This window comes from Pseudorca crassidens, chromosome 15 (genome assembly GCF_039906515.1).
Source record: "Pseudorca crassidens isolate mPseCra1 chromosome 15, mPseCra1.hap1, whole genome shotgun sequence".
Taxonomy (NCBI): Eukaryota; Metazoa; Chordata; class Mammalia; order Artiodactyla; family Delphinidae; genus Pseudorca; species Pseudorca crassidens.
In genome coordinates, this window is record NC_090310.1 from 19,407,883 (window position 1) to 19,521,752 (window position 113,870).

The 113,870-nt window shown below is 40.0% G+C and overlaps 1 long non-coding RNA gene and 1 pseudogene across 2 annotated transcripts; one reads left to right on the forward strand and one right to left on the reverse strand.

The window, feature by feature from the left end:
- Positions 1 to 369: 369 nt before the first annotated feature.
- Positions 370 to 88,797, reverse strand: LOC137207026 (uncharacterized). Of its 2 annotated transcripts, none has more exons than XR_010934916.1 (4): positions 88,467 to 88,797; positions 54,148 to 54,273; positions 831 to 945; positions 370 to 461 (listed from the first exon to the last, which is right to left on the reverse strand). It is a non-coding gene; the product is annotated as an uncharacterized lncRNA (long non-coding RNA). The 2 variants fall into 2 exon arrangements; XR_010934915.1 differs by lacking the exon at positions 54,148 to 54,273 and adding an exon at positions 79,242 to 79,338.
- On the forward strand, positions 76,163 to 77,141 carry LOC137206350 (5'-AMP-activated protein kinase subunit gamma-1 pseudogene; annotated as a pseudogene).
- Positions 88,798 to 113,870: the final 25,073 nt, after the last annotated feature.

A 113,870-nucleotide genomic window follows, 5' to 3' on the forward strand; every position in this document is an offset into this window, starting at 1 on the left:
TATATAAATGAATAAAGCGCACTGCAAATGGTACCTACATAGGTAAATCATAGATAACTATGAAAAATATTTTTCTTATTATTTAAATATCATTAAAAGATAATTGTTTAAAACAAAAATGAGAAAAACATATTGTGGGGTTGACAACATATGCTGAAATAAAATGTAAGACAAAGTAACACAAAATCTGGGAGGGGAGAAATGGATGTATTGTTGTAATGTCTGTTTACTAAGGTGTATACTATTGCTTAAAGGTAGACTGTGATAAGTTAAGACTGTAAATGTAAACCCTGCAGCAACTGCTACAATAATACAATAAATAGTTATGGCTAATAAGCCAACAGAGGAGTAAAAAGGTGTAAAGTAAGGGTTCCACTTTATTCTTTTGCAGGTGGATATCCAGTTTTCCCATCGCCATTTGTTAAAAGACTGTCCTCCAACCATTAAAAGTTCTTGGCATCCTACAAAGTAGTAAAATGAAGTCATAAAAATTACAGAACTAAAAGTATACAGGAAAAAAAAAAAGGAAAATGGAAAGAAAGAACAAACAGGACAAACAGAAAACAAATAGCCAAAATCTAAAATTTCAATCTACCAGGTCACATCAGATATAAGTTGTCTAAGCATCTCAATTAAAGGCAGAAATAGAATGGATAAAAATGAAGGATCCAACTGTATGCTGCATACAAGAAACCCCTTTAAATACTAAGACACAAACAAGTTAAATGCAAAAGGATGGAAAAAATAAACTAGGCTAACACCAATCCAAAGAAAGCTGAAGTGGTTATATTAATACCAGACAAAGTAGATTTTAAAGCAATGACTATTACCAGGGAAAAAGATGATTCTTTTGTAATGATAATGGGTCACTTCATCAGGAGGGCACGACAATCCTAAGTTTATGCAGCTGCTAGGAGGGCTTCAAAACAGCAAAAATTGACATAACTGAAAGGAGAAAAAGACAAATCCACAATTGTAGCCAAAGATTTCAACACCTCTCGCTCAATAATTGATAGAACAAGTAGACAGAAAATCAGTAAGAACATAGACCACGTGAATAATATTATCAACCACTTGACTTAATTCACATATACAGATTACTCCACACAATAACAGCAGAATACACATCCTTTTCAACTGCATGCAGAATGCTTATGAAGATAAACAATATCCTTAGCCATAAAAAGTCTCAATAAATTAAAGAGAATTCCAATCATACACGGCATATTATCATACTCAACAGAATAAAATTAGAAATTGATAACAGAAAAAGATCTGAGAAATCCCCAAATATTTTGAAACAAAATAACACACTTCTTTTTTTGTTTGTTTGTTTGTTTGTTTGTTTTTTGCGGTACGCGGGCCTCTCACTGCTGTGGCCTCTCCCGCTGTGGAGCACAGGCTCCGGACGCGCAGGCTCAGCGGCCATGGCTCACGGGCCCAGCCGCTCCGCGGCATGTGGGATCTTCCCAGACCGGGGCACGAACCCGTGTCCCCTGCATCGGCAGGCGGACTCTCAACCACTGCGCCACCAGGGAAGCCCAAAATAACACACTTCTAAATAACCCAAGGGTCAAAGGAGAGATCAAAAAGGAAGTTATAAAGTATGAAAAATGAAAATATACCAAAATTTGTAGAATGTACCTAATGCAGTACTTAGAGGGACATTTATAGCACACTAAATATCTATATTAGAAAATAAGGTCTCAAATCAATGACCTCAGTTTCTACCTTAAGACATTAGAAAAAGAAAAGCAAATGAAACCCAAAATAATAAGAAAGGAAATAATAAAGATCAGGATGGTAATAAGTGAAAGAGAAAAAAAGAGAGAGAGAGAGGGAGAGAGAGAGAGAGAGAAATATCAATGAAGCAAAAAACTAGTTCTTTGATAAACTAGTTTTATCAATAAAATTCATAAATGTTTAGCCATGAAAAAAGAAAACACAAAGCAGTAATACCAGAAATGAGTGAGGCGGTAACACTACAAATTCAATAGACATTAAAATGATAATAAGGGAATATTGTGAACCAGCTTATGCCAAAAATTCAGCAACTTACGTAAAATGGTCAAATTCCTTGAAAGACAAACTAAAAAACTCACTCAAGAAGAAAGAAATGACCTGCATGGTCCTTTATCTATTTAAAACTTTAACTTTATATTTAAAAACTGTCCCATGAAGAAAACTCCAGGTTAAGGTTTCTTCATTTATTCTAGCAAATATTTAAGAAATAAATAATGTAAAAATCTACCAAACTCTTCCATAAAATCAAAGAGGAGGAACTATTTCCCAATTCCTTCTAGGAAGTCAAAATTACTCCAGTAACAAAGGCTAAGATATTACAAGAAAAGAAAACTACAGACCAACATCTCTAATGAACACAAATGCATGAATTTAAAATTTTTTTTGCAAAACAAACCCAACCATATATAAAAAGACATATAAATATTCCACAACCAAGTGGTGTTTATCCCAGAAATGAAATCAATGTAATTCATCATATTATAAAACTATGAAAGAAAAACCACATAGTCATCTCAATAGATGCAGAGAAAGCTTTGGACAAAATACAATATTTATTCCTTATTTAAACAAAAAAAACCTCATAGCAAACTAGGAATAGAAGGGAATTCCCTCAACATGATAAAGGGTATCTATAAAAATTCTACAACTAACATTGTACTTAATGATGGAATACTGAATATTTTTCCTCTAATATCAGGAATAAGACAAAGATGCCTGCTCGAACGTCTTGTATTCAACATTGTTCTGGAAGTTCCAGTCAATGGAAAAAAGTGGAAATGAAGAAGTACAACTGTCTTTATTCACTTTCTATGCAGAGTGTTCAATGGAATCTACAAAAATGCTACTAGAATTAATAAGTAGGTTCAGTAAGGCTGTAGGATACAAAAGCAACATACAAAAATCACTTATATTTCTATACAATAGCAATGATCAATAGGAATTTGGAATTAAAGATCACAACCATTTTCAATGGCATCAAAAATATGAAATGCTTAGGGATAAATCTGACAGAACATGTGCAAAACCTATACCCTGATAACTACAAAATATCACTGAGAGAAATTAAAGTGTACCTAAATAAACAGAGATATATGGTGTTTATGAATCGGAAGACTCAGTATTATTAGGATGTCAGTTCTTCCAATTTGATGTATAGATTTAATGTAATGATAATCAAAATCCCATCAGGTTTTTGGGGGGGGCAGTTTGGTAAAAATTGACAAGTTGATTCTAAATCTCATCTAGAACTATAGAGGACATATAATAGCAAAAATAACCTTGAAAAAGACCAAACAACTGGTGGATGTAGACAACCCAGCTTCAATACTTACTAGAAAGCAGCAGTTATCAAGATAGACAAATGGATCAATGTAACAGAACAGAGAGTCCAGAAATAAACCTATACACATATGGTCAATCTATTTTCAGCAAAGCGTGCAAAGACAATTCAGTGGAGTGAAGATAATCTTTTCAATAAATTTTGCTGGATATTTATATGCAAAAAATAGTACCTCAACCCTTACCTCATATCATATACAAAAATTAACTCAAAATAGATAATATACCTAAACATGAAAACAAAAACTAAAAAACTTTGAAAAAAAAACTCAACTACTTTTGGAAGTAAATATAGGAGAAATCTTTGTGATCTTGGGTTAGGCAATGATTTCATAGTCACCAAAAACACAGTCCATAAGGTATCAGAATTAAACATTTCCACTCTTTAAAAGATGCTGTTCAGAGAATGAAAAGCCACAGACTGGGAGAAAATATTTGCAAATCACATAAAGAATTTAGATCCAGAATACAAAAAGGCGTCACAAAACTCAATAATAAGAAAGCAACCTATTTTTTTTAAATGGGCCAAAGATTTGAACAGACCTTCAGTAAATAAGATATATACATGCTCGAAAGCTTTAGTAATTAGAGAAATGCAAATTAAAACCACAATAAGATACCACTACTCACCTATAAAAAATGTCCAAAATTAAAAAGACTCATTATACTATTGTTGGTAAGGATGTGAAGCAACTGTAGTTCTCATACACTGCTGGTGGGAATGTAAAATTACTCGATTATTTTGGAAAACCATTTTGATAGTTTTTTTGAAAAAGATAAGCACACACCTACCTTTTAACCTTGTGATTACATTCCCAGATTCTTACCCAAGTGATATGAGTGCATTTGTCCATACAAAGACTTGTGCATGAATGTTCATAGAAGCTTCATTTGTAACACTTCAAAACTAGAAACAACCCAATTGTCCATCAACAGAAGAATGGATAAACAAACTGGTATAAATCTATATGGTGGAATATTCTTCCGCACTTACAAGGAATGAGCTATTGATATATACAACATGGATGAACTCAGACCAAAATTAGTACAAATTGTATGGTTCAGTTTATATAAAATTCTAGAAAGTGCAACTTATTTTATAGTAATAGAAAGTAGATCAGTGCTTGCCAGGGGATGGGGAAGATTCAGGGCAAGACGAGAGGGAAAGATTACAAAAAGGCAAGAGAAAACTTTTGGGGGTGATGGATATGTTTACTATTTTGATTGTGGTGATGGTTTCACAGCTGTATACATAATGTCAAAACTTATCAAATTATACACTTTAAATATGTGAGTCAATAAAGCTGTCCCCCCCCAAAAAAAAAAGTTTGGCAAAAGGAACAGGATATTTACATAATTTCAAAACACCTCCCACAAAATACTCAAAAATGTAAAAGGAAAACGAGTAACTTTACATTGGAGAAGCCTGACAGACACCCGCTTAGTTGAATGATCAAAGTGAACATCATCAAGAGATGGATACTTCTAAATCTAGCACCACCTGGAAGGATGCAATGAGAAGAACACAGCATCATTTTGTGCCGTTCCTGTCAAAGATGCATTACTCGAACCTGATCATGAGGAAACCTCAGACCAACTAAATTGTGGGGCATTCTTCAAAATAACTGACTTGTCATTTTTTTAAGTGTTAAGGTTATGAAAATCAGGGAAAGACTGGCTGAAGGAGTTTAAAGAGATACGGCAAACAAAAATAATGCTTGATTCTGAACTGGATCCTTTCCCTACAAAGACATCATTCAGATAATTATGGACCTGAAAAGCGTTTGAGGATTAGATGATATTAATGTTAATCTCTGGATTTCAATCATTGTATTAAGGTTATGCAAGAGAGTTTCTTAGCTCGTAGGAAATATACACTAATTTATTCCAGGGTGATGTGGCATGGATTTGGGTCTATTTTCAGGTTGTGTCAGCAATTTACTCTCAAATGGTTCAGGGAGAAAAAAGTTCTTTTTCTGTACTTCCAACTTTTCTGTTAATTTGTGATTGTTAAAAAAAAATTCTTCTATTTACAACTTTGTTAATGTGCTTGAGATATCTGTGGAACAGATTCATAAAAGTGGACTAACTGGGTCAAAGTTTATGAACATCTTTAAATGTGATAAGTATCACCAAATTGCCTTTCAAAGAGATTGTGCCAATTTATAACCTGGCCAACAGTTTATGAAAGCATTTATTTCCTCTCACTCCTTTTGGACACTATTAAACACTTTTATCTTTGCCAATCTGTTATCTCATTTTAATTTATATTTCTTTAGTCACTAGCAAGGTTGAGAAATTTTTATGTGTTTAAAAGCAATTTGGACTTCTTTTTTGTGAACTACATCTTCATATCCTTTGTCCAATTTTAAAGCTATTCATATTTTCCTTTTTATTTATGAGCTCTTTGTATATTAAAGAAATTATTTTTTTGTAGTCTGAATTGTAAACACTTTTTTTCTAGCATGTTATTTATCTTTTAACTTAGTCTATGCTGTTTTTATACTATGCAGCTATTTTAATTTTTATGTTGCCATTTATTCCTGTTCAGCTTCTGAGTTTTGTGGCTTGCTTAGAAAGATTTTCTTCGGTTCAAAATTATATGTGTGTGTACACATGTTCATGTTTTCTTATTTTTTGTGTCACTTATTTACATTTAAATTGTTTATTCGTCTGGAATTTATTTGGTGTAAGAAATCAGATAAGCACCCAGTTTTAAGTTATATTTTCTCAAATGGCTAGCCAATTACCCCAGTACTGATTACTCCATCGTATGATTTTATTTCTTTTCTCCCTGATTTGAAATACAGCTTTACCGTATACTAGCTTCTCAAACGTACTTAGGTCTATTTCTGAATTCTAACCTGTTTCGTTAATCTGCCTTTCTTTTCATGTACCAGTACCAAACTTTTTTCATAAAAGCAGCTTTATAATATGCTTCAATGCATACTAGGGTTAATCCTTCTTTATTAGTTTTCTTCTTCAGAATTTTCCTGGCTAGCCTCACTTGTTTATTTTTCCATTTGAACTTTAGACTCAGTGAGTCTACTTCCAAAAAAAACCTCATAATGTATTTTTATTGATATAAAGTTAAAAACAAAGGTTAATTTAGGGAGAATATGCATCTTTACACCATTAAATCTTCTTATAGATGAACAGGGTATGTATTTTCATTTGCTTCTTCTTTCATTTTCCTTCATTTTTGTTTTGCCAACATTGTAAAAGTGGGTGTTGGTGCTCTTTTAAGTACAATATTTTTCTTCCTTTTTTTTAATAGCTTTTTTTCTGAAACATAAGAATGCTGTTGATTTTGGATATTTGTTTCGTAACCAACTACTTTTCAGAATTAATTCATTGTGTATAAGAGATTGTCTTAACTTTTTTAAAGAGATTTTTCAATAGTACTCTTGGATTATCTAGATATGTAATTATATTAGCTGCGAATAATCATTATATTGTCTCCACTTCGGAATTCTTAAACTTCTTACCTTTAAATCTTGGTACATCTAGAACAATGTTTAAAAATAGCTGTTTAAAAAAAAAAGCTGAATGATACTCAATACTCTGTAATGACCTATATGGGAAAAGAATCTAAAAAAGAGTGGATATATGTATATGTATAACTGATTCACTTTACTGTATGCCGGAAACTAACACAACAACGTAAATCAACTATACTCCAGTAAAAAATTTATTAAAAAGTTTACTGAGATGCTTTTATGATTGATAAAACAAAAATTTCAATTAGTGAAAAAAAAAAAGCTGAATGAACTACAAAAGTGAACACACACATGTAACTCCACACATCCCCCTCCCAGTTTCCACCCCAACACCCCTCCCTCCAGGAAACCACCACCCTTGTTACAGCAAACAGGTTGTGGTGCATTATGGTTTTGAGATGCTACTGGATTCTGGTTTGCTTATCAACAATATGCTGGCTTTGTGGAAAAAGTTGACTTTCTTTATATAGTAGGTTGAAAATTACTAAATTGCCAATATTCAACTGTTTTGGAACTACAGAAACAACAACTGCATTGGAGAAGATTTAAACAAATTAAAGGACATCCAGAATGCTTAATATTGTTAAGATGGCAGCACTCCTCAAATTGATTGAGAGATTTAACACAATCTGCATTGGAATACTAGCTGGATTCTTTATAGAAATTGCCAAGCCAGTCCTAAAATTTATATGGAAGTATAAGGGACCCAGAATAGCCAGAGCCATCTAAAAAAAAGAACAAATTTGGAGGACTCATATTTCTTCTTCTTTTTTTTTTTTTCCGATATGCGGGCCTCTCACTGTTGTGGCCTCTCCCGTTGCGGAGCACAGGCTCTGGACACGCAGGCTCAGCAGCCATGGCTCACTGGCCCAGCCGCTCCGCGGCATGTGGGATCTTCCTGGACCGGGGCACAGAACCTGTGTCCCCTGCATTGGCAGGCGGACTGTCAACCACTGCGCCACCAGGGAAGCCCGAGGACTCATATTTCTTGATTTCAATATTTACTACAAAACATAGTAAATAAACAGTTTGATACTGACATAAAGATAGACATATAGATAAATGGAATAGAATTGAGAATCTGGAAATAAACCCTCACGTTTATGATCAATTGATTTTCAACAAGGCTATTAAAACAATTCAATGAGAGAAAGAGTCGTTTTTCAACAAATGGTGCTGGGACAACAGGATAGTCAAATGCAAAAGAAAGAAGTTTGACCCCTAACTTATGCACATAAAAACATTAACTCAGGATGGATCAAAGGCCTAAATGTAAGAACTAAAACTGTAAAACTCTTAGAAGGGGCTTCCCTGGTGGCACAGTGGTTGAGAGTCTGCCTGCCGATGCCGGGGACACAGGTTCGTGTCCCGGTCCAGGAAGATCCCACATGCCGTAGAGCGGCTGGGCCCGTGAGCTATGGCCGCTGGGCCTGCGCGTCCGGAGCCTGTGCTCCGCAATGGGAGAGGCCACAACAGTGAGAGGCCCACGTACCGCAAAAAAAAAACAAAACAAAACAAAACAAAAAAAACAACCCAGTCAAAAAATGGGCAGAAGACCTAAATAGACATTTCTCCAAGGATGACCAACAGTTAAATGAAAAGATGCTCAACATCGCTAATTACTAGAGAAATGCAAATCAAAACTACCATGAGGTATCACCTCATACCAGAATGGCCATAAACAAAAAGTCTACAAATAATAAATGCTGGAGAGGGTGTGGAGAAAAGGGAACCCTCCTACACTGTTGGTGGGAATGTAAATTGGTGCAGCTGCTATGGAGAACAGTGTGGAGGTTCCCTGAAAAACTAAAAATAGAATTACCAGATGATCCAGCAATCCCACTTCTGGGCATATAGCTGGAAAAGACAGAAACTCTAATTAGAGCAGATACATGCACCCCAATGCTCATAGCAGCCCTATTTACAATAGCCAAGACATGAAAGTAACCTAAGTATCCATTGACAGATGAATGGATAAAGAAGATGTTTCATATATATATATGAATATATATATATGTATATATATAAAAACATACACAATGGAATATTAGCCTAAAAAAGAATGAAATAACGCCATTTGTAGCAGAGGGATGGACCTAGAGATTATCATACTAAGCGAAGTAAGTCAGAGAAAGACAAATATCATATGATACCACTTATATGTGGAATCTAAAAATAATGATACAATGAAGTCATTTACAAAACAGAAACAGAGTCACAGACATAGAAAACAATCTAATGGTTACCAAAGGGGAAGGGAAGGAGGGATAAATCAGAAGTATGGGATTAACAGATACAAACTACTATATATAAAATAGAGAAACAACAAGGACCTACTGTATAGCACAGGGAATTATATTTAATATCTTGTAATAACCGATAATGGAAAAGGATCTGAAAAAGAATATATAAGTACGTGTGTGTGTGTATATGTATATATAGTTTTATATATATATAACTGATTCACTTTGCTGTACACCTTTAACACATTGTAAATCATCTATACTTCAATTTTTTAAAAAGGCACATAACACAAATAAGAAATGTGCAAAGGATCTATATGACATTTCTCCAAGACAAATGGCCAATAAGCACATGAAAATATGCTCAACATCATTAGTTATGTTGGAAATGCAAAAAAACCAAAACCAAAAAATCCTCAGTGAGATATCACTTCACACGCACTAGGATGGCTATAATCAAAAAGACAATAAAAAGGGTTGGCAAGGATGTGGAGAAACTGGCACCCTCATACACTGCTGGTGAGAAGGTACAATGGTGCAGCCACTTTGGAAAGCAGTCTATCAGTTCCTCAAAAAATTAAACATATAGTTACCATATATATTGACCCATCAACTCCACTTCTAAGTATACACCTAAGAGAAATAAAAACACGTGTCCGCCCAAAAACTTGCACACAGAAGTTTTTAACAGTTCTATTCATAATAGTGAAAACGTAGAAATAAATGTCTATCGACTGATGAATGCATAAAGAAATGTCGTATATCCATTCAATGGAATATGATTTGGCCATAGAAAGGAATGAAGTACTGATACCAGCTATGACAGGAATGAATCCTGAACACATTACCCTAAGTGAAAGAAGTCATTTGGGAAAGATCACATATTATATGATTCCATTTACATGAAATGTCCAAAAGAGGCAAATACACAGAGTCACAAAGTAGATTAGTGGTTGCCTAGGGCTGGGGTGGAGAGTTGGGGGAATGGGGTGGGAGATAAAGGGTATTGAGGTTTCTTCTTGGGATGATTGAAATGTTCTAAAATTGGTCATGGCGATGGTTGCACAACTCTGTGAATATACGAAAACCCATTGAATTGTACACTTTAAATGTGTGAATGTAGAGTATGTGAATTATATCTCAAGAGAGCTGTTGCCAGAAACATGTCAATTTCATACGGTTCAACCCAATTGTCCAGTATCTTAAATAGCACTGGCTTATATGGTATGGCTTGAAGATGTGATAGAGTTTATGTGTGAATCTGGGAAGAGAAGAGGGAGTAAAAAGACTACCTGCATGAGAAGATAGGAAAGGAGGCAACCAGTGGGGGCAGGGGGAGGTTTGTTTGCTTGTTGAGGATGGGAGAGACTTAGACTTCCCACATAGGAGGAGGAGAAAGAACCAGCAGAGTGGGAGATGTTGAAGAAATAGGAACAAGGGTAATGGATGACCTCCAGAGTCGGGGCGGAAGCAATCACCTGGGAAGGAGTCCAGTCTCTCTCCCATAAGACCAGAAGGAAGGGGGAGAGGATGAGTTCGGATACTAATTAGTTGATGGTGCAGAGAATTTTTTTTCTTACTGGCCTCAATTTCTCTGGAAAGAAGGCAAAATCATTTGTAAAAATAAGAGAAGAGAGATCAAGGTCGTGGGTTTGAGGAGAGGGGAAAGTTAGAACTTAGTAAGGGGAGTGAGCGAGGAACCCAGGGGGGCTTGGGAGCCTGAAGACCCGGCTGCCAGCAGAGGAATAGATTCTGAAGTGATGCTGAGACTAGACCCCTGCAGTTCTTTCCTGCAGCCTCGTTCAGGAGCCATCGCCTCCTGAGTCATTCCTGTTTCGGGCCAGACAACCCCAATTCTTTCAATATTACTCATACATTTTGGCTTTGAGCCTCTTACTCTCTGGATAGTCTCCTCTGAACTGGCTGCCTTTGGCAACCTTCCTCCCAGAACTGAGTGTTCTTTGCTGGTGAGCGCTGATCCAAGTCGACCTCCCTGGTTCTGAGCCCTATGCTTTCATTAATTCAACCTAAGATGACTAGATTCCCCTTGGCAGCCTCATGACATCGGGTTAGTGACAAACAAATCCAAAGAGCAGACGGAAATCTGTCTGATACATCAGCCCCCCTTGTGAGGCACGGGAAAATGTGGGGTGGAAGGAGACCAGCGGTTTGTCAAAGAAGCTAGAAAGATATTTAACATGTTGGCGAATGTCTAAATGTGTGGGATCGGGGAACAGGGTGGAGACACGTAGGTGGGACGTTCCCCAGGGGTGGGTAAGGCCAGCCAGACTGGCACGTCACCCATCACCTTGAACCTAATTACTGAGCATAGCCAATCAAGCACCTTTACCCTGGAGATCCTCAGCCCATTAGGGTTCAGGAGTATCACAAGAGAAAGGGGAGGGTGCCAGGGAACCCTAAGAAATATCTTTTGACCCCAGCTATTGGAGTTATACTGGAGTTACTGCTGGTCTAAGTCTCTGGGCAAAGAAGATGTGGCAGGTATATACAATGGAATATTACTCAGCCATAAAAAGAAACGAAATTGAGCTATTTGTAATGAGGTGGATAGACCTAGAGTCTGTCATACAGAGTGAAGTAAGTCAGAAAGAGAAAGACAAATACCATATGCTAACACATATATATGGAATTTAAGGAAAAAATGTCATGAAGAACCTAGGGGTAAGGCAGGAATAAAGATGCAGACCTACTAGAGAATGGACTTGAGGATATGGGGAGGGGGAAGGGTAAGATGTGACAAAGCGAGAGAGAGGCATGGACATATATACACTACCAAACGTAAGGTAGATAGCTAGTGGGAAGCAGCCGCGTAGCACAGGGAGATCAGCTCGGTGCTTTGTGACCGCCTGGAGGGGTGGGATAGGGAGGGTGGGAGGAGGGAGACGCAAGAGGGAAGAGATATGGGGACATATGTATATGTATAACTGATTCACTTTGTTATAAAGCAGAAACTAACACACCGTTGTAAAGCAATTATACTCTAATAAAGATGTAAAAAAAAAGTCTCTGGGCACCAGGAGGCATAGGTTCCTGATTCTAGAAGGGACAGTATAAAGTGTGGTTGAAGGAACGTAGCCTTTGGTGTCAGATGTAGACTTCAAGCCTGTCTCTGCTACTTATTTGCCGTGTAACACTGGAATTTGACACACTGCTTAGCCTCTTGTAGCCTAAGCTTCCACATCTGTAAAATGGAAATTAATTAACATCTCTTCTCTTCAGGGCTGGCGGTTGAGGAGATGATGTCAGTGGCCGTCCAGTGCTACTTTCCTGTTCATTTCTGGGCCTTCTGGGTTTTGGTTGTTCCCTCAGAAGCACATTTTACACAAGCCAGATTTGCCTGAATATCTCCTGGTCATCCTTTGCATCTCATCTGGCTCTCTTCTGTCTCCTGCAAGCCCTTCTTGATTAGGTGTCCCTCTCCTGCCCGCTTCGCTTACCCCCTTCCCAGGACTAACTGCACCACATCAGAACTCTTTACCTGTCCATCTCCCTGCCGGGTCTGTGGAGGCAGGAGCAGGATCTTGCCACCATCATACCCCCAGTTCAAGGCACACACTGGGCACTCAACAGATAAATGTTGATGAAATGAAGTTTTGAAGATGAAGTGAGATCATACAGGTTTAGCCCACGCCTCCCAAAACACACTAGGAACACGAAAGAATACTTACCCACTTTGTACCCTCTCTGTAGGTGCTTTGGCTCCCTTAAAATTCTCCCCAAATCCTGTGGGGAGACTCCAGGGAAGAAAGCACAGACTCTGGAAACAGAATGCATGGGTTCCTATCCTGCCTCTGCCACTCACCACCTCTATGATTGACCCTATCTGTGCCTCAGCTTCCTCACCCATGAAATGAGTCATAAGGTTGCCATGGAGATTAAATAAGCTACTATTGGCATAACGCTTGTAACAGTGCCTGGAATGTAGTAAATACCATGAAAGCATTTAATAAACATCTGGAAAATGCCCCACACCAGTCCCCCTGGCTGTCCCTCCATGCTCCTTCTCTCCCACTTCAGCTGCCTGTGATGATCTCCCACTGTTGTTGCTAACAAAGATGGCGGGACATCTAATCCAATCTTGTGGAGTCTGGGCAACCTCTGTCTCGGTTAGGTTGCAATCAGCCACACTCCTGTGATTACTGAAACCGTGGCTTCTCTCACTTTAATGTGCCTCTGAATCAACGGAGGATCTTGTAGATTCTGATTTGGAAGCTGGGGCAGGCCTAAGATGATGCATTTCTAACAAGCTCCCAGCTGATGCTGATGTTGTAGGTCCACAGACCACATTCGACTTAACAAGGACCTAAACAATAAGGATTGGTTTTTCTCACAAATAAGTGAGAAACAGGCCTATAAGTTAATATTAGAAAGAGGATTAGAAAGAAAGAAATCAAAAGGTACCCCGACATAGGTAATTGCTACCATTGTTTTAGCATTTTAATGTTGTCAGGGTCTGTGATTCTCTTGGCCACAAAATGGCTGCTTCAGCTCCAGCCATCAAATCCAAGACCCAGGCAGAAAGAAGGGGGATGGGTCAACAGGAAGGCCAGTTCTGAGCATGCCTTTTTAATACAAAAGCAAAAGCTATCCCCCACACCTCTAACAAAGCTCTGCTTACATCTCATTGGCAAGAATGCTTTCCCACGGCTACCACTAGCTTCAAGGAAGGATGGGAAGGTGTTTGGGCACAGTCCTGCCTAAAACAAAATGGGAAAGAATGAGAGGAATGGATAAGAGATAAGCAACTGGCAATACCAGCCAGTCTGTGCATATGCCCAGATTCATGTACACACCACTTCTTGTCACTCTCAGAAAATTATGGGATTAGTAAAATAATTTTTCTCTGCCTCTGTGGTTCAGGGATGGTGCATAGTCTCAGAGCTGAACAAGCCTTTCAACTTTTAGCACGAAGTCTTTCCCAGGAAGCTTCTCAAACTATCATACACATAAGGAGGGCAGTGAAATATTGAAATTCTGCCCACTCCTGCTATCAATTGTTTCCCTTCTTCTATTATTTTTATTTTTTAAATAACAACTTTATTGAGATATAATTCACATACTATAAAGTTCATCCTTTTAAAGTGTATAATTCGATGGTTTTCAGTATAGTGACAGACTTGTACAACCATCACCACTATCAACTTTAGAACATTTTCATCACCCGCAAAAGAAACTTCATATCCGCTAGCAGTCCCTCCTCACTTCCCCCCCCCAGCCTCTGGCAACCACTAAACTATTTTTTGTTTCTATAGATTTGCCTATTGTGGATATTTCACACAAATGGGATTATACAATATGTGATATTTCACTTAGCATAATACTCTCTGTATTCATCCATGTTGTCACAAATGGCAAGAGTTTATTCATTTTTATGGCTGAGTAATATTCCATTATATATATTTATGTATATATATATATGTATGTATGTGTATATATATATATATATATATATACACATATATATAATATCACAGCTTCTTTATCCATTCATCTGTTGCTGGACACTTAGGTTGCTTCCATATCTTGTCTATAGTAAATAGCGCTGCTACGAACATTGAGGTGCATATATCTTTTCAAATTAGTGTTTTCATTCCTTCCTTCAATTAAGCTAGTTTGCACTGGCCTTCGGTCACTGGCAGCTAAAAGCATGTGGTTAATACCGTCAGGCATTGTAACTTAGGATGGTTATAGGCATGGGCTCCAGCAGCAGACAAACTCGAGTTGAATTCCCCTCCTGTCACTTGCTAACTTCTTGACCTCACTTCCAAAAGCTTCAGTTTCTTCAGCTTCAAGAGTGGAAAAAAGAAACACCCTCACGGTGGGATTCATTGAGAGGGCCCAGCACACAAGTGCAAGGAATATCACAGTGCTTCACGGCTTTTATCTAAACCACAGGGAATGCTGCTCAATATTCTGTAATAACCTAAATGGGAAAAGAATTTGAAAAAGAATAGATACATGTGTATGTATAACTGAATCACTTTGCTGTACACCTGACACTAACACAACATTGTTAATCAACTATGCTCCAATATAAAATAAAAATTTTAAATGAATGAATAAATAAACAAACAAATAAGCCAAATTAAAACCCTGGGAGCTTCATCAGCTCACTGGACCTGCTCAGCTGCCCGTGCTGGTGGGTGATGGTTGTGGGAGAGCTCTCGGGCCTTGCTCTTGGATCAGTGCATTTAGCCCATTGTCTGAGTCCATGTGTTGGGCTTTTAAAGATAAGTGTCTTGGCTTCTGTTGTGTGGAGCTTGGACAGAGGGTCCTTGGCTAAGATGGGAGCCCCAGGCCACAGTCCAAATGGCCACATGAAATCATTTCCCTCCGAGGTACTTACAACACCTCCCAGGGTGTTGTAAGAGGTAGGACATGGGTGGGGACATGCCAGTCTCTGTCCCCATGTCTAGTCCCGGGGACAGTTCTGCTCCACTTGGTGTTCATTGCTCTGTCTCCCCTCCATCTAAGATACTTGCCTTTTCCCCTCATCCTCAGCGATGACCCAACATAAGTCCTGCAACAAATAATATTTCAAAGAACAAAGCCAGAGATGGGGGCTGTCTTGAGGTTCCTTCTGCTTTCCTCCGTATCAACCAATCCCTTTCAGGTGAGAGAACACAAATTCTGGTTTCCTTCTTGGAGCAAGGGAGGGAAAAATCCACTGGGACCACACTATGAATTAATAGCTGGCTAAATTATCTTGCCATAGGATGAGTATGTGTATATCATTATTTTTCATAATACTACTATTATTATTTTAAATATACTTCAGTTGGGAATATATTTGCCAGTTCACCCTAGAATAAATACAGCTTTGGCTCAAATCTGAGACCTCAAGGATTTGTCATAAATCGTTTAGTGCAGTGCCTGGCAGCTACTGGAACCATGATAAATATTAGTTTTCCTCCCAGAAGGTTCACTAAGAACAGTTCTGGGTGAGGTGTTAGATATTAAGGGTTGACTATCTTTTTTTCTTTTTTTTTTTTTAAGGTGCTGGCTGGCAATATATTATTTCTTTTTTTTTACTGGAAGTGTAGTTCATTTACAATGTTGTGTTAGTTTCTGGTATACAGCAAAGTGATTCTATATATATCTATTCTTTTTCAGATTCTTTTCCATTATAGGTTATTACAAGATACTGAGTATAGGTTCCTGTGCTATACAGTAGGTCCTTGTTGATTATCCATTTTATATATGGTGGTATGTATATGTTAATCCCAAACTCCTAATTTATCCCTCTCCCCCTCCTCTTTGGTAACCATAACATTGTTTTTTTTATTTTTAAAGTTTATTTTATTTATTTTTTAATTAAAAATAGTTTTTATTGGTGTATAATTGCTTTACAATGTTGTGTTAGTTTCTGCTGTACAATGAAGTGAGTCAGCTATACATAACATTGTTTTCTATGTCTGTGAGTCTATTTCTGTTTTGTAAATAAGTTCATTTGTATCATTTCTTTAGATTCCACATATAAGTGATATTACACGGTGTTTGTCTTTCTCTTTCTGACTTACTTCCCTTAATATGATAATCTCTAGGTCCATCCATGTTGCTTCAAATGGCATTATTTCATTCTTTTATATGGCTGAGTAATACTCCATTGTATATATGTACCACATCTTCTTTATCCATTCATCTGTCAATGGACACTTAGATTGTTTCCATGTCTTGGCTATTGTAAACAGTGCTGCTATGAACATTGGGGTCCACATATCTTTAGGGCTGACTATCTTTTAAATAAAGAGTGAAAATTACAGAATTACATGTACAGTATGACACTTTAGTTTTTTAAAAAAGCGCATAGACGGCAACAGTATGTGGATTCTATAGAAAAAAAGAAACGTTTAGAAAAACGTCCAGAGGGATAGACTCCAAGCACACTGAACCGAGGCAGGGGAGGGGAGCCCAGGATTGGCAATGGCAACTGGAGAGGACTTATCCTTACCTGTTACATTTTAATTGTTTTAAGAAGATATTCACATATTTTGTGTACAATTAAAATCATTTTCTAACAAGTTAACTTATGATTGAAAAACACGTGGGCCGGAGGGGAGCCAAGCAGCCCCGAGGAAGGGTAGGCACAGAGCACCCTTGGCTTTGCTTTTTGGCCCTTGGGTCTCTAACATGGGGTCTCCATAACTACATGGAGTTTTATTTGTTTGTTTGAGAAAGGGACAAGGAACCCATTATCTGAAATCTGGTTGACTCATTGCCCCAAATATCAAACATCTTCACCTTTCTGGGTCTGTTCCAGACCTCCAAAAACCCCAGGCAGCCCCTGGAGATTATAAATTTGGAAGCAAAAAGGAGGAGATATGTAGGCAGTGGAGCAAGCGGGAATCAGAATATTGGTGAAAAGACTAGCCAGGTCTGGAGGTCAGGCTGACCTATCTTTACTCTCCAGAGACTTTTATATTTCCTCTCACGGAACACATTTGAAAGACCGCATTTATCTAATCAAACATAGCTTTCATAACAAATTTATTTTCTCTTTGGTTGTCTTATCTAATACTACTAATTGTAGCTGCTGAGAAACATGAATTTGGGATTAAGCGGAGTTACTCCCTAAGTTACCACCATGCAGTCAAAAAGCAAAACAAGGGACTCAGTGTTGAACGAACCCAGGTTCAGAGCTCTTGCCACCGTGCCATCTTGGGTGGCATACTTTACATCACTCACTTTTTGTTCCCTTATCTATAAAATGGAGCTTAAGTAAAGTAGTATTTGTGAACCGATTGGAACAAAGCTTTTGGTTGTCATATAGTAGGCACCCAATCAACGTTAGGGTTACTTTATCTAGGAAAGATGTTTCTGTACCTTATCAGCCACAAAATAATACAGAAAGTTACCATTCCTTGAGGGTTTTTGTTGAGAAAAACCTCACTTTTGAAGACCATGGAATGAGAACTTCTGGCTGAATGATTTCCCTTTCTGACAGTCCCTATTTCTCTTCCCTTAAAAATTATTTTTCTTCATAGCACGTATCACCACCTAACCAACTTTATCCGTGTATTTATTCTTTTTGTTTATTGCCTGTCCCTCCACTGAGATGTCAGCTCTATAGGGGCAATGATTTATGTCCGTCTTGTTCTCTGCTGAGTCTCTGGCAGCTAGCCTAGTGCTGGCACATAAGAGCTCCAAAAATTGCGTTGGATGCATGAATGAATATTCCTAAATTTTCTCCAGGTCTGCATACAGTGCCACCATCTCAGAACGTTTGGAGTCTGAGGAAGGATTCTTGTCAAGGTGTATATTTTAGCCTCCAGTCTTAGGAGTCTCCTTCAGTTTGTCCTTGACCCATGTCCACACCAGGCATCTAACAACATGGTCCTGCTTCAGTCTCAAATCCAGCTCACTTTCCTCACTGCCACCAGAGGGCTCTTTTTAAAGCACTGGATCTGGTCATGTAGCTCTTCTCTGGAAGAATCTATGTTGCCTCTTGATGGCTAGATCCCCATGTTACATGTTTATACCAGTTAGGAAGCTCTTGGATTTTTTTTTAAACCAGAAGACATACCTTCAACTGAAACAATGTGGACATGAATTGAATCCAATAAAGAGTCTGATTTGACCCCATGGGTCCTGCTCCATTGGCCTTGGTTCAGTCCTACGGAGGTTTCATTCATGGGCTCGTAGAGAGAAAACAGCTTCAGTGCTTGGCCTTGCTTCCTAACTCAGCAACGTCCAGAAGAGGAGAGATCAATATACCTTTCTAAAACATTTTTATTGAAGTATAGTCAATTTACAATGTTGTGTTAATTTCTGCTATACAGCAAAGTGATTCAGTTATACATATTCTTTTCCATTATGGTTTATCGCAGGATATTGAATATATTTCCTGGGCTGTACAGTAGGAACTTGTCCATCCATTCTATGTATAACACTTTGCATCTGCTAATCCCAAACTCCCAATCCTTCCCTCCCCTACTCTTTCTCCCCTTTGGCAATCACAAGTTTGTTCTCTATATGTGTGAGTCTGTTTCTGTTTTGTAGGTATGTTCACTTGTGTTGTATTTTGGATTCCACATATAAGTGACAGCACATGGTATTTGTTTGTCTCTGTCTGACTTACTTCGCTTAGTATGATAATCTCTAGGTCCATCCATATTGCTACAAATGGTGTTATTTCATTCTTTTATATGGCTGAGTAATGTTTCATTGTGTGTGTGTGTATATATATATATATATATATATATATATATATATATATATATGCCACAACTTCTTTATCCATTCATCTGTTGATAGACATTTAGGTTGTTTCCATGGAGAGACCAATGCATCTTAAGGCTCTCTCTCAAATGTCATGAGCCCTTGCCTCACTTCCCTCTGGACTAGGTTGGGTCATTTCCCCTTCTTAAATCAGGCCCTGCTTCTAGGAGAAAGCCATGATCTGGTTGACCTAGGTCTGGATTTCTGAATCAATCACTGACTTGGAGGATGTAATATCATAATTGGTTTTTATCAATCAGGCTCCTCCCTTTTCCTGCTTCCATGGTGCTGAGGGTCAATACCTCTAGTGGCTTCTGAATGGTGGAGAGGAGATGGGAAGGGTGTTGAAGGAATAACACAATTTGCTTCACAATATATCTCACAGCACCCCGTATACTATTCCTTCAATTATCACAATTATTATTTTGAATAAATGCGAGTAAATGAATAAATGAATGAGTAGGGTTTCATCTGCTAGAGATGAAAGATGTTCAAGAAAGTTGGAACAGCGCATAAAGCCAAGACTTCTTAAGGTTTGTTACAACTAGAGCCTAGGATGATAGGGCTGGGGAGAATTTCCAGGAATTAGATCAAGTGAGTGTTTCAGAGTTCTCCAGAAAAACAGAACTAATAGGTTGTATACAGAAAGAGATTTATTGTAAGGAATTGGTTCACAGGATTATGGAGACTGAGAAGTCCAGACTTAGGAGACCCAATGGTATTGTTTCAGTCTGAGTCCAAAGCCTGAAAACCAGGACAGCTGATGGTGTAAGTTCTGACCTAAGTCTGAGTCTGAAGGCAGAAGACTGATGTCCCAGCTCAAAAACAGTCAGAGAGAAAGAATTCTTTCTTACTCAGCCTTTTATTCCAGTCAGGCCTTCAACAGATTAGATGAGGCCCACCCACACTGGCGAGGGCTGTGCTTTACTCAATCTACTGATTCAAATGTGAATCTTTACATCCAGGAACACCCTCACTACACACCTCACCCATAAATATGTTTAATCAAATATCTGGGCACCCTTTGGCCCAGTCATGTTGACACATAAAATTAACCATCACAGTGAGTCTTAGTCAAATTGTAGAAGGTCTTGAATGCCATGATAAACAGGTTGGATTTACTCTTTAGTCATTCGACCATTCACACATTTTTTTTTTTTTTTTGCGGTACGCGGGCCTCTCACTGTCGCGGCCTCTCCCGTTGCGGAGCACAGGCTCTGGACGCGCAGGCTCAGCGACCATGGCTCACGGGCCCAGCCGCTTCGCGGCATGTGGGATCTTCCCAGACCGGGGCACGAATCCGTGTCCCCTGCATCGGCAGGCGGACTCTCAAACACTGTGCCACCAGGGAAGCCCCCCATACATTCTTTGATTCCCTACTCCATGAACTGTGCAAGGAGGTAGGGATAAGATGATGAAATAATGCAGATATACTCCCTGACCTCAAGGAAGTATTGGGAGATACATTCGATCCCCAGGTATCTGCAGAGGTTTGGTTCCAGGACCCCCCGCAGATACCAAAACTCATGGATGCTCAAGTCCCTTATATAAAATGCCATTGTATTTGCATATAGCCTATGCACATCCTCCTGTATACTTTAAATCATCTCTAGATGCTTGGCGCGCTTATGCATGTCGGTACCATTGGGCATCTTCTTCCAGAGCAAGTAGAAAACTTGCTCTGGAAGACAGCCTTTCTCATCTATGAGTTTCTTGAACTCTCCTGGGAACACTGATGCTGCCTCAGCATCGGCCAATTGCTGATTCCCCCCTGATGTTTAAGTTCTTGAGGCTGCCGCTTTACAAAGCCAGCCAGCCAACCCCTACCAGCCTGCATCTCCTTCCTCTCTCAAGCCCCTCACGGTAGCGCTCACAGAGACTGGGTGCTTCTTCACACATAATTTTGCCACCATCAGGGACATCCTTCTGTGACATGTCTTCTGGCCACGCACTTAATGCTTTCTCAGGCTTTGCAGGTACTCTATCGTGAACCAGAGAGACCATTTTTGCTATTGGAGGGCCAGCACTGACCCTTCCACGAATTTCAGCTTCTTTCTGCTTCCCTGTGCAAATGCTTGATTCGTCCTTAGCGACCTTATTCCCACTTCCGCAAGCCACGTGCTGCTTTTCAAAAGATTAAGATTTTTGTTTTCTTGTTGAGGTGGCACTTCAGGCTCCCTCTTAGCATTTGATGGATCGCTTTGACCACCTAATTGCTCTTTAGAAGCTATTTTTTTTTCCCACAGAAACAAAGGGTGCACACAACACGAGGAGCAGGGGAACGAGAGGGGAGGCAAACGATGCTCAAGTGAGGAGCGCTGGAGAGACACCGAGGACCTGTGCGGGCCCGAGGCCACAGAAGGGCGTGATACCGAGGACCTGTGCGGGCCCGAGGCCACAGAAGGGCGTGATACCGAGGACCTGTGCGGGCCCGAGGCCACAGCAGGGCGTGATACCGAGGACCTGTGCGGGCCCGAGGCCACAGAAGGGCGCGCCTGCACGTCACCGCGTTCATGTGGATTCAGTACAGTGCTCAGCAGGTGGCAAATTCAAGTGTTGCTTTCTGGAAGTTTCTGGATTTTTTTTTTTTTCAAATACTTCCGATCTGAAGTTGGTTGAATCCACATACGTGCCACCCAGATATGGAGGGCCAACTGTATAGCTATTGGGTAGCTAATTATCTACCTGCTACCTCCTCTGGGAAGGTCCCTCTCACTGCTCAGCACCCAGTTCTCCAGGGGGACCCGTCTCTCCCTCCTCTGGGCTCCCAGGGTCCCCTGAGGTAGTGGTAGTAACACAACAGGTCTAAGAGCCCTGTCCTATGTACATGCACTCACTTACATAGACCTCACACAGCTCTATGTGATGGGCACCGGGACCGTCCCCATTTAACAGTGAGTGTAAGTAACTTGCCCCGAGACACAGAGCTAGTAAGTGGTAGAGCTGAGACCTGAACCCGCCCGCCAGTCCCACTCCAGGAGGCAGACTCCTAAACACCACGCTAAGTAATGCCCTCAAGTGGGTACCAGCATCATCCCCATTTTACAGATGAGAAGACTGAGGTTCAGGCTAGGATTTGCCTAAGGCCATGGAGTTTAGGAGCTGAACCTGAAAGCAGGCAGGTGGCAGAGACTGAGTTTCTTCCCCGTCACAACTCCCCACCACCCCTGAAGAGGGCTTTGTGGAGACACCATACTGTATCTGTTTATTTCCACACCTTTCTCCATTCTCCAGTAGAGTCTCCTCAAGACGGAAGACCTGATCTATTTCCCTGTTTCTTCAGCTCTAGCACAGTTTTGGCATTTGACCCAGTAGGCAAATGTTTGCTGAATGAATGAATGATTGTTAGTGAAGTTCCCATACCCAGGGTATGGCCTGTGATCGAGAGGGTTTTGAAATATTCTCTGCAAACTGGCCTGTTTCCTCGGCCTCAGGAGGAAAAAAAAAACGTTGAAAAGAAAGAAAATGGGGCGTAACAAGGATTCCGGGCTGGATTCCATGACGTCACCCTGAAGTTGGATGTCTGGACTGGTAAACAAAGGCTCTTGTGACAGAGGCCCTGGCTGGCCACTCGGCCGTGTGGGAGAGGCAGGGAAAGCAGCCTGCCTCAGCGCTGGCCTCCACCCCAAGCTTTAGCCCAGGCGCCTCTGCATTCAGCAGGTATCTCATCCAAGGGAAAACCAGGACAGGAAATCACGTTGCCATGGAGACCAGAGAGGCCCTTCCAGACACAGGGGAAAATAAACACATTCTGGTTGGACTTAACCCCCACGAAGCCAGGGTAGCCTCACCTCCTAGTCTAAGAGGTCCTGGTTTTCTTTAGAAATGTCCAGTGGCCTCTCCTCCAAGGGCCCTTAGCACCAAGGGCTGAATGACAACTCCAGCCTGCTCTGGGTCCCCAAGGGCAGTGTCACCCCAGGGCTGAAGGAGGAAGCCATTTTTCTGCCTGGACCTAAGGCCTCAGTCTCCTTCACGGCTGGAGGCTCCCTGCTGACAAGGACTGACATTTATATGGTGCTTGCTGGGCGCCAGGCAAGATCTCCCCCTGTCCTCGCGACAACTCAGTGAGGAAGGCATTGTGTTATTGTCATACCCATTTTACTGACGAGGAAGCTGAAGCACAGAGTCCTTGTGACTCACCCAAGGTCACCAGATTGTTGATGGTGGCATCAGAATTTGAGGTGCTTGGACCCTTCTTGGTCAACAGAGTACAGCACTTAAGACAGGACTTTGAGAATTCCCTGGTGGTCCAGTGGTTAGGACTCCGTTGCTTTCACTGCCAAGGGCCCAGGGTTCAATCCCTGGTCGGGGAACTAAAATCCCACAAGCCTCGCAGCATGGCCAAACAAACAGAGACAGGACTCTGGAGCCTCCAAAACTAGCTGTGTGACCTTGAGCAAGTTAATTAGTGTCTCTGAGCCTCAGTTTCCCCAGTGGTATAGAGCACCTGCCTTGAAGGATTGTTTTAGGGTTAAATGCAATGCACGTTTATTGAGCACTTGCTGCACGCTGGGCACTATGTTGGGCCTTGAAAGTACAGCAGGATGGAAGACAAATGCAGTCCCAAGATCACGCAGCTTGTAGATGGACAGAGGCACATTCAGGACAGAGGGAGGTGCCCCCTGGGAGCCCCGAGGCAGGAAGGAGTTGGCCCCTTGGAAGAACTGGAAGCCAGAGGGGCTGCAGTTCCGAGCAGCACGGAGAGTGCCGGAAGCTGGATCACATAGTACCCACGGTAGATTTCTCTCTAATGGGAAGAGGTGGGGTTCCTTCCCAGTCCTGATGCTGTGAGATTACAGAAGAAAGTCAGGTTTCACGGTCACTGCCAGGGGTCAGTCCTACCTGAAGGGGCCTACACTAGGGGTTCGCTAGCCAATGCCAGACTGAGAGCTAAGTCTGGCCAGCTGCGTGTTTCTGTATGCGCCTGCCAACTAAAAATGGCGTTTATGTTTTTAAGTCATTGAAAAAGAATTTGAAAAAATATTTTGTGACATGTGAAAATTATATGAAATTCAGATTTCCGTGTCCATAAGTAAAGTTTTATTGGAACACAGCCACACCCACGTAGGCCAGTGGGCTCTGGCCGCTTTGGCGCCGTGCCAGCGGGTTGAGTACTTGAGACAGAGATGCACCGCCTACAGAGCCGATAATACTGAATGTTTGACCCCTGATGGAAGGAAGTGGCCAAGCCCTGGACAAGACGCCTCTGGCTTTGCAGAGCAGAGTGTAATTAGGGAGAAATCGTGCATCTGGACCTTTGAAGGGCAGCGATGCCGGGAAGCGGCAGTTCCCTGCGAGTTAGCGGTGACGCGCGTAACAAGGTGCTGGGTACCACGTGTGTTGACTTCTGAGGTCCTCACCACAGTAGGTACAAAGATGATCCTCACTTAACACACGAAGAAACAGGACAAATGTCCTTGGGACCTGCCCAAGGTTACACAGCTGGTGGGTGACAGGCTCAGGATTTGAACGCGGGCAGTTTGCGCCCTGCCACCTCTCCCAGGTGGCGTCAGTGATGAGGCCGGTGTCCCCGGGGACGCCGCGCTGGACGTACAGCTGAGAGCGCGATTCCTCACCGCACCTCACCTGAGCTACCACCTCACCTGTCCCAGAAGCTGCAGGAGAGTCTTTCGAGACCTCCACAACTCCTTGGATCCCGCCCCATGTTGGGGGACTTCATTACTTGACAAAGTGTTTGTGGTGACAACAGCCTACTTGCCCTCAGATCCAAGTTCCACAGCACTTCAGAGCACAGGGCTTGGGAGCCCTCCAAAACTAGCTGTGCAGTCTTGGGCAATTAATTAACCTCTCTGAGCCTCGGTTTTCCCATTGGAATGTAAATGCCTACCTTGAAGGACTGTTGTGAGGGCTGAATTCAGGGACACACTTATTGGGCAATTACTGTATACTGTACGCCCTGTGCCTTTGGGTTGCCAAAAACATGGACGATTCACAGGGCTCCCTTGCCCTGTGGCTTCCCATTGGTTTTGACCAATAGGGAGCTAGAGAAGGTGAGTGGGGGAGGAGAAAGCTGGAAGGATTTAACCTCCAGCTTCCTCCCTGCTGGGTGGGTGTGACCTCCTTAGGGTCACAGCTCCTGCCTGGTGGCCCTTTTCACACGGGCTTCTCAGTCTCCAGGTTACAGTAGTCACTCTTCCCCTTGGCCCCTTCAGGTCTAGGGGTGATAACAGAGCCCAATGTAATTAGTCCCTGGGGATACTTATGGTTTTCTGACACCCTGCCCTCCTTTGGAAAGAGTTTCTTTATTAAACGCCCTTTAAAGTACCTAATCTGAGTGTGCCCTTTCCTGCTGGGACCCCGACTGGCACACTCTTCATTTAAATTAATTTCCCAAGCATGGTAGGCTCAGTATATTCTGCCCGGTCTCACAAAGGATCTGCTCTTCAATTCCCCAACACAATATTTGTAGTTGCAAATCCCATCACAACGTTATGTCAGAGATGAATTATATCCCATACTGGTGAGGGTGTAGGGGCTGTAGGTATTTTTATATACTGATGGGTAGGAATGCAATACAGTGAAGACTAAACACACGGGAATTTGGCAACATGTTTCAAAATGTTAAGAAATCCCTTTGGGGCTTCCCTGGTGGCGCAGTGGTTGGGAGTCCGCCTGCAGATGTGGGGGACACGGGTTCGTGCCCTGGTCCGGGAGGATCCCGCATGCCGCGGAGCAGTGGGGCCCGTAAGCTATAGCCACTGGGCCTGCGCGTCCGGAGCCTGTGCTCCGCAACGGGAGAGGCCACAGCGGTGGGAGGCCCGCGTACCGCAAAAAAAAAAAAAAAGAAATCCCTTTGACCCAGTAATTTCATCCTCAGGAATTTATCTCAAGAAAATAATCGTACAAGTGTGAAAAGATGTTCTATTCTAGTCAAACAAATTGTCTATCAGTAGTTGACTAGATAAATTAATTCACCCAGTGGATTTTTTTGAGTACCTACGGAGCTTCAAGCACTGTTCTAGCCCCTAAGGATCTAGCAGTAAACAAGTTTGATGAAGTCTTATTTTTGTGGAGCTTACATTTTAGCAGTTGAATTAATTACAGCACATGTATATAATGAATGACATGCAAAAAGACAAAAAAAATTAGTAGTTCCAAATGTATGAGAATATAAAGATGTCCGTGATAGATCATTAACAGAAAAAAGATCTGGCTACAGAACAGTAAGTAAAATAGGATTCCATTTTTATTTGTTAGATTTAGAAGAGACTATGGATGAATATAAAACAAACGTAATGATTATTAATTGGGGCAATGAGGTAATTATGGACTTTCATTTTGTATTTTATACAGTCTATATTATTTGAGTTTTATTGGAATAAGCTTTGCCAATTAAAAAAGATATTTTCACTTTGAACAATAAAATCTCTAAGCCTGCGTTTTTCCATTTAAAGTAGTATTTACCTTTTTAATTTTAAAAATTATACATAAATACATTCTTTGTGTTAAAGTTTCAAAAAATATAGACAAAGTTTAAGCTCTTCATGACTACTCCATGGTAACCACGGCTGTGAGTTATGTTTACCTCCAGATTTATTTCCATACATACATTTACTTGTAGCTACAGAAAATATATTGTGTATTGAGTTTTTCTTTTACGTGAATGACATCCTACAATAAGTATTGTTCTTCACCTTGCTTTCTAAAATCCAGTGTTGTAAACGCCCTACATTAGTACCAAAAGATTGGCTTCGTTTCTCTTAACCACTCCATTGTATTCACAGTATGGGTACACCAAGTTAATTTAGGCCCTTAGAAGGTTTAGCGCTTGTAATTTAAAATTAAGCCTTAGGTTATTTTTACACAATAAATTACCCCACAATTTAGCATCTTAAAACAACAAATATTTACTATCTCACAGATTCTGTGAATCAGGGTCTTTCACAAGCCTGCACTCAATGTGTTGACAAGGACTGTGGTCTCATCTGATGGCTCAGGTGAGAGAGAATCCACTTCCAAGCTCACTCACATGGTTGTTGTCAGGCCTCCTTGCTGTCTGTTGGCTAGAAGTTCTTCCTCAGTTCCTTGCCACATGGGTCTTCCCAGAGGCTAGCTCACAACATAGTAGCTGTCTTCCCTCAGAGACAGCAAGAGAAGGCATGAAAAATGAAAGCCAGAGTTTCTTTTTCACTGAACCTTAGAAGTGACGTCCTATCACTTTTGCCACATTCTATTCGTTAGAAATGATTCACTAGGTCCAGCCCACATGCAAGGGTGAGAAGATTATACAAAGGCAGGAATATCAGAAGGCAAGAATCATTGGGGACCATCTTGGCCGTTACCTATCCTGGGAAAGATAAGCAACCACATGAGCGATGGATATGATGAACGATAAGAGAGGAAGCACAGGTAATTCAAGGCAGAAGCTGTGTAAGGAGTTATCCATTCATTCAACAAGTACTGAGCCCAACAATTATGTACTGTGACCAGGCACTAATCTAGGTTCTGAGCAAAAAATGATAAACAAGGCAGACCAAGCTCAGGCTCTCATGGAGTTTACAACATAGCAGAGGCAAGACAAGGCAACCAGAGAGGTAATGAGCCTAAGAAACAAGACAGCGGTCGTGCAATTCATAAGGGATTTAACAGGTAGACTCACCACAGTCTGTTGGTGACAGGATGTGGTGAGTGAGGGGGAGGGAGGAGTTCAAGATGGTTCCCATGTTTCAAGGCTGGGCAACTGGTGGACTCTGGTACCTTGCCCAAGAGGAAGAAAACTGGAGGGGGAATAGACTTAGAGAAGAATAATAAGCTCAGTGTTGGATGTGTTGAGTCTAAAGAATCTCTGGAACAACAAGGTGATACTCAGGAGGCAACGGACACCAGTCTAGGAGCTCAGCAGCGATGCCTGGACTCAAGACAGAAAACAAGACATCAATGGCGTGGTGGTGATATTTAAGCCACACCAGTGAATGGAGAGAGGAAATAAGGCTAGTGGAACCCTGAGGAATTGGAACATCTATGCCGTAGGGAAAAGGAAAGAGGAGGCAAAAGGAGAGAGAAGATAAAGGAGCAATCAGAGAGTGGGGAGGGAGTGTCATGGATTCCGCAGGAGAGAACTGGAAGCAAAAGGAGTGAGCAGCTCTGTCAACCCCAGTTAAGATGTCTCCCTTGGGGCAGAGAAGTCACTGGTGACCATGATGAGAAGAGCTTCAGAAGTGGGGAGTGGGGAAGGGAGAAGGTTGAGGAGTGATTGAGGGGTGAGGAAGTAGAGATAGTGAGAGTAAATCATTCTTGACTTTTCTTAATCCTATTGGCACATATATGAACACTGAGGCATTATCTGAATTAAATGTCCATCCTTGACGTTATTTTAGTGTCTGCGAGGCTGTCAGCTCTTCCTTTCTCATTCAGTCCTAATACTTTGGTTGGGAATGGTTCTATTAGGCAAGAAGGATAGGATTGCTTTTGAAAAGTGGGGAAAGAGTAGGAAGAAAAGCCGGGGTGGGGGGACACAACTTTCTGGACTGTGATTGTGAAGTTGTGTAACCTCCAGTCAACAGAGAAGCAGAGGTCTCCAGGAGTGCAAAGGCTGAGGTGCTGTGAAGTCCTAGATCCCTTATGGGTACTCAATATCTCCTATCTAAACTGAATCCTCTTCCAAAGCTGAAATGTGTCCATATCCTTTATTAGCAAGATGGAATCTTTCTTAGAAAATTCAAGCATTTACTATCTAAGTAGGAAGAATCTCAGCTTTTCTCACGCAAACTATCTTTTTGGACTGCTGCAGTATCAACTTGTTCTTTCTGTCCACCAGAGGCCTTGCTTCTTGAATTTTTTTTCCTCCCCTTGAGATCAGAAAACTGTATGAAATTGGTGGTGTTGATTGGAGAATTTGAGTGGATTGACTGACATGGTTCCTTTGGCAGTCTTTTCATAATCTTTCTTGTGATCCTTTTGAAAAAATTTACTTCACATAATTGTTCAGATGTAGACCGGTCTGTATATGTGTGTGTAGGGTGGGGGGGGGGCGTGTTTTAAGAGAAATAATGCTTTAAAAGTTTCCTTTACAGGTGTCACCTTCTGTCACAATACACTGAACAATTCATCTGCTTTTGTGTGTCACTCTGTTGCAATAGAGAGAAAAGGATGTCCCCACCTCCACCTGAAATCCAGGCTCTATTACTCGCAAAGTCCGTTTCTAACTAGTCCCAAATTATCAATCCCACCCAGGAAAACTGGCGCCTTGCTCTTTGTGGACCCACTGATTCATTTAATACTATTGTACTTTTGAATCACTTACAAGTTGGAAATAAAAAGTAGACCATTTCTAAACATTAGCATTTGACCTGAATCGACCTTCTATTGGGAGGTAGCACTTTAGAAAGAGGTGGCCAGGGCTGGGAAATTCTAGAACTAATTTGCCATTGGCATTTTCTTGTTCACTTGCTTCCCAAATAATCATATCCAAACAGCTGTTTTGTTTTTATTTTGTGCCATCCCCCCAGTTTCATTTTATTAATATATGTTCAGATACTGACTTGCATTTAGGACCTGAAAACAGGTAAGTTTTGCAAAATGCTGTGGACAATAAAAATGATTTGTAATCTGTAGACTTTACTCCTTGGGAGAGACTCATCCAGATGTTCCTCAAACAGACTTTTATCATGTAAAACAGTGCACCATGGAGGAGGATTTATGTAGATCCTTCCATCTTCTCCTCCTTCCCATGATAATGTTTCTGGGGACTGAACCATTGCTGTGTTATACCATTAATTTTAGTGTTAAGTTTCCCAGCCGGTTCTTTCCCACTGCACTGAATTCAGAAGCTCCATGATCACTTTTTTCTGTTATTTTTTTTCACTTCTTGACCTATTTCCTCTGCATTTCACAAGTTCTTTTGTTGCATCGATACAACCTTCTCCTGTATCATTTCTGCTTTTCTTGCTTCCAATAAGATTTTTGTTCAGTTGATGTTCTGTGAAGTTTTCCTTTGTATCTGCTTCTTTTTTTTTTCACTCTTGGCCTATTATCTCACTGAGTGTAGACTGTTTTTCAAACATGCTGCCTTCTTTGCAGTAAATCTTTTATCAGGAGAAACATTTTCTTCTGAGCTCTTTCATCTTTGTAATTCATCTCATGCTATTAAATATTTTCATAAGTTCCAACATTTTATTTTTTATTCACTGATAATCTATTATTAGTTTAATTTGTTGATCTGTATATGTGTCCCTGGAATGCATAAGACTGAGTAGATGCTTCAAGCAACATTTGGAGCAGGAGGGCAGAAGGAGGTCACTAACTCTATCTCTATAGTGTATTTAAGACTAGAACCTACCATACTTTATTCAGAATCCCCAAAGCTTAGTGCTTGGCTATCAGTTGTCAAAACTTGCCAGGTGATTCCATCGTACAACCAGGATGAGAACCACTGCCTACCTCCTGGCTTCTCAGTGGAAGCTAAAAACACCCAGCAAAGCTAGCCCATAGCGCTAAATTTTGAGCTAAGCACAGATAAAACAACAAAGACATTTATTAAGAAGTTCAAGTCTATTATCACTTCATTTTCTTAAATGAGAAAGTGACGAATCTCAGCAGGAGCCTTTAAGGCTTATTGTTAAGGCTAGTGTTGAAAGTAAATTTTGGACATAGTGCTTTTAAGAAACACTCTTGATATTGTTGCTAATGTCGATGTTGTTATTGATATCACAGATATTTTTTAAAAGCTACAAAATTATGGTCTATATTCCTGACTCCCTTTCCGAGGCTGTTTTATGTTTTGATGGTATCTGATGCCAGGCTCTGCTGCTAAGGAGAATGTAGTCTAAAGTGGATGCAGTGTAATTACGACAGACGGAACTTTGGTCCGTTTTCATTCACAGCTGCATTTTGTTAGCTGGTTAAGGTCACATAGTTGTCTCGCAAAAACATTTCTTGAGTGAGTTGCTGGAGGGTTGTTTCACTGCTTGGGCCAGTGCGATTCTCATATGCTGCCACAACCTTCTTCCTTACCTTTGCCTGAGACGTGGCCCTGCAAAGGGAACTCTCTGGCATCCCTAGGTGAGCAAAGCCCTGTCCTCTCTCTCCAGGAAGGCAGCGGAGCCATGCCCCCAGGACATGAACTTTGAAGCCTGGCGGTTTAGATGTGAGTTCACTTCTGACACCTAATAGCGGTGTGACCTTGGGTCTTGTGCAATTTACTTAAGCTTTCTTTTCTACCCTCTCTCCTAATCTTATTATGAAAATTTTCACAGATACAGAAAAGTTGAAAGAATAGTACTATTATGATATATATGATAAATACACAGTAATATATGATGTACTATATTGATAATCCAATGATGAACCACCTAGATTCAACATTTGTTAACATTTTACTATATTTGCTATGTTTGCCATATATGCTTACGTATAAGGGTGATATAATTTAAAAAACAATCTTTGTCCCAGGTTCCTGGCACACAGCCCCTAAAACCCTTAGAACACTGGAGTGATGAGCGTCTTTTGTACGCTAATGAGATGATTGGTGTCTGGGGGCCACTATATACTTTCAGGATGGGGCTGGTCCCCAGAGAGACCAAGGTTTGATGACAGGGTTGGAACGTTCAGTCTCACCCTTCTCCTGGGAAAAGAGAGGTGCTGGAGATATGAGCTAATCATCAATGGCCAATAATCTAATCAATCCTGCCTATGTAATGAAGCTTCCATAGAAACCTCTGAATAACGGTGTCAGAGAGCTTCTGAGTTGGTGAACACGTAGAGATACTGGTACATGTGGAGAGGGCATGGAAACTCGGCACCCCTTCTCCCACACCCTGCCCTACGCACCTCTTCCATTTGGCCATTCCTGAGTTGTATCCTTTATAATGAGCCCCCAAATGTAAGTGCTTTCCTCAGTTCTGTGAGTCATTCTAGCAAATTATTGAACCTGGGGAGGGGGTTGTGGGAATCCCCTGAATTTATAGCCTATCAGTGAGAAGTGCAGGTGACACCTGGGGCTCATGACTGGCATTTGAAGTGGGGCAGTCTAGTGGGACTGAGCCCTTGGATTGTAGGACACCCCACTGGTGTCCAGAGAACCAGAGAATTGGTTGCTGGTGTTGGACAACATCACAGAGTAAGTATATGTACAAGTAAATTACAGGCAACATAACACTTCTCCCCTAAATATTTTGGCCTGTATCACCTAAAAATAAGACCATTCTCCAACATAAGCACCCTACGTAGCGTTTTCACACTTAGCAAAAATTAACAGTGATTTCCTAATGTCATCTAATATACAGTCCATATTCAAATGTCCCTCAAATGTCTTTTTAAAAAAATATTCATTTAGGGCTTCCCTGGTGGCGCAGTGGTTGAGAGTCCGCCTGCCGATGCAGGGGACACGGGTTCGTGCCCCGGTTCGGGAAGATCCCACATGCCGCGGAGCGGCTGGGCCCGTGAGCCATGGCCGCTGAGCCTGCGCGGCCGGAGCCTGTGCTCTGCGATGGGAGAGGCCACAACAGTGAGAGGCCCACGTACAGCAAAAAAAAAAAAAAAATTCATTTAGTTATTTGGGTGCATCGGGTCTTAGTTGTGGCATTCGGGCTCTCTAGTTGGGGTGCGAGGGCTCAGTTGCCCTGTGGCATGTGGGATCTTATTTCTCTGACCAGGGATCAAACCCGCATCCCCTGCATTGGAAGGTAGATTCTTAACCACTGGACCACCAGGGAAGTCCCTCTCAAATATCTTTAATGACTTTTTTATTTTCCATATCAAGTGCAAGTAGGATCACAAATTGCATTTGGTTTTTATGTCTCTTCACTCTCCTTTTTTTTTCTAGAAAATATCCCTACCCTTTTGTTAATGATATTGTGAAGAATCCAGGCCAATTGTCTTGTAGAATGTCCCACATTCTGGATTTCTGTGATTGTTTCCTTAGGCAGGGTGTGATATTTAACTTTTCTAGGCTTATATACCCACGGGTGCAGTAACAGTACCTGCCAGTTCTTACTAAATACTACTGTATAGTCGATGTGAGGATTAAATGCAATAATGCTTGGAAGGTACGGTATCTGGCACACAATAAATGGTACTATTGTCACATCATGATCAGCAGCCTCCCCATCCCCACCGCCATCCTCAGCACTGCAGGCTCCAAGCTGCCGCTGTACACAAACTTTCCTGATTCTTTCCTCACCCTCTGGGATATCTTATGCTCATCTTGCTCTGTTCCTTCTGTCCTGGAGAACTTAACTGACTAGTCCTAAGCCAAGTGACTCTCTTAGCCCCTCCAAGAACCAGTGGTTAGCATTTACCCATCCTCCTAGGGACACCCTCTTTGTTCAGAATCACAGATTTACTACTACAAAATGGCTCAGATGATAGCAAGGCATTAACTGGTGTAACGCCCACCTGGGGAGGAAGTAGGTGCTTTGTCATTGTTGGCTCTGGGGGTGACCTTGGTGCTGAGTTTGTTGGTGCCGCAGCTGCTGCAGTGCTGATGGAGGGATGCTGGAGAAAGGAGATTGGCTGGTGAGGAAGGTGAAGAATGTGCTGCCAAAAGACTGGGCTCAGAGCCAGATGTTAATTACGATGGCCTGGGGGTGCTGGTACCCTCTGTCCACGTCATCTAAGGAAGCAGGGGGGAAGCTGGTGGGAGTTGGGGAGGTGAGAGAAACGGGAAAGGTGAGAGGGACTGACAGGTTGGAGAAATCCACTTGTTCCCCTAGGGTCCACCCTCCCTTCAGACCCAAGCTGTCTGGGAGAAATTGTGGCTGTCACCATAGCAACAGCAGCAGCTGATGCGTGATGCACAGTGTCTTTATTAGAGAACCTCGGTCAAGCTTGTGCCAGTATTTTTCCATCTGAATCTCATTTCTTCAGTAAACGAGAGACCAGAGGCTGGGAATGGCACGGGTGGGGCTGGGGGTGTTTGGAGATGGAAACAGGAGAGTTCTCAGATATTCTACTGAATTTCTGGGAATTGTAGATTGAAGAGAAGCAGATTTTTTACATTACTTTGATAAGACATAATTTAAATATTCAAACTGCTTCAGAATTCCCTTAAATTATACATGAATTGCTGAAGCAGCATTCCCATTGCCTTCGGAAAGGTGCAAAGCATTGCACACTGGAAACCTTAGTGGAAGGAGATGTCTCTGGTCGTGAGCAGGGCCAACCTGGGAATCAGACTGACCTTAGTCTCCCAGCCCTGCTAACTTCCCAGCAGAGTGGCTTTGGGCTAATTACTTTACCTCATTAAGATCAATGTTCTCAGCTGTGAAATGGAGGTAAGAAGAGTAGCTGCCTCACAGGGTTATAATGAGAAATGAGGGAGCAGATGCATACAGAGTTAAGCCCAATTCTTGACCCTCATTAGATGCTCAATAAGTGGTCTCTTCCTACTGTGAATACTTCTATTACTACTACAACAATTTCTATTATTCCACCTATTACTCTTACTACTACGGGTACTATTACTGTTACTATTCTTACTATTACTCTAACAATGACTAATGTTACTCATCTTCTCTTCCTCCTCCTATCACCATGGGGATAACACAAATCAGCTGAGTAAGGATTATGACCCACTGGCAACTGCCTCTTCTCCCTTAAATGGTACCAGTGCCTCTGTGAGGGGCCGGGGTCAGAAACTGGGAAGACCTTGTTGTTGCCCTCACTGGCTGTGAATCTAGGGTCAGACGAAAGCGTGACTCCACAGACAACTAGGGAATCCTGGAACAGCAATAGGATCTTTCTTAGAGATTGTACAGCTGATGTATTTCAGGACTTTTTCCAAACTTGTCACTCAAGTACCCCCTCTCTATTTTTGTCCTGAATACCACCCACGTTGTTCTTTATTTCAGGTTCTTCCCTTGAATTTGACTCCCTTTTTATTGGCCACATAAATGTGGTTTTGAAGGAAATTTTATAGCGCTATGAAAAATGTAAAACTAGTATCACTTGCCATGAAAGGAAGTAACTAAAAATAAAAGTGATGGAAACAATTCAGTGCTGTTGAATTCTAGCTAATACTTTTTTCTTGTTGAAACTTTTGAGACTTGGGCTCACCCTCTCTGTTCACAAAGGAGGTTGGCAAGAGGTTGTTGAAGATACACTAGCACCAAAATGAAACTTTCCTGTGTGAAGTATTGAAAACCACTGGAGGGGAATGAATTTCTCACTATATGATCCAGTGATATCTTATGCTCCATGTGTGTCCCCCTGAAATCACTGCTGACCTTAATTAAAGAACAAATAATTACCTCTTCTTCGAGGGGAAGGGGGTGGGTGAGAGGTAGGCCCTAGAGCAGACTGCATTTCAACTGCTTCTAATTGTTCAGGCCGCCAAGGACACAGGTGGACATCCCAGTGGAAGGAACGACACTGGTGAAACATGGGGGCACACGTCATGACGATGCTCCATCAGGCAGCTTTAAGTAGTTCAGAGTCACTGAAGCAGGGAGGGGCAGGCCGACAAGGTCCAAATCACAAACGCTTTGTTAGTTGCACTAAGGAATTCCAATTTCATTCACTGAGTAAAGTGCAACCGTTGAGATATATTAAAGTGTAGAATAATAAGAGAGTAAAAATAGCTATTGTTTACAAGCACCACTATACACTTGGCATCGAATCTTCACAACAGCTCTGAACGGGGCAATATTATCCCTGTTTTACAGATGAGGAAACTAAGCCTTAATGAGGTTAAGTGGCTGCCCAATGTGGTAGATTGCAAAAATGACCGCAACTCTCCACCCCTCCCCGTGTTTGTCACATTGTAGTCACTTTGCAAAGGGACTCTGCGGTTCCTTCCATCAAGAGTGGAATCTGTTTTCCCACCCACTGGCCTCTGGGGTCAGCATGAACCAGAAAAATGTGGGGAAGGGACAGTGGGCCAGTTCCAAGCGTAGGCCTCAAGAGGCCAGGCATGGCTCTGCTCACTCTTCTGGAACCCTGACATCACCACGTGCACGAGGCCCGGTTGGCCTAATGAAGAATGAGAGGTCGGGTAGGGCAGAGTCCAGCTGCTCCAGCTGCAGCCCAGGCATGTGACAGAACGCAGCCAAGATCAGCAAAGCCACTTCTCCAACCTGCAGCTGACCCCAGACACAAGAGTGAGCCCAGGCGAGACCAGAGCAACCACCAGCTGATCATAGACTCATGAGCAGTAGAGAATAGGGTTGGTTAGTTTTGGAGCCACTTTGGTTAGTAAAAGCTAACTGAGAAACCCGGCTAACCCAGTGTATAAATGTTGGAGTCAGGATTTGGTCCCAGGCTATGCTTTTTTTTCCCTCCAGGCTGTGCTTTTAAACACTATTTCTCAGGAACACTGAGATTTCCCAGTTACATTGGTAGGTATCAGTTTTTCAGCACAGCTCACAACTTTCCACTGAATGTGGACCACAGCTGCCCTGTACACCACCTCAAAAAGATTTGGTCAATAGATAAAGGAGGAGCAGGAAAAGACTTGTGTCCCAAGAACATTTTCTACAAATGGCACCTTCAATAATTCTTTTAAGGCAGTGGGTCTCAACCAGAAGTGATTTTGACCCTCTAGGGGACATCAGTGGTGTCTGGAGACATCTTTTATTGTCACAGCCGGGCAGTGCGGGTGCTCCTGGCATATCGTGGAGAGAGGCTAGGGGTGCTGCTAACGTGCAGCCTAAACGCGTAAGACAACGCCCCCAAACAAAGACTTATCTGGCCCAAAAATGTCAGTCGTGGCGAGGTTGACAGACCCCGTTTTAAGATAACATGTAAACGAGACCATCATTATGACTATGATGCAAACACTTCTGAGCAGTGGATCTCAACCCTGGCTACGCACTAGATTCATCCAGGAAATTTTCTTGAAATACCAACACCCAGCCCCCATGCCCAAAGACTCTGACTCAGTTGGGGTGGGGCCATTTAAACAATTCTTTCCAGGTGATTGTAAAGTACAGCTAGGGCAGAAAACCACTGCTTTAGGAAAAGTAGCGGACAGTGAGTCACACAAATAAGATAGTGAAATGATGTTTTTAAAAATATGTCTGCCCCTTCTCTTTGTCAGAGTAGCCTCTGTACCTGGATTCTTGCTCCCCTGGTGTTAGAATCTGACTGCAGCCCTGTGCATGATTCCTTTGAGTCCTGTGGCTTACTTCCCCTGGCTTCTGTCTGTTTCCACCACACTTGCCCCAAACAAACACTTTTTCTCCGATGCAAGACTCTTCCTGCTCACAGATTTTCCTAAGACCTTCATATACAGGAAGATTTCACGATTTACTATAGGCTTTTCTTGATATTTGGGGATTACTGGCAGGACACTCTTTCCAGGAGAGTCTTCTGATATCTCCCTACGTTTACTCACCCTTCTCTTCTGGGCACTCCGGGGTTAACTCAGCAGGCTTGGGATGGTCAAACCGTGCACATATCAAAGAAAAGGACTGGCCTCTGATCTGCTTCTGGGAGATGACTTCTAAGCCCTTGGAATATCCTGCCTGATAAGAGTGTCTTCGTATACCTGGGATCTTGGGCCATGCCAGATGGTTTATGCTAACGTGGGATTTATGGTGAGGGCTTTGGGCCATGCTGTATTAGCTCTACTTCCAGAGAGGATGGAGACTGAGTAACTAAGGTCAGTGACACACTCACTCTATTGTCTACATGACGGACCCCCAACAAAAACCATGGATATCAAAGCTTAGGTAAGCTTCCTTGGTTGTGTTGGGAGAATTAAGCAGTATCTCTATGATCCCACTGAGAGGGAACAACTGAAACCCAGTGCCTGGACCCTGCCCTGTGTACCTTTCTCCTTTGCTGATTTTAATCTGTATCTTTCACTGTAACACACTTTAACTGTGAACATAACAGCTTTTCTGAGTTCTGTGAGCCCTCCCAGCAAATCTTCAAACCTGAGGGTGGTCTTGGGGACCCCTAACACATCTCCCCACTCCCTATTCTCTCTTTTCACGTCTTCTGGAATAAACTACAGGGTCCTCTATTTTCTCTTGTAAGGCAATTCTGACCATATGCAGATCATTTGGGGTCTCATGTTTTCTTCTAAGTAGTTTATCAATAAATTTCTTTCAAAGAAATTCAGTGTTCTCCATGGAAATGAGGCTGGTAAAAACAATTTTCTCTAGCTTATTACATACTTTTGCAGACATTACTTTGTAAGCATGTGCACACACACACAGAACTGTCCTACCATTACCAGAACCAGGGCTGGGAGTTACTTTTCTGCTAGAATCTAGAAATCATTTCCGCTCACTATAAGGCCAGTGAAAGTAGAATGAGAAACACAATTGGCAGTGTACCTCTCTGCAAATAAGGTGAAGGTCTCTTCATCACTTCCTCCCAAGAGCTAATGACTGTGTAGATTCCACCATATGGATGTACCATGATTTTTTCAACCAGTTCTCTATTGTTAGATACTTGGGTTGTTTCCAACATTTTTGCTCTTCCATATAAGGCACCAATAAAGATTATTCCATAGTAACCATCAGGCTCTTCTATAGTTATTATCTTAAGATAAATTTCTATACATGGTATTTCTGAATTAAAGAGTACAAATGTTTTTAAGATCTTTTTTTTTTTTTTTTTTGTGGTACGTGGGCCTCTCACTGTTGTGGCCTCTCCTGTTGCGGAGCACAGGCTCCGGACGTGCAGGCTCAGTGACCATGGCTCACGGGCCCAGCCGCTCTGCGGCACGTGGGATCCTCCCAGAACGGGGCACGAACCCACGTCCCCTGCAGCAGCAGGCGGATTCTCAACCACTGCGCCACCAGGGAAGCCCTAAGATCTTTGATAGAGTATTTTCTTTGAGGACTATATCAATTAAAAATTCACCAGTTCTATGTAAACATGATTGTTTCCCTGCTTCCTTATCACACTGTGCATTAATTACTTGCTCCATTAATAAACAAATTGCTCTAACAATAAGAGGATAGTTAGCTAAATTATGGGGCACTTATACTACAGAATATTATGCTGCAAAGAATAAGGGAAGCTTCTGGAATATAAAGGTGAAGAGAAGCAAAGAGATAGACTTTTCCTATCCCAACATAATGAAATGGACAAAAATTAACAAAACCTAGATTTAAAAAGCCACCAGGGTCATTTAGAGGAAGAGAGGAAGATGTATGACCTTAGGTTTTGGCTCTAAAATGTCAATGGAAAAAAAATACAGAAGCTTCATGCAATTAACAGGCAGCTTCTACCCTGTACCCCAGGAAGTGTGAAGAGGGGTGAGGAATGGGTAGAAGGTAAAGGTGAAAATCCTGAAAAATCTTAGTAATATCCCCCCATTTGGAGAGAAGACAACTGAGGGGATAAGCCAGCAGCTGGGGGGAATGTCTCCCACACCCACGGGAAGAGAAGCTCCTTGCTTCCATCTCGGTGTCCTTCCAGAGAGCTGAAAAACAGGTAGGGTCTGGCATGGTATATCCCAGGTGGCAGGAAAGCGGGAAAGGAGATATAGACTGGTCTCAACTACCTCGCTCTAACTACTTACTGCCATAAAAGGACTGGATGGAAGAGGAAACAGTAAAGAAAATATCAGTACATCAGATAAGTCTCCTGATGGTTTGTGTGGCAGGTGGAAGTACCTGGTACCTGTCCCCCCTCTCCCCCACCTTCTGGCTCAGAGGGGAGTGGGAGGAACCTCTGGGAAAGTTGGGTGAGGGGATAACGGAGGTGGAGTGAGCCCTGTGATGGGGCATTTAACACAATTGCAGAAAACAGGAACCAGCCTTCAGCAGCCACTATGGCTCACTGGCTCAGCCTAGCTCTGTTTCTCTTTGCTGCCCGCCCCACCCTATCCCAATGCAAAAACTGACAAAACAGAAACCCAGGAATCTCACCCATTTTCCTTTATTTGGGGAACTCAATAGACATTTACTAAAGTTGACAAATCAGGAAATGGAGGTTTAAAATATTACCTAAAAGTATAAAGGCAACCTAAAATTATAAAGCTAAAAGTTACCAGAAACAAAGTAAGGGGAAGCAGAACAAACATAATCCTCATATCAAAATAGTAGAAAACAAAGTAAATATTAAAAACAGAAAAGATGAGAGAATGAAAACAAATCATATCTGTTACTTCCATAAATGTATGTGGAGTTTTAAAAAAGCAATTTAAAGAGAAAGACTTCTTGGATCAAAAAAGCAAAACACAACTTTTGGCTGAAAACAAAAGAATATGTCAAACAAAATATCTCAGGAAGGTTGAAAGGTATGAACAAAGACATACCAGGTGAAGATGACAAAAAGGAAGCTGGGTTCATGATATTAATATCAGACAAAGTTGAATCTAGAATTATACGAGGTAGTTGAGACCAACAGGGGCATTTGATAATGACAAAGGGTGTGTACACACCACAATTAGGCTAAAACTTCAATGATATGAGGACACAATTGAAGACAGTATCAAAATGATCAGAGCATCAACTACAAACAGACACCAAGGACTAAAAAACTTATGTAGCTCACCTCTCCCAGTCCACAATAGAGAAGGAAATTAAAAATGAAGATTTAGAGGACCTCAATGTACATTTAATTAGGTCGACTTTGTAGTTTTGCATCAAATGCTGTACGCTGAAAATAGAGGATACATCTTTTCATAGTCCTGTGGAATTTTTACAGTAATGGACTGCGTATCAAGCCACAAAGAAAATCTTAATAAAATTCAAAAAGTAGAAATATTACAGACCATTTTCAATAACACAAGAAAACTAGAAATTAACCACAAAATTAGGAGGGAAAAAAACCTACCACCCACCTGGGTGGGGGAGAAGTGTGGGAAGAGAGAAAGAGATTAAAGAATATTTTTAAACCAAAATTTCTTAATTTCTCAAATAATGGGGCTTCCCTGGTGGCGCAGTGGTTAAGAATCCACCGGCCATTGCAGGGGACACAGGTTCAAGCCCTGGTCTGGGAAGATCCCCCATGCCCTGGAGCAACTAAGCCTGTGAGCCACAACTACTGAGCCTGTGCTCTAGAGCCTGTGAGCCACAACTACTGAAGCTTGTGTGCCTAGAGCCCGTGCTCCTCAACAAGAGAAACTACCGCAATGAGAAGCCTGTGTACCACAAGGAAGAGTAGCCCCTGCTCACCACAACTAGAGAAAGCCTGCACACAGCAACAAAGACCCAACGCAGCCAAAAATAAATAAATAAATTTATTTTAAAAAATATCTCAAATAATGAAATAAAGTCAATACATATCAAAACCTGTGTCATATGGCAAATATGGGTTAAGAGGAAAATACAGAGCCTTAAACAAATATATTAGTAAAGAAGGCAAAAAAACCAAATGAATTTAGTATTCAAAGAAGAGGAAAAAGAACAACAAACTATTCTAGGAAATTAGAAGAAAGAAAATCATAAAGAAATGAATCAACTAGAAAATGAAACAAATTTAAAAAGTACAGTTGGTTAATCCAAGAACTGACTCTTTGGGATGGAGTGGGTTAAAGTGAAATACATAAACTACAGAGTGAACTAATTAGAAAAAACAAAAACAAAACAGAAAAAGCACTGAAAAGACATTAAAAGTAAGGAGAAGGAAACAACATAATACAGAGGAAATGAAAAGATTTAGTACCTAGCAAAACTTTGTGCAATTACATTTGAAAATCTGAAATAGATGACTTTCCAGGAAAATATAAATAACTGTACCAAAATAAATACAACGCTAGAAATCTTAAAACAGTAAGCAGGAACAAAACTGAGAATGTTATCAACCAGCTCCCTACCAAAAACCCACCAGACTCAGAGAGTTTCTTAGAGGAATTCTTCTAAATAGCCAAGAAATAGACAATTTTGCTTGTATGTAAGTTGTATCAGAGCACACAGAAGTAAAAGACGTTCATATTTTCTGTGAAAGCCACATCAAAACATGAAAATCATGTCACAAAAACCATATACCAAGCTCATTTATAAATATTACATCTTAAATAAGATATTACTAAAGAAAACCTAACATATTTCAGGAATGTAGGTAATGCTAATGCCAAGCTCATTTATAAATATTACATCTTAAATAAGATATTACTAAAGAAAACCTAACATATTTCAGGAATGTAGGTAATGCTAAGTGTTAAGAAATCTTTTTTTTTTTGGCTGCACGGCTTGCGGGATCTCAGTTCCCAGACCAGGGATTGAACCAGGCCATGACAGTGAAAGCCCAGAAATCTAACCACTAGGCAACCAGGGAACTCCCAAAAAAATCTATTAATAATCATTGTTCCCCATACATTTTGTTTTTTAAAAAAATCGCCATAATATAAAAATTTTAATGTTATTAGCATAGATGACAAAATATTCTCTTACGTCTTTCAAAATCTCTACTGTATATCTGGCTAAACCTTTTTTATTTCCAATTTTTGAAATATGCTCTCTATTTTTCTTTGTAAATCTCTCTAGAGTTTTATTTTATTGATCTTATCAAAGATCTGGTATATGGATTTATTTAACATTTGTTTTTCGCTATTGTTTAATATAGTAGTGGCTGACTTTGTCATGACTGATTCTATCTACCTCCTATTTTAGTTCATTTAGTTCTTTCCCATAACATCTTTTTATCAGAAACTTATTTCATTTCTTTTTATGCTTTCTTAATAAAAAGCATTTAAAATTATGATTTTGCCTCTGATTACTGGGTTGCCTCTCTCTCGTAAGTTTTGAAACGTAGTGTTCTTTTTGTGTTATTTTGTACACAAACAGAAACTAAAGTTTTAATTTCCTCTTTTCCCCAAAGTAATTTTTTAGGGGATTTTAAAAAATTCTAAGTATTTTGATTTTTTCAGTAATCTGACATTATTCATTTATAGTTTGTTTTTATCAAATATGTAATTTGACTTGTACAATTTCTGCCTTTGGAATTTACTTACGTTTTCATTTGGCCTAACGTGTTATCATTTTTTACTTAAATCCTGATTTTCTTGTATTTTGTTCTTTCAGAATGAGAAGAGCCTGTTAATCTCTTGCTTAATTTTATTTTGTTAATATTTCTTATAATTCCATAGAAATAATTATTTTTAATCCCCACATTCTTTGCCTCAGCCCTGCTTTAAATTTGAGGTAATAAATTCAAAGGCACTTAACAAAAAGCTCTAAGATAAAAAAACTGTTGGGCTTCCCTGGTGGCACAGTGGTTGAGAGTCCGTCTGCCGATGCAGGGGACACGGGTTCATGCCCCGGTCCAGGAAGATCCCACATGCCGCGGAGCGGCTGGGCCCATGAGCCATGGCCGCTGAGCCTGCGTGTCCGGAGCCTGTGCTCCGCAAAGGGAGAGGCCACAACAGTGAGAGGCCCAAGTACCGCAAAAAAAAAAAAAACAACAAAAAAAACCTGTTGACTCCAGTTCTTTTGAGAATGCAAAACACTGGCTTTTACTTAAATAGATTTTTTAAAAACATGTTAAAAACATATTTACAATCTAGTGATAAAATTAAGTTAAATACGTACTTTTATGAATTTCTGTCATCATAAAATTAAGTTTTTGTCTAAGTCTGATAACTATAAAAGGCAAGGAACTTTCTTAAAGTCAGAAATTATTTTAATGCTCCTAGGACCGTTCATTTAAAATCTTAAAAAATTAAATATTTATACAGGAAATGGCATTTGCTAGAGTGTTTGTTGTAGAGAATTTTGCTTGTTTCCTCAATGTTCTAAGCTACATTTATCACGGGAGGTTAATTTTTCTTACTGATGCAATTATAATGAAGCCAGCCAGCATATAAACTCTGTATATTCTCTTGGAGTTAAGGAAAAGCTCTTGTTAAGACTTTTCTCCTTACCGAAGTCATATTATAGAAATAAATGGCGATTATAGTGGAAACTATTTAAAACCACAAAATAGAATCTCACTTTCTTTGACAGTTCCTATCATTTTTTTTCTGCAGTGCTTTGGTTTTTATCTCATAGATGTTCACAAATATTATTATCCTTTAGGAGGATTGTACCTTCTGCCATAAAATAATACTCTGTCCAAAATGCTTTTTTGTCCTCTTTCCTCTAAAATTAATATTACCGTTCTGTCTCATTTACTTTTATATTTCTGATGTATTTTAGATCACCCTCCTCCTCCTTTTTTTTTGCTTAACACTTTTGATTCACTTTCCATAGGTTTGTCTCTTGGAAACCTGATATAGCTAGATTTTTTTAACAACTTTATTGGAGTATAATTGCTTTACAATGGTATGTTAGTTTCTGCTTTATAACAAAGTGAATCAGTTATACATATACATATGTTCCCATATCTCTTCCCTCTTGCGTCTCCCTCCCTCCCACCCTCCCTATCCCACCCCTCTAGGTGGTCACAAACCACCTAGCTGATCTCCCTGTGCTATGCGGCTGCTTCCCCCTAGCTATCTATTTTACGTTTGGTAGTGTATATATGTCCATGCCACTCTCTCACTTTGTCACAGCTTACCCTTCCCCCTCCCCATATCCAGCAATCTTGAGAACAAAAAATGGAGCTGGAGGAATCAGGCTCCCTGACTTCAGACTATACTACAAAGCTACAGTAATCAAGACAGTATGGTACTGGCACGAAAACAGAAATATAGATCAATGGAACAAGATACAGAGCCCAGAGATAAACCCATGCACATATGGTCACCTTACCTTTGATAAAGGAGGCAAGAATATACAGTGGAGAAAAGACAGCCTCTTCAATAAGTGGTGCTGGGAAAACTGGACGGGTACATGTAAAAGTATGAAATTAGAACACTCCCTAACACCATACACAAAAATAAACTCAAAATGGATTAAAGACCTAAATGTAAGACCAGACACTATCAAACTCTTAGCTAGATATTTAAAATCTCATCTAAAAGGGCTTGGTTTTTTAATGGGATTGGTTAAGTCTTTTCATTACTGTTCTGTTAGGTCTTATCATTGTCATCATACTTTATACTTTCTGAAGTTAATGCTCCCTTGTTTATTTTTTCCTCTTGTCATTTGCAGTATGAATCATTCTGCCTTTGTTGGTGTTATTGTTCTACTTTTTATAGATTTGTTCATTTATTTTATTCCCAGACACACATCCTCTGCTTGGGTAGTTCAGAGTTTCCATAATCCTGTCTTAGTGAAAGGCTGTGATCTTAGGGAAGTGGAATGCAATTTCAATTTAGGAAATGGTTTGAAGCGAATGCTCCCAAGAAGCTCCAATTTCAGGACACTTTTACACAAAGTTCAAGAAGATTCCTGAGCCGCTCTGCTGATTTAATTGTCTTGACTAATCTGTTTACTCAATCAATGTCAGGTAGGCTGAGGGGAATTTGGGATCAGGATGAAATTAATCAATCCATGTCCTGTAGGCCCTGGGGTAAACTCGATCTGTGGGAAGGCAAAAAACTAGCACTGGGGCATTTATTAATTTGAAATTGGGTTTCTCTAGGTACAGAAGGGCAAATTGAGGATCCCAAACACTTAGATATTTTCCCCTCTCTTTCCTGAGAAAGGTTATCTCGTTTGATCTCATCACCACTTGTTTGGATCCTAACTGCCACTGAATCAACATCTATATTTAAGAAACAAATGAAGCAGAAGAAAAAGAACAGTAGATATGAAAGTAGGAACTACAAAAACAATTGATGTGTTGGAAAATGTTGAGGACAGGGGGTTGGATGCCAGTTGGGACCTTAGACTGGAGGCTTTTAATGCAATAGCAGCTGGTGATGGGTAACCTGGATGTTCTCCAAAACGCTGGTAGAGGCGAGCCTCATAAATTAGTTTTGATCACTATTTGGCATTTCCCATTTTCAGTGTACAGAAGGGCCACTATATAATTTGTATATCTTCTTTTTTTTTTATTGGGGTATAGTTGTTTTACAATGTTGTGGTAGTTTCTACTGTACAGCAAAGTGAAGTAGAGTTGCCTGTGCTACATGTATATCTTCTTTTTGAAGAATTACTTTTGACATATTCATTAAATATTATAATCATGTGATTATACTTATTTAGACACCATATAATCTCTATTGTAGTTAATTCTATTTAATTGGTGTCTTTGCTCATCTTTCCACTTCTCTCAAGACTTCCCTTTTCTTAAGATCTTTCTTTCCAAATTAGTTTTAGTCACATGAGTAAGACACGAATGCATTCTTCTTATTAAATCCAAGTTAGTCTAAGTTTCCTCTCTCCCTCCACAGAGGCACAGAAGTAACCACTCCGGTGTGAATCTATTTTTATCTCTCTCTCTCTCTCTCTCTCTCTCTCTCATCTATCCATCTATCTATCTAATTAATTTTAAAATGTGGTATTTTTTTAATGACATCACAGTGTACAGCTTGCTTTTTCTCCTTCCCCACATAGTGATATGTTTTAGAGATCTAACCATAGATCTATTTTAAATTGCTACATAAAATTCCTTACAATGGATACACCACAATTTTTTGGCCATAACCCAATTGATGGATATGAGATTGTTCTGTTTGGGGGCCACTGTAAACAATGTTTACAATGTTGCAAGGAACTTCCTTCTATATGCCTTCCTGTGTCCATATACAGAGCTTTAGGGAAGAAACTAAGCAGTGAAATTGCTCAATTTACTGTTGTCGTTTTGTATTTCTAGAGCTGTGCTATCCGATACAGTAGCCACTCGCCACATATAGCCACTGAGCACTTGAAATAGAACTAAATTTTTAGCTTTACTTAATTTTTAAAATTTTGAAACTGAATCAGAGTAACAGTTTTTTTTTTGTTATATTGAATTTTGGTAGGACAAACAAATAATTGCATTGCATAAAATATTATTGTTATAATGTAGGGCATAGTTATAGGTAGGTCACTTGTGCACGTTCCTAGGATGATATATAAACACATCACCTATTTAATTGGTGTATATGGACTGATTCAGTTTGAATGATTTTTTTCTGTGCACTGATGTAAATCACTGTAATGTGTTTACTGGAATATTTTATGCAGACAGTATGAGTTGCATGATACCTTTTAAATTGCAATTAGTAATTAAATCAAAATATGTATTATTTTAATTATAATTCAATTACTTTTTTACGTAGGAATCAATTTGAAAGGTATAAAATGAAGGTGTACAAATGATGAAGAATCAAATGGAGCTGTAGAAGCTAGTGACCAAAATAGTAAAAAAAAAAAAAAGGGACTGGAAGAAGATAATGCCACAAACTTCACGATGAATGTCAATTGTAATTTGCTGTGGCAGAGCAAAATGAACATGCTGTGTTATTGTGAAACAAACATTTAAAAAAATAATAAACTGGAAAATATTGAGGCATTTCCAGCAAATATACAGTTGAATTTGATAAGAAGTTTTCTCTCTACATTCAAAAAAGAATTGGTGAAGCACATGAAAAAATGCCCAATATCAGTAGTCATTAAGAAAATGCAAATCAAAACCAAAACGAGATCTTTTCACATCTATTAGGATGGCTATTACTGAAAAGACAAACAAACAATCAAAAAAACAAACCCAGAAAATAACAAGCTTTGGTGAGAATGTGGACAAACTGGAACCCTGTGCGTTGCTATGGAAAATGGCATGGTAATTCCTCAAAAAACTAACATAAGAAATACCGTATGATCTAACAATTCCACTTCTTGGTATATATCCAGAAGAAGCAGAAGCAGGGACAGATATTGGTACACTCATGTTCGTAGCAGTATTATTCACAATAGCCAAAAGCTGGAAGTAACTCATTTGTCCGCCAATGGATGAATGGATATACAAAGTGTGGTATGTACTTAAGCGGAATATTATTCAGCCTTAAAAATGAAGGAAATTCTAACACCTGCTACTACATGGATGAACCTTAAAGACATTACATATACTAAGTGAAATAAGTCAGTCACAAAAGGACAAATATTGCATGATTGCCCTTATATGAGATACCTAGAGTAGTCACATTCATAGAGACAGGAAGTAGAATGGCGCTTGCTCAGGGCTGCAGGGAGAGGGAAATGGAGAGTTAGTCTAATGGGTACAGAGTTTCAGTTGTGGAAGGTTTTAAAAGTTCTGGAGATGAATGGTGGTGATGGTTGCTCAATGTGAATGCACTCAGTACCACAGAACTTTACACTTAAAAATGGTAAATTTTATGTTCGGTATGTTTCAACACACACACACACACACACACACACACACACACACACACACACCATTGAAATTAGTTGCCTGAAATCAGAATAAAATGTTGAACAAAAAAATTTTAAATAGGCGTTAACAGAATCAGAGACTGCAAATTTGGCCAGTTATAAAATGATTCTTGCACACACGTGTGCACACACAATTTTCAATGGAAAGATGGTAAAAGAAATTATTTTTTCAGTTATGAAAATTTGGTTAGAAAATTATGAAGAAGAGACTAAAAAGATATTTCATAACAAGTGAACAAGCTTCAACTAAGCCACCAAACAAATGCCCATAGAATAAAAGAATTTATCAAAGACAAATTAATTCAAATTTTGAAAAATAGCAAATTTTAGCTGAATCATGCCATGAGACACTGCCAAATGAATACTTTGGGTATATAAAGGTCTTCCAAATTTATACAGAAACATTGTAAACCCATGGCTCTAAAAAAAACTGTAGATTAGAATTTTTGAATCTTTCACATCTGATAAAGATGAATTTCAGTTAGATATGAAAAAAATAGTTTCTATCATGCCAGATGGTGCTCCAGCTATGTTCAGTCAAAAATGTGGATTTATTGGAATTTCAAAACAAGAGACTGATGTTTCCCTTATTGCTTCATCCCACCGTATGATATATATTGAAAATATTTGTGTTCACTTTCAGAAGTAAACTCTATGGAAAGTGTTATGGATACAGTTGTTAAAATTACTCAGTGTATGCATTCAAATGCTGTGAATCATCACCAGTTTATGGAAAGGAACAGAAAGCAATGAATATGATGATCTTGTTTCTTAATCTATGTTCATGGGTTGAGTCATGGAAGAGTTTTACAAAGATTTACTGTACTGTCAATTCCAATTCAAGATTTACTTGAAAGAGAAGAAATTCTTCCCAAATATTTAACAATCAAAGATTTAAAAAATGGCAGCATGATTTATGTTTTCTTATTGATATCATAGTGTGTATGAATGAGATACATTTGAAGCTCTAAGGAAAGAGAAAAAGCTTACTTGTGACCAAGCTAGAAAAGTACAAGGATTTACACTGAAACTAAAATTTTTTTATAATGCAAATCAATAATTTTTACACATTTTAATATGAATCAATGTACATAATGCTTTAAGTGGTAATAATCAGCATTATGTAAATTATCTGCAAAACCTACCAAAAAACTGGAAGAAATTTGAAGAAAAATTTTTGCGGGTATTGATAAACTTAAAGTTACTTTTCAATTTGTGCAACACTCCTTTACATTCCATGTGAATACATTGAGTTGATGCAAGAAACAATGTATTAACATAACTTGGACAAACATAGCTTTGAAATTGATATGCTTTTGCTTCAAACAATTCTTCTAATAAAGATGAATTTGTTTTGTCAATGTGGAGGTGAATATTAAAGGCAAGTGATTTTTGGTACTTGATTCAGTAGTTGGAAAACTTTTAAGCAGGTCTGGAACAACTTGGGAGTGTGATTCTACTTTTTCAGCTGTAAATATAGACACAGATCAAATATTTCCAATGAAAATGTAGCATCTGGATGAGCTGTGCCATGAGAGTTAAATACACCCTGAATTCCAAAGACTTAAAAGAACAACAAAAAGGAACATATCTGGATAAATAGTAGGATAAAGGTCCTATTGTGTAGCACTGGGAACTATAGTCAATATCCTATAATAAACCATAATGGAAAAGAATATGAAAAAGAATATATATACGTATAACTGAACACTTTGCTGTATACCAGCAAACACTAAATCAACTATACTTCAATAAAATTTTTTAAATGGAACATATCTCACGAATAATTTTTTATATCGATTACATGTTGACACAATAATATTTGGGAAATATTGGTCAAATAAAATATAAAAATTAATTTCACCTGTTTCTGCTTTTTTTTTTTTCTTTTGCGTGGGACTCTCACTATCGTGGCCTCTCTCGTTGCGGCGCCCAGGCTCCGGACGCGCAGGCTCAGCGGCCATGGCTCACGGGCCCAGCCGCTCCGCGGCGTGTGGGATCTTCCCGGACTGGGGCACGAACCCGTGTCCCCTGCACCGGCAGGCGGACTCTCAACCACTGCGCCACGAGGAGAGCCCTCTGCCTTTTTTAATGTAGCACTAGAAGATTTTATGTGGACCTAATTAAACTTAAAAGCTTTTGCACAGCAAAGGAAACCATAAACAAGACAAAAAGACAACGCTCAGAATGGGAGAAAATATTTGCAAACAAAGCAACTGACAAAGGATTAATCTCCAAAATATACAAGCAGCTCATATAGCTCAATATCAAAAAAATAAACAACCCAACCCCAAAATGGGCAGAAGACCTAAATAGACATTTTTCCAAAGAAGACATACAGATGGCCAACAAACACGTGAAAAGATGCTCAACATCGCGAATTATTAGAGAAATGCAAATCAAAACTGCAATGAGGCATGACCTCACACCGGTCAGAATGGTCATTATCAAAAAATCTACAAACAACAAATGCTGGAGGGGGTGTGGAGAAAAGGGGACCCTCTTGCACTGTTGGTGGGAATGTAAACTGATACAGCCACTATGGAGAACAGTATAGAGGTTCCTCAAAAAACTAAAAACAGAACTACCATATGACCCAGCAATCCCACTACTGGGCATATACCCTGAGAAAGCCATAGTTCAAAAAGAGTCATGTACCACAATGTTCATTGCAGCACTATTTACCATAGCCAGGACATGGAAGCAACCTAAATGTCCATCAACAGAGGAATGGATAAAGATGTGGTACACATATACAATGGAATATTACTCAGCCATAAAAAGGAATGAAATTGGGTCATTTGTAGAGACGTGGATGGACTTAGAGAGTGTCATACAGAGTGAAGTAAGTCAGAAAGAGAAAAGCAAATATCGTATACTAACACATATATGTGGAATCTAGAAAAATGGTATAGATGATCTTAGTTGCAAAGCAGAAATAGAGACATAGACATAGAGAACAAATGTATGGATACCAAGGGGGAAAGGGGCGGGGTAGGAGGAATTGGGAGACTGGGATCGACACATATACATTATTGATAACTACATATAAAATAGACAACTGATGGGAACGTGCTGTATAGCACAGGGAACTCTACCTAAGGCACTGTGGTAACCTAAATGGGAGGGAAGTCCAAAAAGGAAGAGATGTCTGTATGTGTAGGGCTGATTCATTTCGTTGTGCAGTGGAGGCTAACACAACAGTGTAAAGCAACCATACTCCAATAAAAATTAATATAAAAAAAAGGCGAAAAAAAAAGTTACATACGTGGCTTGCATTATTATTCTATTGGACAGCACAGATTAGAATCCGTCCCTTCTGATTAGCACCAGATCTCCCTCTGGGAGAATTACCCATTGTGATTAGGTCTGGCAGGAGGGCAGTTTACGGCACCTGCCGCCTCTCTCAGCTCCCACACTGTGGAAGCCCAAGGAGCAGGATCCAGGATCCATGAACTTGGGCAGTCAGATGCTCACTCCCGGGACTTTGATTCTGGGCTAAGTGGTACAGAGACAGAAGGACTGTTTGGAAGTCAACCTTGACGTGGTATTGGTGGTAGTGTGTGGACCAAATTGTATTGCTGTTACTAACGGGGGGTGGGTTGAAGAGTCAAACAGAATGTCTACTACAGAAGTGTAGCCAGAGGAAGATGTCATATCAGGCAAAGTTGGCGTCAAGCCATGTGAAGGTTGAGCTAAGCCTCCAAATAGGGAATAAGTGAGAAATGTGGAAGCCAGGGAGATGGAAACGGGATGGAGTGTGGAGTGCAGCGTGCGCTGAGACTAAGTGGTAGCTGAAAGAACCACATAAAGATTAAGTAAGATGCAGATAAGGACTCCATGCCTGCCCTCATCAGCAGTCCTTCTAAGAAAACCATCCTCTGAGTTTTGGAGTGAAGACCTGGATTAATTCAGGAAAAAGGACCCTCTGGAACCATCCAATGCTATGGCAACCAAGGAAGCAATAGTGGGGATTCCTGCTGACAACAGGAGCCACAGACATGATCTCCTCCCTCCTTCCTTCTTCATGGGGCGGGGGGAGGAGGGAGGTGGTGCCCATTTCCTGTCCCCTCATCCTACTTTCTCTAAAGACCAGGTCCTGTGCTTCCCATCAATGGGAAGGAGTCTTAATCCACAGCGAGATTTAAAGGTTCAGGAGCTCAGTCCCTCTGGCTATCATCTCAGGTTTGATGAAGGGTCCAGCTTATAACTGGGCTCCTGTGAGCAAGTCCCTACCTTATGCTCTGGTTCTGATGGCATCTCCCTTCTTCACTCCTGGGACTGAGTCCCTGTCTCAATGCCTTGCTTGGAATGTGGTTTATTCCTCCCAGAGGCTGGAAATGTTCTTTGAATCTCAGCTCAGTGACCACAGTCCTGCTTTCTGCCCACTGATTGATGCTCACCTACCTGACTTACCTGGATCTCAGGTGCTCCTAGACTTCCCATGGCTTGCTCCCCACACCCCTGTGTTGAAACCACCTGTGACAAAATTGTGTGGTCTCTTAAAGTCCAACTACCCATGTAAACTGACCATTCCTTTGGGCACTCTGTTCTGTCTGCAGATCTGAACCTCCTCACCCGGCCTGGGTTCAGAGTCCTTCCCCAAGTGCCTCCTGTGTTGCAGTTTATCCCTGGGTGTCCAGTCCTGTTCGGAGCCTCAAGATCACAGCCACTAATCTGGGCAGAGCCTTTGGGACGATTCTGCTATCTCAGTTCTCTCTGCCTAGAAAAAAAGCTTTCTCTGAGGAACCCAGTGAAACTCAACCTATTCTTTCTGGCTTTTACTTTGATTAATACCATTTCAATTAGCAATTTCCCTCCTAGCTTTCTTCTCCATTGTTTTTCCCAAGAGACTAGCTTCTTTAGCTACTTTTCCCTGATTGAGCTCCATGAGGGCAAGGGTATTTGTTTGTTTAGCTCACTTGATGTGTTCCAAGTACCCAGAATAGAACCTGGCACATAGTAGGTGCTCAGTAAATAACCATTGAATAAAGGAAAAAGAAACTATGACTCAGACTCCTCAGAGGGATTAATACGCGTTAGCAGTGACCAGTACCCATATTAACATATAACACACAGGATAAATCTTACTTATAGCATTTTAGGTAGTTTTTGTTTTATCAGTACTGGTCTTAAGAACAGTCCTTAATACATGAAAGCAGGAACTCTTTTCCTCCCCATTTTGATGTGGATTTCATTTTTTGTCCACCTTTCCACTATCACTGCAGGCCAGCTTTACCAGCCACTACCCAGGTGATGTCACACTGATCCAGCAAACCCACCAGCCAGACTTTCCTTATTATTTCCCTCCTGGATGTTTACAAAAGCCTCCTAACTGGTCTTCCTGACTCCCTTTTTCCCCAACTCCCCAGTTGTCCTCTTTAAGTGGCCACTGACTTTCCTAACACTGACTGCATTGGAGAGAGCATAGGTGTCAGAATGGCCAGAAGGTGACTCACCACCTTGCTATTTGAAGATGGACATGATACGGCAAGCTAGATCTACCTTGAGAAGATAACCGCTGCCGTGGGAGCATGGTCCATTGGCCTCTGTCTTGGACTCATCAGGGTTATGTTTCAAACCTCCCTTTTTTTTCTCTTACCCAGTTTTGATTTCAGCCCTGAGTCATTCAGTGGTCAGAATTTTGAGCTGACACTTCCTCTGGTTTCCTTAGTTGGAACCCCAGGCAGCTCTGGGCTGAACGGACTGACCCATGGACCCCAGTGTGAGTGATACTACCTGTTCCATTCCTCGGGCAGCGGAATGTCTTGGGAGCCAGGACACCTGGCTTCTAGGCCTGGCTCTGCCACTAGTTGCATGACTTTGGGCAAATCACATCACCTCTCTGGGCCTCAGTGTTCACACCTGAGAAATGAAGGGGTTGCATTATATTAGTGATTCTCTGCTTTTAATTTTTTTCTCCCTCCCGAATATAGCCAGTGATATAGATTTACTTATGAGACACACACACATATGCCACTTTTTGGTGCTAATTACATCCCTTTCTTCCCCACTCAAGAAAGCCTATTAGAATGCAAGGGAATGACAGTGGAAATTTGTTTTTATTAGTATTTTTAAAAAATAAGTAATCTGCAAGCTTGATATTTTGACTGTAATAGAGTTACACTTATTGAGGATTTAATTACCCACTTTCAGAATAAAAAGAGAGAGAGGGAGGGAGAGAGAAAGCATAAGGAAGAAAAACTCATCATCTTAATAGTGAGGAATAGTGTGAGATGGGAAACAGGGACCTGGTGGCTTCTGGGTTGGTCTCGGTCTCTACAAACCTCTCATCCTGTGAGGTTCATTAAGCTGAGAGTTAAACAATCATTTCTTAATACAAAGCCCCCACAGGCAAACCAATGACATCACCTCATGTTCAGCTAAAGAAACAAAAATCTCTACCTATGCTTTTCTGGAAGAAAACTTGCCAAGAAAGTTTCTCATCTCCAGTATGGCTTCTTCCTTCGAGATTTTTCACCGGAAACTTCATGCAGTTTTCACCTTCTCTGCTGGTTTACCGATCCTCACGTCAGATGTGACTCTGCAGAATTTTACGCAGTCTTCACCCTTGACAACTGCTTGACTTATGAACCGAGGTGGGTAGCTGCTGAATTAGGTATCTCTAAGGTCTCATCTAGCATCCAAGTTCTGGGAACAGCTTGGCTTAAGTCTACCATCCCCTACCTGGTTTCACCTGATCTAGTGTACGTTTCCACACTCCTGCCTAAGAGGAGGGCTCCACGCTGCTGTTTTAATAATTTTTCTTAGCAACATTTGTATCCATCCTTCAGTTTTATCCCCTTGTAAGAAAGGGATATCACTGCTGTCTCATTGTAAGAAAAGATCCTTCTTGCCCATGCTAATTCTTTCCCTTGTACTTTGATTCAGTAACCACCCCTGCCCCCGCCCATGCCAGCATCATTCTTTCTGTCACCGACGTCTTCAACGTCTCTTCCCTAATAGAGTGTAAGCTGCAGGAGGGCAGAGGCTGTGTCTAGTTTATTCACTGCTCTTTACCACTATCAAGAACTGATACAACAGGTACTTAGTAAGTAGTTGTGGACCACATGAATGACTGACGGATTGAATGAAGAAGTAGATGAATGAAACTACTCTTGTCTGCTGAATTCCCACTTTAGCATGTAAACATGCTCTAGTTTTTCTCATTTTTCATGATAAACACTCACACAAACACTAAAAAAAAAAAACTATCAACCCCAAATAATTCTCTCCTAACTTTTAGAGTTAAAGGACTTGAAATATGTGTCAGCGTTCACTGTTTCCAGTTCCTCACATCCCATTTCCCCTCAGACCTCTGCAGTCTGGTATCTGTTGCAGCCACACGAGTGAAACTGCTTCCACCAACACCTTCAAGAACCGACATGTTGCCAAATCCAATGGACAAATTTTTGTCCTCATTTTACTTGATCTCCTGACTCTAAATCATGAAAGTGTTTGAATGTCTGCTGAATGAATTTACTATTCTTATATAAGCAGAGGGGAGACAGAAATGATTTTTTAAAAATAATGTCTGCTCCGGGGCATGTATCCAGAGAAAACCACAATTCGAAAAGATATATGCACCCCAGTGTTCATAGCAGCACTATTTACAATAGCCAAGACATGGAAACAACCTAAACGTCCATCGACAGATGAATGAATAAAGAAGATGTGGTACATATATACAAGGGAATATTACTCAGCCATAAAAAACAATGAAATAATGCCATTTGCAGCAACATGGACCCAGAGATTATCACACTAAGTGAAGTAAGTCAGACAAAGACAAACACCATATGATATCACTTATGTGTGGAATCTAAAATATGATACAAATGACCTTATTTACAAAACAGAAATAGACCCACAGACATAAAACAAAAACTTAGGGTTACCAAGGGGAAAGGTGCGAGGAGGGATAAATTAGGAGTTTGGGATTACCATATACACACTACTAGATATAAAATAGATAACCAACAAGGACCTACTGTATAGCACAGGGAACTATACTTAATATTTTGTAATAACCTATAAGGGAAAAGAATCTGAAAAAAATACATATATATGTATGTATAACTGAATCACTTTGCTGTACACCTGAAACTAACACGACACTGTAAATCAACTATACTCCAATAAATAAATAAATAAAACCTAAAAAATAAATAAAAATAATAATAAAATGCAAAAATGACAATAAAAATAGCTATTGCTTCAGTTTTCTCCAGGGTGATTAGTTTAAGGGAAGCCAGGTACAAAACCAGTTAGAGATTACAGAGATGCATTTGTTTACTGACTCACTTATTCATTCAAACACACGCATGTAATGAATCCCTTTAATGTGCCAGGTATTGGGGAAAAAAGACAAGGCAGCAGATTTCAGGGAGGGTCCCTCTGGTGGTTGTGCCATCTACCAACCAGATAGCTGATTTTGAATTAAAAAAAAATAATAATGCAACTATTAACAGGTAACATTTATATTGAAAATACACACAGTTTCAAATGCTCAGTCTAATGAATTTTCAGAGACTGAACACACAAGTGTTAAGAGCACCTGGATTAAGAAACAGAACATTACCAGAATTCCCACTGGGTCTCCTTCTAGACACTCCTTCACCTCCATGATAACTGCTGGCTTGACTTGGACATTATAGATCATGGTTCCTGTTTTTGTGCTCTGCATAAGCACAATCGTACAGAATGCACTCTCATTGCCTCACTTGTCTCGCTCAACATGGTATTTTGGGGATTCATGGATATTGTGGTAAGTAGCTGTAGACATTCATTCTCATTGCTGTCTGAATTCTCTTTCAGCAAGACCCTCAACCTCCCCACATAATTATGGTTCCCTCTCTCCCAATAACATTTCCCGTCCCCCTTCCCTGCTTTCTCTCCATACTTCTTATCACCGTCTAACATACTGTACATTTTATTTATTTTATCTTTTGCTGCCTGCCTAGAATGTAAGTTCCGTGGAGTCGGATAAATACCACAAATACCCTGTGAACAAATGAACCTCAGCTACTTCCACATGGCTCCCAGCACACCCAGAGTCGGGAGTTGGGGGTGGAATGCCATGTTGCCCAGAAAGAACAGATGGGTCAGGACTGCAACAAAGTGTCATTTAGCAGGAGACGCCAACCTGATGTGGAGCCAGGTGTGGCTCTCCTACTGTGACATCTGTACCACGACCACGAATACCGATGCGAAAATCCTACATAAAATCCTTGCAAATGATTTTTAAAAGTTTATTAAAACCGAAAAAGAAAAAGGTCCAGAAATATCTATTAGTAGGGAATATCCCTTGGGATATCGGAAAATTGGATGTGAACTTTCTGTCTTTATATGCTTTTCATCTTTTGAATTATTAATAATAAGGTCTATTGCTTTAGTAATAAAATTTAAAGAATAACACACCACGGTTAAGTAGAAGTTATCCTAGTATTGTAAAAACCATTGAATGTTTACAAACTGATATTAAAGATATCACAAAGGCCGACAACGTTTTATAAAAATCACAAATTTTTATAATAGAAGAATGCCTGGCTTAGAGTAAGCACTCAAATATTTCTTGAATGAATGAATGTAAAATATATTAACATGTTCAATCATCCCTATAAGTCAAACAAGAAAAAAAATTGAACTAATAAATGCTGAAAGAGCATTAAAAAAGAATTTAGCGTAAAAGAAGAAAGTATATATATGTATAAAGGAATCACTTTGCTGTACAGCAAAAATTAATACAACATTGTAAATCAACCACACTTCAATAAAAATAAATGAATAATAAATAAAATCAAAAAGAGTTCAGCATCCATTCTTGATGAAAACCCTTGGCACGTGTTAAGGAAGAGGTTTCCATCATATGCCTCTCTGCAAACCACTGCAATCTGGCTTCTGCTGGCACCACGCCAGGGAAACTGCATTCCCCAAGGCTCTCAGTGCCCTACATATTGCCAAATCCAATGCACTTGGCTGGGGACCAATAAATATGTAATGAATTAAGGAACGGATGATCAAAGAATCTCAGATCAACAGTCAACATCATACTGAACAATAAAACACTGGAGTTGTCTCTTTAAAGTCAGAAGCTAAACCAGGATATGAGCTACCACTGTCATTTGATGTTTTTCTGGAAGCTCAAGCAAAACCAAACAAAGCAGCATGGAGACAAAACAAGGTATAGCTCTTGGCAAGGAGACAAAAATGATCTTTCCTTGCATGAAACCTAGCAGAATCATCCAAAAACTATCAGCAATAAGAAGAGAGTTCTGGAAATTTACAAAATAAACACTCAAAGAGCAATAGTTTTCCCCCAAAATCAGCAAATGGAATGTCCATGGAATGATGAGTTATGAGACAGCTGAGAAAGTACAATATAAAGAAGGCACAGGGAATTCCCTGGCAGTCCAGTGGTTAAGACTTGGCACTTTCACTGTGGTGGCCCAGGTTCAATCCCTGGTTGGGGAACTAAGATCCTGCACGCTGTGTGGCACGGCCAGAAAAAAGAAGGCACAGAATCCCATGAATAAAAAGTAAAACAGTCTAGGTGAAAGATACAGAATCCTAGCTTTACAAATTAAAAAAAAAAAGTTGTAAGAAGCATAAGATTTTTTTTTAAAAATTGACTAGCGGCTTCCCTGGCGGTGCAGTGCTTAAGAATCTGCCTGCCAACGCAGGGGACACGGGTTCAAGCCCTGGTCCGGGAAGATCCCACATGCTGCAGAGAAACTAAGCCTGTGCGCCACAACTACTGAGCCCGTGTGCTACAAACTACTGAAGCCCGTGTGCCTAGAGCCTGTGCTCTGCAACAAGAGAAGCCACTGCAATGAGAAGCCCGCACACCGCAGTTAAGAGTAGCCCCAGCTCGCCGCAACTAGAGAAAGCCTGTGTGCAGCAATGAAGACCCAATGCAGCCAAAAATAAATAAATAAAATAAATAAATTTATAATAAATAAATAAATAATTGGCTAAATGTGAAGAATAAATGATGCTTATGTTATGAATTTAACATTTAATTCTAGGTGAAAGAGACAGGCTAGCTATCTATCATAAACAGATCACACACAGCTTAACTATGAGAGAGGATCAAGGTTGTTAAAATGGAGCTGATATTGCCCCAACCTGGAAAGCATATCCCACTTCTCCCGTTACTGCTTGTAATCACTGTCTGAAGTTCCCATACTTGTAACCTCAGTTTCCCTGAGATGATAATCTGCTCTCCTAGAGAAGTGACTTGACAAACGTGGGAAAGTCTAAAACCAAGAACCGGGACGATGAACCTATTTAGGTCCAACTTGAACCTCTTGGTTCAGCAGAAAGTCTTCACGGCCCTTGTGATAATTTGTGGGTTTTGCATATTATTTAAGGTCCGTGAAATACTTAGAAGAATTTTATTATCTAATGTACATTTATTTTGAAATGTTATTGCTTGAATTTTCACACTATTCTAAGTACTGGGCATCTCGTCCCTGCCTTAAGTGAGCTTAAGTTCTACTCAGAGATGGACACAGAGAACAAACAAACTAGTATTATTTCAAAAGTGACTGATGCATCTATGGTCAATTAATCTATGACAAAGGAGGCAAGAATACACAATGGAGGAAAAACCATCTCTTCAACAAGTGGTGCTGGGAAAACTGGACAGCCACGTGTAAAACAATGAGATTATAACATTCCTTCACACAAAAATAAATGCAAAATGGTGTAGAGACCTAAATGTAAGACCTGAAACCATAAAACTCTTACAAGAGAACATAGGCAGAACACTCTTTGACGTAAATCATAGCAATATTCTTTTGGATCTGTCTCCTAGGGCAAAAGAAATAAAAGCAAACATTTAAAAAATGGCACCTAATTAAACTTAAAATCTTTTGCACAGCAAAGAAAACCATCAACAAAATGAAAAAAAAATGATGATATCAACCGACAAGTGGTTGATATCCAAAATATATAAACAGCTCATACAACTCAACATTAAAAAAACCAAACAACCAATCAAGAAATGGGCAGAAGGCCTGAATAGATATTTTTCCAAGGAAGACATACAGATGGCTAACAAGCACATGGAAAGACGCTCAGCATCACTAATCATTAGAGAAATGCCAGTCAAAACTACAATGAGATATCACCTCACACCGGTCAGAATGGCTGTCACAAAAAAAGTCTACAAATAATACATGTTGGAGAGGGTACAGAGAAAAGGGAGCCCTGGTGCACTGCTGGTGGCAACGTAAATTGACACAGCCACTAAAGAAAACAGTATGGGGGGGCCTCTAACAACAAAACTTGGAGCTACCGTGTGATCCAGCAATTTCACTCCAGGGTATAGATCCAGAAAAAACAAAAACACTAATTCAAAAAGATACATGCGCTCCAATGTAGTAGCAGCACTATTTATAAGAACAGCCAAGACAGGGAAGCAATCCAAGTGCCCAAAACGGATGAATGAATAAAGAAGATGTCACACACACACACACACACACACACACACACACACACACACAGGAATATTGCTCAGCCATAAAAAAGAATGCAATTCTGCCATTTGCAGCAACATGGATGGACCTAGAGAATATTATGCTTAGTGAAATAAGTCAGAGAAAGACAAATGCTGTATGATGCCACATATATGTGAAATCTATAAAATAATACAAATGAATGTATAGGCAAAACAGAAACAGACTCACAAATATAGAAAATGAGTTAGTGGTTACCAAAGGGAAGAGGGAAGTGGGGGAGGGACAAATTAGGGTTATGGGATTAACAGATACTAACTACTACATATAAAATAGATAAACAACAAGGTTATTTTGGATAACAAGGAATTATAGCCATTATCTTGTAATAGCTTTTAATGGAGTATAATCTACAAAAATACTGAATCGCTATGCCATATACCTGAAACTAGTATAATATTGTAAATCAACTACACTTCAATTTTTAAAAAGTCATTGATACTATGAAGAAAATAAACCTGGTTAAGGTGATAGACATGAAAGAGAGTGTACTCTGGATCGAAGACTTCTCTGGGGAGGTATTTGAACTGAGATCTAAAATGTATGAAGGAGCAAACCATGCAGAAGCAAAGCATCCATGCACAGCAAAGAGAGAGTATAAAGTTTCAGAGGCAGAGACGAGCTTGGTGTGCTCCAGACTGTGCAAGGCAGCACTACGGCTGCAACAGAGTGAGCAATGGGGAGAGGAGGTTGAAAGCAAAGCAGATGCCAGGTCACGTAGGGCCTTGTAGACCACGTGGAAGAGTCTGGATTTTATTTTTAATGTGAAGGGAAGTCTTTGGGACGTCTTGAACAAGGGTGTCATGTGGTCTGATTTATGGTTTTTAAAAGCCCATGGGGGCTGCTGTAAGAATTAGTAGTCTGTTGGGAATTGCCTGGCGGTCCACCAGTTAGGACTCGGCGCCTTCACTGCCAGGGGCCAGGGTTGGATCCCTGGTCGGGAAACTAAGATCCCGCAAGCTTTGAGGCGCGGCCAAAAAGAAAAAAGAATTCGTAGTCTGTAGTAAGGAGGGGTATCAGTGGGAGCAGGCCAGCCAGTTGCGAGGCCCCTTAAAGAGTCCAGGTGGAAGATGATATTGGCTTGGAAGAGGACGGTAGCAGTGTAATTGGAGAGAAGTGACTAGTCTGAAGACAGGTTATGAAGACAGAACCAAAGAACTTACCTATGCCTTGACTGGGTGTGGGATGTGAGGCAGTGAGAAATCAGGAAAAACATGTAGCATTTTGGACTAAACGTCTGGGGGGATGATGGAAACATACTGGGGTGGGGGGACAGGTTTGTTAAAGGGAAACCGAGAATTCTAGTTTGGACATGTGAAGTTTGGAGTGCCTATTAGATACCCACGTGGTGGTGATAAGCAGGGAAACTAGGAGTGCGTCATCAGCCGTAGGTCAGCGGTCCCCAACCTTTTTGGCACCAGGGACCGGTTTCGTGGAAGACAGTTTTTCCGCGGATGTGGGTTGAAGGGTGTGGTTCAGGAGGTAATGAGAGCCATGGGGAGCGGCACATGAAGCTTCGCTCACTGGCCCATGGCTCACCTCCTGCTGTGTGGCCCGGTTCCCACCAGAACGTGGACCACTGCCGGTCCGAGGCCCAGGGGGTGGGGACCCCAGCCGCAGGTGGTATTTACGGACATGAGACCTCAGATAACAGAGGAAAGGATTTAAGTGGAGTGATGTTGAGGTCTGAGGCCTGAACCCTGGGGCATATTTAGGGCAAGTGGGAAGAGGCGGAGGAAAAAACAAACGGGCCAAACCAAGAGGGAACAGGAGGCAGGCCAAGATTTTGGTGCTGTGGAACACAGGAGAAGAAAGTGATTCATTGCGTCAAATGCTGCTGAGAGGTTGAGGAAGATGACGACAGAGATGTGGGCATTGGATTGGCAAACTGCAGGTCATCGGCGACCTTCACTAGAGAGGATTCATGGGACTTGTAAAAATCTGATTGGAGAGGGCAATCGTGGGGCCAAAAGTACAAGTGGAGGTCTACACATCACACGTCTAAATATTTAAATTTTATCAGTCAAGCAAACTGCTAAATAAAATATTATCGTATTTATTACATATTGGAAGGCGAGATTCAAATTTAGAATTCTCCAACTCCTTGAGTTCCTTACCAGAAGGAACTGGCATAGAGAGAACTGGTATCCTGACCTGCTCCCCCAGCTTTTTCTTCTCTCCCTCCAGATTGAATATCCAAGTTCCACCTACACATGCTTCCCCAACCCTCCACCCTAGTCAACAGCCATCTCTGAGGTGTAGAGATATATACACCACATCCCTTGGATCTGGGGAACAGCCCCTAATAGGCCCTGGGAGCTGGTTTGGGACCATTTAGACAGGGTCCTAGGCATCCTGAGTGAGGTCTGGGGAGGCGGCAAATCCAAAGGTTTGTGTTCCCCTCATGGGGAGGGGCATAGCCTGAGGGGGGCCCGAGTGGGGTCCTCTAAAGCATGGGGCTTAGGGGCAGTACTGGAGTGGGTTAAAGAGAGAATGGGGAATATGAGGTGAAGTGGTGAGAAAGCAGTGTAGACAGCTCTTTGGAGGGACTTTTCCTATAATGGGGAAGTAGCTGGAAGGAAAGGAAAAGCCAAAGAAAACTTAGTCTTTTTGCTTTTTAAAGACAGCACTTTTGCATGGTGATGGAAAGGATGAGTGGAGGAGAGGATGGGGATAATGTTGGGCCCACAGTCCTTCAGCAGGTGAGAGGGACAGGATCTAAGCCTCAGGGGGAGAGATTGGTACGGACAGTTCTTCCACTATTAGATGAGGGAGAGCAGATTCAAAGGGCACAGATGTAGGTAGCCTGGTAAATCTGGCAGTGGGAGGAAGAAAAATCATTCTTTTCTAATTGCTTCTAATGTTTACAATTACTTAGCAAATGAGATCATCCACTGAGAGTAGGGAGAGACAAGTTGTGAAAAGTTATCTGAGACACTTAATGGTTAAGATGGTAAATTTTATATTATTATGTATTTTACCATAATTAAAAATAATAATAATCTTAGGGAGTTCGCTGGTGGCTTAGTGGTTAGGATTCCGGGCTTTCACTGCCATATCCCAGTTAAATCCCTGGTCGGGAACTGAGATCCTGCAAGCCGTGTGACACAGCCAAAAGAAAAAAAAAATTTCAAAAGATGAAAAAAGGCTAATAAATAACCATCCTCCCCTTTTTCAAAAAAAAAAAAAGCTACCTGGGAAAACAGGAGAGTAAATATATTAGGGAAATGTAATATTAGAGGCAGTACTAGGAGCTTACTGGAGACTTATGGACATAAATTTAAAGCAAAACCAATAAGCTTAATCATGCATGTTTTTCCTCTGCTACCTTCAGTTACCAGGGTACAAACAGGTGAAGCAGGCAGAAAGTTGGGTTAAGAGAATTTGATTGATGTAAGAAGATTTGTGACTTTAATTAAAAAATAGTTAAGAGAATTTGATTGACTTAGACTAAAACTGAATGCTTAAAAACTTCTGGATTAGTAAACAATTTCAGATTTATTAGGTTTGTAAATAGTGTTTCAGTGCTTAGCAATTTTGTTTGTTTCATTTATAAGTCTGCCTTGTAAGACGTTTGAAGCACTGAAGAGAATCAAATCTGTAATTGTGGTTAAAAATGTCAAAGCTGGAAAAAAAAATGCCAAAGCTGGGCTTCCCTGGTGGCGCAGTGGTTGAGAGTCCGCCTGCCGATGCAGGGGACGCAGGTTCGTGCCCCGGTCCGGGAAGATCCCACATGCCGCGGAGCAGCTGGGCCCATGAGCTATGGCCGCTGAGCCTGCGTGTCTGGAGCCTGTGCTCCGCAATGGGAGAGGCCACAACAGTAAGAGGCCCGCGTACCGCAAAAAAAAAAAAAAAAAAAAGCCAAAGCTAAGGGAATGTTATTAATCAAGTTTGTAAGTGATGTTAAATATTTAGGAGAATTTACTATGTCAAATTTACAAGCTAAGTTAGCACTGATATAAGAACAAATGAAAATGAGTCTAACTTTAGATAAGACTTACAAATACAACAATATCATCTGTGAGTTATATGTTAAAGGCTTAGGGAAAATTGGGATTTTACATTTAAAAATTTAGCAAATTGAGCATTAATTAAAATACAAGTAATTGTAAGTATACTCTTGTACTCACTAAGGCCCAAATTTAGATGCTAAAAATATGGCTGTTCCCTATGAGATGCCATCTTATGCCAGTCTCACCATTTTATATTCTCAGCACAGGTATCTACCTTCCATGTTCCAAAATTCCACTAAAATGACAGAAAAATATGCATTATTTACATATACAAAACCATTTATATTTAATATATATTATTTATATATATAATATCTATATGGTCTGGCAAATTTTGCATTTAGATCTATAACTGCCAAAACTAAGAAAGAGTCCTATTAGTAAATCAGAAATGATGAAGAATTCCTGTAAGATAGAATATATAAGGGTTCCAATCAACGGCAAAACTAGGGTAGAGAAACTTGACACTAAACACTCCTGAGGGAAGGTAGCTCTTCCCAAGGAATCCAGGGGGAAATCCAAGATTAGAGTAAACAAGTAGAAGAGAGAGAGAGAGGTCTGCCTGGACAGTTGTTAAAGTAATTAAATACAGGGCTGCATTTGGCCTGGCTGGATCAGATATCGCCCTCTAGCTGGCAGCTCAAGGCAGATAAAGTTCCCAGGATAAAGACCCCAGGACTACTTTTTGAATAGGGGAATAAATACCTTTCTTGGAGAAGGCTCTGAACTTGAAGGCTGGCCTGGATGGGGAAGCAGAGCCTTTTTAACGGGGCATCCAAAACAATAGGGACTGAGGTTGGGGAGGAAGAAAAAGGTTGTCCCCAGTGCCTGGTCCTGTCATTGCTACATGGGTAGCTCTCCAAGGTAGGATGCTTCAGAATAACTGCAGGGGCAGCCGAAGGAGGCAAGCAGTGCCCCGGAGAATACTCAGCTACCTACCAAGAAGGATAGAATATCTCGACCCCTGGAATATAAACTACCTGGTCTGGCAGTACATTTACCCCATCCCTTAAAATCCCAGGAATTGGCTCCGGAAATAAGAACAGCGATCCTCATTTGGACTAACAATGCTCCAGCTTCCAACACTGCAAGTTCTAGAGAAAGGAGTGGTGGATACAAGAAACATAGTGTTTATAAACACTAGTAAAACTTATGACTATATCTAAATAAATGTGGATATGTTTATTGTGAGAAAAATTAAAAACTGGAACTAGAATTTCATAAGATTTCAACATTGGAGGGGGCAGGAAAGGGTCTGAAAGTAGGTTATGGCTTGAATTATTCCAAGGGGGCTGTAGAGGCAAAGTCAATCTAGATACTGATGGGAAGATATCTGACAGGAGATTTAAGATGAATTGGAATGGGTCATGCAGGAGGCTTCTGGGGTGCAGGAAATATTTCATTTCTCAACGTAAAAATGCTATTTTGTCTGCTTTATGTTTTTTTTCCCTGAGTGTCTTATATTTCTGTACATAAGGTATTTTATAATAAAACATTTAAAAAATCAAGAGTGACTGCTAGATTTGGGATTTTCAAACCTGGCTGCATATACAACATGGGGAAGGTTTAAAAATACTGATGGCCAGAGCACACCCCAGACCAAATGAATTAGAATCTCTGGGATGGGGACATATGTATCTGAGAACCACTGTACTAAAAGAATAAAAATAAACAAATTCAATGGGAGGAAACAGTAATCACGATCAATGTTAATGGGTTAAATTCTCAAAGTAAAAGAACTCAACTAGATCACTGAGATCCAAGTTTCCTTCATTTCTCGGGTTTCCTATCTTAGTATTGGCTCTGTTCTCAAATTCCTTGTGGCTACAGGACTGCTGTAGTAATGTTATCCCTATGTGCTTTTAGGTTTATATTAAGAGGGAAAGAACTCTTGAGTGTATGCCAGATATCTCAGCAAAACCTTCATGGCATCTCTTTTCTTCTACTGTGATCATGTGCTTAACCCTGAGCTAATCACTGTGACCAGGAGACTTTGGTTGGCCAGGCCTACATCACAGGCATGCCCACCCCCTGCCCCAAACTCGGGGTGCAGTCAATACTGCCAGAACTACATGGGATGAAAGTGTGGGGGAGAGCTGGAGCCTCAGGCAAAACCCAGAAGCTGTTAGCAGAAGTAGAGTGAATGGAAGCTGGGCAACCAAAGAGAAAAACAAATTCCATAATGGAAATATAGATTCAAGGCATTAGAAAACAATAAAAACTAAACCAAAGTGGGTAGGTTCAAAGTGGAGGTTAAGGAGATGGAAACTGGTTAAAAAAAATATCCTGCCCTACAGAAACAGTTGTCTATGGGCTTGACTGAGGCCAGAGAAGAAGCTATTAAGGACAGTGGACAAGCTGAGTCAATCTCCATGGCTACCAGTCCATCCTATATCCCCAAATATGTATCTGCAGCTCAGATTTCTCTCTCCACGTTTATATACACACTTGCCTTCTGGACAACTATACTACATGCCTAAGAGGCAGTTCAAATTCATCATGTCCAAAACTTAATTACCAAAAGACGCCAACGCTCCTCTTCTTAAATTCCTTTTCTTCGTTAATTACCTCAGGCTCTAAACCAGGAATGCAGAATCATCTTTTAATTCCTTCCTCTCTCACCTCCATGTCTCATCTTTCTCTAAGAATGGTTTCTATCTCCATTCTTCATCAAGATTTAGCACAATTTTAATTTAATCTTTGGGTAATTTGTTTGAATAGTGATCACTCCCACTAGGCTGGATCCAGGACAAGAGGCCCATTGCAGTCTTTCCACTTTTGTATCCCCAAATCTGAGCCCTGTTACTGGCGTTCAGTACCGGCGAGTATTTGTAGAAGGGTTAAAATCAAGTCTGCCAGCATTCAGTTTTATGTGCCGTTTTCTAAACTCAACACTGTATTACTACCTGAGTAATCTTCTGAAAATACAGATCTGACCCTATTTTCCCCTCTGTTTAAAATCTTTGCATCTTTCAATGACCCCCTCATTCCCTAAAGGAAAGCAGCATTTCTTAAACTTTCAGTGTCTAATAACTACTTATTAGCTCCCTGGAGCATATTGAAAACCTCTAATTTTAGGTTAACATTCATAAAATTTTTAAATAATAAAATTAGTATAAATTAACTTAAAAATTAATAATATTCAAGTATCCCTTGTTATCCAAGCCTATTTATCTCCTGAGTTTGAGTTTGGAAATCAAGTTCATAGAGCAAGAGATACATATACTTGGTACCTGAATTCTGGATAACAAGTAGCAAGAGTTTGGATAGTGAAGTATACCAGGCCTACTAAAAAGAAGTATTCAAATATACTCAGATCCTGAGTTTGGGTAGAGAGAGTTGAAATAGCAAAAGTAGGATGATGAGAAATATCAAGTCAGTGAAAGGGATACTGTTATTTGCAATCAATCATTAAAGTATATAACATACACACATATATATGTGCATCTGGATTAATGACAGATTCCATTTATTTTGTTCTGCTAAACTAGAGAGCATAACTAAGAATTATGGGCAGCAAATGCTTGGTGGCCCTACAGACGGTTGTGTATATTTGGATGGGACCTATACCTAGAAAAAGTGGTGAAGTCTCTCACTAAAGGCCACTTTCACAAGCAAGTAAGTCAAAGAATATATCTTATTCAAAGGCTGGATGGTTGTTTTAACTTGGATGGTAGTTGCAAATGAATTTCTAATGTTTTTTGTTTGGGTTCAGCTCTGGAAAGAATTTCTCCATGTTTTCTGGCATAGTGAATGTTTTTTAAATATGCCCAATAATATGTTGTTGATGTCTTTCTCCAGAAAATGAAAAAAGTCAAGTATTAGGAAAGAGTCAATGCCTGCTAACAGAGCCTCTTCACCACAGTTCAATTTCCTGATATCTTATCCTTGGCACTGAATGTCCTAAGAGGTTGGGCCTGAAGTGAGAGGTTTGAGCTTTTCAAGCTACTGCCCAGGGCATGTTGACACCCACTTGAAATCACTGAGATAGCATTTCCTTACAACACTGGTAATGACCCAGATTTATGGTTTCTGGCTTTCCCTGGCATTATTGGTGTTAGAAAGAAGTCTTATCTCCTCCCTCCTTTCAATTATTCACATGAGTACCTTCCCCTTGGATAGCCAGCACGCTTTCCGGTGGAGAAACAGTTTTAGTACACGCCGCCCATTTCTTCACAAAACACACGGGAAAGACATGGGCTCCCTGATGGAGATTTGATTGTGCTAACAATGTTTGTTACTTCTTCAACACTTAGAGAAGATCAGCATGCGTAACTGTTCTTGGTAAATAAAACAGCGTGCAATTTTAGCACCTGGATACAACTATTTTTGAGTGGTCAAGTGAGGTACATGGCAAAAATGGCCCTAACCCTTCATCCCTCCTTATGTCCATGCCCTCTGTCACAGTGTGGTAGCACCCTCCTGCTCTACCTCTGAGCTGGCCACGGGACTTGCTGGGGCCCAGTGGGATTTGCTGTGGCCCGATGGGATGGTAGCAAATGTGACAAAGCAGAGACCTGAAGAGTGCTTGCGCGTTTGGGCTTGCTTGTTCTTGTTCCTCTGCCTTTGCCATAAGAACATGCTTGGGCCAGCCTGCTAGAAGATGAGATGCATAGAGTAGAGTTACCCGACTTGTCCCAGCCAAGTCTATCCCAGACTAGCCGTACTGATACCCAGACACATGAAAGAACCCAGCTGAGAGGAGCAGAGCTGCCTACACCACCCACAGCCAGGACTGGCTTCATGGCTATGGGGCCTTTGTAGTCACACAGGGTCCTGTGCTAAGAAAAGTCCCATGCTTGGTTTCATATTCTGCTGTCATGACCCTGAAATTCTTAATAACTTTTGAATAAGGGGCCATGCATTCTTATTTTGCACTGAGCTCCACAAATCATGTAGCTGGTCTTGCCCACGTTCTAGCATGACACCTGGAGGAGCCTAGCTGAGATGGGGAGGAGCCTCACGGGCCTACAGACTCATGAGATTAATCAATTCCTACTGTTGAAGTGACTAGGGTTTGTAGTTGTTTTACGTTTTGTAGCAATAGATACTGACACACCAAGCCTTTTTTTGCTGGACGCATGGCTGGTCCTCCGTCAGCATTACCTCAAATACACTTCTAACCTGCATCATATCTCACAAAAATATTAGATTAATTGATAATGAGAATTCAAAATTATAAATTATGTCTTTCTCATTCATATAGCTACCACGGAGATGCAAAAAGCCGGTTCATTCTTTTCCCACAAGTGGTTTCACTCAACTGTAAAACAAAATATTGGCTGTCATCAGTACAACAGTAATAGTGCCACCACCTTTGTGTGCCATTTGTGCTATGCAGCACACTATCCTGACATTAGGTTTGCTATGGCTACTTTGGCGTTCTTCCTCAGCATTTCATTTGTCCTGAATTTGGGCTGGTTTTATAAGCATGTTGGCCATAGCATGACTTGTATCTGTTGATGCTGTTGCCTTGGCATCTTTGCATTTAGAAATAAAATTAATCAATTTCATACCAGAAAATATTATTTTGTGCTTGGTCCCAGAAAAGCTGCTGGTTGACCTATAAGGTTATGCTATTTTGGAAACGATGTAAAATCTCTGAGAGCACCACGAAGCTCTCTGACAGAGTTTGCTAATACAGAGTGCGCAAGGGGGGATAAATCCCTTGTTCAATAAAATCCAGTTTTTAGATACTCATAGCCACACTTCCCGTTCACACTTTCCCTTTCAGCCGCTTGGGTGAAATAATCACATTCACAGATGCTCTTGTCCCAGTAGATCCTGAAGTCCTGTTCACTAATTATGCTTCTGAATTGTAGAGTTTATACTACTATTTTTTTTTTTTTTTCCGGTACGCGGGCTTCTCACTGTTGTGGCCTCTCCCGTTGCGGAGCGCAGGCTCAGCGGCCGTGGCTCACGGGCCCAGCCGCTCCGCGCCATGTGGGATCCTCCCGGACCGGGGCACGAACCCGTGTCCCCTGCATCGGCAGGCGGATTCTCAACCACTGCGCCACCAGGGAAGCCCTATACTACTATTTTTATCATTGCTTTTCCACTTCAATGAACCACTTTTTAGTCATTAATCTATTTCTGTTAATCAGAGCCATAACACAATAGTAACAACAAAAAATGCAAATTTTACACACATAAACAGTAATATTCCAATGATATAGCTAAAATAAACTATATCCTAGTAACTGATTTTAACTACGTCTTGTTAAGTGTCTGACAGATTTGATCCATCCATATGTGTGAACCATTATTAAGAACATAATGGTATTTGATACTTTTTCTTCCATTTCAAATTCATAAAATTTTAAAGAACATATCTTTTTATTACTTGCGCCACAGAAGCTGCTTGAGGACCATTAGTTTTACCGATTAATTGATCACATTTTAGAAACACTGACCTAAAAGGCCTGAGCTCTTTGACGTGATATATAAGCCATTTCACAATCTAGTCCCTTGATTCATATAAAACAATAGTTGTTATTAGTGTGTATACACACACACGTTGTTATTAGTATAACAATAACAACAACAACACTTTCTATTTACTGAGACCTTAAATGATGCCATGTGATCAGGTGCCTTTCTAAGCATTTAAAAGGGATTCTCTTATTTCAAACTCACAGTAACCCTAGGAGGTAGGTACTAGTTTGTTATTATGAATTTACAGATAGGGAATTATGAATATTACAGAGGTACTTGCTCAAAATCACAGAGCTAGTAAGACGCCGAGCAGGAATCTGATTCCAGGCTTGTCTAACTCTCAAGGACTATATTACCCGGCCCCCACCCTGCCTCTTCAACCTCCCCTTCCTGTACTCTCTCACAAACGCTCGCAGCCTCTGTATGCCTCAGCAAGGCCACACTACCTTCCATTCCCCAGAGAAGATGTCTTCCACCTGTGTCTGTGCCCATCTTATTCCTTCTGTCTGGAATGCCCTCCGCTTTTCCCCCCATCACCCTTGTGAACTTTCATTCACCCTTCAGCACCCAATTTAAGAGTCTCCTCTATGAAGACTTTCCTTCCACCCACACCCCAGATTTTTACCTTGTCTGTAATATCAGCCTAAATTTTATTTCTTTCCATTCTCCAGACAAAGATGCAAAAATTTCTAGAGTGACAGCTGAGTTATTAAGAATTATAAGATGACAGAACATAATTTACTACATTGTACCTGAGTGTTCCCTGGTCTATCACTGGTCGACTCCAGTTATTGATTTATGCCTCAATGAATAGGCAATTCCTTACCTTAAAATGTTATTCTCAGCTGGTCAGAGGACAGAATTACTTTTTATTGCATCTATAATAGCAACTAGTTAACTTCATGAGGCACAGGGAACACATTCTCTATTTTACCCTCTCCAGTTTACTATCTGAGAGTGAGATCCATGATAATAAGTAAAATTTCTAAATTCACTGTCTCTAAGAACTGGTAGGGATATTGTTTTATGGATACTTAGAAAACACAGCTCTATCAAGGTGGCAAGAGTATATCATTAGGTCTGCTGGTAATTAAGGAAGCTGTAAGTTAATCAGTTATATTCTCTCTGAAGAGAAAGTAGGGGCTTCCCTGGTGGCACAGTGGTTAAGAATCCGCCTGCCAATGCAGGGGACATGGGTTCAAGCCCTGGTCCAGGAAGATCCCACATGCTGCAGCAACTAAGCTCATGTGCCACAACTACTGAGCCTGCTCTCTAGAGACCACGAGCCACAACTACTGAGCCTGCGTGCCACAACTACTGAGCCTGCACCCTAAAGCCCACGAGCCACAACCACTGAAGCCCGTGCATCTAGAGCCTGTGCTCCGCAACAAGAGAAACCACTGCAAAGAGAAGCCCACGCACTGCAACGAACAGTAGCCCCTGCTCGCCACAACTAGAGAAAGCTCACGTGCAGCAACGAAGACCCAATGCAGCCAAAAATAAATAAATAAATAAACAAATTTAAAAAAAGAGAAAGTAGAAGGTGGTGGTTTAGAGCAGTGGTCTCTAAACTCTTTTGAACACTCACTTCAGCAGTAGACATGTGAACCTTCACCCCCGCAAATGTGTGTATTTATTTATAGTTTATGTATGTGTACTACTGAATTAACATTCAGTATGGAAAAACATTCAAAAAACATACAAAACATTCATGAAATGGAAATGAAAAGGAATGAGGTAAGGAATAAATAAAAATAGAAGTTCCACTATTTTCCTTCCTTACCCAGTGGATCATCTTGTGTACCTGCTGGGATACATTCACACTTCCAGCAGAAGACTCACTGGACAAATACCAACTGGCCCTGGTGGATCCAGATGCTGGGCTCACCCTAGTGGTCCCCAGCACCTGGTTGGCCCCTGTGGACCCAGGATCCAGGTCCAACCATGCAGACTCTGGTCCCAGACCCATCACTGCAGACCCAAGCACCAGGCCTGCCTGGTGAACCCGGGCTCCAGGTCCACCCCCAAGGACTCAGGCACCAGGTCTTCCTACCTGCTGACCCAGGCACCAGGCCTGCCCACTTATGGATATCACCTAGAATCTCTGGATGGGCTGACAGGTGAAGGGCTTTGCCTACTGAAGCCAGTCTATAAAGCTATTCTTCAAGGTGTAGACACCAACACAAGGCCACAAGGATCGTGAATAATGAAGAAAACATGACACCACCAGAAGAAACTAATAAAACTTCAATGACTGACCCTAAAGAAATGGAGATCTATGAACTGTCTGACAAAGAATTCAGAATAATCCTCTTAAAGAAATTCAATGAACTACAAGAAAACGCAGATAAATAAATGAAATTAGGAAAACAATGCATGAACAAAATGAGAGGTTCAACAAAGAAACAGAAACTATGTATTAAAAAAAAGTAGAAATTCTAGAGTTGAAGAACACAATAATTGAACTGAAGAATTCAATAGAGAGCTTTGGCAGATTTGACCAAGCAGAAAAAAGAATTAGTGAGCTAGAAGGCAGATCATTTGACATCATCCAGTCAGAGAAGTCAAAGGAAAAAGAATGAAAGAGTCAAGAAAGCCTATGTGAATCATGATATACCATTAAAAGAAACGGTTACGCATTACTGGAGTCCCAGAAGAAGAGGGGGAAAGGGGGAAAAGAAAGCTTATTTAAAGAAACAGTGGCTGAGAACTTCCCAAACCTAGGGAGAGATTTGGACATCCAAGTTCATGAAGCTAATAGGTGACTGTAAAATTTCAACACCCAAATCATGTTTTCCAAGACAACGTAGAATAAAATTGTCTAAAATCAAAGAAAATGAGATAATTTTTAAAGCAGCAAGAGAAAAAAAAAATCTCACCTATATGGGAACCCCCATAAGGCTATTAATGAATTTCTCAGCAGAAACCCTGTAGGGCAGAAGAGAGTGGGATAATATATTCAAATTACTAAAAGAAAAAAAAAAACTGTCAAGAATACTTTACCTAGCAAAGTTGTCTTTGAGAAATGGAGAGAGAAAGATTTTCCCAAAGAAACAGAAGCTGAGGGAGTTCATCATGACTAAACCTGTCTTACAAGAATCGCTGGGGCTTCCCTGGTGGCGCAGTGGTTGAGAGTCCGCCTGCCGATGCAGGGGACACGGGTTCGTGCTCCGGTCCGGGAAGATCCCACATGCCGCGGAGCGGCTGGGCCCGTGAGCCATGGCCGCTGAGCCTGCGCGTCCGGAGGCTGTGCTCCGCAACGGAAGAGGCCACAGCAGTGAGAGGCCCGCGTACCGCAAAAAAAAAAAAAAAAAAGAATTGCTGAAACGAGTTCTTCAAGCAGAAATGAAATAACATGAAAATATAAAAGATACTGGCAAACGTAAGTATATAGTCAAATTCAGAATACTCTAATACTGTTATATGGTAGTGTGTTAATCAATTAACTCTAGTATAAAGGTTTAAAGGACAAAAGTATTAAAAATAACAATAGCTACAATAATTTGTTAGTGAATATACAATATAAAAGAGGTACATTGTGACATCAAAAACATAAAATATAGGGTGGGAATAAAAGAATAGAGCTTTTGTATGCAGTCAAAGTTAAGTTATCAACTTCAAATACACTGTTATGTCCAAAAGATGTTTTATTTAATACTCATGATAACTACAGAGCAAAAACCTACAGTAGATACACAAAAGATAAAGAGAACGGAGTCAAAGCATTTAATTATGGAAAATCACCAGTACAGAAAGAAAGACAGCAAAAGAGAAAGAAAGGAAAAAGGGAACTACATAACAGCTGGAAAACAATTAATGAGATGGCATTAGTAAGTACTTACCTATCAATAGTTACTTTCAATGTAAATGGATTAAATTCTCCAATCAAAAGGCACAAAGTGGCTGAATGGATTAAAAAACAGAAACCAACTTTATGCTGCCTCCAAGAGACTTACTTCAGACTTAAGGACATGAACAGGCTCAAACTGAAGGGGTGGAAAAATATATTCCATGCAAATGGAAACCAAAAGAGAGCAGGAGTGGCTATACCTATATCAGACAAAATAGACTTGAAGTCAAAAGTGTTAACAAGAGACAAAGAAGGTCACTATATAATGATAAAGAGGTTAATTAATAAAGAAAATAAAGCAACTGTAAATATATAGACAACCCAAATCAGAGCACCTAAATATATTAAGCAAATACCAGTAGATGTGAAGGGAGAAATAGACAACACTACAATAATAGTAGGAGACCTCAATACCCGACTTTCAATGATGGATAGATTATCCAGACAGAAAATAAATATGAAACGTTGGACTTGAACTACACCTTAGACCAAATAGACCTGACAAACATGTATAGAATATTCTACCCAACAGCAGCAGAATACACGTTCTTCTAAAGCACACATGGAACATTCTCCAGGATAGATCATATGTTAGAGTACAACACAAACCTAGCAAATAGCAACTGTAAGATGACTGAAATCATACCAAGTATATTTTTTGACTGATATGAAACTAGAAATCAGTTACAAGAGGAAAACTGGAAAATTCACAAATGTGTGGAAATTAAACAACACACTCTTGAGCAACCAATAGGTCAAAGAAGAAATCAAAAGAGAAACCAAATAATATCTTGACACAAACAAAAATACAACATACCAAAACTTATGGGATGCAGCAAGACTAGTTCTAAGAGGGAAGTTTAATGCAATAAACATCTCTATTTAGAAAAAAGCAAGGTTCCTAAAGTGAATGAACCCAGCCAGTGCCTCTTGCAATGGAGATGGCCACGTCTTGAGAGTTTCCAACTCTGGAAAAATGAGCGTCCTCAAGAGACCCCAGAATCTAACAACAGCATATACACTTCCTTTATAGAGTCTCTTGCTGCTATGACTTGATTCTCACAAGCTCCAATTTGGTTGTATTTGCTACTTCCCTGCAGGTGAAGAATGCTTTCTTTGCTTTGGTGACTAATGGTATACAAGCTGCCCCTTTCTGGGACAGCAAAAAGCAAGGACTTGTGGGCATGTGGAGTACCACTGATTTCATCAATATCCTGCACCGTTACTATAAATCAGCCTTGGTACAGATCTATGAGTTGGAAGAACACAGGACAGAAACTTGCAAGGAGGTGTACATACAGGACTTCTTTAAACCACTTGCCTGCATTTCTCCTAATGCCAGCATGTTTGATGCTGTCTCTTCATTAATTCAAAACAAGATCCACAGGCTGCCAGTTGTTAACCCAGAATCAGGCAACATCTTGTACATCCTCATCCACAAATGCAGTCTCAAGTTCCTCAAATTGTTTATCACTAAGTTCCCAAGCCAGAGTTCACGTCTAAGTCTCTGGAAGAGCTACGAATCAGCTTCTATGCCAACACTGTTATGATCTGCTGTATGTGGCTCTGGGCATCTCTGTACAGCACCAGTTCTCAGCCCTGCCAGTGGTGAATGCGAAAGGTCATGTGGTAAACATCTTTTACAAGTTTGATGCTATCTATCAGGCAGCAGAAAAGACCTACAACAACCTAGGTGTATCTGTGGCCAAAGCCCTGCGACATCAGTCACATTACTATAAATGTGTCCTCAAGTGCTACCTGCCTGAGACTCTGGAGACCATCATCAATAGGCTGGTGGGAGCAGAGGTTCACCAGCTTGCAGTGGTGGATGAGAGTGATGTGGTCAAGGGAATTGTATCATTATCTGACAACCTGTAGGACCTAGTGCTTACAGGCAGAGAGAAGCAGCCCTGAGCTGAGGGAAGAGGGCAGGCAGCACCAGCGGATGTGCCTCACTCACTGCCTGCCTAAAGCTCTGGGAATCACAGATAAAACCTGGTGACTGTTCCGTGCTCAGGAGCCCCCCTACCCTTCTACCTGGGAGCTGGAGAATGCATGGGGAAAGGAAGGAGAATAAATTTTTAGGTGTCCTTAACCTCACAGTACTCAGAAAAACTTTCAGTCTAGCCCATTCTAGCTCCTACCCTCTTATTCATACCCCCCTTTCTGGGCAAACTATGGGCTCTGTGCCCCCCCAGAAAATTCTGATCTCTAAGAGATCCCTGGGCTTCATTTAGCCTTAGCCTCTATCTCAGCCTCTGACTCCACTATAGGATAACAGCACCATAGAACTCTTCATAAAGATATTTTCATTCATCCTGTTTCATGTTGGGTGAAAGAGGCTAAATTCATTTTGTGACATTTCTTCCCACAATGGGAGTGGGGTGGATCATTGGGAGGAGGGTTTTGGGGTGTCTATGCTGTATGCATGTGAAGGGAGATGGGAGTTGGTGAAAGAAGAAGGCAGAGTGGTTAGCTGAGGTTATTGCTTTTCATGGTGAACCTAATTAAAATGACAAGAACCCATCCTGAGGGTTGTCTTTTCATCTTGTTTATGTTTTCCTTTGCTGTGCAAAAGCTTTTAAGTTTCATTAGGTCCCATTTGTTTATTTTTGTTTTCATTTCCATTTCCAAAGGAGGTGGGTCAAAAAGGATCTTGCTGTGATTTATGTCATAGAGTGTTCTGCCTATGTTTTCCTCTAAGAGTTTTATAGTGTCTAGCCTTACATTTAGGTCTTTAATCCATTTTGAGTTTATTTTTGTGTATGGTGTTAGGGAGTGTTCTAATTTCATTCTTTTACATGTAGCTGTCCAGTTTTCCCAGTACCACTTATTGAAGAGGCTGTCTTTTCTCCGTTGTATATTCTTGCCTCCTTTATCAAAGATAAGGTGACTATATGTGCATGGGTTTATCTCTGGGCTTTCTATCCTGTTCCATTGATCTATATTTCTCTTTTTGTGCCAGTACCATACTGTCTTGATTACTGTCATACAGAGTGAAGTAAGTCAGAAAGAGAAAAACAAATATTGTATGCTAACACATATATATGGACTCTAAAAAAAAAAAAAAAAAAAGGTTCTGAAGAACCTAGAGGCAGGACAGGAATAAAGACGCAGACGTGGAGAATGGACTTGAGGACATGGTGAGGGGGAAGGGTAAGCTGGGACGATGTGAGAGAGTGCCATGGACATATATACACTACCAAGTGTAAAATAGATAACTAGTGGGAAGCAGCCACATAGCACAGGAGATCAGCTCGGTGCTTTGTGACCACCTAGAGGGGTGGGATAGGGAGGGTGGGAGGGAGACGCAAGAGGGAGGAGATAAGGGGATATATGTATATGTATAGCTGATTCACTTTGTTATAAAGCAGAAACTAACACACCATTGTAAAGCAATTATACTCCAATAAAGATGTTAAAAAAATTAAATTAATTAAATTAAATTTTAATAAATGACAAGAACCACCCCCCCAAAAAAGAAAGAAAGATTACAAAACTTTATACCTTAAGGAACGAGAAAAAGAAGAACAAACTAAGCCCAAAATTAGCAGAAGGAAGGAAATAACAAAGATTGGAGCAGAAATAAATGAAATGAAGACCAGAAAAACAATAGAAAAGATAACACAATTAAGAGCTGGGTTTCTTTTAAAGATAAACAAAATTGACCAACCTTTAGCTAGACTAATTAAGAAAAAAAGAGAGGACCCAAATAATTGACATTAGAAATGAAAGAAGAGACATTACAGCTGATACCACAGTAATACAAAGGATCATAAGAGATTACTATGAGCAATTATATGCCAACAAATTGGATAATCTAGAAAAAATGGATAAATTCCTAGAAACATTCAAACTAACAAGACTGAATCATGAAGAAATAGAAAATATGAACAGACCAGTAACAAGTAAGGAGATTGTATCAGTAATCAAAAACCTCCCAACACAGAAAATTCCAGGACCAGATGGTTTCCCTGATGAATTCTAACAAACATTTAAAGAATTAACACCAACCTTTCTCAAACTCTTCCAAAAAACTGAAGAGGACAGAACACTCTTAAGTTCATTTCACAAGCTAGCATGACCATGATGCCAAAGCCAGATAAGGATGCTACAAGAAAAGAAAACCAAAGGTCAGTTTCACAGATTAATATAGATACAAATATTCTCAACAAAATACTCACAAACTGAATTCAGCAGCACATTAAAAGGATCATACAACATGATCAAGTGGGATTTATGTCTGGGATGCAAGGATGGTTCAACATATGCAAATCAATAAATGTGATACACCACATTAATAGAATGAAAGATAAAAATCATATGATCATCTCAATAGATGCAGACAAATACTTGACAAAATTCAACATGTTTTCATGATAAAAAATCTCAACAAATTGGGTATAGAAGGAATGTACCTCAACAGAATAAAGGCCATACATGACAAACCCACAGCTAACATCATCCTCAACAGTAAAAGGTTGAAAGCTTTCCCAATAAAATTAAGAACAAAACAAGGGTGTCCCCTCTCAACATTTTTATTCAACAGAGTCCTAGAAGTCCTAGACAGAACAGTTAGGCAAGAAAAAGAAATAAAAAGCATACAAATCAGAAAGGAAGAAATAAAAGTGTCTTTGTTTGCAGATGATATAATCTTTTATACAGAAAATCCTAAAGACTCCACCAAAAAAAAAAAGTTAGAACTAATAAATGAATTCAGTAAAGTTGAAGATACAAAATCAACCTACAAAAATCAGTTGTACTTCTATACAACAACAATTAACTATCCAAAGAAGAAGTAAAGAAAACAATCCCATTTACAGTAGCATTACAAATAATAAAATACTTAGGGATAAATTTAACCAAGGAAGTGAAAGGCCTGTACACTGCAAATTATAAAGCATTGATGAAAGAAACTGAGGAAGACACAAATAATGGAAAGATATCCTGTGTTTGTGGATCAAAAGAATTAATATTATTAAAAGTTCATTCTACCCAAAGGCATTTCTAGATTTAATGCAATCCCTATCAAAATCCCAATGCATTTTCCACAAAAATAGAAAAAGCAATCCTAAAATGTGTATGGAATCACAAAGACCCTGAAGAGGCAAAGCAATTCTGAGAAGGAAGAACGAAGCTGGAGGCATTACACTTACTGATTTATTACAAAGCTATAGTAATAAAACAGTTTGGTACTGGCATAATGACAGACACATAGATCAATGAAAAAGAACCAAGAGCCTAGAAATAAACCCATGCATATACAGTCAACTAATATTTTACGAGAGAGCCAAGAATACTCAATAGGGAAAGGACAGTCTCTTCAATAAATGGTGCTGGGAAAACTGGATATTCACATGCAAAATAATAAAATTAGATTCCTATTTTATACAACCCACAAAAATTATCTGGAAATGGATTAAAGATTTAAATAGAAGATCCAAAACTTTAAAACTACAAGAAGAAAGCACAGGGAAAAAGCTCCTTGACGTTGGTCTTAGCAACAATTTTTAATATATGACAACAAAAGCATAGGCAACAAACGCAAAAATCAACAGGGGGACTAGATCAAACTGAAAATTTCTGCGCAGCAAAAGCAACAATCAGCAAAATGAAAAGGCAACCTCCAGAATGGGGGGAAATATTTGCTAACTATCTTTTAAAATTTTTTTATTTTACGTTAGCACACAGTTAACAATGTTTTGTTAATTTCAGGTACATAGTAGATTGATTCAGTTATACATATACATGTACCTATTCTTTTTCAAATTCTTTTCCCAATTATGCTAACCATCTATCTGATCAGGGATTAATATCTAAAATATATAAGGAAATTGTATAACTCAATATCAAAATAACAAATAACCTGATTTAAAAATGGGCTAAGGACTTAAATAGACATTTTTCCAAAGAAGGCACACAAATGACCAACAGGTACATAAAAAGATGCTCAACATCACTAATCATCAGGGGAATGCAAATAAAAACTACAATGAGATATCACCTCACACCTGTTAGAATGGCTATTAACAAAAAGACAAGAGACAACAAGTGTTGGTATGGCTGTGGAGAAAAGGAAACCCTGGGGCACTGTTGGTGGGAATGTAAACTGGTGGAGCCACTATGGAAAACAGTATGGAGATTCCTCAAAAAATTAAAAATAGAACTACCATATCATCCAGCAATCCCACGTCTGAATATATATCTAATAGAAATGAAATCACTGTCGCAAAGAGTTATCTGCACCCTCATGTTCATTGCAGCATTATTCACAATAGCCAAGACATGGAAACAACTTAAGTGTCCATCAGTGTATGAAAGGAAAAAGAAAATGTGATACACACACACACACACACACACACATACACACACATACACACTGGAATATTATTCAGCCATAAAAAGGAAGGAAATCCTGCCTTTTGTAACACATGGATGGACCCTAAGGGCATTATACTAAGTGAAATAAGTCAGACAGAGAAAGACAAATACTACATGTTCTCACTTATATGTGGAATCTAAAAAATTCAAACTCATAAAAATAGTAGAATGATGGGGACTTCCCTGGTGACGCAGTGGTTAAGAATCTGCCTGCCAATGCAGGGGACATGGGTTCGATCCCTGGTCCGCGAAGATCCCACATGCCACAGAGCAACTAAGCCTGTGCGCCACAACTACTGAAGCCTGTGTGCCTAGAGCCCATACTTCACAACAAGAGAAGCCACTGCAATGAGGAGCCCGCGCACCACAACGAAGAGTAGCCCCCACTCGCCGCAACTAGAAAAAGCCTGCGTGCAGCAACGAAGACCAACGCGGCCAAAAATAAATAAATAAATATTTTTTTAAAAAAATAGTAGAATGATGGTTGACAGGGGCTGGGGCATGCGGGGAATGGGGGAGATGTTGGTTAAAGGGTGCAAACTTCCAGTTCTAAGATGCATAAGTTTTGGTAACTAGACTTAACAATACTATATTATATTCTTGAAAGTTGTTAAGAGAGTAGATCTTAAATGTTATCACTACACACACAAAAAGGTAATTACATGGAAGAATGAAGGTGTTAACTAAGCATATTGTAGTAATCATTTCACAGTATATATATGTGTGTGTATCAAATCAGCACATTGTATACCTTAAACAAATGTATATATATGTCAATAAAGCTGGAAAAAAAGGGAGAATTCAACAATATAATTCACTACACTAAAAGGATAAAGTAGGAAAATCATTTTATCATCTCAGAAGACACAGAAAAAGTATTCGATAAAATTCAAAAACAATTCATATTTAAAAACTCCAAGCAAAGAAAAATAGGAATTTTCTTAATGTGATAAGAGATAAAATTCTAAAAAACCCCATTCAACCAAAAAAAAAAAAAAATCAGTTACTTAATTGTGTAATGTTGAATGCTTTCCCTTTGAGATCAGAATGAGACAAGGATAATTACTTTCACTATTTCTATTATATTGTATTAGAAGGCTTAGCTGGTACAATGAGGCAATGACAACAAAAATTAAAAGGTGTAAGGATAGGAAAGGAAAAAAATTAACTTGCAGAAAATAGTTTGGCATTTTCTTGTAAAACTGAACTTATGCATACTCTATGATCCAGCACTTTCACTCCTAGGTATATAGCTTAGAGAAATTCTTGTACAAGTCCGTAAGACATGTACAAGACCAAATGCCCATCAAGAGTAGAATGGATGAATAAATTGTAGCACATTAACTTGGTGGATTACTATACATCCGTGAAAATGAATGAAGATACACAAACACAGATGAATCTCAAAAATAAAATATTGAGTAAAATAAATGTCATAGAAGAATATCTATGATCTGATTACATTTATCTACAACTCAAAAAGTTGGAAAAACTAATATATTGGTTAGGGATGCACACATATGTAATAAATCTAGCAGAAAAATTACTATTATAAAAGTCAAGATAGAGGTTACCTCTAGGGAAGATGAAGAGAGATGTTATTGGAGGGCTTCTCAGGCACTAGGTAGGTGTTACAAGGACATTTTTATTCTTCAGGCTGTATGTATATATGTATGTATTTATACATACATGTTTCATGTGTGATACATTTCACCATAGAAGTTTTTTTGAAAGCAATTCTTTTTAGGTCTCATTACCTAGAGGTATTTAGAGGAACATATTCAACGATACCTTGAGCAAACAATCAGTAAAGTCTAGACTTTGGGAAAATCTAGAGGAGAAATCATCTTGTTTCTTTAATACAAAATTTCAAGGAAAAAAAAAAGAGATGAACAGGAACCTATAAATTACAAAAGATGTGAGAGACATATTAACCAATTGCCAGGTACAGACCTTGTTCAGATGCTAATTCAAACAAACAAATTACTACAAATATGACAACTGCAGATATGTGAACACTATCTGGATATCTGATGATAATAAGAATTTATTCTTGATTTTATTGGGAAGCAGTGATGACACAGTGGTTATGTTTTAAAAGGGGGCCCTTGTCTTTTAAGGGACAATCATTCCCTCGAAATCCCCCTCAACGCCCTCGCCCTTTTCTCTCCTGTGGAATTTGTTCAGCAAAACTTCAACCCGACTTGCACTCCAATATTTACAGATGAAATTTTATCATGTCTAAGATTTGATTCAAAATAATCCTGTTTGGTGGCGGCAGTGGGTGGGGTGGAGGGATGGTATAGAGAAAACAAGATTGGTCATGAGTTGAAAATTATTGAAACTAATGTTGGTATACTGGTTTTCTCTATATTTATATATACATTTGAGATATTGCATAATAAAAATTAAAATAAAATAAAAACCAGGACAAAATTTTAAAGAAGAACTTCTGCTAAATCAAGATCTGTTTTGAAAGGGAAAATAAATATAGAAGTGAGTGTGACATTTTGGGGTTCATTACCTTCTCACTCTGCCCAGAATAGCACCATTTATTTTGTTTATCTTATTTTGGCTGTAACGCGCAGCTTGTGGGATTTTAGTTCCCCGACCAGGGATTGAACCCAGGCCCTCAGCAGTGAGAGTATGCAGTCCTAACCACTGGACCACCAGGAAATTCTCAGCACCATTTGTTTTTCACAAGACAATCTAGATCATTGCTTCTAAATCTTCAGTGTACATACAAGTCACCTGAGGATTGTTAACATGCAGATTTGGATTCAGAATATCTAGGTTGGGGCCTGATATTCCACATTTCTAACAAGCTCCCATGTGATGCTGATGCTGGACTACCTCCAAGAATGCAGTCTTTCACCTCATCATAACCTCTATTCTGTTGAGCTTACCACTCACTCATCCTCCATCATTCCTTCCTGGTTCCATTCCCATTCTGGTCCAGCTTGGATTCTCTGGCTCACCTGGACAATCATTCCCTTAAAACCCCCTTCAACATCCTCGCCCTTTTCTCCCCTGTGGAACTTGTTCAGCAAAACTTCCATCCGACTTGCACTCCACCATCTCCAGGTTCTTGAACCCAAGCACTTAAATGTTACTGGAGAAAATGAGACAATTTTAAATACATGCTCTCTGTTCTCAGTAGGCACTCTGCTTTGCCCAGCAACCCTACTTCTCTCTTCAAGATGCTTATTTCCAAAATGACCATTTTATATCTTTACCTCCTCCCTCTTCTCATCTCCTTTCTCTCTACTAATCCCCTTTCACTGGGAAAATAAAAGTTGGCAGATAGGAAACTCTTCATCCTCTCAATATCAAAATCTAGAAGCCTTCATGTATCTGCTCCATCTTCTTTCTCATTATTCCTTCCTTTAAAAAAATAAAAATCTATCAGCACCTATTCATTCACATACACTTTGGATCCCATTCCCCTCTCTCCCTTTCAACTGGACCACTCCAACAGTTTACATAATCTACAGGTTCCTGTTTCTGGTTTTTTAAAGCAAACATAAAATCAAGATAGATTCCCAACCCTGACCCATATCTAAATGGTGCTTGATTTCTGTGCTCCCTTTCACAGTTTATTTACTTTTATTCACTCCTTAACACACTCCAATCTGGTTTCCATTATCACCAATCCACCAAAATTGCTCGTGTCAAAGTCTTCAGCTATCTCCATGTTACCGACTTGAATAGACAATTTTCTGTCCTCAATTTACTCAATGTCTCAGCAACTTTTGACCCAGTTAATAGAATGCTAGATTTTTTCCTGCCTGCTCCCTTTCCCCCACCAAAATATTCTGATCCTCTCCTAATCTTTCCACCTTAGGAAATGATATTACCAAGTTTAAGTCCCTTTTCTTAAACTCCTATCAAATCCATCAGCAAGGCTTGTTCTTTCTACCTCCTGAATATTTTTCTAATCTGTCTACTTCCATGCCATTTTCACTGCAATTACACTAAACTAATGTCTCCTATTTCCCAAAACAAGCCACCTGCTTCCTTGCCTCAGGGCCTTTGCACACACTGTTGTCTTGCCGAGAACACTGAAACACACTCCAAGTTCCATATGGCCCAAATGTCATTCTAGGGTAACAATCACAAAGTCTTCTTGGACTCCAAGTCATTCCCAGATAACCCCATGAGGAGACATTTCGACATTTCTACACCGCTTTCTCTACCCTCTCCTGATTCACGTCCAAAAGAGATGCTCAGACCCCTGCTTGTTCTAAGCAGATAATAAAGTCTGATATATGACCAGGTCTAAGCTCATCTCTAATCAGAGCAAAACTGGCTCCAAATTTCCTCTTGGCTTTCAGTTCTTCCCATAGTAGAGGAAGACAGTATCCAGCTTACCATTCTGAATTCATGTAGTAGGCTGGAAGCAAATAGACACAGTATTTTATAACGCCTCTTGTCAAGAGGTATATTTCTTCATCCCTTGAATCTGGGCTTGACCATGTAACCTGTCTGGGCCAATGGAGCATTAGCAAACACAATGCAAGCAGATGTTTGAAAAGTGCTTGTGCATTGGGGCTTACCCTCTCTTGCTGAATTTGGAACTCAGCCATCATACGAAGACAACTGAGCTAGCTAGCTTGTTAGATATGGAGACACATGGCCTGGTCAGTTTCAGTGGCCTCTGCCGATTAGCAGACATGTGAGTGAGAACATCTAATATCAACCACCGCCAGCCAGCCTGCCAGCTAACTAGCTATATGAGTGAAGCCACGCAAGAACAGAATTCCTGGGCTTCCCTGGTGGCGCAGTGGTTGAGAGTCCGCCTGCCGATGCAGGGGACACGGGTTTGTGCCCCGGTCTGGGAAGATCCCGCATGCCGCTGAGCCTGCGCGTCCGGAGCCTGTGCTCTGCAACAGGAGAGGCCACAACAGTGAGAGGCCCGCGTACCGCAAAAAAAAAAAAAAAAGAACAGAATTCCTGTCCAGATGATCCCAGCTGCAGCTGTCAACTTGCTGCATAATGACCTATAAATGATTGTTGTTTTAAGCTGTTAAGTTTTGGGGTGCTTTGTAACACAGCAAAAACTAACAGATACACCTCTGGAAGGAGTCTTTTCATATTGCAAATCCAATTATGCTACTTCCCTACTTAAAATGCTTTAATGGTTGTTCATTGATCCTGGGATGAAACCCAAGTCTTTTTAGCGAGGCCTACTGTGACCCACATTATCTGGACGGCTTCACCTCCTATTGTCCCACTCGTTCTTGCTGCTCTTGAAGTGGACCCAGTTCTCTCCCACACCGAGGCCCTTACACATGCCATTCCCTCTACCTGGGATGCTCTTTCTGGCTCTTCACCTGGTTGACTCCTGCTCCTCTTTCAAGTCATAGCTTAAATATTATTGTACATCAGCAGAGAGGACTTCTTGGACCAACTCTTCCCCTTCGCCCCCCAACGGAAGTATGTCTCCAGTTATATATTCTCATGCTACCCTATTATTTTTCTTCTTAGCAAATACCCTAATTTGAAACGATATATTGTCTTGTGTGATGGTATGTTTATTAGCTGCCTTTTCCACTGGATTGCAAACTTCACGAGAACAGGATGTCTCTGTTTGTTCACAAATGTAGCCCCAAACCTTGCATACCACCTGTCACATAGGGATGTGGATAGATATTTTTTGAGGCAGTTTATCATAGTGGTTAACAGTGCAGGCTCTGGAGAAAAGCTGCCTGGGCTCACATCCTAGCTCCATCACTTACGAACTGAGTGACATAACTAACTCCTTTGTGCCTCAGTTTTCCCATCTCTAGAATGGGGATACAAATAGCACCTCCTCATTGAATTGTTAGATGGATTATGCTCAGTAATTTTTAATTATTTCTTGCTGAACAGGTGTCAGCATACCTGGAGAACAGTGAACCAGGAGCTTCTGACACTGCCAACATCTCCTTCCTGTGAGGCTACAGACACTGCCATGATTAAATTTACTTTTGCCTTCCCTGTGGCTAGTTTCTCAGCTAATGCTCTGCTCGTTCCACCAAGGTGCAGCCTCAAACTGTAAGCCATCTCTGTGGGGTGCCTTGTGACAACTGAATGAGCCCCTATACATTGAGCACTGGATTTTGACTCCTGCTTTAAGACCCGACTTCTTGCACCGAGTCAGACATCTGGGGTCAGAGGACGTGGTCTCCTAACCACTGTAACTGCCCCTCCTGTCTCTTGATGATCCCCTGGCTGAGCAGGGATCTGGAGCCGCAAACATCCACTCAAGAAACAGTTCTGATGGGAAATACATCAATCACCCTTAACACACACGCACACGCACACACATACATGACAGGAACTGGGCCCTCTGCATTGTCTTAGTAAGAAAATCATCTCCAGAGGGGCCGTTAGTAGATTTCCAACCACCAAGTCCTCAGAAGCTGGGCCTTCAGGTTCTGGACAGAAAGAACATAAAATCTAGGTACCCCCCCCCCAAAAAAAATGTTTCAAGGCGAGGGGAGAGGAACTCCTAAGACAAGGCGTGGGAGAGAGAAAAACAGAAGGTGGGGGTGAATGAAAAGAGAAAATAAGAGGGGGTGGAGAGGGAGGAGGTGAGAAGTAAGAGAGGTTGAGAAGAGAGAGGCTCAGAGGAGCAAGCTGAGACAGGAGAGGGATGTCGGAAGAGGAGGCCGGGAAGGCAGGGAGAAGAGAGATGGAGTGCACATGCCGCCCCGGCACAGCCGCGCAGCACTGGTCCCAGGAAGCCTGCGTCTGGCGGGGCCAGAGCCGGCAGGCACGTTCCTTCCAACGCGCCCAACCAGGGTGCCTGTGCATGCTAATGAGGCAGTCTAGGACGGCTTCACACACAATTGCTCCAAGTGCTCAGGAACTTACCAGGCTTCAGAATGATGGGGCACAGCTCCCGAGGTGGGGTGGGGGGGACCCCCTGCAGAGGGGCCTGGCCTCCAGGTACCCGGCGCTCACGGGTTAGTGGCTGCAAGACGACGGGTTTTCCATTCAGTCAGGCACCAACCCAAAGGGAGGGAGAGCCAGACCAAAAGGCAAAGGAGAGGAGGGGAACCTGCTTGTGTTTTTGGATTTAAATTGTTTTTGAGCCCACGTAGCCCTGGGAGTCACATGCTGCCTGCAACATCACCGGAGTCATCACGTGATACAGGTCCCCCATCATGTGACGAGACAAATCTGCCTAACTTCAGACCCCCGCCCCCACCTCCAGCTCTCAGACTGGCAGATAAAGTGCTTCTGGAGGAGCCTCCCCTTCCCCCAGAAGTCAGTGATAGAGGGAGGGATGCAGGTGGAGAACCTCAGAGCCCACGCGACGCTCGGGTCTTGATGAATAGTAATATGCCTTTCGCCCTCCTCCTAAGCTACTGCGACTTGGAGCAGTGCCAACCTCATTTGCATTCCAGCCTTTGTGAATAACTCAAGTGTCGCCACCGTTGCTCCAGCAATTGCAGAGCGTTTGAGCTCACACCATCCTGCCTCGTCCTGGAAAGCCCAGCTCGCCGGCCTCCCCTCCCCACAGCTTCCATGCCTCCTCCCAGAGCAGTGGGAGTGGGGCGGAGCTGGGAGACGGTGGGGCTGCAGGAGAAGGGGAGCCGCTCCAGCTGAACCTTCTAGTCCTTTTTTTTTTCTAGCTGCAGTAGGAGTCAGGTGGGGCCCGTCTGGCTCTGATTAGGCTGTCTCCTCTTAGTGATTGTAGCTCGGCTCTGCAGCGCTCTCTCTCTCTCTCTCTCTCTCTGTGCCCACAAGCATTCCTTCATTTCCCTCCTTAATTGGGATTCAGTTAAGTAGATCTGTTTTAAAAATCCGTTAGGCTTGTTTCCTCCCATTGCAGTAACCTCCTTGTCTCACTTGTTCCTTCACTCAAACAATCTTTTATTAAAGAAACTCATTTTTGTCGAGTACCTACTGCGTTGTGAATCTTGTGCTAGGCATTGAGAAAGGAGAAAGGAAGGGAAGAGATGTTAGATGCGTAAAACAAGATCTCCATCCTGGAGGCGCACGTTTGTTAGGGGCAACAGAAACATCAACAGACGTAGTAGATGTAAATTTCAGAGTCACACAAACTCAGGCATGCAAAAATGTGAATCCTCTATTCGTCTACACCCCAACCTCACCTCTCCCTCCAGCCCCACACGCCCCCCGGCCTCCATTCTGCCCAATATAGGAGATTTAATCTAATCACTTCCGAATAAACTTGTCTGGGTGATTTTTCTCTGCTTTGGATTTAAAGTCAAATTAAATTTCTGTTCTCTTGTCACTCTGCATACTAGGGTTGATACTAAACTCTGACTCGCTCAAATAAAGAAACAGGTAAACTATATGGACCACTTTCCTTGGAAGGAGATAGTACGACCGTTACTTTACAATCTGGAGGCCTGTTTGAGCAAAGGAAGATTACATTTTAAGAACAGATGGGCAGCAGTGTAAAATGCCTATGAGAGAAAAGATCCTGTTCTGAATCAGAAGTTTTGTTCTATTCCCTCCTATATAATAAGAGAAGAAAGGGTGTCTGTGGTAGGCACAAGTGGCTGAGTTTACATGATGTGATAAATTAAGTTTCCTGTGTGGGGCAGAGTGAGGGCTGAGTGTAGAAATTAGGCTTAGGAGTAGACAATTAGAGCACTAATGTTTTTGCACTCCTGAGTTTGTGTGACCATGAAATTTGGGTTTGCTGTGTCCGAGTTTCTTCTGCCTTCCACTGACAACAGGCACCTCAAGGACAGAGATCTTGCCTTATGTGTCTCTACAACTCTTATTCTTTGTCAACAAAACCCCATTATGATGCCAACAGCAATGTTTCCAGCCCCGGGGATGACTCCATTCTCCTTTGTCAGTGATTGCTCCAAGGATGGACATGTGACAGTTCTTGCCATAGGGGCAAAAGGGTCAACTTCTTGGAGCTTCTGGAAAGATTTTCCTACTTGATAAGAGACAGAGTCATGAGGAAAAAGTTCTCTTCTTGCTTGCCACCTTTTGTTACTTGGATGTGGTCATGGGAGGCAGCCATCATGTGACGATGAGGTTAAAAAAAAATCATTGTCATAATACTAAGGATGGCGAAGAGGAAGGACAGAAAAAACACAGGTCTTTAATGAAACTGAGTTGCCAAACTGACCCTGGGTCCACCTATCTTAGAAAAATTAAGCATCTTTATGGTTTAAGACACTTTTATCCAGGAATCTTGTCACTTGTGTTTGGAACATATCCTAACTGACATAGCATCCACTGAACTTGGCAGCTGCCTCCTGGTTATCAATGGCCTTGGAAGAATAGCACTGGTGACGTTGTGGAGGTGGAAGTCTGATGATAGTGAGTCAAGAAGTAAATTGGAAAATTCTCTTCCTGACAATACAGAGGACCAAATAAGCATAGAAAAAAATCTGGATAAAATGTAACACATTTCTTTTAAGTGCATAGTTGAGTACTCTGAGAGAGAAGAAGAAAAAGAAAAGCAGAGAGCTAAGCTCATGAGGTAACACTGTGTCAGCCTTGGGGAGTTGGTGCTTAATGGGGACATGGCAGCCTTAGAGGATTGGGTTGTAACCTCGAGCAGTGTAGAAGACAAAGTCTGGGGAATTGGAACTGAAATTTCGACAACAACTTAGGACCCTCAAAGTGCTGTATTCCCACTGAAAATGTGCAACAGAAAAAGGTCTGCATTTAAGTCCAAGAAAACATGGAAGCTTGTGTGATTTGACCTGAATTCTGGGTCAAGGGAAAAATGACTCCTCTGATAATTAATAACCAAGGCCTGGCTCATGTACTTTGATGTTTGAATATACACTACTTTTTATGACCCAGGAATACCCAAAATAAAAAATAACACATAAAGAGAGGAGCCTTGGAGAGGCAAACATAAAACTGACCCAGAGGCAAGTTCCCTAAACCCAGGCTCCACAGAATTCCCACGGATTAAGTTCCCACAGCAGATGAGTTCATAATCCAGAATGATAAAACACCAGTTATAACATATAAAGCACTAGTAGACAGAACAGTATTAGATCCCTCTAAATTTCATACAATAAAACAGTTAGATGTAGACTATTTAAAAAAACTTTATGCTTAACTTTTGTTTTTTTTTTTGCGGTACGCAGGCCTCTCACTGTTGTGGCCTCTCCCGTTGCAGAGCACAGGCTCCGCACGCGCAGGCTCAGCGGCCATGGCTCATGGGCCCAGCCGCTCCGCGGCATGTGGGATCTTCCTGGACCGGGGCACGAACCCGTGTCCCCTGCATCGGCAGGCGGACTCTCAACCACTGTGCCACCAGGGAAGCCCTATGCTTAACTTTTTAAGAAGAGATATTGCCTCTTGATTTCAAATAAGATGGAATAACAGGATTTGGATGTACCCTTCTGTGTGAAACAACTTAAAAGATAAAATATATAAAACAACAGTTTTCAAGACATGGAACATTAGATAACAAAGGACAAAGGAAACAAATGAGATGAGCCTTATTATTGCCCCATATTACTTGTCTAGAAAGAGTCTTCAGGCTGCAGTGAGAGAGGTGGGACTCAGACTGAGGCTGGCAGTCTCCCTGAGTTGAGGAGACAGAGCTGAGAGGCCAGGGAGGCCAAGGCAGTTAAAGTTTGCAAGGCAGGGTACTGGAGAGGAGATAGCCTCATGGAGAATGAACCTCCAGAGATCTGCAGGGGTGCCCTTCAAGTCTCTAGCTGAGTACAGATCATCACACACATGTGATAAAACTACCCAAGACAACTGAAAGAACCACCCAAAAGGATTAGAGGGACCAATTCCTGGGGCACACACAGGGCCAGAAATAATTCTTGTTCACCACCCTAGTATGGAAAAATTTGTAATTTACAGGGTACTGGGTAGAGTACTAAGAAGTGTCTTGCCTCAGTGGTGGGACCAAATTATCTCCAGACTAAACACAACTCTAGTTCAGCCAAACAAACTTTAAAGCGAGCCTTGAAAGAATCAGTATATTTCCGAGTAACTTAACTCTACCCCATATCAAAGTTAACAATATTTAAAGAAATACAAAAACATCCAGCACATGTCAAAATAAAGTTCACAATTCTACCATCCAATCTTGAATATTATCAAACACGCAAAGAAACAGAAATATATAACAGAATGGAAAAAAAATCAATCAAAACTGACCTAGAAATGATACAAAATGGAATTAGTATGTAAGAAAATTCAAGCAGTTATAATAATTATGTTCCATATGTATAAAAGGCTAGAGGAAAGATGAAATATGTTGGGTAGAAGCATGAAGATATCAAAGTCAAGCTTCTAGATATGAAAACTATAATGACTGAGAGGAAAATTATAATACATAAGATTAAAAGCAGATTATACTTGTAAAATAGAATATTAGTGAACCTAAAGACATAACAATAGAAATAATCCAAAGTGAAGCACATAGAGAAAAAAAAGATTGAAAGAAATGAGCAGACTATTGTGACTTTTAGAAAAACTTCAAGTGGCCTAGTATACATGTACTTGGAGACCCTGAAAGGAGGGGGATAGAAAAAATATTTTAAGAAATCATGGCTGAAATATTTCTAAATGGATGAAAACTATAAACACAGAGATCCAAAAAGCTAAACAAACACCAAACACAAGAAACATAAAGAAAACAACACCAAAGAATATCATAATCAAATTTTTAAAAACCAATGATAGGGAGAAAATATTAATAGCTGTCAGGGGTCACTTCACATCTGCTAGGATTGCTATAATAAAAGAAGATGTTTTGTGGATGATATGATACTATACATAGAAAATCCTAAAGATGCCACCAGAAAATTACTAGAGCTCATCAGTGAATTCAGTAAAGTTGCAGGATACAAAATTAATATACAGAAATCTGTTGCATTTCTATACACTAACAACAAAATATCAGAAAAAGAAATTAAGGAAATAATCCCATTTACCATAGCATCAAAAGGAATAAAATACCTAGGAATAAACCTACCTAAGGAGGCAAAAGACCTGTACTCTGAAAACTATAAGACACTGATGAAAGAAACTGAAGACAACACAAAGAGTTGGAAAGATATACCATGCTCTTGGATTGGAAGAATCAATATTGTTAAAATGACTATACTACCCAAGGCAATCTACAAATTCAATGCAGTCCCTGTCAAATTACCAATGACATTTTTCACAAAAGTAGAACAAATAATTTAAAAATTTGTATGGAAATACAAAACACCCCAAATAGCCAAAACGATCTTGACAAAGGAGAATGGAGCTGGAGGAATCACACTCTGTGACTTCAGACTACGCTACAAAGTTACAGTAATAAAAACAGTATGGTACTGGCACAAAATCAGATATATAGATCAATGGAACAGGATAGAGAGCCTAGAAATAAACACATGCACTTATGGTCAATTGATTTATGACAAAGGAGGAAAGAATATAAAATGGAGAAAAGACAGTTTTGGGTTTTTTTCCTCATAATAATGGTACTTTGTTTTTGTTTTGTTTATATTTATTTTTTTATCTGGCTGCACCAGGTCTTACTTGTGGCATGCGGGATCTTTAGTTACAGCATGTGAACTCTTAGTTTCAGCATGTGGGATCTAGTTCCTGGGCCCCCTGCATTGGGAGCATGGAGTCTTAACCACTGGACCACCAGGGAAGTCCCAACAGTCTCTTCAATAAGTGGTGCTGGGAAAACTGGACAGCTACATGTAAAAGAATGAAATTAGAACATTCTCTACCACCATATACAAAAAATAAAACTCAAAATGGATTACAGACCTAAATGTTAGATCAGATAGTATAGAACTCCTAGAGGAAAACAAGCAGAACACTCTTTGACATAAATTGCAGCAATACCTTTTTGCATCCATCTCCTAGAGTAATGGAAATAAAGGCAAAAATAAACAAATGGGACTTAATTAAACTTAAAAGCTTTTGCACGGCAGAGGAAACTATAAACAAAATGAAAAGACAACCTACGGAATGGAAGAAAATATTTGCAAACAATACAACTGACAAGGGATTAATTTCCAAATATACAAACAGCTGATTCAGCTCAGTATCAAAAAGAACAAACAACCCAATCAAAAAATGGGCAGATGGGACTTACCTGGAGGTCCAGTGGTTAAGACTCGACGCTTCCACTGCAGTGGGCAAGGGTTCAATCCCTAAGATCCTGCACGCTGCATTGCATGGCCAAAAAAAATTGGGCAGAATACCTAAATAGACATTTCTCCAGAGAAGACACACAGATGGCCAACAGGCACATGAAAAGATGCTCAACATCGCTAATTATTAGAGAAAGGCAAATCAAAACTACAATGAGGTAACACCTCACAATGGTCAGACTGGCCATCATCAAAAAGTCTACAAATAAAAAATGCTGGAGAGGGTGTGGAGAAAAGGGAACCCTGGTACACTGTTGGTGGGAATGTAAATTGCTGCAGCCACTATGGAGAATAGTGTAGAGGTTCCTTAAAAAATTAAAAATAGAGCTAACATATGTTCCAACAATCCCATTCTTGGGCATATATCCAGAGAAAACTCTAATTCAAAATGATACATCAACCCCAATTTTCATAGCAGCACTGTTTACAATAGCCAAGACATGGATGCAACCTAAATGTCCATCAACAGAGGAATGGATAAAGAAGATGTAGTATATATATACAGTGGAACATTACTCAGCCATAAAAAGAATAAAATAATGCCATTTGCAGCAACATGGATGGACCTAGAGATTATTATACTAAGTGAAGTAAGTCAAAGACAAATATCACATGATATCACACATATGAGGCAAATGAACTTATTTACAAAACAGAAATAGACTCAGACATAGAAAACAAACTTATGGTTACCCAAGGGGAAAGGCATGTGAAGGATAAATTAGGAGTTTGGGATTAATAGATACACACTACTATATATAAAATAGATAAACAACAAGGACCTACTGTATAGTACAGGGAACTATATTCAGTATCTTGTAATAACCTATAATGGAAAAGAATCTGAAAAAGAATAAATATCTATCTCTCCATTTATGTATAGCTGAATCACTTTGCTATACACCTGAAACTAATACAACATTGTAGATCAACTATACTTCAATAATTTAAAAAAAAAGATAATATCATCTGTGTAGGCCAAGATGTGGAGAAATTGGAACCCACATACACTGCACTTTTAAGAATGTAAAATGTAAAAAACAACCACTTTGGAAAATAGTCTTGTATTTCCTCAAACATTTAAGAATACCATTTGATCCAACAATTCTAATCCTAAGTATATAACCAAGAGAAATTAAAACATATGTTCACATAAAAACTGGTATATGCGTGTTCATAGTAGCATTAATCACAATAGCCAAAAGGTAGAAACAACCCAAATATCTATCAATGATGAATGGATAAGCACAATGGAATATCATTTGGCCATAAAAATAAATTAAATACTGATACATGCTACAACATGGATGAACCTTGAAGACATTATGCTAAGTGAAAGAAGCCAGTCACCAAAAGAACCACATATTATGATTCTCTTTATATGAAATATCCAGTATAGACATATCTGTAGAGACAGAAAAGAGATTAGGGCTGAAGGAGATGAGGATATTGGAAAGTAATAGCTAAAGGGTACAGGGTTTCTTTTTGAGATGATGAAAATGTTCTAAAATTGATTGTGGTAATTGCTGCCAACTCTGTGAATATACTAAAAAACCACTGAATTGTATACTTTAAATGTGTGAATCATACAGGATGTGAATTATATTTTGATAAAATTGTTACAAATAATTAAAAAGCAATGAAATGGAGGAAAAGACATTTTACATATAGAGGAAACAGATAAGAATGAGAACAAAATTTTGGTTGGAAAAATGCAAGTGAGAAGACAGTAACAACATCTTTAAAGTACTGAAAGGAAAAAAATCAACTTAGAATTTTATACCTCCCAAAAAACCTGTCAAAAATGAAATGATATTAAAAACATTTTAATTCATATAAAAGCTGAAATAATTCATTACCAGCAGACCCACACTATAGGAATTGTTCAAGGAAATCCTTCAGACAGAGGGAAATAATTCTAGATGGAAATCTGAATCTACATAAAGGAAAGACGAGCACAAGATACAGTAACTATGCAGGTAAATATAAAGACTCTGTGCCTTATTATTTAAATCTCTTTGAAAATAATGTTTAAAGCAAAAGTAATAACAACGTACCATGGGTATACAAAATAAATAGAAGTAAAATGGATGGTGAAAATAGCATAAAGATCAGGAGGGGGAGATGGAAATATACTGTTGTAAGATTCTTATACTAACTATATGTGAAGTGAAATATCACTTGAAAGTAGAATGTGATAAGTTAAAGACGCATACTGTAAACCCAAGGCAACCCCTAAAATAACATAATTAAGAGTCATAGCTAATAAGCTAAGAGGAGCACAACTGCATATAGATATGGATAAATCACTAAGGAGAAACAGATAATTCTGCAATTATAGGCAGATATTTCAACATCTCTCTTTTAATAATTCATAGAAAAACTAGACGGGAAATAAGTAAGGGTATAAAAGACCCAATATTTTAACCAACTTGACCTAATTGACATTTATAGAACATCCCACATAACAGCAGCAGAGTACACATTCTTTTCCAGTGTACATAAAACATTTATCAGGATAAACCCTGGTCTCTGTCATAAAACAGTTCTCAAGAAAATGGATTAAAATTATATGAAGTACCTTCTCTGACCAAAATGGAATTAAATTGGAAATCAATAATAGAAATAAATCTGAAAAAGCCCCCAATAGTTGGAAACTAAAAAACACACTTCTAGGGGCAGAGTCAAGCTGGTGGACTAGGAGGACGAGGAATTCGTGTCTCTGCACAACTAGGGCACCTACCAGGCACCGGTGGGGGACCATGGACACCTAAGGGGGTGGGAGAAACCCCCAGAAACTGGGTAGGATGTGGGGAGTAGTGAGGGGAGAGGAGAAGTGGAGGCTGGACTGGACCGGCGCCCCTGAGGGGCGGCTGCGGGGGGAAAGGGATCCGAGGCCCGGAGGGGAAAAGCGGGGGGGACCTTTGGGAGGGCAGAGGACCAAAAGGGAGAATGGCCAGCGTTTAGCCTGTCCACTTGGGCCCCCGGAAGCCTGCTGAGATCCCAGGCCTGATCCTCTGCACACTAAGGCCCCATCCAGCCACGTGGGTCCTGAGGGAGTAGGAAGGAGGGAAGGGGGAGCAAAAGTAAAGCCCGGACCTCTGGGACCAGCACCCCTGAGGCGTGGCTGGGGGAGGGGAGGAGTTCCTACACCTGGTTGGACCCACCCACAGTTAGGGGTCCAGAGGCGACGGAGGAGACTCTGGAGGGGGATGGGGTGGAGGAACGGAAGGGACCGCAGCCAGCATCTTCCCTGTCCACTTGGGCACCGGGGAGACTGTTGGGCTAATCCTCTGCCCTTAGAGTCTCCCTCCTGCTGTGCAGAGCCCAAGCTCCGCCCCTACACCCCCACCCAGAGCCCTACCTCTACAGGTGGCACTCTGAGACCCCCTCCAACTGCCCTGGGCCTAAACCACACCCACACACCCTCACCCAGGGACTTACCTCCAAACTCCGGAACTCCACACTTTGGAGGCCCCCCTCTGGACGTGCCTCCTCTCCACTTCTGCACAGGTGCTAAGCCTAGGCCCCACTCCATGCTTAAACTGCACTACCCAGCCTAGGCCCCGCCCCACCCTAAACCCCACCCCTGCCTAAGTTCCACACCCCCGTCTAGGCTCTGCCCCGCCTAGTCAAGGCCTTTTCGGGTCTTTTTTTTTTTCTTTTTTCTTCTTTTAGGTTGGGCCTCTGTATTACCTTGCTGTTGTTGATTCGCTTACATTTTTATTTTTTCTAATCTTTTATTTTTCTAATTTTATTTTATTCTTTATACTTTGTTATTGTTCTGCTCCTTTGGGCTTGTTCCTTTTTTTTTTTCCTTTCTTCTGCTGTGGTTTTCTTTTACCTTGTTGTAGTTGTTTCAATTATATTTTTATTTTTCCTAATATATTTCTTATCTTTCTAGTTTTATTTTATTTTTTATTCTTTGTTATTGTACTGCTTCTTTTTTTCTTTTCTTTTGCCTCACCACACAGCTTGCAGGATCTTGATTCCCAGGCTGGGGGTCAGGCTTGAGCTCCTGTGGTGGGAGCACCAAGTCTAAACCACTGGACTACCAGAGAACCTCAAATCCCAGGGAATATTAATTGGAGTGAGGCCTCCCAGAGGTCCTCATCTTGGCACCAAGACCTGGCTCTACCCAACTGCCTGCAAATTCGAGTGCTGGATGCCTCAGGCCAAACAACCAGTAAGACAGGAATTCAGTCTCACCCATCAAAAAAATAAAAAATGGAACGACAAAAAGTACATTACAGATGAAGGAGCAAGGTAAAACCCCACAAGAACAAATAAGTGAAGATGAAATAGGCAACCTACCTGAAAAAGAATTCAGAGTAACGATAGTAAAGGTGATCCAAAATCTCAGAAACAGAATGGAGAAAATACAAGAAACGTTTAACAAGGACCTAGAAGAACTAAAGAGCAAACAGTGATGAACAACACAATAACTGAAATGAAAAATACTCTAGAAGGAATAACTAGCAGAATAACTGAGGCAGAAGAATGGATAAGTGAGCTGGAAGATAGAATGGTGGAAATAACTGCCACAGAGCAGAATAAAGAAAAAAGAATGAAAAGAATTGAGGACAGTCTCAGGGACCTCGGGGACAACATTAAACACACCAACATTCAAATTACAGGGGTCTCAGAAGAAGAAGAGAAAGAGAAAGGGTCTGAGAAAATATTTGAAGAGATTATAGTTGAAAATTTCCCTAACATGGGAAAGGAAATAACCACTCAAGTTCAGGAAGTGCAGAGAGTCCCATACAGGATAAACCCTAGGAGAAACACACCAAAACACATATTAATCAAACTAACAAAAATTAAATTCAAAGAAAAAATATTAAAAGCAGCAAGAGAAAAGGAAAAAATAACATACAAGGGAATTCCCATAAGGTTATCAGCTGATTTCTCAGCAGAAACTCTACAGGTCAGATGGGAGTGGCAGGATACATTTAAAGTGATGAAAGGGAAAAACCTACAACCAAGATTACTCTACCCAGCAAGGATCTCATTCAGATTCAACAGACAAATCAAAAGCTCTTTACAGACAAGCAAAAGCTACGAGAATTCAGCACCACCAAACCAGCTTACAACAAATGCTAAAGGAAATTCTCTAAGCAGCAAACACAAGAGAAAAAAAAAAAAAGACCCATAAAAACAAACTCAAATCAATTAAGAAAATGGTAATAGGAATATACATGTCGATAATCACCTTGAATATAAATGGTTTAAATGCTCCAACCAAAAGACACAGGCTTGCTGAATGGATATATAAACAAGACCCTTATATATGCTGTCTACAAGAAACCCCAGACCTAGGGACACATACAGACTGAAAGTGAGGGGATGGAAGAAGATATTCCATGCAAATGGAAATCAAAAGAAAGCTGGAGTAGCAATACTCATAACAGATAAAATAAACTTTAAAATAAAGACTGTTACAAGAGACAAGGAAGGACACTACATAATGATCAAGGGATAAATCCAAGAAGAAAACATAACAATTATAAATATTTATGCACCCAACATAGGAGCACCTCAATATATAAAGCAAACGCTAACAGCCATAAAAGGAGAAATCCACAGTACCACAATAACAGTGGGGGACTTTAACACCCCACCTACACTAATAGATCATCCAGACAGAAAATAAATAAGGAAACACAACTTTAAATGACACAATAGACCAGATAGACTTAATTGATATTTATAGGACACTCCACCCAAAAGCAGAAGAATACACTTTCTTCTCAAGTGCACACAGAACATTCTCCAGAATAGATCACATCTTTGGTCATGAATCAAGCCTTGGAAAATTTAAGAAAATTGAAATGGTATCAAGCATCTTTTCCAACCACAATGCTATGAGATTAGAAATCAATTACAGATGAAAAAACTGTAAAAAAACACAAATACATGGAGGCTAAACAGTGTGCTGCTAAATAACCAAGAGATCACTGAAGAAATCAAAGAAGAAATTTAAAAAATACCTAGAAACAAATGAGAATGAAAACATGATGATCTAAAACGTATGGGACACAGCAAAAGCAGTTCTAAGAGGGAAGTTTATAGCAACTCAAGCTCACCACTTTTGACAAAATTCAACACCAATTTATGATAAAAACTCTCCAGAAACTGGGCATAGAGGGAACCTACCTCAACATAATAAAAGCCAAGTACAGCAAACCCAGAGCAAACACCGTTCTCAATGGTGAAAAACGGAAAGCATTTCCTCTAAGATCAGGAATGAGAAAAGGATGTCCACTCTTGCCACTATTATTCAACATAGTTTTGGAAGTCCTAGCCACAGCAATCAGAGAAGAAAAAGAAATAAAAGGAATACAAACTGGAAAAGAAGAAGTAAAAATGTCACTGTTTGCAGATGACATGATACTATATGTAGAAAATCCTAACGATGCCACCAGAAAACTACTAGACCTAATCAATGAATTTGGTAAGGTTGCAGGATACAAAATTAATGCACAGAAATCTCTTGCATTCCTATACACTAATAATGAAAAATCAGAAAGAGAAATTAAGAAAACAATCCCATTTACCACTGCAGCAAAAAGAATAAAATACCTAGGACTAAACCTACCTAAGGAAGCAAAAGACCTGTAGTCAGAAAACTATAAAACACTGATGAAAGAAATTAAAGATGACATAAACAGATGGAGAGATATACCATGCTCCTGGATTGGAAGAAACAACATCGTGAAAATGACTATACTACCCAAAGCAATCTACAGATTCAATGCAATCCCTATCAAATTACCAATGGCATTTTTCACAGAACTAGAACAAGAAATTGTACAATTTGTAGGGAAACACAAAAGACCCCGAATAGCCAAAGCAATCTTGAGAGAGAAAAATGGAGCTGGAGGAATCAGGATCCCTGACTTCAGACAATACTACAAAGCTACAGTCATCAAGACAGTATGGTACTCGCAAAAAAGCAGAAATATAGATCAATGGAACAGGATAAGAAGCCCAAAGGTAAACCCACGCACATATGGTCACCTTATCTTTGATAAAGGAGGCAAGAATATACAACGGAGAAAAGACAGCCTTTTCAATAAGTGGTGCTGGGAAAACTGGACAGCTACATGTAAAAGAATGAAATTAGAACCCCCCTAACACCATACACAAAAATAAACTCAAAGTGGATTAAAGACCTAAAGGAAGGCCAGACACTATAAAACTCTTAGAGGAAAACATAGGCAGAACACTCTATGACATAAATCACAGCAAGATCCTTTTTGACCCACCTCCTACAGAAATGGAAATAAAAACAAAAATAAACAAATGGGACCTAATGAAACTTAAAAGCTTTTGCACAGCAAAGGAAACCACAATCAAGACAAAAAGACAACCCTCAGAATGGGAGAAAATATTTGCAAACGAAGCAACTGACAAAGGATTAATTTCCAAAATATACAAGCAGCTCATGCAGCTCAATATCAAAAAAAACAAACAACCCAATCCAAAAATGGACAGAAAACCTAAAAGACATTTCTCCAAAGAAGACATACAGATGGCCAAGAAGCACATGAAAAGCTGCTCAACATCACTAATCATTAGGGAAATGCAAATCAAAACCACAATGATGTATCACCTCACATTGGTCAGAATGGCCATCATCAAAAAATGCAGAAACATGGGGGTTTCCCTGGTGGTGCAGTGGTTGAGAGTCCGCCTGCCGATGCAGGGGACACGGGTTCGTGTCCCGGTCTGGGAGGATCCCACATGCCGCGGAGCGGCTGGGCCCATGAGCCATGGCCGTTGAGCCTGCACGTCTGGAGCCTATGCTCCGCAACCGGAGAGGCCACAACAGTGAGAGGCCCGCGTACCGAAAAAAAAAAAAAAAAATCTAGAAACAATAAATGCTGGCTCAACTTCGCTGTTGGTGCAGTGGTTAAGAATCCACTTGCCAATGCAGGGTACATGGGTGCGATCCCTGGTCCGCGAAGATCCCACATGCTGTGGAGCAACTAAGCCCATGAGCCACAACTAGTGAGTCTGCATGCCACAACTACTGAAGCCCGCACACCTAGAGCCCTTGCTCAGCAACAAGGGAAGCCACCGCAATGAGAAGCCAGCGCACGGCAACGAAAAGTAGCCCCCACTCGCCGCACCAGAAAAAGCCTGTGCACAGCAATGAAGACCCAATGCAGCCAAAAATAAATAAATTAATTAATTAAATAAATTTAATTTAAAAAAATGCTGGAGAGGGTGTGGAGAAAAGGGAACCCTCCTGAATTGTTGGTGGGAATGTAAATTGATACAGCCACTATGGAGAACAGTATGGAGGGTCCTTAAAAAACTAAAATAGAATTACCATATGACCCAGCAATCCCACTACTGAGCATATACCCTGAGAAAACCATAATTCAAAAAGATACATGCACCACAATGTTCGTTGCAGCATTATTTACAATAGCCAGGACGAAGAAGCAACCAAATGTCCATCAACAGATGAATGGATAAAGAAGATGTGGCACATGTATACAATGGAATATTACTCAGCCATAAAAATGAATGAAATTGAGTTATTTGTAATGAGGTGGATGAACCTAGAGTCTGTCATACAGAGTGAAGTAAGTCAGAAAGAGAAAAACAAATACTGTATGCTAACGCATATACATGGAATCTAAAAAAGTGGTACTGATGAACCTAGTGGCAGGGCAGGAATAAAGATACAAACATAGAGAATGGACTTGAGGTCACAGTGGGGGAAGGGGAAGCTGGGATGAAGTGAGAGAGTAGCACTGACATATATACACTACCAGCTGTAAAATGGATGGCTAGTGGGAAGCTGCTGCATAGCACAAGGTGATCAACTTGATGCTTTGTGATGACTTAGTGGGATGGGATAAGGAGTGTGGAGGGAGGCTCAAGAGGGAGGGGATATGGGGATATATGTATGCATATAGCTGATTCAATTTGTTGTACAGCAGAAACAAACACAACATTGTAAAGCAATTATACTCCAATAAAGATGTGGAAAAAAATATTTAAAAACTCACTTCCAAATAACCCATGGGTGAAAGGAGAAATCAAAAAGGAAACTAGAAAGAATTTTGAACTGAATGAAAATGAAAACACAACATATAAAAATGTGTTGAATGCAACTAATGGAATATTTAAATGGAAACTTGTAATACTAAGTGAATATTTTAGAAAAGGAAGATCACAACTACGTAACTTTAGCTATTACCTTAAGAAACCAGAGAAAAGGAGCAAACGAAACACACAGTAAACAAAAGAAAGGAAATAATAAATATTAGAACAGAAATCAATGAAATAGAAAACTGAAAATATAGACAAATCAATGAAAAAAACCCGGATATTTTCAAGATCAATAAAATTAATAAATTTCTAGCCGTACTGATCAGGAAAAAAGAAAGAGAAGACACAAATTACCAATATCAGGAATGAGAGAGATAACACTCCAGATTTATGGATATTAAAAAGGATAATGGAGAATATTATGATAACTTTATGTTGATAAATTTTATAGCTTAGATAAATTAGACAAATTCCTGGAAAGACAAAAATGATCAAAGCTCACTCAAGAATACTGTACTATACAAGATCAATATATACAAATCTATTGTAGTTCTATACACTAATAATGAACAACCAAAAATCTAATTAAGAAAGCAATTCCATTGACAATGGCATGAAAAAACATACTTAGGAATACATTTAACCAAGGATGCACAAAACTTGTACACTGAAAACCACAAAACATTGCTGAAAGCAATTAAAGAAGATATAAATAAATGGAAAGATATCCACTGTTCATGGACTGGAAGACTTAATATTATCAAGATGGCAATACTATCAAGAGAGATCTACAGATTCAATTGTAATCCCTATCAAAATTCCAACTCCCTTTTTTTTTTTTGCAGAAATGGACAAACTAATCCTAAAATTCATATGGAAATGTCAGGGACTCAGAATAGCCAAAAAATTATATTTTAAAAGAACTAAGTGGGAGGACTCACACTTCCCAATTTAAAAACTTACTATGATGTGGTACTGGCTTAAGGATAAGCACATATTATCAATAGTATAGAGTTAAGAATCCAGATATAAACCTTCACATTTATGGGCAATTGATTTTGGAGAATGTGTCAAGATTCAATGGGGAAAGAGTAGTTTTCCAACAAATGGTGCTAGGACAAGTGAACATCCAGATGCAAGAGAATGAATTTGGGCCCCTACCTCCTTCCATAGGCCAAAATTAACTCAAAATGCATCATAGACCTCAGTGTAAGAGGTAAAATAATAAAATTCTTGGAAGAAAATGTAGGAGTAGATCTTCATGACCTTAGATTAAGCAAGTTTTCTTTGACGTGACACAAAAATTAACAAAAGAAAAAATAAGATAAATTGGACATCATCAAAATTTAAAACTTTTGTGCTTCAAAAGACACCATAGCAGAAATAAAAAGACAACCCAAAGACTGGGAGAAAATATTTGCAAACTGTATATCTGATAAGGGACTTGGATCCAGACTATACAAAGGACTCCTACAACTCAACAGAGGAAAGACAAATAGCCCAAGAAAAAGTTGGGCAGGGAATCTGAATAGATATTTCTCCCCAAAAGATATGCAAATTGCCAATAAGCACATGAAAAGATGCTTAATATCATCAGGAATGAGGGAAATACAAATCCAAACCACAATGAAATATCAGTTTACATCCACCAGGATGGCTATAAACAAGAAGATGGACAATAACAAGTGCTGAGGAGAATGTAGAGAAATTGGAATTCTCACACTGTTGGTGGGAACATAAAATGGTACAGCTGTTTTGGAAAACAATTTGGCATGTAACCCAGCAAATACACAAGACTGAGAATTGAAAATATACATCCACCAAAAAACTTGCACATGAATGTTCAATAGCAGCATTATTCATACTAGCCAAAAAGGAGCGATAAGTCAAATGCCCATCTATTGATGGATCAACAAAAAGTGGTATAGCCAATGGGACCTAATCAAACTTAAAAGCTTTTGCACAGCAAATAAGACCATTAGCAAAATGAAAAGACAGCCTACAGACTGGGAGAAAATATTTGCCAACAATGTGAACCAACAAGGGGCTAATTCCAAAATGACAAACAGCTCATACAAATCAGTATTAAAAAAAAAACCTGATAAAAAATGGGCAAAGGACCTGAATAGACATTTTTCCAAAGAAGACATACAGATGGTCAAGAGGCAAATGAAAAGGTGCTCAACATCACTAATCACCAAGGAAATGTAAATCAAAACCACAATGAGATACTACCTCATATCTATCAGAATGGATATTATCAAAAAGACAAGAATAACAAGTATTGGTGAGGATGTGGAGAAAAGAGAACACTCATGCACTGTTGATGGGAATGTAAATTGGTGCAGCCACTATAGAAAATATGGAAGTTCCTCAAAAAATTAAAAATAGAACTACCGTATGATCTGGCAATTCCACTTCTGGGTATTTATCCAAAGAAGGCAAAAACACTAGTTCAAGAAGATATATGTACCCCTACATGCACTGAAGCTTTATTTACAACAGCCAAGATATGGAAGCAACCTAGGTGCCCATCAATAGATGAATGGATAAAGAAAATGTGGTATATATATATATATATATATATATATATATATATATATATACACACACACACAATGGAATAGTACTCAGTCATAAGAAAGAATGAAATCTTGCCAGCTGTGATAATATGGATAGACACATGGAGGGTTATTATGCTAAGTGTAATAAGTCAGACAAAGAAAAATAAATGCCTTATGATTTCGCTTACATGTGGAATCTAAAAACCCAAACAGAAACAAACAAAAAAACCAAGAACAGACTCAGATACCGAGGAAAAAAATGATGGTTGCCAGGCAGGGGATGGGGGGAATGGACAAAATAGGTGAAGGGGATTAATAGGTACAAATTTCCAGCTATAAGATAAATAAGTCATGGGGATGTAATGTACACATAGGCAACATAGTTAGTAATATTGTAACAACTTGCATGGTGACAGATGGTAACTGGTCTTACTGCAGTGATCATTTTATAATGTATAAAAATATTGAATCACTATGTCATATACCTGAAACTAATATATTTTATTTTATTATAACTCAATAAAAATTTTTAATTAAAAAACAAGCTTATGGAAAGGTATATGGAAGACAAATCCCTTAGCTATACCCTACAAAGAATCAGAGTTACCAACAGAATAAAAGAGGTGGAGGAAGAGAAGAAGAAATAAGGAAACAGTGGAAGAAAAAGTTCCTGATCTAAAGGAAAAACTTAGGTTGATATAGTTGACCGAGGATTCTAGGCACAAATCTAGAATGGCCTTGAAAACATGAGAAGTCCAGAAATTTATAGAATCTTGGGGGAAAACTTTGACATTTTACAGGCCCACGTTTTGCTAATCTGTAGGACTTGGCAAGCTCCCAGCTGACATTGTTTAACAATATTATTGATGATAGAGAGTCGGATTGAGGGATTCCAGCTAAACATAGTGGACTGAATATAATTCCTTCTGATTCTTCCTGAAAATTCACTATAATGATAATAAAGGGAGAAAAGGGGCACAAATGAACAAGAACAAAGAGAAGAAATAATAGCAACACATTTTTGGAAGGTGACATTCATATGGAAAAGTAGAAACTGACCAGAAAATCAGAGGTCTAAATCAGTAGCCCAAAGTGAGGCTATTCATAAGATAGAAGCCCAGGAAGAATCAGAATACAGAGGTGACAGATACTACTGAAAGCAGGGATGCAGGTAGGGCCAGAAGGGTGAATACACAGCAGCTCATCCTGCAAAAGAATGAAGACTAGCTCAACTAGAGCAGTGGTTCCAAACCTTGGCTGCACATTGGAATCCCCTGGGGAGATGTATTAAATCAGAAACTCTGGAGGGTAGCATCCACCCAGTTTTCAGTATTTTTAAAGCCCCCCAGGTAATTTCCATATGCAGCCCTGTGAGAACCACTGAACAGAAAGCCTCTGGATTTGAGGACATCAGGGGTGCTATAATGAGAATAGGAAGATTGACTCTAAGTCTATATACTGAATGAAGCCTACCTGGCTCCCCAAAAGTTCCTGGTTGCAAGCTTTGTAATTATATTGCACCTTCTCTATCCCATTCTGAAGAGTGGAAAATTCCTCTTTGGGGAAACTAGCCCAAGAAAAATGTCTGGGAGATAGTAGCAGCTGGGGCTCCCCTAATAAATGATCCAACAAGAACAACAGAACCCACTTGACAAACGTCACACACAGTTTCTAATGCAAGGGACAACAACCAAAAGAAAAAAAAAAACTCAAAAGCTATCATCTCTCCACAAGTCCTATTACATCCATGAAAAAGTACAAAAAGGGAATAAAACAAGAAATAATTCTGAGAAATTAAAAATATGCTAGCAGAAATAAAAATTGGGAAATGTTGAGGAGTCTTCACCATAAAAAACATAGAGAGAAAATAAGAGAAAAGGGGTAAGAAAATTAGACAATCAGTCCAGGAAATCTAACATCTAAATAATAAGTCCTAGGAGAAAAATGGAATGGGGGGATATTGTCCCACAAGTAATAAAAGAATGTTTTCTAGAACTGAAAGACATGAATTTCCAGATTGAAAGGGCTCATAGAGCACTCAGCAAAATAAATTTAAAAATACACTGATGTACATCAATGTACATCACTGGGCTTTTTAATGCACCCAGGATAGGAGAAAGTTCCCAAAAGTTTCCTGGGAGAGAAAAAAAAAATAAACAAATGGATTAGAAGTCAGAATGGATTTGAACTCCTTATCAGCAATGCCAAGCTGTATCATGAGAAAGGCCTCCAAGTACGAGTGAAAATAATTTCCAACCTAGAATTCTATGCCTTGTCAAGCCATAAATCAAATGTGGGGTGGAGTAAAAACACTTTTAATATTATAGGAGCTCAAAAAATATACCTCTCAGGAATTTACTAGAGCATGTGCCCTCCACCCCAAATGAGGAAACAAAACCTAGAAAGAGGCACACAGGATGGAAAACACAAAGATAGAGTGCAGGTGAGAGGGTGAGGAAAATTCCCAGGATAGTAAAATAAGCTTGTGCGATCAGAGCTGTGCAGCAGGCCTAGAAAAGAACCCATTTTTTTTTAAATAGGAATAGATATAAAGAAGGTTCTAGAATTGTCACAAGAAAAAAGATAAAACCGAAGGAACAGGATTTATTTGAATATGCCAAGAGGTTGTTTACATTTTTGGTAATCCATAGGAAACAAAACACATTTTAAAATGAGCCAGTTATTAATTCCAGGAAAAACAAAATTTCATAAGAAAGAAATCCTAATATACCAAATGACTTGATTCTGAATATATCATAATGTACACACCATTCGATTTAGCCCAAACAGTGAAACTTTTATTTGGAGGCTGGGAGAGGATGTATATGTGGTGGGGAAGGGGCAGGTAGGGACAAGGAAGAGCTAAAGTAATAGTTAATACGTGAAACTGGAAAATCAAGAAATAAGAGGCGAATGCTCTATTTTTGGGTTTTGGGTTTTGCTTTTGTTGTTAAAGAAAGAACTAGCAGACTTGAAATTGCCTCTGAAGAATTGGAGTCAGGGTGCAATGGGTTAGCGCAGGAGACTGAATGTGAAGTCTTGAGGCAATTTGTGACTTTTAAAACTATGTACAACTTTGTTAAAAACAAAATTTAAAAGCCTTCCAATTGAGAATGTGTAAATCATGATCTGGGTGAACTTCATGGAAAAACTAACCATCATAGACAAATCCTGGTGGAAATGTCAAGGTGCGGGGAGAGTGGAGAATCAGGTTGGCTTTGGACTTGTAATTCTAAACACCTGAGGGCAATGGAACTTTGTTTTATTGGAATTTTATTATCAGTGACATCTTTTTCAGATGTTAATTGGCCATTTGTATTACTGAGTAATAGCTGAGTTTGTAATTTTTTAAAGTTGTAGAGGGAAAATAAGTTGCTATTTTAAAGAACAAACTGTAGCTTCTTCTGCCCCCTAATGGCATAATCCATCACAGGAGAATTGTTTCTTGGTTCAGAAAAATAACTTAATGATTAATTTCAGTTTAAAACATGAAGAGCCTATGGTATAGGACTGAAAAGAAGGATGATGCTGTACATAGAAAAATGAGAGGAAAATTTGTTCTAGGAGAAATGTCATAAAACTTATGAAGACTGAGACCCTAGTAAGATTAGAAAAGAAAAATCAGCACCAAGAATGGACATCAGGAAATCAAAAAGGGGTAAACCAAGATAAACAGATCTCAACAGGTACCATCAGAAATAATGAGGAAGGGGCTTCCCTGGTGGCGCAGTGGTTGAGAGTCCGCCTGCCGATGGAGGGGACACGGGTTCGTGCCCTGGTCCGGGAAGATCCCACATGCCGCAGAGTGGCTGGGCCCGTGAGCCATGGCTGCTGAGCCTGCGCGTCCGGAGCCTGTGCCCCCGCAATGGGAGAGGTCACAACAGTGAGAGGCCCGCGTACCACAAAAAAAAAAAGAGAAAGAAATAATGAGGAAGGACCTGGGTTTCCAATTGACTGTCTGATTTGAAAAATAAAGAACTAAACTAGTAAAGAAAAGGTGATTCTACAAGGCAGGAGGAAAACTGATCAACACTTGAGTTATGCAATAAAACAAAATTTTGGATAAAAAATATTTAATCTGTCTAGAATTTTAAGATGTGAAAAAAAGCTACTTTAAATGGCTATCCAGTTCTCTCAAACTGCTTACTGAAAAATCTTTCTCACATTTATTTATGCTGAAGCTGTTACTACTCTTATACTTGGATCAATTTCTGGAATTTTATTCAATTCCACTTAATTGTCTGCCCTTGCTAGTACCAATACCATAATGATTTGAAAATTATATATCTTTAAGTGTTTTTTCCCCTTACCTGTAACAGCAAGGGGAACGAGGCCTGTGTGTCCTAGCCTTCTTCCTGGCAATGAGACCAGGTATAGCAAACTATTTTTGGATAAAATTGTCCCCTTTACCAATCAACACTGTAGCCTAAGATCCAGGTTAAGGAAACCTGAAGTGCAATTTCCATCATATCAAAAGTGGACTCAAAGGGAATATTCCTCATGTGCTCCACAACCTGCCCTGTCCCTCCAACTTACAAGGTGTTCATAATGCCTGTGATGATCTATTTGCACTTCTCAAGAGGCCATCTGCTTTCTCAAGGAAAAGAATTATAGGTGTTTATTTTACTTTTTTTATAGCCAACAATACTGTATTATAAACTTCAAAGTTGCTAACAGACTACATCCTAACTGTTCTCACCACAAAAATAAATAATAATTACAAGACGTGATAGAGATGTTGGCTAACACAATGCTGGCAATCATATTGCAATATATAAATCTATCAAATCAACAGATTATACACCTTAAACAGGTTATGTCAGTTATATATAATAAGAGTTGTGCTAATTAGGTTTTTTGATATTAGAAACATTTAAAATGACAAGATAGGGACTTCCCTGGTGGTGCAGTGGTTAAGAATCCGCTTGCCAATGCAGGGGACACGGGTTCGAGCCCTGGTCCGGGAAGATCCCACATGCCGTGAAGCAACTAAGCCCATGCGCCATAACTACTAAGCCTGCGCTCTAGAGCCTGTGAGCCACAACTATGGAGCCTGCATGCCACAACTACTGAAGGCTGCACGCCTAGAGCCCGTGCTCTGCAACAGAGAAGCCACTGCAATGAGAAGCCCACGCACCGCAACTAAGAGTAGCCCCCACTCGCCACAACTTGAGAAAGCCCGTGCGCAGCAACGAAGACCCAATGCAGCCAAAAAATATATATATGTATAAATAAATAAAATTAATCATCTGTGATTTTGTAAATTGATATTTATTAAATTTATATTTCCAAAGCCAATTAATATTTAAGATAATTATTAAATATATATTAAGAAATACACACTAGATATAGAAAAATAACATTTCCCAGAGTAATTACAAGAGGTAATGATTGATTGCATCACAGGAAGTCTATTCTTTAGCCTGAGATTCTGACTCCAGTAAAGCCAAGATTCTTTGGATTCTTGGATTGGATTCTTTTTGAATCTGAATTAATTTGATGAAGTCAAATTGAAATCCTTCCAAAATATCAGTTCAATCCAGGGGGTTCAAAATTTCATGAATTGTCAGTTTCAACCTTTTCTTAATAGAAAAATTGCTACTAACTGATGAACTGCTACTGTTATTCTTAGCATATTTCCAACAGTAATAATCACCAGATGGCCACCCACCACCGAGTGACCAAAAAACCCCAAAAAACCTTAAAAATGTGGTATTGTGGCAGAAATTACACACTTCTATGTCTGCCCCTCCTATGCTTTACGTAGTATCTAGCACTGATATAGTTTGCCTCATGTTCATTTTTTTTTTTTTTTTTTTTCCGGTACGTGGGCCTCTCATTGTTGCGGCCTCTCCTGTTGCGAAGCACAGGCTCCGGTCGCGCAGGCTCAGCGGCCATGGCTCACGGGCCCAGCCGCTCCGCGGCATGTGGCATCTTCCCAGACCGGGGCACAAACCCGCGTCCCCTGATGCATCGGCAGGCGGACTCTCAACCACTGCGCCCCCAGGGAAGCCCCCCTCATGTTCATTTTTCATTAAATTTATTAATTTTTAGGACATGAAAAAGAATCAGTCTACCAGCTTTATTCATATATCATTAAGCCTAGGTAAAAACATTTATAAGCAATTATAATTTTAAGGTGCTAACATCTCTACAAAAGAATATTTTCTTTTAAATCCTAAATGTATGTCCACTCTTGTATTAGTATCTTTTACTACTAAAGACTTTAACAATTAAATTGAGAAAGATTCACACTGGCCAAGCCAACTTCATAGCAAATTACTAAACAGCCACATTGCAAATGGAAAAGATTCATGTTGGTGTCGGCTTTAATAAAAGATCACCGTTCACCCTCCAGCTTTAAGTGCATAATGAAATTATCAATAGCTATTTTTAAAAAGTCTTAAAAAAATTTTTTTAAATAAATTTATTTTATTTTTGGCTGCACTGGGTCTTCGTTGCTGCACGGGGGCTTTCTCTAGTTGAGGTGAGCGGGGGCTACTCTTCCTTGCGGTGCACAGGCTTCTCATGTGGTGGCTTCTCTTGTTGCGGAGCATGGGCTCTAGGCGCACGGACTCAGTAGTTGTGGCGCACGGGCTTAGGTGCTCTGCAGCATGTGGGATCTTCCCGGACCAGGGCTCGAACCCTTGTCCCCTGCACTGGGGATTCTTAACCACTGTACCACCAGGGAAGCCCTAAAAAGGTCCTTTTACCATGATCTTAAAAATAATCTCAAAGGCAACAAAGACTTGATAAACTGTTTATACTTGAGGTTACTGAAAAAATTCACGTGAAATCTTTGAATATTCCTGTTAACCCCGTTTCTTTCACATTGTATGCCTGTTATTCACTTCTAGCAGCTCTACATTACCCTTTATCAAGGAGTTAAATGGTTTACTTTTATTCAGTTCTCTTTTCATGATCATTCTCAATTCTTAAAAAATGTGAAAAATGTTAATGTCAAAAGGATGTGATTATGACATATAAAAAGAAAAAGCAGGGTACACTATATATATGTATTAGAGAGGCCTTTGTTGTTAAGAGACCCACTGAAGCTAGCTTAAGTAAATGGCAGTGGTGTAAAAGCACTCAGAAGGAAGTTCCAAATCAGAGGTTCTGTTCTATGTAGTTTTGTACACTAAGAACAGTGCTCATTAAAGGAATTAAAGGCAGGAAAAAGTGGACAAGACATAGATGAGGACACTTGCACAAATCAGGATGCATAAACCATTAACTAGCTTTCTACCTCTCTGAATCCCTGTCCTAAACATTTTGGAGGGCATCTGCTTTCTTCATTTGGCATGCTGAGACTAGCAAAGGAGTTATTTTTTAGATTCCTAATTGTAAGGCTTTGGAGTTTCCCTGGCACACTGAAGCAGCTAGTCATTGGAAGGATACTATCACCCAAGTCTATAGTAGCGCAAAAGTTTTTTCCTGTCTTTAAAAAGTTGACATATTCCTGGTTTCCATGATCCATTGAGGGAGACAACCAAACAGAGCTTGTTAGT